This window comes from Tachysurus vachellii, chromosome 1, assembly GCF_030014155.1.
Source record: "Tachysurus vachellii isolate PV-2020 chromosome 1, HZAU_Pvac_v1, whole genome shotgun sequence".
NCBI classification, from domain to species: Eukaryota; Metazoa; Chordata; class Actinopteri; order Siluriformes; family Bagridae; genus Tachysurus; species Tachysurus vachellii.
Window position 1 is genome coordinate 36,823,447 of NC_083460.1, and position 138,495 is coordinate 36,961,941.

The window sequence follows — 138,495 nt, forward strand, 5'->3', positions numbered from 1 at the left end:
CAGATTACAATAGGCCATCAAGGGGTGAAAATGAATAGTGTCAGTAATCGCATTATCTGTTCGGGGACAGGATTTACTAAGGTTCATGTCAGAAAGTAGTTCAATGCAAACTGCAAATCAGACTAAATATTTTGTAACCCTTTACTAAAAGGTCTGCAAACAAGCATTTATCAATACATAATTAATGTTTTTATAGTTATGAACTAATACATGCATTAATTCTTAGTGCATTTAAAAATAATTAAGCACATATTACGCATTAAAGCTTCTGCTTACATAAGAATGAAAGTTACATCTCAACATCTTGTAAGGCTTAAATAATTACTTAAGATAATTAAATTACCATTAAGGATGACCATATTTGTAAGAGAAAATTATTTTTTTATTCTTGAGAATTATTTTAGAGGTTGTAGTTGTTTGAATAAAAACATTTAAGTCAGTATATGCCATTTTATAGGATTGTATTGACCTATAAAATAGAAACAGCAGTGAGGATAAGAGTAAACAAGCCAAACTTGATCAAAAAGTAATAAAATTAGATTCAGTATAAAATTAGATCCAGTATTCTAAAGCAAGATGCTGAACAAAACAGAAAACAGCAAAAACGTAGCACAGATTGTATAGGCCGCTGTGTGTTTCCCTGGCGGCATTTTATAATCTGAAAGGTGCCAATAATTCTGGCTGGCTGTATGCTTTAGTTTTGTATGAGTAGCTACAAAATGCAATGTGATATTTTTCCACAAAAAAACATTACTAAGAATTTGGAAGAGTTCAGTGAACCTTGAAAATGATTTCTGGCAAAATAAATATCCAGTACTTAATGAGGCTGGTCTTGTGCCATAAAAACATCAGGTTTCTGCAGTTGGCAGCTACTTTGATGATCTTCAATGGTCAAAGGAATTCAATCAGAAATCTGATAAGTTAGCGCTTTATATATCCTGAATTATATTACATTGCATTCATTTATTAGTTTATCATGCTTTTATGCCTGAGGTAAAAAAAAATAAGATTCCGTCTGGAATTACATGCTTAAAAGGATTTTCCCCGAGTTACTGAGTCACAACTTGTGCTTTCTGAGTAATGCTGACAGGTTTCACTAATTTGTACACCGCATCCAAAATTTGTGGTTTTCTTACTGACAAATCATTAGTCATAACAAATGCAGGTCCAGTCAAAACAAAAGCTTTGAATCACTTGTCAAGGCTGATTCACTCACCCTTTAATATCAGCACCAGTCAGCATCACAAGGTTATTTAGTGAGTACAGACCTATTGTTTTATAGATGAATTTCAGGCAGGCTACAACAAGCAGAAATCCTCTCTTTAAGGCCAGATGCTACTGACCGTTCAGCTTACTAGAGACAGAATGGCTTTATGGGCCCTCTATTAACCAGCTGCTCCACCTCTGAAATCTTAAACAGCTCGTAAGCTGACAGAAACTCAGACCCCACGATAAGAATGCTCTCTTATCAGGCATGTGGGATAGCAACTCATCTCCAAAACACTATTAAGAACCTGGAATATAGTCTGTATCATATGCAGAAAATACCTGGACAGAAATTTGGAGTCCTACTACAGTAGAACATTAAGCAAACAACAGCAATGGAAATAATTATGTAAATGTACATAACTTTGTTTTTCAGATGCCAAAAAATGGAATTTGCTCCTGTTTTGTTGTGCCCATGTTCAGCATTGAATTTCTTTGCCATGTCACATTCCACAGTGATGCTTAATGACTCATATTAAAGTAGGGCTTTAAGAATTTGCAGTTTTTCTTATTTTATTTTTTTTTACCTAGCCTTCTTGGGATAATACATAAATATAAATTTTCTAAAGAAAATGTGTTTCACACAAATGCTTCTATCTTCAAAGTAAGTGGTGACCATTTCTCCTATCTGAGATACCCCAAGTGCTTGTTCATCTAAAATTTGAAGCTGTTATCTTCAACCACAGTTCTGTGTAAAGTTATCCCAAAGAAAGGTAAAAACATCTGACATTTAAAGCCAACAATGTTTTGCTAACTTTATATCAGACTTGACTGGTTATATAATAATTTATTTGTTTATACTGATCGAAAATATACGATAAGTTAATATCCGGTGTACATGTACAGCCTCAGTATATGCCTTTTAAATCCATGCCTTAGATTTTGAAGATGCACTTATCCAGACTGACTTACATTTATCTTGGTTATGCAACTGAGCAGCTGGGGGTTAAGTGGCTCATTCAAGGGGGCATCACTTGCTTCAGGTTATTTTTTAGGGATCTAAATGTAATTATGTATTTCTGTATATCAGCTTTGGACAATATGTTAAAAGCTCCATCAATATAAAAACCTGATAAAATAAAAATTTTAAATGGAAACAAATATGACTTATAATTTTGGAAAAATTGTTCACTTTATCTTTATAAACATGAGTGAATTTAAGTGTGGGCATTTTTAAACTTTGCAGCTGCCTCAGCCAACTTTTTCTATTTAATTACCTCTGTACTGTATAGCTTTAGCTTTAGGTTAAATGGATTCAATAAAACCTTATGTAGTCATTATCCTTCTGAGAACTCTCACTGATCTTCTGCTCGATTAGCATTTAGGAGGTTTCCAGTGCACTAAAAAGCAAACACAGCTTTAAGCCAGGTGATGAATGAAGGGCTAAAGCTTGCCAAAGACGTGTTGAATTGCAGTAGCCCTCTAGGTGACCCTTAGTGACCCAGATCTTGTTGAGGAAATTTCAGCCACTTGCACACTGACATGGGAACAGCGAGGAATGTCAGGTATGAACAGGTTTTTTCTCTATTTTAAAGCTGTTTGCTCTGGATGTTTTGTCTGAACTCACAGATGTGTGTCCAGAGTAGAAAGGCAGGCAGTGCCAGCAGGGGAAATACCATCAGATAAACATGTTTGGTCTTGGAGAAAGTTCAGAAGCACCAGCATGTTAAACTATTGTTGTAAAGGTCTTAATGAACATTAGTTGTTAAACCTAATGTCAGTTACTATTATTTGGTGATAGGGCTTACTTTTTATTTCTCCAACCTTTTTGTTGAATTCAGTTCAATTCAATTATGATCTGTATAGCAATTTTAAAAAAACTCTCTGAGACGATATGAATAAGAAACCTTAAGAGGAACCAGACTCTATAGGGAACCCATACTCATCTAGGAGACACCAGATGGTGTTATTAGAAATAGTTTTCCTTCTATAACTCTGTACTATATGGCCAAAAAAGTGTTTGTATATAATCAGGAAATTAATTAAAGATTTAACATGAAGTATATCTTGTTGAAGTTGAACTGTTCACTGAATGCAGTCTAAATCCAACTCCATGGTTTCATGGTTATGTTGCTTTTCCGATCCCCTTTTGTCATCCTTATTTGCTCTTATGTTCTTTATCACATAACATGACTGCAGTAGACAATATAATTAAAGTTTGTAATTATGGAATCAGTGGAAATTATGTCTTTGAAGCACACTCCCACTAGATAAACATGGTCTATAGAAAGCTTTAGTAGCTAACCATTCACATTTTTCTTGCTAAGCATTCCATCATTACGATAATCCTTTTCTAAAATGAACACTTTAGAACTGCATCATTTATCATGTACAATATATCACCCGGCCCAAAGATTTGTCTGGTGTAACAGAAACTAAACTCCCCTGCAATAATTATCAGCTTCTCTGTAAAAATAAGTGAAAAGGATGGGCCTGGGGCAAAAAGCATACTATCGTAGTATCATATTTTCCAGAGTTTGTTTCCCACGATAAAAGGTTTATATTAAATTGCAGAATTTCATCAGCTGAATTCTAACAGCTTACTTTTTGAATTTGCAATAAATGGGAAATACAATTCTATGGATATTATATAAGCTATGCAATAAAACATAACAGTAAAAACACCAAGCTTCCTGTACCCAAAAACACCAGCCATCCCCGGATTGTACGTAAGTATTTTGATTGAATCTTTTTTTTTTTTTACAATTGTCTTTATTTATGTATATGTTTAGTTTAAAAATAAAAGTAAATATACATTTAAGATATTATGTTGCTATTTTGATCTTTTAAAATTATAATAATAAAATGAAAAATTAATCAATACAATAACATATAGTTTATATAAGCCCTAAACTGAAACTTAATTATAACATTTTAATAACTTTATTCTGAGATTTATTAGATGTAATAGCTTATAGTAATAATAGTTCCTAGACAGCAAGTAAGTCAAAACAAGGACAAAACATTTAAACCTTTTTAAGCAGCATTCTTTTTAAACAGCTCCATTAGTACACCTTTGAACATCATCTGCGAGTCTTTAGAACTGTACTCTGTTCTTCTTAACGATATTCCCTCAGTTTGCATTTGGCTGATGTTGAAACAGAGTTTTTTTTACAAAAATGTCCCATGGACATTGAATTGGGTTGGGATCTGGTGAGTGTGAAGGAATAGAGTCATCCTGGAAGAGCTGAAAAGTTTATAATGGGAAAAAAGTGAATAAGTGAATAAGTCAGAATACTGTAAAAGGCAGTGTTAACCGCTGTCATTGTATAACATATACTCTTAAGTGATATGCAGGGGATTTGGAAGATGAAAACACCCACAATAGCCATTTGTAAGGTCATTCCAAACCCTCATGATGAAAAGCATTTACTTCAAAGGCCACTGAATACTGAAGGGCTGTACAGATGTAGACTTAGCACCTTCTGTAATTACTCTGACAGGACAAGTACTGGTGAGAATTAGTGATCTTAACTACAAACTGGAAATGATTTGTGAGGCAATAAATGGGGAAGTCATACACTTGGTTTTGGACAAATAAAATCATCTCACTTCTAAAACTTAAATCTTTTTCCCATTCTCTTTGGATTAATGTTGATATAGTATATCACATATACATGTAAATTGTTTATGCATATATGTTGATATATTTCACATATACACTTTATTTGGAACACCTACTGTAGACACCAGTACATTAACACAGTTATCAAATCAGCCAATGGAGTGGCTGCAGAGCAATGGAAAAATCATTCAGATACAGGTTCAGTTAATGTTTACAGCAATCATAAAAATGAAGAAAAAGCGTGATCTTTGTGACTGACATAGATCTGTGGCATGGATGTTGGTACCAGATTGGCTATTTCATAGCCTGCTGCTCTCCTGGGTAGCGATCTCTAGAGATTTATTTGATCTTATTTAGATTTTGCTCATGATATTTTCACCTTTACACCAGCAAGCTCAGCACAACATAGTTACAGCAAGATTGTAGTCTTTCTTTGGATCAACAGGGATCAACAGAGAGGGATTATAACATAAAGAAGATAATCTTGAGGGATTACTCTACTGTAAATGCATATTTTACATTCCCTTATGCCACATTGCTACTGAATTTTTAATTCTAATTCAGTTGATTAATTAGGAAAGACTATTGTATCAGTAGTAGTGGTTGTAGTCGTAGTTGTTGTTGCATTTTTTTTTTGGAAGAGGTCTCCAGTGTCATTGCTTTTTTAACCGTCAGATGTAAAGCTAGTGGTTTACTTTTTGCAGTCAAGGTGAGCCTGCTGTAACGTATGTTGTTTAGCAAATGATTCATGTACAATAATTACTGTAGTTTTATGGATAAAATGTATGATGTTTCAGACCTTTTTTATTTTTAATAAATAACACAATAACAAATGGTGGAATATTATTTTATAAGAAAATAAACTTCAGGAACTTGTAACTAACTATGGGTTGTTTCAGTGTCTTTTTACTGATTTTGAACTAAATAAGTGCCATTGTCATGAAAATGCGTTCCAGATCTAAAGCATGTTGAAGCAATTTCTCATACAGTGTAAGAAAATCAGAGGATGCATGTGCATCATAGGAAACTGTAATACAATTTAAAACTAACTTAACAGAAATAACAAGTTCAGAGTTTTACACTGCAGCATTATCAGTTCACGAAGAAATACAGGAGAAAATAGATTGTAGGTTTGTACAGTAGCTAAGCAAACTGCACAAGCTATAACAGTAACCTGCCTTAGGATAGGAAAGGAAAGAAAGAAGAATTGTTCAGTATGTGTAGAGTTTCATGTGAAGTTCACAACATCTTGCTCAGTCTCTGCCAAACAGTCACAGCATAGCCAGAACAGGTTTAACATAATAGCAGTAAATCAATGTAGTAATTAAAGTTTAGCATTCAAATCTGCTTTACATAAACACTGTTTTTGAGATCCTTGTGAGACTGCATATACTGTATGAACACCCTCTTAAACTGTTGAAAACTCAACAGTTGTGATTGCATAAGTGCTCATCTTCTGTTGCCAAATTAGTTCTGGTGCAAACAGTTACATAATTAACTGGATTAATTCTCATAATTACTTAAATGGAATTCACCTATGTGCAGTTAAAATGTTCTTACTGTAAAAACACCTGTTCCTGGAAGTCCCCTGAGCCTCCATTTCAAACAGCATACAAAGTCTGGGACAAGGTTCTGGAAAAGTACCAGTATGGTTTTGGTTATAGAAATTTAAACTTTCCATAAAACGATAATTTTTTTAAATTAAAAATGTAAAGAATATTGTGAAGCCACAAGTCTGCCTAAAGCATATTATCCACCAAATATCAATGGAAAGGTAAAGAGGATATTGATGAGAGATGCAACAAAGTGCTCAAGGGTAACTTTGAAGAAGCTGAAGATATCCACATTTCAGATATGACATAATGTTTTTGATGGAACATTTAAAAAAAATGTTCTCGGGTTCTGGTAAGACCAAAAAGTAACATACTAGCCTTGGGAGAAATTGGAACATTTGGTGTGAATGCAGCACGGCTCAACACCCCAGTAAAGCATAGTGGTGGTAGCATTATGTTCTGGTAGCAATTTGTTCCAGGAGCTTCAACTTCCAATAGCACCCTAAGCATACTGCCAAAGAATCACAGAAGTGGTTCAACTCTAAGAAGAATTAGTTGAATCTGTTGGCAATCCCAAATGAACGCCCAGGCATCAATCCAAAAGAGAATCAATCCAAGTAGCAAAACTTGGAAAATTATGTTCATCAAAATTCTCATTCAGTTTGATAGAGCATCAGTAATTCTGCCAAGAAGAACTGGCAAACACATCATGAACCAGATAGATAGAAACATATCCCAAAAGACTTTGTCAGCTGTCATTGTAGCCAAAGGTTCTACAATGTCAAAGACAGTTTATATGGTGGTTTTAATATATGTTTCTTTTTTGTACCATGTAAGAGACTCTGAGACCTATAACTTCACACAAAATGAAATTGTAATATAACACTTTAATATTTCGTTTATGATGAGATTATAAAAGGTAAAAATTGGTAACATTCAAATGTTTAACAATACACACTATTCAATTTTATGGCAGCTTTGCGAGTTATGTTCATAAAGTTAAGTGAGCATAGAATGAACAAAGTTAAATGAACAAAGTTAAATGTCTGCTCTGAAGAGAACAGAAAACCAGGCTCTACTGAGGCAAAAGAAGAATTTCTTTTGGGATTTTCTTTGGGAACAGAGGGATGCAGAACTTTGTTTTCCAAGCCCAGGGACATGCTTGACCTTTTAAACCAGTTTTGGCCTTTGACTTTGCCATTTCAGACCCACTAATAATGGACAAATCAGCTGCACAACAATCCACCTAGTAATTACAATCTTCATAAAAGTCTGGTGTAAATTTTTATCATTCACACGTTTTGTCTTTTACAGAAGGAATAATAAAATGAACATGGTATATGTACAATAAACAGATTGTTGACAATGGCTTAAGAATACATTTTATATGATCTGCAAATGGACTGCAAGTCCACAAACAAATGCTCCATCGGGGGAACAGTTGATAACTTTTTGGTCATGTAGGAAACTGCTATAGAAGGGAGATTATTTTTAATCACACCATGCAGTGCCACCCAGTTGAGGCTGGATTCTCTCTTTCTCTTTAGGCTTCTTCCTCCTTTCGTCTCAGTGAGTCCTCGCCACTGTTGTCTCTGGCTGCTCATAAGGGTTAAATTGCTAAATGTTTTCATTTAAAATTAAAGCTATGCAAATAAAATTGAATTGAATTACAGACAGCATAAGATACTTATTTTTCTTTTGTAAGGTTTGTAAAGATGTTTATCTGTACCTATGGCAGAGCAGACCCCATTGCAAACATTTACACAGCACTGCTGAGAACCGGGAATGGATAAACACCTAATTTCCTCTAAGATCTGCTGTGACACATTTGACCTGTCAAAAGATACAAGTGAAAGAGACTAGAAAAATGGCTCACTCAAATGTGCTTTCAAATGTCAACAAGGCACAGAGACCTAAGATTAGTTTTTGTTAAGTCGGGCATGCGGACAGAGAACAGGCTATAAACAATAGTAGCAAATTAATATAATGATTTAAAGGTATGTGTTTTGCATTCTGCTGAAAATGTTCTTGATCTTTGCTTTCACAGGGTGTGGTGGAAGCTATGGGATGACTTTTTTTTTTTAATTGTAAAGGTTCATAATAAAGAAATATATATATTAATACATTTACGGGAGTTCTGGCTAAATCGTTAGAAAAATCATTAAAGAAAAAAAAACATATAACTCAAGATAGAAATGCCCTAAATTAATAATATTTCAAATAATGGTATCATATGGATATGGGATTTTGTATATAGGCAAAGTGGGTGTGTTGCTGATACTTTGCAAGGAATAATATATTTGTGGTGAGTATATATATATAAAATAAATATATATATTTATATATATATATATATATATATATTTTATATATATATAAAAGTGACTGTTATTATTTTGTTTTTAAGTGGACTTCCCTAAATATAACACATGCTTTTCAGTTGTACTGATTTTCTCCAGCAGCTGTGGCTCTCAATTGGACTTTCAAGTTTCAGTGAGTCATGTTGTGAATAATTTTTAATTAATTGACTTGCATCGACACCATTCTGTATTTTGCAGTTTTAACTAAAAACACAGCGAGTTGCATTTTGTACATAAGGAAGGCCCAATACTCTTTGACAATATTTAGAGAAGTGCCTGTGCAAATTTCTCTACTAAGTGCAGTTTGCATTCCTTTGGTAATTTAATCAGTTTAAGAGCTCACTATAATTCTGTATCAGCCCAGCCACTAAAATGAAACACTGTGTTTGAGGCACCACCAAATGAGGTTTCCCACACTCCACTTCAACCATCTCATCCTGGACTTGCCCAGAGGAACAAAAGAAGTAAATCAAGCCAAACTGCTTCCCACAGATGGACTGCCTCCTTTTGTCAACAAAAGCATGCAAAATAGTATTTACAAACGACAGATTGAGCATAAAGGGGCTCCTTTTGAGAGCAGACGTATGGAGAGTGTGCAGCCTGCACGCTCCCTGTGTCCCTCCCTCCTTACAATACATTGCTGTGCTCTTTCACAGCAGCATGTGGATTTCAGAGCCAGCTGGCCCTCAAGACCGTGCAAGGCTATAAGGTCAAGAAGAGGATGTGACATGCAAGTCATGTTCAGACCCGAAAAAGACCCCCATAGATGTTGAATATACCAACCAGAGAAGCATAACTGCTGAATAAGTAGGTTTGGGACTCAGATCCTCGGATTTCTTGTGTCATTGAGGTGAAGCACGCATGGGACAGAGTCTGTCTTTCTCAGCCTTTGTTGTGTTTCTTTATTATTGTTGCCAAAAGAACTTTAAGATCTGGCATGGTTCATTGGCAGATTACACACAGTTGCACAAGATCACTTGGATCACTGTGAGGATTGACATTGAGATAATATCCTCAGGCAAATCACATTTGGGAACTTGAATGAGCATCAAACATTATTTCATGATGTTATCTTAAGATTATAAATGTCATAATTAAATTAAGTTATAGTATTCAGGTGAGAAAATCCATGCAAATATATTTATGTGAACCTCAATAACGTGCATAAAGATAAATTCTTAGAAAGTTTTTATACACAGTGAGGCATTATGTTACAGTAATCAATAGTATTCATCAGAAAATAATGAACAGCATGGTGGTGTGGTACTGATTAGTTCTTTATTATCTACAGTATTAATGAATGACAGGCCATCATTTTTTATCTGCTTAAATTTACCTGTAATATTGTATAACAAGTACAAAACAAATTAATTTATCACTTACATTCTAGCATTTACAACTAATTTTTTCACCATTCTCTCTTTTTGACATCAATTAGGCAAAAATGCACCTTGTCATGTCACAGAGCAACCAGAAAATGCCACATCCTCCATTCTTTGACTTTCCCATGGCAAACAACATTACTTCAGACTGTGAGAAAGTCTCCAAAATTGGCATTTTTCTTTGTAAAATAAATGTATTACATTTGAATCATGTAGCTCTTCTGCCATTCAAGATCCTATAGACTGTTACTATAGAAACGGTAATGTATTAAAACAAACACATTAATTAAACTTGTGATTTGAATTACAGCTGAAACGACTGTCAAAGGTGCTGTTACAGAAAATTAATAGATGCATTCTAAGCAATCTGATCTAAGAACTCAACAGTGAGGTTTTATAAAATGGTTGCAGAGGTTAAACAATCTTGTACGGAATATTCAGTTGGGTAAAATCACCTGCTTTACTTGGCATAGTTCTAATGCCCTTAGGTCTTTTTTAAAAACAAAAAAAAAAACCCTTGGGGTTGAAATTTTCACAGCAATGGTATTAAGTTTTATATTGTTTGATTTACAATGATGACGCCTTAGGACGATCTGGGAAACATATCCAGAGAGTCTGTGATTTAAAAAAATAAAATAAAATTCTAGTGGTAGAAATCATAAACTATCATTATTAAAGTTATTATATTTATGAGTGAGTTTGTAATTATTAGTTTGACTGGTCCCAGTTTAATCCAAAACTCAAAAAACAAGTAGGCCTATAAATTCCTTTAGCTTAGACAAATTTCTTCCAAATGTCCATCTATTCTCTACACCTCTTGTCCTACTGGGTTGGTGAACCTGGAATCTATATGTCAGGAGACACATACAGTAGTACCTACCTGGACAAGATGCCTGTCTATCACAGGGCACAATCACACATTATGCAAAATATGCTAATCAGCTTACACCACATGTCTTTGTACTGGGAAAGAAACCAGAATACCCAGAGGAAACCTTCCAGGCACGGGGAGAGCATGCAGACTCTCAAAATCAAACTCTGGAGGTATGAGGTAAATGTGCTAACCTCTAAGCCACTGTACTCTTTCTCCATGTTGTTCTTAATAGTTATTAACATACTGTATATTAATATCAGGAATATTTTTACAATTATAAATAATTAGCCTAATATTCAAATATTTGCAGTGCATTCATTAAAATAAATAAAATACAATGCTAGTTACTGTGATACAAGCAGGATATTTCATATTTTCCAAATGGAGAACAACTCTTTCTGAAATCTTGATATGCGATTAATATCCTGTGAGTGTGGAACATTACTACAGTTTTCCATTGAGAAATAGTGTGGAAGGAATCATTCTTTCTGTAGTGGTATAAAAACATAATAAAATATGTGTAATTCCCCAATAAATGTTCATCTTTGAGAGCTGAACTTCATGACACAGTTGTAGATGATTGATGCAGGCTGTCAAGAGCACAGGAAGCAAACATAACAACTTGACAGAAATCCTAGTGTGTAAACTTACAGACAAAATAAAGAACAAACATGACCTGGTTGTCATGGGCTCATTTGTTTCCAGGTAGATGAAAGAAGACATCCATTTAGTAACAGGATTTATGCAGATTGGCGAAGCATTGAATAAACAAAGGGTCATGTATAATACTATGGAGGTCTTTATTCTGTAAGATGTGTCTCGGAAAACCTCATTTGATCTGTCATGCATTGCTGAGTTCTACATTGTGCACGTTATGCATTCACAGAGCTCAGCATTGCATGTTAGGTCAAATTAAAGGCATATCATTAAGTCTGTAGATGGATTTTGGTATGGATTGGAAGTAATAATGTTGTGCCATTACATGTGAAAGTCTAAATGTTTTGCAGCTAAAAAAATACAACGAATAGAAATAATGAAAGAAGTTGGTAATTTAATTTTAAATGTTTTTATAGCTTATTTAATAGTGAACAGCTTTATAGGAATATATAAATCCAGGACATAAACTATAAATTTTAAATCCCTAATAAGAAACACTCTGATACAATATGAGGCAGAAACCTTACGAGGAACCAGGCTGATAAAGGAATCTATCCTCATCTGCGTGACACCAGTTTGTGTAATTATAAAATAATTTCCCTTAAATATCTGTGTACTGTATGGTCTAAAAGTGCAATTGCACAACCAGGGCAGTCTTTCTACTTATAATGTGAAGTCACAGAAAACTTCACCTTATATACAACACACTTATATATTACACATTTTTCATCAGTTTGCCTGGAGCCTCTGTCATACAAGCTGTGTGTATATTGTTACTGCTATTTTTAGCATAATGTATTAGAATGGTCACATTAATATAAACCTTACAGCCAGAACTACTCTCTGAGCTGCTGTTACAGTATATAAATTAGTCACCATCATTTGAGCAATAACAATAGAGACTTTGTACATTTATATGCTAATGTGGTGTGTTGATGGCAAATCTGTCAACAAAAAACAACAAAGATCATAATCAGGTTATTTGCAGCTTAGGTGGCTGTAGCATTGTACATACATATGGCATCGTCCTTGCAGGTAGGCACATGCATAATATACACATGCACAGACACAAAGCTGCATGAGGGTGTGCCAGCATATGGATGACATTTTTATAGCATAGCACATGGATTGTGGTAGAACAGGTAGATGACAAACAGGCAGGACACAATATGTTTCCTCACCCTAGCTCTTGCTTCCAACATGAACATGTTTAATTAAAACAAGGATTCACACAAATAAGAAGGAAAGTTTCTTGTAAAATGTATCGCTGTTAATGCTAATAATACTAATACTAATAATGCTTTTTTGCAAGCATGTTTTCCCTACTGTATTATTCCAATATTATATCATTTACACTGAGATTTATTAAGTTGCACTTCATTGAATACAAGATCTATTATGGAATATGCAGAGAAAAAGTTATAATCAAGCTTGTTTTTCTATAACACTTATAGCTCATAGGATTTCTAGCTGTTCTGATAATCCTGTAAAAAACAGAAAACAAATAATTTCCACCCAACACTCAACACTGCACAGAAACTTGCTTCAATTGCATGCCAAATTCATTAAGCCTTAGTAAAGTGGAACAGGTTTAATCAGACAATTTGCTCTGATGACAAGCCCAGGTCGTAAAAATCCTGCGCTAAAGAAATATATTGTCACATTTGTCTTGTTCAGGCAAGTTGCCTAGTTATTGATATATTGATCTATAAAATAAAGATGACTTGTGTCACAGTAGGACTGGTTCTAAGAGAGAAAGATTTTAAAGGATCCCTGCCAGTCATGGCATTTTATTATCTTATTACTGAAAACCTTTACTAGATTACTAGTATTTCCTATTTCCTAGTTGTGTGGTGGTCTGGAAAAGCTCAGCTCTGGCAATTAGTTAAAACGTTGTTTTGTTCTCGTAATATACCTTGATATTTAAACTTTAAGAAATGTAAATACATTGTACCAAAAGTAAGTAAACATATTTTGATTTAATTTTAAACTTTGGCTTTCTGCCTGCAAAGTTCATATTAGGTGAAGATCCTGTACATGGCACAGGAAGCCAATAATAAATGTATTCAGTTGATGTTTAGGGTATTATTGTTGGAAAACTACATACCTTAGCAAAAAGGGACATAAGCCTATTAATTTAATCATTTTGTAAATATATTCCAGCTGTAAAACTGTCCTTGATGCTCCTGTTTTATTGCTGGAATGGAGTCTATAAATGTACTTTTTCTGACTTTTCATTTTTGGGAGTTATCAGACTTGTTGAAGACAGACAGGTTGAAGTATTGCTTATGTTACTTAGCCTATGTTACGGCATAGCATATTGGAAACTGTGTTTGAGGCTGTTGGAGACTGTGGTTGACAATGTGCTAGAGCTTGTGAAATATGATGGAAATTGTGTTTGAGACTGTAATAAACAACATGAGACTACATGAGAGACTGTGATGGAGACTGTGCTTGATGCTGTTGGACACTTGAAGAAAGTGTACTGTTGGTCGTATTGAAGACACTGGTGTAGATTATGTTTAAGACTGTCCAAAAGATACTGATGGAGACTGTGTTTGAGACAATGAAGGACACTGTATTTGTTATGTTATGTTATGCTATGTTATGTTATGTTATGTTATGTTATGACTGTAATGTTGTTAGACAGTCTTGAAAACACTGTAGATGGTAGTGGAGACACTGGTATAGACTGTGTCAGAAACTGTTTATTAGATAGTGAAGACTATGTTCCAGACAGTGATGGAGATTGTTGAACCTGTGCTTGAGATTGTGTCGAATGTATTGGATTTTGGATTATTCAAGATTTTGCTAGTGATTGTATTTATGACTGTGTTAGAGACTGTGTTGGAGACACTGGTGGAGGCTACTGTATGCTACTGTATGCTGCACTTCACTAAACCATGTCTGAAATTACTTGATTTATGATATTTACATTTATTATTAGCCATACATTTTGACTTACTTGCAAGATATGGCATGAGGATGGCGCGTATAAAGCTAAGACTGTGCAAACAGAAATGCCTTCGCCAACCAACATTGTAGAATGCCATCATTATTGTTAAGTTATACTACTTGTGTCTGGATGAAAATACATATATTTTCAATATATTTTTTAAATACATATATTTTAAAATACAATTTCCTTCAAAAGTTTTGGAACAGCCAGGGAAATTCTTTTGATTTTGTTTTACACTGATGTCAAGACAAGACCTTAATTTCCTAATATTTACATCTTTGTTAAACAACTTAGAACATGATACTTTTTGGTGAACTGTTCATTTTTTAGGTGAGCACAAGTACTGGGATAAACAAAGTTTCCTCTCTTCAGTCTCCTTTTCAGGAGGTAGAATGCATGATCAATTTGATTTGGTCCATTTTTGCCTACGATGAAGTCCTTTGTTATGTTGGCAGTGCGCTTTGGATTATTCCTGTGCTGCATGTTGAAGTTTCCAATTAGAATGGATGCATTTCTAAAATTTATACTGGCAGACCATGTTTTTGTAGACATCTGAATTCATACTGCTGCTAATACAACCAATCATCGTAAAGATTAATGAGCCTGTTCCAGAAGCAGCCATCTTTCTTTTTCCAAACTTGGCATATCCATCACTTTGGTGGAGGTTAATTTTGGTGCCAGAACTTTTCTGGCTTAGCCCCATCTTTCTTTGCAAATTTCAGTGAGAATTTCTGATATTAACTGCTGATGAGTGGTTTGCACCATTTGATATGGATTCTATGTTTCTAAATTTGAAGACTTCTTCAAATGGTGGATTGTGATACAACCCTGTCCTGTGGAGCTTGTTGGTAATGTCTGTTGGCTTGTTTTTGATGTTTTCTTTACAGCTCTCACAATATATCGGTTCACTGTTGTCAGTACACTACTTTCTTCCTTTTTCAGGATCAATTTTCCCTATTTTCTTGGCTTCAAAATGGCTTTCTTTTCACCTATAGACATCTCTCAGGTCATGTTGGCTTATCTTTTTTTAACAACAAATGCTGTTTTATATGTGCAACTCTGGGTTCAGAGCTAATAATTATACAAACAATCAATCAAAATTGCACATATGGAAAAATGAAATGTGTTTGATCATTTGAAAAATTAGTGGATTCAAACAAAAGGCGCCAAGATCTTTAACATCTTGATGTAAATATCAGGAAATTCAATTGAAATACTGATCTATCAGTTCATATTCATTCTTTGATCTAGAACCCAAATGTCTGCAGTGATATAGCAGAAACAGAAGATTTGGCATAGTCATTCCAATACTTTAGGGAGAACTGTATCATGTGAATCACCAAATAATATGGGGCAATTTTTAAACCACATATGATGTTGAATAAATAACATACATTTCAGTATAAAAAACTTAATTGAAGTCCCTTTCCAAGAAGACCTATGACAAATCGATCTGACGACCTCATATGGTAGACAGACGGATTGTGACAATGTTTGCATCTGTTTTTCCCCCCACAAGTAATCTGGTATCCTTAACACATCATCCAGGTCTAAAATAAAGCTCAAACAAAGAGAGGGAGATCTTAGACACAGACTTCAGCATGGCCACCTGTAGGGCATGAGCTGGCTTTGAAATACTAGAGAGTCCCATGTTGTGTTGTTAGATTAGTTCCATTTTCCGCAGCCAAGTATAACAGATAATATACAATGCATGTCTGTATTACTTTTCTTGGCACATTGATAGTGCAGGCCAGTGGTAGCACCAGTGTAGATGGTGAGGTGTCATGTTTTATCTAGTTATGATGTGTCACATCAGTGCTCATTTTGGTCATGAGATGGTCTTGGACTTCACTTGCCATCATTCTCATTAGATCACATGACTCCTTTTAATCACACTCACCAGTTTTGTGTTTCACTCTTAATTTGTGTCCCTATATAAGATATGTGGTTTCTCTTGTTTCATTCATCTTCTTATTCTTGATTTGGTTTTGTTTGTCTATTGATTAATAAAAAGCATGTCTTTCCCATGTCTCTATTTCTACCCGATGATAGCCTATGCCATATTTACTTACTTGTATTACTATGTATTCCTCATATTCGTCTATATTTATTGGTCTTGGGCAATATGGGTCAGTTGTTTAAAAAGTCTTTATGTCACATATGTGTTATTATGTGCTAGATTATGTATGTGTTAGTTTAAGACATGTCACCATACCAACCGTATTGGTTATTGAGTAATTCAAAACATTTACAAATAATCCTAAAAGCTTTATGGACAGAAAACAATAAGTTACCAAGACTTTATATACAGTATAACAACCATGATAACAAAAATAACCAAGATGTTAGGTAGTATATTAATTGTAACAATTATGCAAGTTGTTTGATTTTATTTGAAAAGTACTAATCCTTTCTGGGATAATAGCAGAAAATACATTTGTAATATTTTTTAGAATTTTGTAATAAATTAAACTTAAATTAAAATAGCTGATTTTACTCTCAAATGTACTATAATGGTTAAGAATAGAAAAATTATTTTTGAAAATGGTAATCTGACTACTAAAGTTTATAAAAGAACACATGCTTCTCTCGTTTCTTTTCCTCCTCACATGTATACCCTGTGGTGTTAAATGTGTGACATGATGCAATTTAATTTCCATCCCTCTCTCTCTCTCTCTCTCTCTCTCTCTCTGTGCACGTGTGCACGCGCGTGTGTGTGTGTGTGTGTGTGTTTGTTTTCAGTATTACTCACAGGAGGGTAAGGTCAGGGCTAATGTGAGGCTGAGCTACTATTGCTAGTACTGGGAGGAATTAAAGCAGTTTAGATCGTTACACACAGGTAATATGCCAATGACACATATAAACTATAGGCACACATTTCATGTCTGGGCTGTAAGTTTTTTTTTTACCTCTACAGATGCAAGATTGCATATTTTCACAAATTTGAACAAATACCAAGCATGTACCATACCATAATTAAATACCATTTTATTTGGTAAATATTGTTCTTCACAGTGGTGCAACTACACATAATTCTGTAATTACAGCGAGTGATATCAAATATTAACATCAAAACGAAGCAATGGGGAGCTGTGATTGGTCATTGGGAACAGTGAAGAATAGCGATTTGACATTGGGAATAATGTTGAAAAGTGATTGGTCATTAGGACCAATGGTGATCAGTGATTGGTCATTGAAAACAACAAGGCTAAGTCAGTGAGAACATGTCTATGAGCACAAATCATTCTGAATCAGTGAATCAAGTTAACTTGGTCTTTTGACCTACAGTTTATAACAATAGCAATGATGTATGCTTTGGAGCCATAGTGAATCGCAAAAATCTTCCAAAAAAGTCTCTAGATTTGTCTTTGGTCTTCTATTTCATAATAAAATTACTCTAAAAATAACTCAAAGCTAAAAGCACTGCAAATAACAATATTGAATAGGTACTATAGTCACCATTTAGCACAGCTTCCCTCACCTTTATACCTTTGACCAGAACAGCTGTTCATGCAATCTGTTGCAACAGGCTCCATGCCGAAAGATTTCTACACATCAAAGATCAACTGGGAGATTTATTTATCTATATGTACATATGCCAGAAGCTGTGAAGATTTCTCTCTGCACTTGTTCACCCAGCAAGCTCCTAATAATGTGGGCTTTTCCACTTCAGAGCTTCTGGGTTAATACATGTGTGGTCATTAATTAAGAAGCTTTTAAACCTCCTTTCAGCATGCCAGCACAGGCCCAGCAACTCATCTCCTCCTCTTTAGGTATGATTTTTTTTACAAGCCTTATATACAGCCATGTTTAACTAAAAAGCATGTAAATGTTCGAATTTTGGAACAACATTCAAAAGCGTTGAGCTGTAAATCCTACAAAACTGTACTTATATTTAATATTTGTGCTTACAAGATTATAATGGAAAAGCATTCAGCCGTGGTACAAGGACAAATTTACAGGGTTTTGTTGCCTATTATTCACCAGTGAAGCACAAACAGTAATGGAAACTCCCCAGCTGGGACACACTGCACAGTAAAACCCTCATAACACAGTTGCTGAAATATTTCAGCCTAAGAAAAATCCCAAAAAAACAACACAAGGAGCTCTCTTTGTGTTGAACACAACGGTCTGAGAAACTGTTATTACAATGATACCAGATGATAGGATTTTCATAGGTGTTTCCATAACACACACGTTCAGTTCTGAGGTTTTTGGGAAGGCTATTGATCATTTTTTCCCATAGCACAATCCTTAAACATCTTTCCTCTGTAGCATAAGCCCTAAAGCAATAGTGAGTGGATCACCGCTAGGGTTAAATTCTGTAGAGAAAAATAAATCATACTTGAGTTTATAATTTCAAATAACGGTTGAAGACTTACTTATTTATGAAACACTTCAACTAGCACTTCCTTCCCTGAACTAGCACTTCCTTCCCTGTTTGTTGCATATATGTTTAAAAAAAAAAAAAAAAAAAACTTAAGTATGTAACCTAGTGTACCAGAGTTAATGTATCCAATGATAGAGACTTTAGCACCTCTTTTCGCTCTGGATAAGGGCGTCTGCCAAATGCTGTAAATGTAAATAATTGCACAACCAAGAGCTCCTGAGGAACTAACCCTATATCTGTTCACCATAGACCCAGCACTAATTCCTTCCTGTCAAAGTCTTCAAATTATTGCTATTAAAGACCAGACCATACAGCTGACTGACACAACATTGGTTGAAAGAAGGCATGACAATCTCTGGGCGGCTCCATCCACACAACGAGAACAGCATACAGAGAGAGAGAGAGAGAGAGAGAGAGAGAGAGAGAGAGAGACAGAATAAAATTGGTATGTCTATGCTATATGTATATATCACACTCAGTTTTTTGATGTTTTGAATTTCTACATTATTTCTACTCCGGTTGTATTTTACCCTTCTATTTTATCTTAAACTTTCAATAGCAAACCATTAGGTTGTTGTTGAAAGTGAAACTGAAAGTGACTATTTTTATTCTTGATGAGTGTCGTTAAGATGAAGTAATAACATAAAATCATGTGATTGACTGCAATTAAAGGTCTGCCACAGGTCATGTTTAAAAAAACTAGAGTGTCTGAAATATAGGCAGTTTTTCCTCAGCTCTGCTAAAGTATTTTTTGTGTGCTTCTGAAATACTTTGCTGTGTCCTCATCTGTCTGCAGTCTGCCAATTGATGACCCCTGCTCTAGCGAGAAATGTGGCTTTTTAGCTATGTTTTTGGGATCTGGGGATGTGGTAATGCAGGCACAATTTTGAATCAAAGGGGGTCTGTACAGATTTCAAATGTCAGACCTCCCTGGTGTAAAACATCACTTTAGGTTTTTTCATTCTTGAACATAAAAAACAACTAAAGTATTCATTCAGTTGTCCATTCTGATTTGTGTCTCTGTAAGTCTGGAACCTACAGTATGCCAGTAACACTGGGGATGAGATAGGAATATATCCTGGATGGGACACCAGTCAATCAATAGGTTACAATCAAATATCAAGTCATTTAACAAAAAAAAAATCAAGCTTTTATTGTTATTTCAACCATATACAGGTGGTGCAGAACAAAGTAAAATGAGACAATGTTCCTTTAGGAGCATGGTGCTACATAAAACACAGCGCTACATAAAGCAACACAGAACTAAGTACACTACACAGTACTACATAGAATGCATGTGTGCAAACAGTGCAAGACAGACAGTACCATACAACAGTTTTGACAGTCTAGCATTGTCCAGTAGTAAAAATCATACGTCTAAAAAAATAAAGGACAGTTATCATAAAGGATTATAGCAGCAACTCTAGTAAGTAGCCTGCAAAATGTGCTTTAGGAATGCAGTGATGTACAGTGTGCAGTGAGTGTGTGTGTTTTAACACAGTTTGTTTGTGAGGGCCCGAATGCATTGGTACCTTTTCTCAGACAGCAGGAGGCTCATACACACCTAGGGGAAATAGGGAGTGTCAGATCCTACCTATCAGCATAGTGATGGGTGATGGGAGGAAACTGGAGAACACGGAGGAAATTCATGCAGACACACTGAGGACATTTTATACTTCACAGACAGTAACTCGAGCACAGCATTGAACAGCAGCTGTGAGATGGATTACAAAAGCATTATACCTGCAAATTATGCTTATACTTGTAGAAGAACAGGTCTTAAACCCATTTAAACATTATGAATCTACAAACCTGTTATTTTGTTGCTGATCAAAACAAAATCAGCATTAACGCCATCATTTCACAATGTACAGTAAACATTTTTACTCCTTCTTCATTTTTATTCTTTTCATGTAATATGAATCAAGACCGTTCTCTTTAGCATCTCATGTCTGCCTCCAGCTGAATAGCAGCTCAATTGGGCTGCTTTGAAAGTTGATGAAGCCTGTTGCCTGTCAGAGAGAAAATAACCGACGACCTCCATGATTCCTCTCAGTCATGTTGCTCCTTGAGAAGTGTCTGGTAACACATTAAGCTTTGCTCTGAATGGCTTAGTTCTCCATGCTTGGTGCCTGTGTTTTTCTCCCTCCTGGTGGAAAGGACTTGAAAAGAGTCAGTCAACACAAAGGGGTCTAAGGGCATGACGTAGGTGCTATTGTGCACCATTGTGCTGAGTGGCTATGATGTCTGTCAGCAGCAGACCATCTCTACCTGATCAGACTACTGTCAGCTAGGGGCTTTGGGGAGCATCAATCACCACGTTGTTTCTCATCTCCCGCAAGTCACTAGTATCGTCATGGCAACACAGGGCCAAGTGGCCTGCATGCCTCATGCAAGGGCCCACTGCTGATAAGCTGTATTTCTGTATTGAAAGGGGCTGTTATTTTTTTGTTTGTTGATTATTATCTATGCTGGAAAGTGGTTTCATAAATCTGTGTACTCATTACTACATCTCCTGATTTTTGTGTCTGCAGTGCAAATATACATGACACGGTTTGTTTTGTTGTTTTGAATTAGTGCTCCATGAATTTTGAAGGCTCATGAGGCTAAATTACAGATATCTTTCTATTATTTATTCATTTGACCAGATGAAGTTGGATGAAAAGCATTTGGCCATTTTAATGTAGCCAATCCACCAAGATCCATGTATTTTTAGAGGAAAGCAGAGAACCCAGAGGAAACTCCACACAGAGAGTAACCGAAGCTTGCTAACATTTTATCTTCTGTTAGTCATTCTGTAGTTAATTCTATGGTGATGTAATGCTTGAATCTGCAAGGAAATATAGGTTAATGAAGATGATCTCACAACTTCTGCAGCTATCTGAGGCTGCTAATTCATGGCATTTTTCAGAGTATTTAGTGAAAAATAGTCTGGATCTTTAGCCAGCAAGATCCTAGACTGTTGTTGTAGTGAGATATTATCTATGTTTGTTCTGTTTCTGATTCTTCACTGGTTGCGCTTTTAGAATCATGTTAAGTCTATAACCTAATGCATTTCATAGTTCAGTGATCTCCATTTGTTTTAATTAGAACACATGGCCATTATATATTTCACCTGTATTTCATCAATCCCTCAGGATCAACCCTTCACAACCTTCACAAGCATTTTGACACTTTTAATCTTACTCAAGGGTCCAACATTATCTTTTGGGAGATTTGAGTACTTTTGGGAGTAGGCTTTAGCAACCCACTTTACTCCAAGCCTTTGTTCATCGACAGCACTTCTCTATTTAGAGCTTAAGCCAGAATGGCCTTTGAGCCTAATGAAGGTCATCTTACTGAGCCATAGATCAAACCAGAATGGCCGGTGTCCCTGGAGGAAACTTAAGAGAAGAGCATCGCTTGAGGCGTAACGCTTCTCTGACTACAGGCTTCTGCCTTTCAGTAACATTCCCCAGTGAAAGGCAATGCTAATTTTTCCTTGTTATCTGCAAATGCGTTATTGGGCATAAGCATTTATTTACTAAATGTACAGTTGAAACAAATTTGAAGTGACAGATTTGCATTCAGTTCATCAAACTGTATTCCTCAAATTGTGTGCATGAAACATATCATGTGTAATTAATTAACTAATATGGGATCACATGTGAAAGAGAATTTCATGTGTTAATATCTAATAAAAACAAATCATAGGTTCTACAAGAAAAAATCGACTGATGTTAAAAATATACAGTGAAATAAAAAGAAAAAACATACTTTGACAAATTAATGCTGTGGAAAAACAATAAATGGATCATGTGGAAAATATAAAAGATGTAAAAAATAATCAATTTTGTAATAAAAACACATTAAAATACACAAATCATAATATATAAAAAAGTATTATGATTTACTAAATGAATAATGTGTAAAAAAATTAATGAATGAAAATCATTTGAAATTAAATCTTGCATAAATAAAAAAAAAATCACTTTTAAATCATTTAAATCATGTTTACAGAAAATCATATGAAAAACAAATAGAAAAATATGAAAATTAATGATGAATTTATGAATAAAGGAAAATCATATCTAATATCATAATATCACAAAAGATTCGTATGAAAAAATACCTTGTGTAACAAAACATTACGTGAATTTTAATGAACTGTGTGAATAAATCACATGTGAAATAAATAATAACTGGAACAAGAAATCAAGTCAAAAGTGGTTCTTAAAATGCCTAAATATTACATATAATAAAAACACTCAGATAGTTCATGCTAAATTAACCAAGCAGTTTTTTAATATTATTTAAAAAAAAAAAAAAAAAATTACAGGTTTTAAATACACATAACTGGAGTTCAGGTCCCGTTCCACTTCATTGTGTGTGACATTGGCATCACTTTATATGTCAAAAGCACCAACACACCCCTCTGGTGCGGTTATGCACATGTTGTGCCTCTTAACAAGAGATGTGTGATTATCATAAGCTACTCTGTGCTTTTACAGAGCTGTACTTTCATCATGTCAGAGAGCCACACACCCACAGGGCAGAGTGGAGCACCAGGACGACTCAGCATGCCCACGTCATTACACCAGCCCCTATAAAACAGAAGAGCAAATAAACAAGCTAGTCCTTCACATGTCTCATAAGTGACTCCGCAGCGAGCAGTTTGGTATATATATGCATCATATGATGTGAGATAAAGCAGAAGCAGTGTGTGATCTTTGCCACAGACCACGTGCTCTCTACTGTCTTTGTTCCAGTTGGTAGTCGACATACCATGTCGCTCCATATTTGCATAAAGTTAATTGTTTCATCTTCGTCATGCCACTGGACACACCCACATCAACGCTCATGTCAACAAAAGTGGGCAGCTCTCACTGAAAATAACTTTGCCACTGCGAGTTGCTGTGTGTTACAAATCATGTTCATGTGTTCTGTTAATGTTTTTTTGTATTTGTATCTAAGATACATCTAATGTCAGCTTCCTTTAAGAAACTCATGGGTGCTTGTTCAATTTTTTGATACATTATGTGATTTCTGTTAGTATAATTTCCTAGTGTATCATATTTCTTTTTGATCTGGGGGTATTTTTTAATTCTTAAAATGCATTTTCGGTGTATTCTTATCTATCACTGACATTCTCTTATTTGCGTGAATTTCCATGCAAGATAGCAGACTATTGACTTAACATTTCAGTGAGCTTATTAAAGTCAATTAAAGCCAACTGATATAATTAAACTACTGATTACAGCTTATTAAGCCTATTTTTGGTGCTCTGATATTCTAAATATTGTTGTCTGTCTGTCTATCTCTCACAGAACAACCTCCAAGACCCCAACCAGTCTGGCTTTAAAGCAGCTCATTCCACAGAGACAGCCCTTTTAGATGTCTCTGAGAAACTACATGCTGCTAGATCAGCCAAACTCTCATCCGTCCTTATTCTCCTTGACCTTTCAGCAGCGTTTGATACGGTCAACCATAAGACTCTCTTAGCCACCCTCAGGAGTCTTGGGATTTGCGGATCAGCTTGGGAATGGTTTGCTTCCTACCTGGAAGGACGCTCTTATCAGGTAGCATGGATGGGAGTGACATCTGCTCCAAGCAGACTCTCCACTGGCGTCCCACAAGGCTCAGTACTTGGTCCTCTTCTTTTCTCCCTGTATACTCACTCTCTTGGTGAAGTTATTTCCTCACATGGGTTCTCTTACCACTGCTATGCTGATGATACACAACTTATCTTCTCTTTCCCACCCGCAGATGCCACAGCTTCTGACCGGATCTCTGCATGTCTGGCAGAAATTTCATCATGGATGACTGCTCATCAGTTAAAGCTTAATCCTAGCAAAACTGAGCTGCTCTTCATCCCAGGTGATTCATCCCCAGGTCATGATCTTGCTATATCCTTGCACAACGATCTGATCTCCCCTTCAGCCACAGCTCGCAACCTTGGGGTAACCATGGACAATCAACTGTCCTTTTCCTCTCGTGTTGCTAATGTGACTCGCTCATGTCGGTTCCTTCTCTACAACATTAGAAGGATTCGGCCATTTCTGTCCACACAGGCTGCTCAGGTACTTGTTCAGTCTCTTGTCATTTCTAGACTGGATTACTGCAATACACTGCTGGCAGGTCTTCCTATGAACGCAATCCGTCCTCTGCAAATGATCCAAAATGCAGCTGCCCGGCTTGTTTTCAACCTGCCAAAGTTCTCGCATACCACCCCGCTACTGCGATCCCTCCACTGGCTTCCGGTAGCTGCACGCATCAGATTCAAAACACTGATGCTGGCCTACAAAGCCAAAAATGGACCAGCTCCCTCTTACCTCAAAGCCCTCATCACTCCTCGCACTGCACCCCGCACCCTCCGATCTACCAGCACTGCTCGACTGGTTCCACCATCTCTCAGGGTAAGAGGCAAGTATACTACAAGACTCTTCTCTGTACTGGCACCAAGGTGGTGGAATGAACTTCCCCTAGAGGTCCGGACAGCTGAGTCACTGGATATTTTCAAGCGGCGGTTGAAGACCTACTTATTCACGAAACACTTCAACTAGCACTTCTTTCCTTATCTTTCGCATTTAAAAAAACAAAACAAAACAAAAAAAAAACACCTTTGAAACTTTTTCATTCTAACTTTGAACAAATGTTTTAAACTCATGGTATCTTAAGTATGTAACTTAGTGAGCCAGCATTAATGTATTCAATGTTAGAGATTTAAGCACTTATGTACGTCGCTCTGGATAAGGGCGTCTGCCAAATGCTGTAAATGTAAATGTAAATGTAAATATTGTCCACTTCAGGTAAATTGGCTCTCTCTACCAACTATAGAAGCCTTTATTATCACCACATTTACATTACAGCACAGTGGAATTTTTTACTTCCTTTTTACTTCCTTTGGACCTTTTCCTTTTTACTTCCTAACAAATAAATAAATGAATTATTTAAGATTATTATTATTATTATTTAATCTAACTGATTGTACCCTTTGTCATTTAAGTTATTTTGGCAACTATCATATTTCATCTGGAAAATACTTAGAGCTTGGTTGTGAACTTAAGTGCCCTAAATAAAAAGAACTGTACAAAAATCCCCTCTTTGTGGCATGAGTAAACCTCTACAAGCTCTAATTAACTGTGTATACACCTGAGAGGGGATTATCTGGGATCAGGTTGTGCATGAGTCTGCTCGTTGCACATTCGTTTTGATCCATCAGTGTGATATGGTTCTCCCTGGCCTGAGGTCAGACACATACACAAAAGCTGGGCTGATTCACAGTCTGTGTCGTGACAAAGTAAGAAAGCAGAGATTTTTGGCCCTTTTACCAAAGTAGTCTAGATTCTTTTTTGGCAGTCGAGATTCCAACAAGCCCTACAAACATCCCCGGACCACAGAATCCATGTCAGAACAGAATTTCTTTTTATTCTAGAGACATGATTCACAAGATCCAGACACAGCTCTCTCTCTCTCTCTCTCTCTCTCTCTCTCTCTCTCTCTGTGTGTGTTGTGTTATAATCTAGACAAAGATAGCAGAGAATTCGGCTTATTCTATTCATTGACTGTATCAAAATAGTGGCAGCAAGGAAGAGGGTTATCTGGTGGAAGTTATCTGGTTTTCTATTGATGTGGGATGTAGGAAATCACAATAATAAACAATAACAGTGAATGCTGTGTCAGGAATTTTAGTTCAGCAATGTTAGATTACTACTGATAAAGGCCCTATCTTATTTTCCCTACACACAGTGCTCTAGTATACTATATATCAGTGTAGCCACATTCTAAGTAAAATGCAAGACTGTACAGAAGCTATCATTTACTAAATTCTAAGAAAACAGACATGCATACAGTATGTTCGTATGCAATGCAAATACCAATTAAACATCTTGTCATTAATCTAGCTTTGCATGCATGTGTGAAGATTATTGTGAACAAAATGTGTAAGAATAATAAACCAATCAGAACCAGGCCGATGCTAACAAAACACTGCTGTCTGTGCTGCAATTTATTTCCAAGTTCTGGTTTCTGTGTCTTTTATTGTCAAACTTTTGTCTTTGTAGTCACATGTTTTATGTGCCACATTTTGTTTGTTCTTTGCTTTGTAACCTTGAAAAATACTCTCTGCACTCATCTCACAATCCCTGGCATACCTTTAATATAACAGATTTATCCGTCTACTTTACATTGACATATTAGTTTTTGTGTTAAGATTAGGATTAAATACATTCAATTCAAGTGATCAAAATGGTGCAAAAGTGGAACAAAAGAAAAAGAATTACTTCTATCTTCGGGAGGTGTTTCCAAGAAACCTGATAATAAAATAGCTATGTCTCTCTCTCTCTCTCTCTCTCTCTCTCTCTCTCTCTCTCTCTCCTGTCAGTCACATTGATACTGGCCAATCATAGGTAGTAGTATATGGAAAAAGGCAGCATGCTTTTCAATAATTGTCTTACACTGCACTATAGTGCGGCATAACAATTTAAAAAACATCCCGATGGCTGCTTTATGTGTCTCAGAGGAATGATAGAGGAGAGCTGTCTGATTGCAGGTGAGCAAATTGTGGAGGAGAACATGGGGAAAATGTCAAAGTAAGAATTATATGACTTATTTATAGACTATGCTTCATCATAAAAACATAGTGAAGATTGTTTCAGTGAAGATCTTATAATCAGTAATCTGTAAGCCACTTTGGGATCTTTTATGTCAACTCAAAACAAAAAATACTAACTGAAATGGTTTAGAATTGTTATTAGGTCTAGAGGCAAAAGGAATTTTACAACAAGCAATGCGGAGCTGTTTGCTTAAATGGACTTGACTAAATCAGCTTAACTCCTTTAAAAACAACTCATTCTTTCTTTTCCTCCCTGATAACTTCTCTGCCAAATTTTAAAAGCATACCCCCAGGGATAAAAACAATGTGTGAGAGCTGATGCTATCTGTGTAGCTGAGGTCTGCAGCAGCAGGAGAATGGTAGCATTGTACATACTTACTGTACAGTGGAGATGGAGAACAGTGAACAAGCACCTGAGAGAAACCAGAGAGATCTGCCAGATCACACCAATCCCACCAGACCAGCCCTTTATTTCTCAAGTAGTGGCAGGAAAAGTTTTTAAAAAGCTTTTTAAGGTTGAGAGAGCTGAGATGAACTGGGGCAAGGGTATGCATACAAACAGAATTTTCTAGAATAGTGATTATGTAAAAATGGACATGTTTTAAATACATATTTGCCCTAATATAAACTGAAGTGTTTTGCTGCTATGCCCATCACACACTAGCCTAGACGTGCACACAGAGAGGCAGCATTGTGTACTGTTCCCTAGAGGCCATGCCCAAATAGATCCTGACATTTCTCCAAGAGAAAAAAAGCCATGTAAAGAAGTGAAAAGAGGCCACTGAATGAACTACTTGACTCTGCTAAGGTATGGTCATTGGAGGATTAGGTGTGGATGGTACACACATATCTCCTGTTACACACCGTCAAACATCTGATGTTCGTGGGTCTGGTTTCATCTTGTGTAGAGCCTGTGGATGCAACACAGGCTGCTAAAACACTAACAAAAAAATAAATAAATTCACTGTGTAGTAGATGTTTAATGAAAATATAGATTCATGGTATTTAGTAAATCCATCACAACATCCTATAGTTCAATTCAATTCAATTTATTTGTATAGTGATTTTAACAATTCCTATTGTCTCAAAGCAGCTTTACAGAAGTATGGAAACAAAAAGAAATAAATATATAATAATAATAAGAAAAAATAAGGATAAAAATAAATAAATTGATATATACAATTAAAGTTTAAATTTAATTTAAAAAATATGAACTTAAAATACTATACATCATCGCACAAACCTGATTGCTGTTAAAGACCAGACCATACAGTATAGTGTTATTAAAAATACATATTTTTCTGCAAGAGAATTATTACACATATATTCAGACTGTATGTCCATAAACAGTGTCATTTAAACCACTGTTGCTCTGACAAAGTAGTTACTAAGGATGCTGAAAAAAAACCCATCACACATATTTCATGATGGAGACTTTTTTGTCTCACTACCACTTAAACAATTAAACTACCACTTATTTTCCCTGTTTGTTTTATGTATATATAACTCAACTCAAATAGTGAAACTCATGTATTATATAAATTCAGTACACACAGACTGAAGTAGTTTAAGTCTTTGGTTCTTTTTATTGTGATGATTTTGTCTCACATTTAACAAAAACCCACCAATTCACTATTTTAAAAAAATTGAATACTTCATAAAACCAATAAAAACATTTTTTAGTGAATTGTTGGGCTTCTGGAAAGTATGTTTATTTACTGTATATGTACTCAATACTCGGTTTGTTTTAATTACTGCCTCATTTCGGCTTGGCATGAGGAGATTAGTCTGTGGCACTGCTGAGGTGGTATGGAAGCTCAGGTTTCTTTGACAGTGGCCTTCAGCTCATCTGCATTTTCCAGCATTTCCTAACCTGTCAAGCACACAAACAATATGGTAAGTTAACCAACTTTTGGTGCTTTTGGCAATGTGGGCAGGTGCCAAATCCTGCTGGAAAATTAGCATCTTTAAAAAACTGGTCAGCAGAAGGAAGCATGAAGTGCTATTAAAGTTCTTGGTAAACGGGTGCAGTGACTTTGGTTTTCAAAAAACACAGTGGACCAACACCAGCAGATGACATTGCACCCCAAATCATCACAGATTGTGAAAACTTAACACTGGACTTCAAGCAACGTGGGCATGAGCTTCTCCACCCTTTCTTCAGACTGTTGGACCTTGGATTTTAAATGAAATACAAAACTTGCTCTCATATGAAAAGAGGACTTTGGACCACTGGCCAACAGTCCAGTTCTTTTTCTCCTTAGCCCAGCTAAGACGCCTCTGACATCATCTGTGGTTCAGAAGTGGCTTTACAAGAGGAATATGACAACTGTAGCCAAATTCCTTGACGCAACTGTGTGTGGTGGCTCGTAATAATATTAAAATTTTTTCAGAATTGGTTGTTTTTTGTTAAATGTGAGCCAAAATAATCACAATTAAAAGTAGAGATTTCAAAGCACTTTTGTATGTCACTCTGGATAAGGGTGTAAATGCCATAAATGTAAATGTAAATCAGATTTCCTGTAATCCTTTATGAAAAGATCTGAAAAAAAAAGCAATGAGTAGTCTACCTAATGAGTAGTATACCACCTAATATTGGTATCTATATTTGTATTGTATAATGTGTATAATAATGTCTAATATAAGAGGCTGGTCTTATAATGGGTTATGCTTATGTCTATATCATTTATGGGATTGTATTATTTAGAACTAAAAAAAAATATTAAAATATTTTACCATATAACTATTTTAGATTTAATGGTTGACATGTAGGGGGGCACGGTGGCTTAGTGGTTAGCACGGTCTCCTCACACCTCCAGGGTCGGGGTTCGATTCCCACCTCCACCTTGTATGTGTGGAGTTTGCATGTTCTCCCCGTGCCTCGGGGGTTTCCTCTGGGTACTCCGGTTTCCTCCCTCAGTCCAAAGACATGCAGGTAGGTAGGTTGATTGGCATCTCTGGAAAATTGTCCGTAGTGTGTGTGATTGCGTGAGTGAATGAGAGTGTGTGTGTGTGTGTGCCCTGCGATGGGTTGGCACTCTGTCCAGGGTGTATCCTGCCTTGATGCCCGATGACGCCTGAGATAGGCACAGGCTCCCCGTGACCCGAGGTAATTCGGATAAGCGGTAGAAGATGAATGAATGAATGAATGAATGGTTGACATGTTGATTTAACTGATGAAGATCCTATACAGGCAAAAAAATAGTGATAAATAGTGTTTTGTTAATTAAAATAAATATCTCCTCATGGTTCAGGGTTCGTTGTGTATCAGTGCCACTAAAACACTTCCACACATGCTGTCTAAACACATAGACACATACTGTAGCCTGGGATACTTGTGCCATATCCAGAGATAATTTCTGATCTCCTAGTCTATGTGATGGAGAGATACTAAATTTATTCTTTTCATCCTGATTGGTTGAATACTGGGGTGTTACAGAGAACAGTATCTCCTTGTTAGTGACAGTAAATAGCTGTGTGTGGTAACTGAAATCCCATTAGATATAGAATCTATATAATATTTTCAGACATTGCGCCGACCCATTAGTTCCTAAGGAGCTTAATTCCAAACTGTTGTAGAAAGGATATTATTTACATTATTTCCTGTCCAGTGTCACCCAAATGAGGATGATGTTCCTTTCTGAGTCTGTTTTTTCTTAAGGTTTCTTTCTCATATCATCTCCGGGAGTTTTTTCTCACCACCATCACCTCAGGCTTGCTCATTAGGTATAGATGTTAGGGATAAATAGTTACTTAATTTTAAACTTTAAACTTTAATATTTTTATTTGGTTTCTTTACTTATGTAAAGCTATTTTAAGACAAGGTGAATTATTAAAACCTCTATACAAATTAATTGAATTGAATATGCATTGCGACCTTAAATATATGAAACCATGTAAAGTTTTTGACACAAACAATATCATGAAATGAATTATTTATATGCTTTTCCATTTTGCCATGACTTTCTGCCAAGGTCAAGCTGTTTAAGGGGCCAGTTTTCACAGCTAGTCTGCCTAAAGATGTCTACAACTGTAATATACTCTATTGTTCTATTCATAATACTGTATAGTATTATGATATGGCTCTTCATTGATCATTGCATACTTGGTTTGTCAAAAGAGATTTCTTGCACTCTTTATTCTCCCAGAATATCCTATTACTCTTTGGAAGGTGATACTGATACTCACAATGATACACAACAAAAATTACAAAAAAACTTGTATCCCTTGCACATACCACTGAGCAACATAATGTACTTTGGCTATTATGTTGATCCTAATATGGTTGTTTTATTGTGTATCTATGAATGCATTATCAGAATAAACAAATAATGGGTCGTACTACACAGATACAAATACAGATAAAAAAAATATAGAGGCACACTATTCACATTTCTTTTTAAAAGTCTTGCCAGAAAGGTTATTTGGGAAAAGGTGTTTTGGGAAACGATGTCTGGATGAAGTCTAAGATGAAGTTCTGTTCATCCAACCACATCTTTTTGTACTGTTGCTCATGCGACCTCACAGCGGAATGTGATAAGCTCAAGTAAAGTACAGACTACCCACATTTTAATTCATTGGCTCACAGACACCCATGAATGTCTTATATTGTTGTTATATACAGGAGAGATAATATGTCAGCCTTTCCACCCAGGAAACATGGCCAAGTTTGTTCTCTTGAATCCCAGCCAAAGATTGCTGTGGCATTGTTGGAATTGAAGAGAAGTCAAATTTGTTAGAAAATACAAACACAGATACAAACAAATATTTGGCTTGAATCCTGATCTAAGCAGTGACCCAGAGCCTTAAATGTTTAGCCACCACTTCTCTGTGCATGAGTTTTTAATTTTTTGTTTGTAGCTGCCAGTAATATTTATTAAAAAAAAAAAAAAACTTGCCTTGTTTCTTAAATCCCAGCCACAGAGGGCCATGGAAGTGATGGCTCAATGGTTAAGGCTCTGGGTTGCTGATAACCAAGTCAGGGTTTAAAATCCAGCAGTGTTGGGCTCTTGAGCGAGACCTTTTAACCCCAACTGTTCCATGTCTGACCTTGCACTCTGGTGCCAGCTTCCTAATAAGCAGGAGTATATTCAGTTATTCATCCAGCCAAATATCACAGGCAGTTACAAACCAAAATTCCTAACATGCTGGAATATGTAAAAGCCTAAAGCATTTCACTACATTTTGTAGAGTGTACGGTTGGGTATGTGAGAAATTATTTAGAAACCCTACTTTGGGTTTATAGCAAAAAGCAAATATTTGGAACTGTAAACAGATACAGAGACAGATAGAGGTTTTGTATTATATCACTTACCTGGATGTAGCAAAAATTGATGTATTTAAGCTAAGGCTAATACAAGATCAATTCCTGGTGGTTTCATGAAGGTTTAATTATTTTGTTTGGAAATCACAGCCCAAATTTAGTGTTCATATTACAAAAAGTTAGTAAGCAAAGCTTTCATGAGAGCAGCAGGAGCCATTTGTTTGTCTGTATGAAAGGAGGCTTTGTAGCTTGTGCTTTTTTTATTCAGGCTTTTGCCAGGCATCCTTACACACAGCTGAGAGTCCTGCTGCCAAACCCCAAGTAAAAGCCAGAACAATGAGACGAGCTCTGGGTCTCTGCACTTTACTCCAAGAGCCCTTCAGAGGGAAACACAACATCTGTTCTAACCTCAGAAACAAACGATACTCACATGACAACTAGTTGTTTGTGAAGACATAACTAAATAACTAAGTACAAGCTTAGTACAAAATGCAGCTTCTGAACAACACAGAGTGAAATTGAAAGTACAATTAGCATCATGCGATCAGAAGAGAGTATATTGAAACATTTTGGCAATGAAGCTGCCATTTTGGGTGAAAATAGAGGACATACTGTACAAAGCCCAGAGATCTATTGTGAACTATTGGAGTGCATCACTGCAGCTTTGAGATCCAACGAATATTTATGCACCATGAATTCTGTTTTGCAGGATTGTTTAGGACAAAATCCTCAGGCCAAGAGGTTAATGTTTGACTGTGGAAGAAAATTTCAACAAGTGAACAACCCCAAACATACATCCAAATCTTTGCCAACATGGTTCAAGTAACTGTCTCAGTCTCTGGATTTGAAAATCCTTCAAGATCCTTTAAAACTCTCACCAGTCTTTTCAGATATTAAAACTAGGGACTTAGAGGTTTGCTGCCATACATGCAGACATTTATTCTTTCTAACTTAAAAAACATCTCGTAGATCTTTGGGCTTTACACTCACCCAAATTCATGCTTTTTCAAAATGTAAGTGCATCCTTCTCCATGAACAGCTGCTGCTGAATTAAACAGCACCGGCAGACAGCATTAAGTCTGAAAGCTTTTCAGAGCAGGAGGAATGTTAACCTCATTAGATGCCCATCTATGACTCTGAGGAAGTGGAGGAGTGTCTAATGGTCCTGAGACTTGATTATCTCTGTGCAGTTCACTCGGGTGTAAATAACTAGACAGGATCAATTTATCTTCACTCAGTTTTTGGTTTCAGAAAATGTGTGTATTAACAGGCAGGACAAGAACATCTTCAACTACCTCAACAGTCATCTGTTTAATATTTGTTCAGAATAACATAAATATGAATTTGAGTTATACTTATGTGTGAGTTCATCTGTGCTAAGAATGCAGCTGGGTACTGAGTGTGTGTGTGTGAGTCTGTGTGTGTGTCTGTGCTGTTCACATGTGAGCATGTTACCTGTGTTGTAGCTGGACACAGCTGTCTTTTCCTCTTTTCTTTCACAGTCCATTACCTGTCATTCACCCATACACTAACCTATAGCACACACACACATACACACACGATGTAGAGTCTAAAAACATCAATATGTCTCCCTATTTGTACACTAATTGAGGCATAGAAAGTCTGTTTATCTCTTCTGTAAAATTCCCTCTGAATCATCTGAGCCATGAACATGGGTTTCATTGAAGCAGCAGTAACTGCAGACTAAAAATGCACCCAGGAGCATCAGTACTATCACATCACATAATCCATTCTACTGTTTATTGAATTATTATGCGGTAGCATAAGATCAGCTGTGGTTGTAATGGAAAAAGAAGAGGTTTTATCGTCAGATATATTGTAACTATATTTTAACATAATCAGAAATTTACTGCTTTTCATTCTTGGAAGGAACCTGATGTTGTAGGAGAATGCTTAATGACAAGGTGCTAAAATATGTGGCATCACTGCTAACACTCTGAAGTTGATTCGTATTAAACACAGAAATTTCAGGTTGTAGAATGTACATAAGACAAGTTCCTGTACTAATTCCTGTAAACAGTTGTTTCATCACCACTTTCAGCTTGTCATTTTATGGAGAAATTGCAAATTTGAGATTCAATTAAACAATTAAACACTTAAACCGTAAAAACACTTCTTATTTCAATATGGAGCATCTAACATACAGATTAATTTGTAAGTTGTTTACTATAGAAACATCTAAATCTTATAGACAAAACTGCTGTCGGGTTTGCTGTTACAGAAAACGAATAAACACATTTCAACCAATCAGAAACAAGTGTTGAGTCTATGCTGTAGAATAATGGGGGGGGGGGTCTGAACCCTTACCTACCTGAAGTATAAGCTATTCAATACTGTAATTTATTTTATTATAATTCATGTGAAATACAATGGGAACTTATCCACTGACTGAAGGATAGATCTATCGCAGTATATTACTCTTTCCCAGTGCCTCCACCACCCCCATCAAACCCCCACAAAAAATAGAAGACATTCAATTCAAATGTATAGCACTTAAAAAACAAAATAGAAAAGGAGTTAAACAGAAATCTGGGTAGAGATTTATATCTATGATGAACAAGCCAGAGGTGACAGTGACATGAAAAAACTCCCTGTGATGACATAAGGAAGAAACCATGAGAGGATTCTGGGTGACACCCGATAATGTGATGATAGGTCATTAGAGTAGATAATTATATAGGCTCATGCAGTTTTACACATGTGGAATGCATTTCAAGTCTATTGTATTTTTATCAGAAAATGAGTACACTCTTGTTCTCTCTCTCTCTCTCTCTCTCTCTCTCTCTCTCTCTCTCTCTCTCAGTCTCTCTCTCTCGCTCGCTCGCTTGCTCGCTCATTATCTAGCTATATATAAAAACATGACTCAATTTGGATTGGTCGTGCTTTAGATCTGCCCCTGATCTGAACTCGTTTTCCACGTTTTCCAGCCTTATCCGTGTTTTTTGTTCTAAACAAGCACAATGCTGATTTCCACCCAGCCAAAAGAAGGTGAAATTCCTTTCTGCATCATTACACCTAAACACATCGAGCCTGGGTGGCCACACTAAAAAAACCTCATTCACTGAACACCTATAAACACTCACACATGCTTCAAGTCCACTGATCTTTGTTTAATGCATTAAGAATCTGATGACAGCAAGAAGTTTCTGTTCTGCTCTTGAAAATACTTTAATAATTGAAATTTTTTCAATTTCCTCAAATAATAATATACAGTGTATTATCATAGTAAGGAACCATGAGAAAATGTCTTAATTAAATATCCAGCAAGTTCATTGCTGATGCTTTTTCCAAATTGTGGGTTTTTTTTTTTTTATTTAAAGGATCGTACTTTCTTAGTAGACTACAGTATGTTTGGTGTTTACAACAACTAGAGTACATAGAGCTTTAGGGCATCGGGTGTGAATCACAATGTACTCTATGTGACATATAATACAATCTGTAAGACAATCCAATGCACCTGGGCTGTGTCAGGCCACAACAAACCCTGAATACAGATACAGGGACTAATGTATATCTGTATTCACATGCAGATTCTTTATTGTTGCCATTGAACAATAAACAATAATTAGACTGTAACGATGTAAGCACATATGAATAGATTCTTCACAACAAACAGAAAATGTGCTCTGAACAGATCAAAATAAAGATGTGAACAAGGGATTTCAGTACTGTGCAGTGAATTGACAGCATCCTTAAGAACTGCTCGATCACGGTTGTTGTGGTTTAAATTAGGCTACTAGTTTGTTTATATTTTGGTGAGAAATAAAAAACGGCATCTAGAGTCATCAGAAAAAAATTGTGGGGAGTTACAAACAAAAATAACTGTGAACAGGATAAAAAAGAACAGATAGTAGTTATGAAGTATTTAAAGTATAGCTGAGGTTAAGGAACTGAAACTAGAACATGCTGTCTTAATGCTGTCACCAAACACACACACACACACACACACACACACACACACACATTTACTCAATCGCTCTTTTGCACATCCATTCAATTGTTCTTTCACACACCACAGTTCACAATACCTCATCCAACTGCAGCTATAACAGAAGTGTATATACAGTATGTTTGCAAGAAGCCTCTGTGGTTACAACCATCATTTGTACAATGTTTACGACCCTATACTTTTACACAATTTTCTGTATAACCTACAGAATGCACACTGGTTGGCGCTATCTTGTGTTTTTTTTCCTGTAGTGTTTTGTATTTTTTTTGTCTTGCAAATAGCAATAAAAAACAGACTCTAGTGTAGGTCACACCAGTTAAAATCCAAATACAGATAAGGGAAGCATTATATAGATTTAGACACAGATAATGTCATTAAATTACATACCTCATATTGTATCATATTGTGTTGTGTTGTATTCTAAGCACAGGGAAATAAAAGAATATTAACATATATTGAACCTGAGACTCCATTCAAAGTGTCCGCATTTTACAGATAGCTGAGTGCAAAAGCTTGAATCTCCTCAAGGCAAAAAAATGCTATAGAAATAGCAATGTTTTAATTATTATAGCAATACAAATATAGTACACAAAGATTTTTTGGTGTGTTTATGATTATACAATTTTGTAATTTATTGATGATGTAAATGTATGTTTGTATGATTATACAATTATAATGATGTAAATGTATGTACATTTTTTTTTTTCTGTGCATAGTCTGTTTGCTTGTTTCTTTTGCACATTGTACATTTCTCTCTCAGGTTTATTTCCCCTTAAATCTCAGTTTATGTTTCTTTATTTTTTTTACACAGTCAAGTTCACTGATCTGACACTAAGCAGACCTGCATGCAGTGAGACTCTGATGTTGCAATTCAGTCAGCAGAGGGTGTGTGTGTGTGTGTGTGTGCGTGCGTGCGTGTATGATAAGGTACGTACATTTAAATGAAGGTGTGATAAACAGTTGCATAGCATCCTAGAAGTTTGTCTTGTATACATACAATTCAACAGATTATAGACTTGATAAGCGATATGATAATAAACTGCCTGTTATCACTGTTATGGCAGGTTTATTGTTTAAAGGGAGGTTGGGTAAGAATTGTGATAACATTGAAGCCTGCTTAATGTTTGCAGCAGTCTTGAGGATCTGAGTAAACATGTATTTCAGCTTTACATTTCTGAGACCTTTTACAAGCTACGCTAAATTCATTCATTCAATTTTATAGTAAACTCTTTCTCCAGGTCAGTTTTGTGGTGAGTTGAAGCGTATACCATGAACCCTGGGTGGGAGATAAGAATACTCCCTGGACAGGAAGGTTAATTGATCAGAATTCATCACATGCACACACACTCAATTAAGCCTAGTCAGCCTACCTACCAGCGTAGTGAAAAACATGGGAAGAACAGGATCAAACCTGCGACCCTGGAGCTGTGAGACGTCAACATGACCCACTGCACCTCCATGGCAACCCCTGTTAGAGGTGTGAATGTTTAAATGGTTGTTGAATGTTGAAAGAGCAATTTATAGATGCACAAAGCCACATCACTGCACATCAAAAACCTTTCTAAATGATCTTTGTGTGTTAGTTATTCTGATACTGTTGCCCAAGAGACTTCATTAGAACTGAATAACCTAATGCAAATATATGATATGATTGGAACAACAATTAGCAAATTAAAATCTCTCCACGTCTCTGGAAAATTGGAAAAACCATAGAATTCCTTTCAAATTCCATAATATTTTGCAGACCTGCACTTTATGAGGTAGGTTTTATTCCTTAGTTCGTTGTTATTTTATGACGTTCTGGGTCTTTATGTAGCACCATGGTCCTGGGAGAACGTTGTTTCCATATATGGTCAAAATGACAATAAAAGCTTCTGACTTGACTTGACAGTAGCACAAAATTAAGAATACATAACGAGGAAAGTTGAAGTTATATAGTTTAGTTATAGTAGAAAAGTACAGCATATTGCAATGGCAAAGTAGATTTATATGGCTAATTCTCGCAAATTAGCGCAAGAAATTCTATTTTACGGATTGTGCCACTTCTGTAGTTAAAAATAAGCATACGCTATTGATCATGAAACTTTGTGCTCTGTGCAAAGCCAAACAATTCTAAACAATACTGCTCGTCCCCACTAGCTATCTGATGGTACCGATGCCATTCTTATTCACGTACTAAAAATAAAACCGGAACCTGGAACTGTTGCCCCAACGGAAAAGGCACAGCTCAAGCTTGAAAAAAGCTCAATGAGTCTCCTGTTACTGATATGATGATGTGGGTAAAATCATTTATCTTCCTGCAACTTTTAGTGCATTCCTCCCTTCACAGTTCTGTGACGGTGTTGTGCTTGAGTGCACGAGAGGCACCATGTTAAATCCCAGTGATCCTCAACATTCGTCAGGGAGGAAGGAGAAGATATCTCAGCTAAAGGCTGTCATTAAAAAAAGATTTCAAAAAAATTGCATCAGTAAGTAATGTTAAGTAAGTAATGTGGGATTTTCCTGCAACAAATGAATAATAATATAAAACAGCATTAACTGAGAAATAAACTTAACCATAAGCATTTTGGCCTTTATTGAAAGACGAAAGTGTATGATGTGTTTTACAGTACTTATCCAGACAAAGTCTAAGCAACCAAGTCTACAACTTGTGAAAATATGCATGTTTCATTCCTTTAGTATGTGCTATTATATTCATTTCTTCATGTATAGAACCTTGTTTAACATGAAATAATGAACATATACAGTACTATGAGTCTTCATTTTTCATAAGGTAGTTTACAAGTCAGCCATAAAATTCTCTAAAGCTTTAGTCTGATGTTGTTAACTCATTTGGGAGTGGCACAATTTTCCTACTGAGAGCCAAATATGTCTGATGGACTTTATACTTTAAGTAAACAGAGTATGTTTATGAGTATGAGTAGGTTTAGAACATGCATTATTCTCATAAATCTGTTGCTATTTTATATTTAATCTGCCCATAAAATGAGCAGAAATAAAAAAGAACATTAGGATTATCCATTGAGTTCATTGGGTTAACTCGTTAATATATGAACGCTCTGGGAGAAAAGATTATTAAATTGTACTTTAATCTATAAAGCGAATTATGCTACATTTATCCACATGTACACTATATCCACATTTTATTAAAAGTTCACCATAGTGAAAGGTATAATTGAGTCTTATTTTGTCTATAAAAATGTATACTTCTTCTTAGATTGCTGTGTGTATAAAAAGAACAAAACATACATAGCACTACCACTACAGGTCCTACGCTTCGGTTGAAGAAATACACATACTTTAACAAAAGGTAACAGCCCACTGTGATAACCTGACCTCCACCTACTGGGTATAACATTTGGAGCAGAGATTGCTGCAGTGAATTCCTACACAATAAAACTACAATGCTGTAAACCTGTGCAGCAGCCAGGTTTTTTCCCACTGGCTGATCCTTGCTTCAGCTTGTTACAGTGCCAAAGTGGCATGAACTGCAGAATCAAACAGAGGCATTGATAAGAAAGTCATTTTTTGATTAAGAATGAGAGATTTGGGAACCACCATGTACATCCCTTGTACCATTTGTATGTATCTTTAAACATACTGGACACTACACAAGACACTGATTAGGGAAATGTAGAGAAGTGGTGTTGGGTTAACAATTGGAAGGTTGCAAGCTTAAATCCCACGTCTACCAAGCTGCCACTGCTAGACCCCTGAGCAAGGACCTCAACCCCCAATGTAACAGGCAACCAAAAAAAAAAATCCAACTGCAACAATAAGGAAAAGTACCATTTGGTACCGTTAGTTCTAAGAATGTACGGTACATACTTTATTCTCTCACTTCGGCTATGGCATTCTTCATTCAGGGGAATCTGTGTTTTGCTAGAACAACATTATTTGTCCATACTAGTAGTAATCTACTATTAAACTCTTGTTGCAAGCACAGGACAGTCCCAGAATTAATAATTATTCCCTCTAGTTACCTCTAGGTTGTTGTCATGATGTATACATTAAATTCATTCTTACAGTAAAGCTTTCAAGGACCATTAACAATCTCAAGGACTAAACACACTAACTGTACAATGGATGTACTCTTGGTGGTACCACCCCACAATCTCAGAATCAGAATCTTTTGTGCTTCCAGCATGTTTTTTTTGGCGGGGGATGAAGCTTTATGTGAAGGTTTATGTGGTGCCCTTGCGAGTTTTATCTTGTTAGTGATCCTTAAGCTCCCATTATGTACTTTAATGATTTAAATGTACTCTATATTCACATTTCAAGGAAAAGGCACAAAATTACAAGATAAGTAAAATCTGGTAACAGCAATTTATTTCTGAGAATGTGCACTGGTACCACAGAGAGTCTATTATACCATTAGTACACATATTTTACAAGAAAACAACAAACTATTGCCTCTTTAAATTGATATTGAAGGACTGTTGGTGTGCCTTTAATGCTTTATGGTACTGTTTATGAACCTTCATAGTGAAAAGCTATAAAGTATTTAAGGCTATGTCTTTTGTACATATAAGATGAGGCCTTGAAGGTTCCACCTCAGTGACAAAGAAATTATTATTTTATTTTTGCTTGGATTGCTTGCTTCAAAACTAACTTATGAGGTTTGCTTTTCAAAAACATGTATCTAGAAATGTGTTTTTAAACCCATGTGTGCTTAATGGAATGGAAGTAATGAGCTGCAACCTGAACTGGCCTCCTTTCTTAACCTTATTATCCTGTTATCCAGCGACAGATACAATTACAGATGCGTCTCTGTGGTGCTGTCATACATCCATCTGCTTCCAAATAGCTTCGCATAATATCTCTTTTTTTCATCTCATCCCTTAAAAAACACTTTATTTAGAAAGGTAACAGGGAGCACAGAGCAGCTCAGAGATCTCTGTCCTTGGCAGCTTCTTCCAATGGGATTCCCAGATAAACCCAGTTCAATACCTCCCTGGTAATTCTGCAGAAGGTCTTTCTCTCACTGAGTCGCTCCCGGTGGACGGACAGGAGGCAGGCAGGGGGTGTCCTCATGCACAAAAACCATCTCAGATGACTCTCAGTTAACATAAGCAGTGTCTCATCTCTGGGCTACTTGAAAATCGAGCCCAGAAAGAAAGATGAAAAGAATTTATTCCAACTTCATGACTTCATTTTCATGACTGCAGGTGAGGGCTAGGATGTTGATTGACTGGTAAATTAAGAGATTAGCCTCATGGTCATGCTCTGCTCTCTCTCTCTCTCTCTCTCTCTCTCTCTCTCTCTCTCTCTCTCTCACTCTACAGTACCATGTATCATGGTAAGAAATCTAACCGATCTCACACTCCTACTTCTGCGACTTGTAAACAAGATGGCAATATGTTTTCTTGGGAATATGCCATCTTTTTCTGGCTGAGAAGCATTAAATAATAATTTGATAATTAAACTTGTACATTAAATGTACCAGAAACCTAATTGCCAAACTCACTACTCCAGTTCTTTCCTCACTGTTGACAGTTTTATGACACTGTAAAATGAAATAAAAAAAAAAGAGGCACAGGAGACTTTCTGGTATGCAGATATATAAATGACTATTTGATATACAGGGCTATGACCAGACTCCAATTTTTAAATTGGGTTTATAATTACTCACTGTCCACTTTATTAGGAACACCTGTACAACTGCATATGTGTGTAATTATCCTATTAGACAATCATGTGGCAGCAGTACACAGTGGTTGTTGGTGCCAGGAGGGCTTGTTTGGGGTATTTGGGAAAATGTTGAAACGGTCTTCTTTTGTTTCAGAGTCAATGCCATTGACTCAGATTCCTGCTCTGGGCTGACTGGAGTGGAACAAGATGTGGTTTTCACTGTTGTGCCTCAAAGTTCTGTGTGTAGTGCCTTCTGAGATACTTTTCTGATCACCACAATTGCAAAGAGTGGCTATTTGTATATCCCAGTCTGGCTATTCTTCTCAGACCTCTCTTATAAACTATTTCTTTTCTGTTCATAGAATTGCCTATCACAACAGTCTTTTTCTTGACTAATTCAGTGTGAACTGAATTCAGTGTGAACAGTGTGGCAGTTGTGTGTGAAAATCCCAGGAGATCAGCAGTTTCTAAAATTCTCAAACCAGCCCATCTGGCACCAGTGACCACACCAAAAATCATTGGTCCACCATTCTGACATTAGAAAATCATTCTGATGTTTGGTGTGAACATTAACTAAAGCTCTTGGCCTATAGCTGAACGAGTTTATGCATTGCACTGTTGCCAATTACATGAAATTACATGAATTAAAAGTTGTACAAATGTTAATAATAAAGACCATAGTGTTTTTATGTCGTAAGCATGTTAAATGTTAACCAATAATATGCACATTCTATACCTGTCAACAGAATTTGGTGGCAATGGTTAATTAACTTTGTTAGTTCTCTTTCCACACTCTAGTGTCCTCACTTGGAGCCGCTATCCTCGGCTTATCTAAGATCAGCTGAGAACCAATCACACTGCTGATTCACTGTTACAATTTTCTCTACATTGCACCACATTATCAGAATTTCATGCTTTCCAAACTGAATTTGACAACTGAAAATTAGACAGAATCCCAGAGTCAAAGATAAACCCCTCACTGCTAGTTTAATGACTAAGACTACATACGATTTTTATGAACAAATTAAATAATCTAGAGCACAACTACATCTGGATTTATAGGGTTTATTTGACTTAAAATACAGGTTTCATAAACATTCTACCAATTTGTTTGCTCTTTACAATTAATATTGGGCTTTAATTATTAAACACAAACTCCACCAGCCTTTTAAAATTGGAATGGTTCAAAGTAAGTGTCTTTGGTGTAACAATCACTCTCAAATCTATGGACAAATTAACACTGAGTTAGTTGACATTAAAATGTGGTGCAGGAACAAAAAAAAAATCTATGATCAATGCAGTTGCCTAACACTAATAACTAAGTGCACATTTGTCAGCAATTTTATAATTAGTGTTTTTATGTTACATAAACAACAGGACTAAGGGGTCCAGGTGGTGATTATACACAATACAACAAAATCTCCAGTGGTTTATTAAAATCGTACTGAGTCTATTTCAGTCCAGATGTTTATAAATACAAACTCTCTTCATGTATTAATTCAGCTCTGGGGAAATTCCCAGTCCCTGTGTGTGCTGCTATACAAGAGACTCGAAAACAGGGGAAATGTCCGAGTCTTGGCTGTGCATGGAACTGAGACCTGTGTCTGAATCGTCATCATTAGTGCTACATGCTTTAGCAGCAAGTCCTCTGGCCTGCTCAACCCATGCACCATGACCACTTGCTGTGTCTTCATCATTTACTCTATCAGTGTCCTTAAGCATGTCGCACCTTTCCTCCTCCTCCTCCTCCTCTTCTTCCTCCTCTTCCTCTAAATCGAGTGAGTCCACTTTTTCAAGCAAATCCTTTAGTTCTTTGTCTCTTCCCCTCCAGATCTCCTGCACCAAGTTCAGGTCGTTTCTAGCAGTTTCTAAATCCGTACTTAGCCTAAGGCCAATGTACAAACTCGCGTCAAGTTGAGTCCTAATCCGCTCCTCCTCTAAGAGCAAATCATCCTCAAGTGACACCTTTGGAAGCATTTCACATGCATTTATTTCCCACGTTTGATTTATAACCCTGAGCGTGCTGTCATTTCCAAAATCCTTATTAGCCAGCTCCTCCTGTCTCCGCTTCATCCACCTCTGGTTTAGCTCCTCCTGGATATCTCTGGTTATGCTGTCCAGCAGAACTTGGCGATCAGTAAGATCTTCCTGCAGCCTTATCACCTCCTCACACTTTCGGATGTACTCCTCCAACTGGGCAAGAGTTTGCTTTCCATCGCTGGGGTGTGAATGCCGGGATGCAGCTCCTTCCACCATGTAGGTCTCCTGGACGTAGTTGGCGCCATGTTCCCTTACCCTGTCCAGGTGCACCTTAGCCTCATAGAGTTCGATCTCGCGGTCCAGCTCCTGAATGCGCTCCACCTGCTGCCTGATGGTGTGGTCCTGCGAGACCACCAGATGCACGAGGGTCTCCATTCTCTCCACATCCTTGCACTGTGCCCGCGCGCGCTTCTTATTGATCCGTTCGAGCTTTCTGAACGCCTTTCGGACCACGCGCCGTTGCTTCTCGGGCGACAGTGCCATGGTGGCTTGGCGCACAGTGCCCTCGCGCGCGCACGGGTTCTGCCGGCTGGGCACGAGTCGCGCCTCGGCACTGCGTGGCGCGCTGCTGCCCAAGGACGCGTCCTGCTTGACGAGCACGAATCGGACATATTCCTGCTCTTCACCCCATGCATTCCACAAGCGCAGTATTTTAGTCTTGTTGGGCAAAACGCGCTCGAATCCGCGCCACTTCTCCACAATGCAATAAGAGCGCGCTGACGCGGACGCGCGCCCGTGCAAATTTTGTTCCACCAGCAGGACTTTAATTACGTCCGCACACGTCGTGCGCTTACACAAACCCGACACGATCTTCTCTTCACGACAAACCCACACTGAAATTTTGCTTTCCTCAGACTCCATCTCTGAGACTCCAGATCAGAAGTTTTGTGCACTGCCAGAAATCACGCAGAAATCTCCCAGTAGTAGTTTCAGTAGAAACAAAACTATGCATAAATCCTGTTAAAAAAGGATCTTTAAAAATGCAAACTGTTTTAAAAGTCAGAGAACTTTTAAACCTCCGCGAGCATGTGACTGAGCGCGCGCATAATTCGCACCGCGTCTCCTGGTCGCGAGCTCACGTCGCTGCTGCTCCACACTGTTTTGATGACATGACACAGAAGCAGGTCTAAGCTCCGCCCACTTGGGGGGCTACTGATCCCACTCGTTCAGGTCATGAATTAAATAGATGACAAAACATTATTTACAACTCAAATATAATGTTTATAATGACTTTATTCATATTACGTTAATAAATAACACAAGTTTAATAACACAATTTAATGAATAACAAGACTGGTGCAATACTGTGCTCCTAAATGCTTTATAGAGAAATGTTTTCACTTTAAAATCTTCATTAATTCATTCAGGCAAGGCATTTTAGTTAACATAACCTATGCCAAACAATTAAATGTTACCAATTATATGCTACCATATATTATATATATCATCTTTGTTAGTTCTTAGTTCTTTGTTGTTATATATATGAACTAACAAAGATGATATGATATATATATAAGCATCATTTTCATATCAGAGCTGACAAGAAGCCATGCAATAAGAAACCACAAGCAAAAAGCAAAAGTTAGAGAAGGAGCTGTGGTTGACAAAACGTAATGTTACAAAACATATTAAACCCTCTTCTACTGCACTCATATAGGAGTGATCAGAAGGTGTTGACTAATTTTCTGTACAGCAGCTTCGTCGTCGAAGCTAAATCACGAGTTTATATTAATACATTAATTTCTGATAACACCTCATTCACATTTGATGGCACGTGATCCACATAATATAAGTCCGATGTTAAAAAAATGTGTTGCAGCTTAGAAATGAATATGTAATTGTTCGTATGATGAAGTTTTCTGTATTAAGAGGTTTGTTTAACATTTATGAAAGGAGTCTCCAGTGACAGTGCTTTGTTATAGTCAGTTTTGCACTATAGGGAACATTTTACACTTCAGTGTAAATATGAAGAGCTTCATTTGTTTTATGTCTTACTAACATCAAGAAAAAAGTGGAAAATAGAGAGGATGGAATGATGTTTTCTTCCATAATTACACATATTAAATACAAACAAGCCTAAATTTAATGTTAAATTGATAATATATACAATATATGATGGGCCGTTCATTAAGTATTTTGGCAAATTGCTGTACTATAAGATGAATAAAACTCTCACAACATGTTATAAGAAAATAAACAGCATTAACAATCACCCTGCTTCACATCGGGCCTCATCCCACCAGCCAATTGTTGATTATTTCCTCTAACAGCACACCCCGCTGTGTGTTAATACGTCCTTGTTCAACAGATCACTGAAATTTTTTTGGAATTCTGCTCTATCATTGGTTGTGCGTCTTTAGCCTTTAGCTGCAGTTTTGCTTACAAATAAGATTTTCCACAGAATATTAAAGTTATATTACCCCACCTGCTTCATAACAATGCCATCACTACAGTTTCCATCAGTGTATAAATGTTCTCAGAGTCTAAAAAGACAAATTAGCAGACACTTTACAACCATAAATGAATGAGTTACTAGCATTAGCTTTGGAATTAGGGGTGGTTCAGGAAGCTGTACTGTAGTTACAGCAATAATGTGGGCTTGCTTGTCAATTTACTGCACATTGTAGAATCATTTGACACACAAACTGACATCGTTCAACTTTGAGCATTTACTTTAATCTTTTGTATAAGAATAAAAGCACGAAAAAGAGCAGTTTCCTTGATATCAGCTTTCCACCTGGGCTGAAATCAAGCACATGCACTGAGATTAAAAACACCAACAGTTTTGAGTTTCTGGTGAGTAAGACAAGTTTTTTCACCAGATTAAATATATATAATTACACTGTTTGTATTAGTCTCTCATAACACTATATTTGAACCTCATTTTGTTTTGTTTTGTTTTGTTTTGACGTGAGAGAAGCGCTTTAATAGAGAAAATATGATCAAGCTCGCCCCCTCGTGTCCATCATCGGTATTATCGATATCGGTCATGTATCACGGCTAAATTCACTGCTAGGCTAAAATGAGAAATAATGCCACAGGGCTTGTATTGAGCCTCAGCAAAGATTTTAAGACACTGGACGTCTTCCAAAAAATCCTTATAACAGAATGGCTGGATTTATTTATAGAAACTTAATAAACTCAAACTTATAACTCAAATCTTTAATGTAAAAATGCCTAACATATTTAACTATTGTGTAAATAGACGAAATATATAATATTTTTTGATGGGATAACAGTTTTATTTTACAATTTGCTGTCCTTTTTTTGACCAAATTATGGAAAAATAAATTGACCAGATTTTAGAATTTGGTTTGTTTTCTTAATACTTGAGCTTTATCATTATCCAGAGTGACTTTTATCTAATTTATGCAACTGAACAAAAAGTTATTAAGAACTAGATGGCAGATGCTTTGAAAAGCTTTGAAAGTAAGGAATTTTATGTATTTTTTCTCGTTTCTTTCTTTTTTTTTAAAAAAAAAAAAAAACCTGTAACAGAATGAAATTACGCTGAAAAAAATGGAGTCGTAGTCCTTTAATTCCTTTAGGGACAGTTGTGGCTCAAGCAGTTAAGGCTCTGGGTTGTTGATCAGAGTTCAAGCCCCAGCACTGCCAAACTGCCACTGTTGTCCCTTGAGCAAGGCCCTTAACCCTCACTGCTAAAGAGGTACTGTATCATGGCTGACCCAAAGTTGGGATATGTGAAGAAAGAATTCCACTGTGCTGTAATGTATATGTGACAAAATAAAGGCTTCTATTCTTCTTCTATTTAACTAATGAAAACTTTGTTTAAACACTTAATTGTACTTACTCAAGCTGAACCAGTCCAAAAATAAGACACACAAACAAACACATATTAGAATTTACAGCGTGAAACAGTGATTAAAGTGGCATTGACACAACAGGAGCAAACTGAGAACATGAACCGCATGGTCTTGTACCTGATGTACAGTATAAATCTAAATACAAACTTTTCTCTTTGAGTGACGACAAAAGACAAAAGCAAAGAAACCTAAAGCACAACACGATTACATTTGTGTTTTATTGTGGTCTGTTTAGTTATGTTTACAGTCATAGAAGGGAAAGTATTTATATAACCCCACTCTCTGGTGTCACACAGATGAAGATAGGTTTTCTTTTGTGTCTGGTTCCTCTTAAGATTTCTTCCTCATATAGTTTTTCCTTGCCAAATTTGGCTTTGGTTTGGTCCTGAGGTATGAATATAAATTTATATTTTAACCTTTTGTGAATTTTTATATCCCTGTAAGGCTGCTTAAACTGAACTGAACTGAAGTGTCTAAGTGCATATAAGTATAAAATTAAACCAGAAAAACAATGCAGAAAAAATAGAACAGAATCAAGACATTAAAATGTTTTTTATTTGCACTAATGAAATTCTTACAAATGTTGAGGATTGAGGGTTTTTCTGAAGGATCCAACAGTGGCAGTGATCAGAGGTCCACGATGTCAGTGCTAGGACATGATTGTATAGAACTTCTTTCTTTATCTTCACTGGAATTGAAAGGCTCAAATATTCCAGCATGATGATGCTGCTGTACACAAAGGTTGCTCAGGTTATTGCAAGAGCCCAGACCTCAGCCCTGTGGAACACCTTTGTGTACTTGATGAATTAAAATACAAAGAGCTCAAAGCTATGCTCCAAAATTTAGTAAAAAGACTTCCTAGAAGATTAGAGGTAAGGATGTGGAAGCTTAGTGCTCAAGGCGTTGGACTATTGATTGGCTGGTTGTGAGCTTGTATCTTGGGTCCACCAAGCTACCACAGCTGGGCTCCTGAAAAAGGCCCTTAATCCTCAATTGCTCTGTTGAATAAATTGAAATAAAATGTAATAAATGTCCCAGATACCGTAAATGGAGGATATTATAACAGCAAAGTGTAAGATTGCCAGATTTCTACACCAAAGATCAGCTGATCAGTAGGTTATCCATGTACAAGGAATTTGTCTTGGTGTACTGGTGCATAGTAGTATAAAGCAAAGCAGCATAAATATAAAGAACATATGAAAACTATGAAAATAAACAAACAAACAACTTGTGCAAATATTCAGTCTGAGGTAGCAAGGTTAGAAGGTGCAATAAAGCAGTGCGAGTTGTGTGTGTTAATGTAACACATCTGAAAATAGTTATCCTGTACAACTATACAATATACACAATATATTCCCATTAAATGATTGAGAAATAAATAGAGGGAATTAGAAGCTGTTTTAATGAGGCTTTATTTTTATCTTGAATATTTTTATACTTTATTTTTATTTTTTAAAATATATTACTGGTTATAAAAGTTTTTTTATTAACAGCATAATATGAACTATTCCATGGTTTACGTGTACATCATGGGAACTGCCCTACATTCAAGGACACACAGCCTTATTTATTTTTTTCCTTATTTATTTTATTCAATATGGCATACATACAAAGTATCTAGAAAGCTACAAAATATCTACCACTTTATCAAGAAGGCATCAAAAAATGTTACAGAGCAAAGACAAGACCATATGCAGTAAGGAACACATACACATAGCAGGTTTTTACCATCTCTCTCTCTCTCTCTCTCTCTCATACACACACCTTTGCTCCAGCGCTTCACCATCATTAATGATATTAAAAGATCTCACGCCTTTGTACCAAGAAAAGCCAGAATATATAATTTTATACAAAGCACCTTTTTACAAAAAAAAAAAAAAAATCTCTGCACACGAACCCAATAGTTTTCTTTTTTTTCTTTAAATGATACTATTTTGAACTAGAGAATAGTTCACTTTAAAGCCAACTTCGTAAATGGTAACGAACAAAGGAGGTACCAGTACCTACACATAGACAAAAATACAAATCAAGAAACAAAGAGAGAGCTAGACTGCTGACGTGCGGTCATCATTCCTCTAGAAAGCGACTGCTCAGTGTCCGTTACTATCAAAAACGAATGTCCTAGCATTCAGCGTGCGGTCGTTGGCGTTTAGCTCCCTGGTGAAGGAAAAGGCGTGACAGCTGCGATCTGCGAGCTGTGATCTTCTGGGTGGAACAGAAGGTCTGAGGTGCCAGCAGTGTAGCAGTAACAGCATCACGGCCACACGAGGCTCCGGAATATACTGATGTCATCACAAAACAAAAGAAAAGAAAAGAAAAAAAAAGAACAAAATTGTTGTGTACACGTAGAACAGTAATACATGAACAAATCTCCATACGCAACTCACACAAAGTGAACGAGAACAGAGAAATAAACGGGGAAATAAAATGGAAATCATTCGCCGTTTTCCATGTTACGCAATACTAAAGTCCACAGTTTTACATTAAGCAGTACAACACAGATCAGTTCAACGATTCAAACCGTAGGACAGCAGTTTAAAAAACGAGTGAAATGGATAGCGTTAAAGGATAAACGTTAAACTGTGCTGAAGATTCGTAACGGTTTTTAACCAAATAAAGAGGACTTTTAAAATCCACTTCGAATAGTGTTTAGATATTCTCCTACAGAAAATGTCAGTTCTGATTTTTAAAAAAGGGGAAAAAAAAAACACCACTTTAGAAAAAAATATCACAAAGGGCTTCCAATTTACAGTAACAAGCAAGATCAGGATTTTTAACAATCTGGACTGAACACAAACAGAGATGTCTGAAAGCATTTTACAAAAAAAAAAAAAAAAAAAAAAAAAAGAATAATCTCTAATTAAAAGTCCTTACGTTATAGTTTTTACTATTTAACCACCGTCCCTTGTCGTCTACTATAAACTTTTAGCAAGGCATTGTGGTGAATATTTGACTTTACATCCACGTATTTGGTTCTGATCAGTTATGCAAAATACGATTTGTCTTTTCTAAGCTGGAAAAACGTGAACCAAAGGCACTTGTATGCTACAGTGCAGGAAACGAGGAGGAGATTCATCGTGCCTCCAGGGATTTTTTTTTTTTTATATTTTTGGTCTTTTCTGATAAGAAAGGCATGGCTAGTTTGGTAGTGTTTTGATAGATTTCTAGGATGTAGTGGTAAGTGTGAGCTGATGTGCACACTAGCCACGCTAGTCTTTTCTTGTTAGACCACAAAATGATGTTTAGTGTTTTCTCAGCTCGTGTGAACGCAGGCATCCTTTAAGGCACTGTGCTTTGTTACGCTTTGGCAGCTCTGTGACTGTACACTTCCATGGAACGACATGGGACGAGGACATGAAAAGTCTTCCAGCTTAGGAAAGAGCTCACAGTTTTAGTGGCATCATTTTTTTTAAGGAGAAAAAAACAAAACAAAACAAAACAAAAAACAAATCTCTCACAGCCATGGTTAAGGCTCGCAGTTTTAGGAGGCCACAGAGGCTTGGTGTTGGGGATTAAAGGCAGCAGAGGACACTGGGATGGGACTCATCAAAACGAGAAAGGTATGTGATTAAAGGTCGAGCTTTGAAAGAATCTTCCCTGATGTCTGTAGATAATATGATTGTGTCTCGTCGAATAAACTGAAAACGTAGGTTCGCATGATAAGGCATGTCCCAAAAGTATCCAAGTGCTCGGGACATTTTGACAATCAGCTCGCCTCTGGTGGTCTGTCTAGTGCTTTTTTGCTTTTTGGGTGCTTTCACACATGCAGCGTTTAGTCCTTTTGAATCGAAACCGAGTGTGTTTTTGCCCTCAATGAGGTTCAGTAGGTAGGTAAGAACACAGTAATCGGTGTGGAGGGAAAAATGAACAAGATTAACAGGATGAGAGCATCTGAATGTAGTCGTCTCTGTGGAATAGTTTGATTATAAGCTTCATTGCACTAATCCGATTTTTTGCTCAGATCAAATCGGTTTGTCAGCACTGTTCACATTCATGATCCTTATCTGTCACTAAAACAGATTTCTTATAGACAGCTGTTTCAATACTCGGTTTCAGTATATTCCTTCCGGTTTTGAATTGACGAATCGATTCTCCTTGTACGCATTAAACATCGGATTTATTTAATAATCTGTCCACTGAACACAGTGTCCCCGCTGTCACTGTTGCTGTCCTGCATTGCTGTTTTTTGCGCACTGACAACGATCCGACATACTGACAACGATCCGTACGTAAGCTCTGCGAGAAAGCCGAACGAATCAGATGCAGTCACTAATCAGATACGCATCCGATCTTGAACCATGTATGACAACATGAGAACAAAATCCTATTTTTGTGTCCACACAGTGCTAAAAAAAGTCTCATAGTAAGACAATAAACTCAGATGAGACTCAAATGTTTTGTGATTTCTATACATTTCCTCTTCTGTCATTCTGACAAATGAATAAAAAATGTAATTCATGAATCAAATTCGTTTTCAGCCCTTCGTTTGTTTTTTGTTCCAGTTATGTGAAACTAGAAAACACACCAAAAGTGTGCTTCGGATTCGACAAACGGATTAATAAGTGTGAAAGCACCCTCAGTGACTAAAACGTTAGCAGGATACGTTTGGATTTTGCAGTGGAGTAGATCGAATACTGGTTTTTATTTTTTTGTTTTTGTTTTTTTATTGCAGGTGAGACACGTGAGATTTTTTTTCCAAGGGCTGCACTTTTAAATTCCCTGAATGCTACAGATGCCAAAATTCAGTAACTGTATTCTTATTATTTCGATGGCCTTTACAGTTATTCCTCTCTGAATCAACCGAATGTTCCAAAACAAAAGATTTTTTTGTAATCTTTGGAAAGCCTACAATAATGCGGGTATATACATTTATACACAGACACGTACACATTCATAGACGGTATTGTTTGATATAAACCTAAAGGCTAAATCTGCTTTTAAGGTGTACATTATAACATGATTAAAACCTAAAACATTGTCTTTCTCTGCCAGGTTTAAATCTAGCGAAGTCTATACTGCCACTTTATATATATATATATATATATATATATATATATATATATATATATATATATATATATATATATATATAATGTATACACACGACCTACGGAGAAAACGTCGATCAGGCTTCCTTTAAAATGAATCTTTCCTGTATCAAAACATAATACAACTGTACCGTGATTCACAGCTGCAGTCAAAACATCCAACACATATACATTAATAAAGACTGATAAAAAAAAATAATAATAACAATAAGATAAGCGTCACCCGGATGAGAGCTCGAATCGCTGCAGGTGAGTGTTGAACTAGAGGCACTGCCACTTTTTTTTGTTTGTTTATTTATTTATTTTTTTTTAAATTGAGGTTCAGAGTCTATAGAACAGATCTGTTGGCTGGCACGAGCTTCATTCTTTCACCAGTCTGTAGATGTGATGCTGAGCGCCGTGTTCGCTGTTCGACACCTCGAACACACACGCCATGCACAGCAGGGTCTCCTGTGTGTCTCTGTTTGTGACCACCTGTGGGGAGAGAGTGAGAGAATCAGAGGCGCTGACACTTAAATGAAGCTCTTCTTCAACTGGAATCAACAGAATCACAAAGAATTGAGGAGAAGGTGAAGGAAGAGTCGTGGGATGTTATCGGAGAGCTCGTTTTTACACACACACACACACACACACACACACACACACAAACATCACAACAACTCTCACACACACACTCACACTCTCACACACTCACATAAACTCTCTCTCAGACACACACACACACACACAAACATCACAACCACTCTCACACACACTCTCTCACACCAGTGGTGCAAGAACAACACGCTTATCAATACTCAGACAGCAGAGGCGGAATACTGCATCGTGATGCAATGGAAAAAATAAATAAATCTATGTGCACCCTGGGAATGTATGATTCACACTGTGGGAATCAGCATCCTATTAATTATGGATCTAATGTACTTGCACTGTTTGACCACCAGAGGTCCAAACCTAAACAACCCATAGGGTTAAAATGTGCTGAGCGTGCAATGAGGAACAATCCCCTTCCCCACAGTAACTTTCATTCAGTTACATTCTGTGAAAGAATTTATAAATGTATTTATTTTTATATATGATGATCCTGTAGTACATTGTGTTAACAAAATGAATCCTCTGTTTGCACAAAAAATGCACTGAGTGTTGGTTATGACTCTTTCCGATGTCGGTTTTTCATCATTAACGATTTGATTAAAATATTATGAGAATTGAACTTATGAATATTATGAGCATGAAGCCAGTATTGTGCCTCGAATTAAAATTTTCACACCTGTATTTATATGGAATCTAAAATATTTAAATAATGAAATTGATTTAGTGCTCGTAGATCGATCAGAAACTTTTGCACTTACTCTACTATCCTAAATTACTGCAGCATTTGAGTCAAAGCTGCAACTTGTAATATCCTGCTAATAAACTGGTAAAAGCAACTATAAGACTAGAAGAATAAAAGACTCCAACTCAAGCGGTTAAGGCTCTGGGTTATTGATTGAAGGATCAGTGTTCAAGCCCCAGCACTGCCAAGCTGCAACAGTTGGACCCTTGAGCAAGGCCCTTAACCCTCACTGCTCCATGGGTGCTGTATCATTGCTGACCCTGCGCTCTGACCACAACCTCCAAAAACAAGTTGGGATAATATGTGAAGAAAGAATTTAACTGTGGTGTAATGTATATGGGTCAAAAATAAAGGCTTCTATTCTATTCTATTCTATTCTATTCTATAAACTCTCCTCAGCTTGAAATTTCAGCTCAAACAATTCTAAAGAACTATAATAGCTCTAACAGTCTAAAGAACTATTTTTAGATGAGTTAATCTGAGATAATCTAAGATATTGATTTGAATTAATATAAGTTAAAATAAGGTGGGTCCCTATACAGACACAGCACTTAAATCTGTAACTCTGACCGTACAGTAGAATTAAAACACTGTGTGCTGAGTCCAAAATTTTGCATGAATATCAACATAGTAGAACAGAACCAGGAGTCCGTGTTAGTATTCGGACCTGAAACTGTAAAAGTAGCTTTTTATGAGCTTTTTATGCTCTAACTGAGCAACAACGTCCATGCGTTTTTCCCCGCTAAACAGGAAAAGACATACGACATTACAACAACTTGCAAATGATCACACAAGAGTAGATTAGAGACGTTTTACAGGCACGGAAGAGGACGAGGATGAGAATGTAAGGACTGTGAAGGAAATGATGCAGAAGAGCACACAGCAGACCCAGGATGCACAGCTGCATGGAAGAGAAATGGCATTTTAATCCCTGCAAGGTTGCTGCTAAGTGAAAAGAATGGCAGGAATGCTGACCTATCTCCATCCAGAAGAGCGAGGCCTTCACCCATCACCCTCCTCTATAGTCTGGAGGTCAGAGGTAAAAAATAAATGACCTATTGACTCACCAATAGGATTGTGAAGTTCTCCAGCACACTGTTCATCATGTACTTTTCAGGCAGGTGTTTGAGCTTGTGGATGAAGTTTATCATGTATTCGCACATGGGGGAGCGGCTTATCCGGTACACGAAGCGACCGTTCTCGAAGCGAGCATATTCCGTCTGGATAAAATATAAAATAATTAGAACCATTACTGCAAGCGAGAAGAAAAACAATAACAACTTTTATTTTGAATCATTATTAATAATTTTGAAATTATTTGAAAATATTCAAATTCATTTTATTTGAAATTATACGACTATATTTTATATTCCAGTCACATTATTAAAAAATTCTTTTACTACTACTAATAATAATGTGTTTTTATTTCTATTGAGCCTTTTCAGATCTAAAGTCACTTTATGTGAAAACACCCTCACTCTAGCTGATTAGACACGGGCATTATGTATAAAATCCTACCTCCACTTTTTCCACCACCTGCTTGCCAAATGAGCAGACTTTAGTGGAGCAGGTGATGGTCATGTTCTCCGGGCTCTCGTACTGGCTGGTGACTCCATAAAAGGCCCCGGTTTCCTCCTGCATGTTACAGTTCAAGTCGGCCTGAGAAGAACCAGAGGTGTCAGAACTGGCATCGTAACATCAATTAAAACAGCATATACAATGTACTAAAAAAACCTTAAAGAGTCTGGCATACAGCTGTCATCTAGTGGACATAATGAGTAGTACAGGCTTTTTGTAATGACTGAGGCATTATTAACAACTCCCGAGTTGTTTAAATGCATTAAGGAGTGAATTAAGGAAATATCACTGTGAAATCTGTATCCCTTACATCTCTACTTTGTCTTATAAAACACTATTCGTGTTCAGCACGGCACTGAGCTAACAGTCCGGCCCTTTACACGCTACCAGTTAAATAGCGCCTTATCAGTGTGGCCTTTCAAAAGCAGATGATAAAAAAATATATTGAATGGAAGGTTACTTGAAAGCTATTTTATTCTCGTAAAGGAAAAGAAAGCTCTCAATGGCCTGTTCTCTTTCATTAAGACCTGATGGTCGTTATAGAAATTAATAAGAGGGACAAAGAATAAAAAAAACGCAAATATTCCTCTCTGGCATGCTCTTCTTTCATTAAGGCAGCCCCATTAAATTTTCACATAATATACCAGAGAAGCATTATTGTGCAGATCCAGGGTTTCGTTTGAAATTCAGATCTGCTCATCACTTCAAACGGAATTTGAGCAGGCTCGCGCTCGACAGACAGCGCAGCCCACTTTAACGATTGCCACTAGTTAGCATTTGGTTTTGGGTAAAACATGCGCTACGTTTAAACAGCTATTAGAGCTGCAAGCCGAGCCCCTCCTTATTGTTTTGAAATATTACACTGAATTAGCGAAGGCTTTGATCTGGCACTTTTCCTGCATACGACACGCCAAATATAGCTGCCAAATGGTCCGGAGCATATGCAAACTCAGACTGAAGTGGGCTGTTGCATTCAAGAAGGACTGGGCACGAGTTCAAAAATTCAGCAAGGGCACGGAACAGTGTGTGAATGTACAAAACAGTGAATAATACACACTTGCTCGCTCGACTTAATAGGTCAGATTCGTAGGCTGTGTATATGATGATCAAAATAATGTTTATCAGACTGATCATCTTTATCCTATGGTGGGCGTGGTCTCGTACAACATGGCCCCGCCCCCAACAACCTGACATCCATGGCTTGATGAGGATGTAAATCATAAGCTATGGTAGAACATACGAACATGGTCCAAAACGTCTTTAGCAGTTTTAAAGAGTGACTTAATATTTTGCATAAATCTTGCAAATTCTTTGGGGAGAAAAGCTTGATATATTAGACTAAATATGTTTGAATGTTGTTCTTTCGGCTGTTCCCTGTTCGGGGTTGCCATAGCAGATCATCTGGACTGCATATTTGAATTTTGTTAGAGGTTTTATGCCGGATGCCCTTCCTGCCACAGCCCTCTCATTGTACCAAAATAATGCTTCAAGGTCTGGTCTTCAGTTACTAAATCTTATCTCAGTTGCACATTTCTGAGAGATATTAGTGCGATATACGATACATCTTCACCACCATCATTAAAACACCAACTGATAGAATACCTTTTGGAGTAATGATGTTCATGGTTGCTGTTCCTTTTCAAGAGACTTGCAGAGTTAATGTTTAGTTGAACTGAAGCAATTTTGGCAGCTTATAATGACTCAAAACCTTGAAGATACTTTATGTATTACATTTACAGCGTTTGTCAGATGTTCTTATCCAGAGCAACTCCCATTTCAATACAACTGAGCAATTGAAGGTTAACGGCCTTGGCGCTTAGCGGACCTGGGACACAAGGCACACACTTAGTGGACACAAGGCTACTACATCCCCCTTATGTAGGTTTTTCCTTTAATCCACTGTCTGTAGATTTTTGTTGTATAAATCTCAGAACTGATTCATACTGTCTGTATTAATATTACGGTTTAATACTGACTCCTAACAGTTAACAATTAATTATCCTACAAAACCTGCATATATATATATATATATATATATATATATATATATATATATATATATATATATATATATATATATTTATTTTAAGAGCTTTACAACGCTGTCTGACCGCCAGTCCACTTACCCAGAACTTTATGAGGAAGAAGGAATTCTGTGGGCCTTTGCCAAAGAGCTCCTTCAGCCCTCCTTTCTTCTCTGGGAATTTGTCATAAATCTGACGAATGTCCACCGACTCCAGCAGAGCATCGCTGTAGGAGTGATTTGTCTGACCGATGTGTACAAAAAGGTGCTTGTTGTACTGCAATGGAAACAAGAGATAGAGACTCAGAAAGTGGAAAACAAGATACTTTTTAAATGATAAAAATGCATAAATCACATCCTTTATCCCTTAACACATCAAATCTACAACAGGTTTAAGCTCCTAAATCCTTCGTAGGAACTTGTAAAAGCGAAAGGTCTGACAAATAAGCCATGTTATCTGTTATCAATAGTGAAACAAAACCGTCTGAAGAATGCAGACAAACTGAGATAGATCGCTGGCGTCACAGAAATCATAAAAAAATGTCGTGCTCCTGCTCAGGGTCGACATTTTGAGGGACAGAAAGGTATCTGGCCTTTGTCTCCAGCCTTGCCCCTCACTTGTAGCTCACACCCTGCCTCAGAAGAAAGATGGCATCGTGCCTCGGTTACACGAATGTTCAGATGTTTCAGCAAATTAGCAGCAATCAATAATATTATGTGTGGAACAGCCATATTGTGTATAGCTTCCAGTAGAAGGACTTCTCTTTATATTAATGAACAATCTTTGTATAAAGATTTGTATGTGTTTGTGTAAGTATGTATTTGTGTAAGTATATAAATGCGTATTTGTGTAAATATGTATTTGTGTAAGTGTGTAAATGTGTAAGTATTTGTGTAAGTGTGTAAGTATGTATTTGTGTAAGTGTGTAAGTATGTATTTGAGTAAGTGTGTAAGTATGTATTTGTGTAAGTGTGTAAGTATGTATTTGTGTAAGTGTGTAAGTATGTATTTGAGTAAGTGTGTAAGAATGGAAGTGTGTAACTATGAAAGTGGTTATTTGCAAGTCGCAATAATTTCATTACTAGATTGTCCTTTGTAATGTCAGATTTTGCGTTTTTAAATTTTTTTTTGTTTTGTGTCATATAATTTTGTTTTGTTTTGTAATTTTATCTTTTGTCAAAGTATCTTGTGTCCTCTGATATTTCCTATGTTGCCAGATACTGTTGTCTGATATTTCATTTGATCTTCAAATCCTGTTGTGTTGGCTGATGTTTGTGTTGTCTGATGTTTGTGTTATCTGATGTTTGTGTTGTCTGATGTTTGTGTTGTCAAATTTGTTTATGTTCTCTGATGTTTATGTTGTCTCATGATTATGTTGTTTGATGTTTGTGTTGTTTGATGTTTGTGTTGTCTGATGTTTGTGTTGTCAGATACTTTTGTATTGTCTGATGTTTTTGTTGTCTGATGTTTGTGTTGTCGAATTCGTTTATGTTGTCTGATGTTTGTGTTGTATGATGTTTGTATTGTCTGATGTTTGTGTGGTCTGATTATTTTGTATTGTCTGATGCTTGTGTTGTCTGATGTTTGTGTGGTCTGATGTTTGTGTCAGATTCTATTGTATTGTCTGATGTTTGTGTTGTCAGATTCTATCAGTGTTGTATAAAGTACTAGAAAGCAATACTTGAGTAAAAGTACAAGTATCGTACTAGAACAAGACTTTGGTAGAAGTGAAAGTTACCTTTTAGAATATTACTCAAGTAAAAGTCTTAAAGTATCTGATATTTACTGTACTTAAGTATCAAAAGTAATTTTCTGATATTTAATGTACTTAAGTATTTGAAGTAAAAGTAAAAAGTAAAATTTCAGTGATTTTCGGTAGGCATAAGAGGCACTTCATCCGGTAGAAAGATTCATTCATTCCAATGTACAGAAACATTTCTTGCAAATACGGCCACGGGTGTATAACGTTATCTTCTTCACCCTGTTCACCGAGTTCACCACTATCGTCGGGGTGGTCGTCTACGACAGAGGTGGCTAACCCGCGGCTCCCGAGCCGCATGCGGCTCTTTGCCCGGTTTCGTGCGGTTCTTGCGTTCATATCGAAGTTTGTGTGTCTTCTTATTTTGCGTGTTCGCTTCGCTTGAGTTAAATACGGTATTTTCGTCAAACGCGCATGTGAGTTGGATGAAAATACCTCAAAGTTTCCCAGTAGGAGCAAGATCATTGGAGTAAACAATTTGTGTCAAGTTCGCTCTCAAAATGGCAGGAAAAAAGGTGATGATCATGTGTGTCCATGTGTATGATGTGGCTCTTTGTGGTAACACAGTAAAAAATGTGGCTCTGTTGTGGCTCAGGTTCAGTTGTGCTTCCGCCTCCTTTTGGTAACATTACGCTGAAATAGAGGGTGCGGAGCTGCGTAATGCAATCTAGGAGCAGTGATTCGCCAAACCTCCCTTATTGCAGTCGCAATTTTATTTATTTTTTTATTTTGTAGTAACGAGTAACGAAGATGCCTAGTGGAAATATAGCAGAGTAAAAGTATACATTTTATCTAGAAAATGTAGTGGAGTAAAAGTGAAAGTTGACATAAATTTAAATAGCAAAGTAAAGTACAGATACGTGAAATTTCTACTTAAGTACAGTAACGAAGTATTTATACCTCGTTACATTACAACACGGGATTCTATTGTATTGTCTGATGTTTGTGTGGTCTGATGTTTGTGTTGTCAGATTCTATTGTGTTGTCTGATGTTTGTGTTGTCTGATGTTTGTGTTGTCAGATTCTATTGTATTGTCTGATGTTTGTGTTGTCTGATGTTTGTGTTGTCAGATTCTATTGTATTGTCTGATGTTTGTGTGGTCTGATGTTTGTGTTGTCAGATTCTATTGTATTGTCTGATGCTTGTGTGGTCTGATGTTTGTGTTGTCAGATTCTATTGTATTGTCTGATGTTTGTATTGTCTGATGTTTGTGTTGTCTGCTGTTTGTGTGGTCTGATGTTTATGTTGTCAGATTCTATTGTATTGTCTGATGTTTGTGTGGTCTGATGTTTGTGTTGTCAGATTCTATTGTATTGTCTGATGTTTGTGTTGTCTGATGTTTGTGTTGTCTGATGTTTGTGTGGTCTAATGTTTTTTGTGGTCTGATGTTTGTGTTGTCTGATGTTTGTGTGGTCTGATGTTTGTGTTGTCAGATTCTATTGTATTGTCTGATGTTTGTGTTGTCAGATTCTATTGTATTGTCTGATGTTTGTGTTGTCAGATTCTATTGTATTGTCTGATGTTTGTGTTGTCTGATGTTTGTGTTGTCTGCTGTTTGTGTGGTCTGATGTTTGTGTTGTCTGCTGTTTGTGTTGTCTGATGTTTGTGTTGTCTGATGTTTGTTTTGTCAGATTCTATTGTATTGTCTGATGTTTGTGTTGTCTGATGTTTGTGTTGTCAGATTCTATTGTATTGTCTGATGTTTGTGTTGTCTGATGTTTGTGTTGTCAGATTCTATTGTATTGTCTGATGTTTGTGTTGTCTGATGTTTGTGTTGTCAGATTCTATTGTATTGTCTGATGTTTGTGTTGTCAGATTCATTTTGTTTTCTGATATTTCTTCTGCTGTCAGATCATGTTGTGTTGTGTCAGTTTTGTATTGTTTTGTATCACTTAACCACTGTTTATAACTCGATTGTTCTGAGTATTGTTGTGAGTGTTTCAGATGAATCGCTCGTCCTTGAGTCTTATTACTCACTGAGTCTGGTTCCCTCTGCTGCTCGAGGAAAGCTGAGAATTCGACCAGCCTGAGCTTGCTGGTGCCGATGGAGCGACCCTGCCACGCTGGTACTGTGGGTGCTGGTGCTGCTGTGGACTCGTAACCTGCACACACACGTACGCATGAACGCACACACACCACACACACATAAGTTAGCATTGAGATACAATGCTCACTTTTAAGTGACTAATTTAATAAGAAATACAAAATATGGAATACTTGAAATTGCTGTTGTGACGGTGGGCTGGATGGGGTAGGCCTGCTGTGCAAACGGCTTGATGCTAAAACAGAAGAAACAGAAGAACGTTCAAGAAAAACAACTCTGAAAGTTTCCCTCTGCCCATCATCTTACCTTAAACAAAGAATGCAAATAACACACACGCTAATATACAAACTGTAAACAGATGATGGAATGCAAGGGACGAAGCTCCTCCATTTTTAATAAAGGGACTGGAGAAAATGTGAAAGTAACCACTTTCACCAGTCAGGAGACGATGCGCTAAAGACACGATATGAGACGGATCCTGATACAGGCTTCACGAGACGACAGTGACATGAGACGACACAGAGCCAAATACATAAATCCATTTATTTTGGATGGAATAACTGAAATATTAATCAAGTGTGTTAGACAAGTATAAGGTGCATGATATAACTTGTTAATTTTCTTACATTAAATTCAAAATTATAATTATATTTTATTCTAATATTAGTGTTTTCGGTGTCATGGATGTGTTTCATTGTGAAATTATTATTATGGAAAGATGGATGTTTGGTGTATATTAAATAATTTAGCCTTTCTTTTCCGACAAGAGAATTTTTTTCACGTTTTGTCTGACTGATGTTTGAGCTGAGATTGCAGGAAAGCGGAATTTCCACACGTCTCTTTTGTATCAGTATAGCAAAGGGGTCAGAAATCAGAAATGCCACACCTGAAGTGTAACTTTTGGCACCTCTATTTTATGCCGTATATCGGGGTGTTAAAATAGGCCATGAAATAACTACACAAATGGGAGAAATCAGAAAAAGAAATACATAAAAAATAAGAAGCAGAGTGTGAATGCAGATTGTGTAGAGGTAGAGAGATAGAAAGAGAGCCGGATGGAAGGATGATAGTGGGGGAAAAAATGGAAAGAAAACAGAAATGTAGATGTACTCACTCTTGTGAGGATCCTGGCTGTCCCGGGGATATCATGCCCTGCCAAAACTAGAGAATTAGATACATAAATAGACAACAAAGCAAGGCCTATCCGCACTCACACACACATACATACACTTTCTGCAGGACTGTGATACTCAGAGGATCTGAGTGTTAGCCCACTTCCTGTAAACCCAGGTGTACTATGTGCCATGCTGGCCTGTTATCTGGACGATGGCAGTGGTGTGCTTATCAGATGTGGATGTGTGCAGTAGTTGTGTGCATGCTCACTGAGTCTATGAGTGTGTGAGTGAGTGTGTGTGAGTGTGTGTGTGCGTGTGTAATGGGATTGGGCTTCCTTACCCCAGCTGCTCCGGGGAAGGCGGGTCGAGGGATGCCTGGCAAGCCCAGCTTGTTGTGGATGGCCGTAGCGGAGACGATCTGTGCTGAGGACATGGATGCCATGCTCTGAAGGGCTTTGTCCTTCACGGTCTGATCCTGTATGAAAAGCGGTTAAGATTCAAAGAGAATGGCAAAAAAAGTCCAGCAGTGAAAAGGAAAGATGTACACGGCATTGTATGATACGAAGACCAGGCCAGACAAGCAAAAGGAGCTATAAAGTGCATCGGTCCATGAACATGAAAGCATTCGCTTCGGAAAGGAATGTGAACCAGAATCAGACCTGGCGAGTAATTAAAATAAGGTGCGACTGTTGTACACTGAGAAGAATGTCTTTCATAGACTTAAACTCGCATTAACCTAATAAGAAAAGTAGTATATCCACCTGTACTTATATTGAGCCATGTGTCGGAATAAACAGAAATGTCCGACTGCCAAATAAAACATATTTAAGCAATATTTAGTAAAGTAAGGAATAATAACCTCCTTTTCTCCACCGACTTACATTTACCCTGGACACTGAGCCATCAAGGCTATCGAACAGAGTTAACAACACGAAGCTAACGGTGAATACAGACACGGAGGATGCTGTGGTTAAGAGTCTTTTTCCTTTATATACTGGCTCATTAACTCGAGCTTTAATCTTCCTGATGAGGTTAAAGGCTAACACTGAACACAGACATTCAGGTTTATTTTTGATTCAAGGCATGCTTACAATTTTGTGCACATCAACGCAGTAAAGGTTAATTAACAAGCTCCGAGAGCCAGGCGCAGACCTGTGAGCGCACAAAGGCTACAAAAGACATCCTTCTTTACACCAAAGTTAAAAAAAAAAAAACATTGCTCAGTGCGATGTTGAAAAAGCCAGAAAAGGTAGCAGATAATAACTCTGAAGAAGCAGCCGGAGCTGAAGGCTAGCAGAACAGTGCAGCTGTGATTAAATAGAGGCGGTGGGCATGAGCTGGAGGTGAACATGCTGGCAGAGCTGTATGTTGTGTGTGTGTGTGTGTGTGTGTGTGTGTGTATGTAGGCGTGGTTCGGGCTGGAAGCAGAACACAAGACAAGCACACGCAGGACAATGTACTTACCATGCTCGTCACCTAAACAGAAACAGACAAGGCTTCACTGTAATCATACGCTTCACACACTGCTCACAACAGCACACAGCATAGACATGCACCGTCCTCTTTACCGACAGCTGATTAATTATCATTTCACCGAATTACCCAACCATAGATTAACGAAAGGTCCAAAAAGTCTGGGTCGCCTAATTGGGAACGCTGGCAAGGATAAAGATTTTGCACATGCATTGAAAACCAAAATGTGGACTCATCTGTCTACAGTCTCTAGAATTCACACGGAAAGCTCTAGAATGCTAGAAAACACCCAGCGAATGTAAATGTTCTGTAAAGATTAGAGGAGAGTGGAGAGAAATTTTGAGTTTTGAGCGGACAGGTAACTCAAATACCCATCCTTTACATGCCGTTGTGCAGAGAAGCATCTCAGGATGCACATGTACCTTAAGGCAAATGTTCTACAACAGCAGAAAAGCATATTTAGTTCTGCTCCTGTTAGAACAACAAATCAGAAATCTGAGGCCAGGACCAGGTCATGTCTGTTCAGTTCTGTCAAACCTTTGTTCTTAATAAAGTGGCCAGTAGGTGTACGTACTATGGACTTTTGTCAAGTTTATACAGTATTTTGTTATGGTTTAAATGCTATCCAACATGCAATATAAACATATTGGTTTTTTTGATATTTCTTGTCAAATGTACCAAAATTTCATCCACTCCAGACTTTAATCATTTAGTTTCCACTCATGTCTTTGCATCTACATTGTAAGTGTCTCCTCATACCTTTGTTCAGCAAGGTTTAGGAGGTCACGTGACAGCTGTTTTCCTGATTCTCATTCACCCTAAACTTGACTGTGACCTCAAACCACATGAGAGTTTGAACTTTTTCATGTTTTATGTCAGAGACAGGGTTTAATTGAAGTCAGGAGTCATCTTTAATCAGGGCGTGTTGTCAAGCAGGGGTCTGAAACACCACCTCTGTCTGGGTCACATCACAACCTGGACCACCAACAACTGGCTCTGGGATATAAATAAGATGATTGTAATGAGGAAAAAAGGAAGACTAACAGAAACAATGCAATTCTGTGCAAATATTCGGATAATTAAATGTTTTTATTTATTTTTATTTTAACAACATGCGTACAACATACATGTCCTCAGTCTCCCATGGCTTATCTTTAAACTCCATCACTGCATTATTGGGGGATGTGGTAGCCTAGTGGTTAAGGTGTTGGCCTACCAATCAGAAAGTTGTGATTTTAAATCCCAGGTCCACCAAGCTGACACTGCTGGGCCACTGAGAAAAGCCCTTAAACCTCAATTGCGCAGTTGTATAAAACAAACGAGATAAAATAAGCCACTCTGGACAAGGGCGTCTGCCAAATGCCATGAATGTAAATTACTCCACTACACTGGGAGAAGTATTTTGGTAGTCAATGACTGAATCACACACACACACACACAAGACTGACGTGTTTCTGAATCATTTTTAGACACTGGCCTGACTCACATCAAATGCGGCAGCAGACAGACGTCGACTCTCTCCAGAGTTTCTGTGAATTCTAGAAAGCGTGATGATGGTGACTACCAGTTACTACCAGTTACCAGATTACCAGTTACCAGTGCTGTTTGAATATTTTATTTATTTCCGTTCATATGGGCCAAATGAAACGTGTCATCTAAAGTCTTGAGTTAAAAAAAAATCTCAATAACCTTATTATTATTATTATTATTATTATTATTATTATTATTATTATTATTATTATTATTATATTTATTATTATTTTTAAAAAGTGGGGGGGGGGGGCTGGGGGAATGCTCTTTTTCTAAAAATTTAAAAACACCTTCAATTCTATCAGTATTTGTTGAGTCATTCCTAATGAGTACGACCTGTTCGTGAACAGAACAGTCCTCTTCTCATTACTCATAACCAGTTATTATAGGAAATGCATTTGTTATTGTTTTCCCCAAGTGATGAATGATGTAATTGTGTTTAGCAGCTTTTCATAACTGATGAAATAAGAACCGTCCTTAGTAGCCGACTCTTGGCAGACGCCAGACTTTTTGAACCCTGCTGTAACTGAATCTGTATCAATACCGAGGTTTAACTCGAACATCATATAACATTCAGGATCAGACTGAAGTCATGAGCTGAGCCATCTTAAAGGAAGATTTGCAGCTGATGATATGGGGGCTTTAGATCATTGTGGCCACCTTTCATTACAAACTATCCCTCGAGAGCAGCGCCGTAATGACCGTCATTTCACTCAGCATGTCTCGGATAAAGGGACGCCGGGACGGTTTACTCTAATGCACCGGGAGCCGGCTCAAATTCTTCCCTGCTTCTAATTTGCTTTAGATGAGAGGAGACAGAAAGCCGTACAAAAGGCGGACTGCTTCTAGTCAGCAGCCGCCGGTGGCCCTGAAAGATCAGCCATTCACGGTGGAAAAACACACAGAGAGAGAGAGAGAGAGAGAGAGAGAGAGAGGCACTCATGCACACACTCATACAGGGACACAAATGAAGGGTCATTAATCCTTCTGAGTATACTGGGAACTGTGGAAAAGTGTGCCGGGCAAAAGAGTTTGTCGTATCCTAATAGGCAGAGGGGAGAGAGAAAAGGAACGGAAAGAAGGACAGTGAAAAAGAACGGAAAGAAGGACAGTGTCGGATGAAGGCTGACGTACATCAAGGTCACCAACGTTTAAAGGTGAGCCCTTAAATAACAAGTCAATTTATTATTAGACTATACATCACACAAAAGGCTTAAAAATAAAGAGGTGGCATTTAGTTTAAAAAAAAAAAAAAAAAACAGGGGCGGGATTAAAGTATGAAGGGTGTGTATGTGGGTGTGTGTGATGTTGATGGGGGTTGGGAGGGGGAGGGCGTTTCAGTAGTTTCATTAATGCAGCATGAGGTAAGCATTTGACAGCCAGAAGAAAAGCAGAAAGGGAGCGATAGACCACCAGAGAAAACCTCATGTTAAGCATGCGAACGACTACAATGGTCCATCTTTAGGCCCAGTGAGAGTTGACGAAGGGGGAAAAAAAAGGATGACTTCATTACAGCACAGGCAAGAAGGCGAGTCTGCATCGAAATCCCAACCTCGGGTTGCAAAGGTCGTGCCCACGAGCATGAGGTTAAACTGAACTGCTGACTGTCTGACTTCTGACCTCAGCAGCTCACAGCCAGCACAAGCGTTCTGCCAGCGCGTCTCCAAACGGCTCAATCTCAACGCGCCCCGAAATGTCACACGCATGCAAGCTCATGCAATTTCTACGCTAGCTAAGAGCCTAAGAGTCATCGGCTTTGATTTCTTTAATTCCACTTAAGCTATAAATATCTTCCTTGGCCCAAATTTAGATGAAAGAATAATCTATTGTGCTGGATTTTTTTCCCATCCACCCACACTGCTTGCTCTCTATTCAGGTCAGCTTTATAAGCTAATAATAAAGGCACTCGAACTATACTCGCACTACAGAGAGGTCCCAGGGGTCAGGTAGCTTCAAAGCAGATGCACTTAGTGGTCAATCAAGGCACAGCGGCATAAACAGTCGTTAAAAAAAAAAAGACACTAACCACCAAACGGCCGCAGTGTGAAAGATAAAGTGTGTGTGTGAGGCAAAGAGGTAAAGAGAAATGTGCAGGAAGTGAATTATACATGCTTAAGCACATACACACATATAGGCATGCAAAAAAGGTTACAGGTTACAGAAAAACCAGGGAAATGTGAAAAAGAGGAAGACGGCGGGGCAACCACAGGGCCGAAAGCAGAGAAGCGCATACCTTTAGCTTGGAATGAAACTCGCGAGATTTCCGCCGGGCAAGAACCTGAATGTGACTAGACACCTGTGGGGTCAGGGAGTGGGGGGAGGGAAGACAAAGGAAAAACAACCTGTAACCATAGTGATGAAACCCCCCACCCCCACGACAGGGGCGGAGTCAGACCTACCTTGATGGCGGCTTGGATTTCACGAACTTTCTTTCTTGCTAAGACCTGTATGTGACTAGACACCTCCATTTTTTTGAAAGAAAAACAAAAGAATACAGAAAAGTAATTACACTTTTTTTTTTTCCATCAGAAGAACACTCAAGGAAGGATTTAGCAGCACTAGGAAAATAGGAGAAGCGCGGCCCAAGCTCGAAGCCACCAGCCGCACCGGCTTGGCTCGCCCTCGGCTTTTAAGTGAGCTGATTAAAGAGGATGCAGGCTCCTTAAGCACATTAAGAAACAGCAGATGTGCTCAGCTGCACGCTGAATGAGAATGGGCATGTCTAGTAGCCTTTGGGGACTGAGCGCTTTACCTAGCGGCCTGTGTAGCTTGCTGTTCAGCAAAGCGCTGTGTCACTGTGATTGGGGTTCCAGACAAAAAAAAACCAAAACAACAAGGTGAAGGGGGATAGCAAATTTTAACGTGTTGATACCGGCTGCCAGTCAACACTCCAACACTACAAAGTCACTTGCACATATCTGAGTGGTGCAAGTGCTCCTTTGACCTTTCCAATTTAATTACAACAATCACTTCAGCTAAGATGGAGCTTATGCAAATCAAATTAGGATGTAATTGTGGCCATGTTAGCACATCTTTGTAATGCTGTTACCTTGCGATTGCTTGAAGTACCCATGAAAATGTCATTTAAAACCATTAAACATTACCTATGTAGGAAAATTAATTGCCTTAATCGTATAAAGGATAGGAAATGACCTTAGAACAATTTTAAATTAAAAAAAAAAAAATCTCCGAATGCTGAAAAATCTAGCTGGATAGTTAGCTAGCTGCTTGCAAAATAATTGCCATCATAATTGCATTATTTTATTTATTTATTTTACTTCATTAATCTATTAAACTCACCTAATACTTGGTTATGGTTCGATTTGGGTGGTACGAGACAAGAGTCCCAGAAAATAAAGTAGTACAATACTCAGTATGAAGTAAAAACAAAAGTCACAGCTGATTTACTTCAGTTTGTCAAAGTAGCTTAAGTGAAGTTTACTTTTTTTTTGTAGTCTCTAGCTGCTTTATCTAAAACGCTATTTGAAGCTATTTTAATTCCAATGTACACACAGCATGACACTGTAGTCTCCTTACTTCTTGTCCCCTGCACTTGAGAATCAAGAGCTGTAAGATTGGTGCAACTGAACCCATGCTTTAACAGGTAATGAGTCTCTATCGTGACTAAATAGGTGTGTGGGGTGACATTTCTTTCCACTGTGAGAGAAATATATTTATTCTATTTCTGCTTTGAGTGTCGGTGTGTGTGTTGGCCAGTGCCCTAGTTCAGCGTCGTGCCGTCATGCAGCTGAATAAAAAATGCCTGCTGGAGGAGTCTCTGGATAGTGCTCCACTTCCAAGGTCACATCAGTCCATTTACTCCCAGCCAGGGCATGCAGCAAAGCTCCATGCTAGCATGTGTGTGTGGAAAATGTTTATTTTATATCTAAACACTATGTGAGTCTATTTGAAAGGATTTATATATAACGGTATGTGTGTGCAGTAAGTGTGTGTTGGCTGGATACTAGAATCTGTTCCATAATACTTTATGCAGAAGCTCAGGCAGCAGGCAGACACGCTTAACAGAAATGGCCTTCCTCCATTATGTGAGTGTGACACGGCTTCTTACCTGCTTCCTCGTCCTCGTCTTCCCGGTCCGCAGTTTGATGTATCTGGCAATCAGCTCGTTCCGACCTGAAAGTGAAACAAAGCGAGAAGATGACATGTTTGATTCCTGATCAGATTCCCGTCTCTGTTTATGTATATCCTTTATTATGACCAGTGCACTGGGCTGTTTTCTGTCCCCCAAGCAAACAAACATGTGTCATTTAAATGCAAACGCATGCCACACATGGTATTAGCATGAAAAAAGCCTGTGACTCTATAGCCTTTCAAATTAATCTAATTTAAGGCCAATTTCTTCAAAGCTTCACGTCGTGAAAGGAAACAGATCCCGACATTCATACTGTTACAGCCCATAATGGCAAAGGAAATATGTCCATTTAACGCACTGCTGTTCTCGCTAGATTATAATTAAAGAGTGGCTTTGTAGTGATTTCCAATTAATGGCAGCTCCAAACATTCTTCTGTCCTCGGCTCACCCCTAATTGCCCATGCGAGGCACAATGACCCCTGCTTAGCCTTTTCATATGTTAATAACATGCCGCCACCTCAAAACTATTACGCAAATTATAGGTACGGAGCCACTCTAATTACGTGTCCAGCTGTATCCAATGGTTGCCATAGAACTGTTGTCTTCAATTTTAAATCTGGGCCAGTGTAAGATAACCAGCTTTTATAAACAGGCACAGTGTGCATGTGGAGCACACGCTTTACTTTAACATTCAACTAGTAAGCTATTTCTGAGCCTGCACTGTAAATAGTATAGATCAGGGGTCAACAGCTGGCAGAGCCAGCAAAGTATCTCAGTGCACCGAACGGAGTACTTGAAAAACTAATGTTGCAGAGCTGATCAATATCTGAAATTACAAAAAAAAAAATAAAACAGGGGGTTCAGTTGTAGCCAACTCTGTTGCTGCAAATAACATGCATTTGTTTTGATCAATTAGCTAAAGGCAACTCATCATACCTGAGATGTTAGAGACACAGTGAAAGGGAGGATTTGTCACATATAGGGAATATGTACACGGACTAGAGTGTAGACTTTAGTATGGGATATTCTGCTGGCTGTGGAAATGCTAGGTTGTGTGAAATGAGGGCATGTGCGCCCACACACACACACACATACACACTCACTCACACACTTACACACGTGCAGGCTGCAGCCCCTGCCTGCTGTGCACAGGGTGAGCTCGGTGTGTTCAGGTGGGCCTAGATGAAAGCCAGCAGGGCCAGGTAATGCCTCTTGAGCTTCTGCCATTACACACCTGTCGAGTGAAAAAGAAGCTCTCTCTCTCTCTTTCTCTGTGTCTGTGTGTGAGGGTGGGCACTCCGTCAGCTAAAGAAAGACCACTTTTCCATCAAATACTGATATTTACACAGCTGTACTGTTTGCTTTAACGAATAGCCGTTCAATCAACGAGAGACTTTGTATTCATGTATCTAATTAATTTAAAGGAGATTAAAATTATATAAAAAATTCTGTAAAATGTGGGATTTTATCCTCTATATAGCTTAAACACCTTTTAGTATTTATATGCTCAATTGAAAAGTCAATAATACCTTCTGGGTAAAGACAACAGGACAAAAAAAAAGGCCACTTAAGGCCCTACCTGACAGGTGTGCATGCTGTCTAGCCCCAGGCCTGTGTGTGAGTGTGTGAGTTTTGGATGAGTCAGAATGTGAGGGCAGTCTCATCTACTTCTTCGTTAAGGCCATACCAACAGTCATGTGACCCACGAACAAATAAACAGCATCTGGGAGATCTGCAGTTCCAGCCCACCACCCCAGCATGCCTGCACTGTAATCTCTCCCAGATGAAGCCATGGCCCTCACCACTTTCAATAATTCACACACTGTGTACACATAACATGACAATAAGGCCCATTCATGCAGACGCCCCATTCCTAGATCAAAGCTCACAATCGGCCAGCTGTAAGCATGCTTACTGCTGAATAATTCATTCTTTTCACCGGCTTGGAGGGGGAAAAAAAGCCACCGTGCTCAGCGGGACCAGGGCAGGGTGCTTTCTCTCCTATGTTTGCAGTGCAAAACAACTCTGGCACAAAGAAAAATGCACAAAAAAGCGGCAGGCCAAATTCAAGGCCTCCAAATCCCCGGCCACACAAGCTACCCCCCATTAAGATGAGAAGGAGTAATTCTGTATGCCTTATAAGCTAATCAGCACTAGTGTGTTTTTTTTTCCTTTTTTAAAGAAGAGATTGGAGCCATTACACATGGCCCAAGTTGCCCCGACCCCATGGAGATTTCTTAATAAAAGTATTAAAAGAAGGCTTTCGATGAACCCGGCATGTTCAGCATTAATCTTTTAACTGTACCCTCTAAAAATAATGACTGCTAAACTCACTCTTGTCTAAAGGAAAGTTTGAGGAATTTATTTTTTTAGGAAACAAGACAAAAAATAAACAAGCTTTCAAACTAATAATCGACAAAAAGGCAACCGAGGCTGTCTGTGCCTGACAATTTAAATTGAGATTTTTTGCCTTTTAATCCTGTTCAAATTCTGGTTGACATCCTGACATTAGTCCCTATTGCTTCCACTTGTATTTTTAAAGGCTTAGTGCTTTTTTGTAATTATATGCTTCTCAGGCACTTTGCAGGGGAAAAAAAGACTTGTTGGTGTGTTTAATTTTGTAAGGTACCTATTAAGCATTAGCCTTGTTAATAAGACAGATTTAGCAGCCAGCTAGTTGTATCACTATACAGCACTACATAGTAGAAGGGCCAGTGTTTAAAAATGGACAAAACCAACTCCTATTAGGATCCATCAGGTTTGGAATTGGTTTAGGACGTCCACCATAAAAGGAGATTCTGTCACTTAAAACAGCAGGGAAAGGATTAGGTATTTATGAGGTTCCCCCAAAGATTAGAGTCCTAGCTTTTGGAAGAGAGTGAAAGTGTTTTCTCCAGCCTCTTCAGGAAGGGAAAAAAGTTGTTGGATCTGAATAAGTCACGGAGCTCCGGAGACATATCAATAGTCCTCAAACGGTAGTGGCCCACAATGGAGCCTTGAGTCACCCCCACCTTCTAGATTGGCCTCCAGCAGCTGACTTCTCATTCTATTAGAAATACAGCTCTACCCCCTCTCCGAGGCTGCTGGACTGCCTCCCTTTACCTACTCCCTGCTGAGGGGCTTTCAGGACACCCTCCACACTGTAGAGCCTCCCTCGGCCTTTACCCTTCATATGCAGAGAAAGAAAACCTCAAAGCTTTCTGTGCTTGCACTGGCGGTGGTTTAAAATGCAGTCGCCAGGCAGGCACAGGCTCTTTCTCGAAACGAGGCGGAGCACTGATTATCTGAAGCTGAGATATGGAAGTCAGCTGAGTTTGGGGTGGGGGGATGGGGATAGGGGTAGCTAACTGCTTTTATTGAAAAGTTCCCCCTCTTTTGCTTTAACATGCCCTGCCTCCCTGCTTGCCTCTGTCCAGGCCCTCCCTCAATCAGTAGGGTTTACACAGCTGCTCGGTCTGCACAGCTACCCTTGACTACCCCATTGCAGCTCTTCTAACCTCCACCCCCTGCTGCTTGCAGTGGAGGCCAGCATGATTTACAACATATTCACTTTCCACTGGCACTTTCTGACCATGTCTCATCACACTCCTTTCATTTAGGGGAAGATTTTAACTCTGGTCTGCTTTTAATTCACTCCTCAGTGAATTATTTCCTTTGGTTTTTTTTTATTGCTTCTTTCTCAGGGTTGCCCAAACAGTCCAACTGGCACAGCATGAGCAGATTTTGAATTGAATTTTAATGCATACATTTGTAATCTTAATTAATGTGTCTAGACTCGCCCACTATTTGAGGTCTGCTCCAACAGCCCAAGTTTTAAACTGAAGTGCCACTAAATGAGCAAGTCATTACTGTTAAAAAAAAAAAAAAAAAAAAAAAAAGAGAGAGAGAGAAAATGTGTCATATTATGTACTTCATAATCACCATCACGTCAGATAAAGTACTGCTGTTCAAGCACCAGATCAGGGTTTTGGGAAAGAATTGGTGGTCAAGAAGATCTAAAGACTTGTCCCCTGGATTAAGCAACACGTGGCATACCCCTCCTTTTTCTTCCCAGGTCTCAGCCAGTCTTCTCCACCACTGCCAAAACTAATATCCGTCTTCTACTTAAAGAGGATGAAGGAAACCTGCCATTGATTCTGAACCCAGGGAAAGGGGGGCAAATACGGCCCCATCTTACTCCCTGTCGTCACAACAAAGCAGAGATGATTTAATCAGAGAAAGGCTTCAGTGATAAACAGCATCCTCATTTACTTGCCACATATTCAGCCATTTCTGTTGCATTATTTGATTGCTAACACCACTGCTCTGCAACCTAATTTTGCAAAGGACTTATTTCCTGTAGCACTACTTTGGTTTAACAGGCAAGACCATGCTCACATCTGGTCTAGCGATGATGTCAGTGCATGCTGGATTGCACTAGCACAGGGAGGCTCAGCCAGCAGCACTTATGCATGTGGCTTTTTTCCTTGCACAGCACTCTAGAACACAAGAGGTAGTTTTTCAAAGCGTGCAGAGCTCTGGTTGATCTCAGTCCAACATCCAAATCTGTCATTAATTCTCAATAGGTTGTAACTTGGTAAGTGTTACTTATAACAGAGGAACCACAATCACAATTTTGCCTGTGCTTAACCTTAATTAGCCCCCATGAAAACTCAACAGGCCCACTGGATATAAACTAAGTCCAATTATCTGGGACAATGATGTAGACCTTGGGCAGTTTTTTTTTTTTTTTTTTTTTTTTTTTGCAAAAGAGCAAAAGCCTTTAGCTGGATGCCTCACTTATAAGTGTGAATTAATGGAAAAACAGTTGTCTGTGTTGCACTTAGCAGTTTGTAAAATAGGACATTACACTAATTGTCAGCATGCACATGTACATTTAATCCAGACACGTTAGTGCAGGAACACTGAGTCGGTTATGTTTGTTCAAAATGAAAGAAGTGGAGGCGACTGTCCTGTTCCAGTGTGGGGTATCAAGCGCAGACAATACCCCTGCTTTCCTGTCATGCGTGATAGATGACTCAAGGGTCTTGGGCTTACATTAGCATTAAAATAGACTAACAATATGGAGGCATTCAGGCAAGCTCTAGACTCTGATGGTCACTGGCAGAGTTAGGAAGCCTGAGTGTGTTGGTGTGTGTTTGAAGGTGGATAGGAAGCCTTTTACTCCTGTGAACAACAGAAATCTAGGAAACAGCACTAGTAAGAATGGGAGGCCATATAGAAAGAAAGTACTTGTGCCTTGAAAGCTGAACAGGATAAAGAGCTGACATTGAATTGATGGTTGCCTTCATGTTTTCAAATGAAACATCATATTAAAGATCAAAAATGGGATCTCGGAATTTCTTCAACAAAACCTCTTGGCAACATGCTGCAGTTGTTGTCTCGTTCAATTCTTTTACGTCTAAAGCCTGTGCACTTTAAACAAGTCCCTCATTTATGAAGAATATTAGAATAAAAAAGGGCTAAACCAATCAGCACATCATTTAATCAAATTCAGAGCAAGTAGAAAAGCCAAACCAGAGGCAAGAGCTCCTGCTCTGAGTTGTATGGTAAATTTGACCTCTTGAATAAGTACAGCTTAAGAGCTTTTGTAGGTTAGCGTGTCCTGCTCTCAGTCATAATTAGGGGAAGGGGAACAAGGACTCAGTGCACCCAACCAATGAAATCCATTTAGAAACTACACTGGATAACAGCTGCTGAGTACAACATCTGACTCCTGCCAACCAGCTGCCGATTATGGCTAACTTAAGTCTCAAATGATGGGGCCCCAAGCTTTAGAGATGACCAAGTCTGAGAATGGCTTCAAGGCCAAAGTCACCACGCCCAGTGCTTTGGCAGTCACACCCACACCAGCCTTACTTTTTGGGCCACAATGCTGCTCTCCCAGTCACCCTTGCCTTTACAAGCTCAAGGTTCAAGCCTATATGTTTTGCAAAGTGACCCAGTGAACTGTGAACCTGTTGGGAGTTCTCTGTCTACTCAGGCTGTGGTCCATATGCCATCTGCTGCTCGCTGTGTGGAACAATGTCTTGCAATGTCTCAATGTCTCTCATACACTAAAGACCTCATTGATCTTCTCTTTTAACTGCAATTAATGCATATCCGTTGTCGTATTTTCCCGAATGGAGTAAAATCCTACATTTCTTTATCACGTTACATTTAATATACAAACATACATTTAACTGTATGTTAAAACTGAAAAACCTATACGTCCATATTTTGTTGCGTTTTGTCTCAATTTTGTCTCAAAAGGAGTCCAGGGAAAAAATTAGTAATTTTAGATTAAAAGAAATGGAACAAAATCTACTTCTTGAATCTTGAATCTCATAAAACTAGACTACATTGGCACAGCTCATCTTTAATCCTGTGCCTTCCAATAGCTCACAAAGCATTAATTCATGGATGATCTTCAACCAGGCAATAAGTTAGATGAAAAACATATCAAAGCAAAACAAAAAAAAAGGAGAAAAAAAAAGAAAAGGAACAAAACCACTTCAATTCCGTACAACCACAAATCAACCAAAAGGTGAAGGCTGGTGAGAAAATACGACACAAGCTTCCTCTACTTCTCAGTAGAGAGTGTTTATAGGAAGCAAATTTGAAAAGCTCGTAGCTGTGGTCTAGAGCTAACAGAGATCAGAATGTATTACATGGCTGAAAGAAAACACTAATGTTTCACATTCCACCATCACACCTACTGACTATATACACCACTCAATCACTGTCACCCTAAAATGCTGCTGTTGTGCAGCAAATAATGGTGAGGTATGCAAGTCTGATCTGCGAGTATTCACGGTTAACAGAGCGGTGAGGCAGCAAGCTGTGAGCTTTCTCTCAGTTGCAGGCCTTCCTGATAAAGGTCAAAGAGCAGTTACTTATGAGATAACATACTATAAAATAAAGTCTAGAATCAGTGTAAGATTTAAGACTTAATAATAGATCATACGTCTTATGAGTCACGTTTGACTCCAGATCATTTCAATTCCCTATTAAAAGACACTTAAGTGTAATGAATACCCTTTAAAAAAATCAATACAAAGTTTCCAAACACAGAAATGGAATCGATAGTTAACTCCCGGTGACCCGGGTTAGCGCTAAAAGCCTGAATTATGGACGTTCAGAGGACGAAGAGTTTCGGTAGTCTGGGGATTAATGACGAGCATCCATTGTGCAAACAGACAAGCCAACGGCAGAAATCTGCAGGTGCTCACCCCAAGCCTTCTCAAGACAGAGAGGATTACATTAGATGACCTCTCGTAAATCCCCAGAGTGCAGCCGCAGGTGGGAGGGGATTGGACTCGGCCATGTTTGTCCTTTCTCTCTCCACACTTCAATGTTTGTCAGCAGAGCAGAAGCCACTCCAACCTTGCTGAATCTGCACAAGCTCCCAGAAGGCCAATTAATGCAGCCAGTCCTCCACGGCCTTGCTCTATCAATTAGGAGGCGCAAGTGCATCATCATCATCACATACATTACTGTTGAGGCAGGTCTGGTCAGGGGGGTGAGAAGAGGCTCTTTCAGAAAAAAACAGAGAGAGAGAGAGAGACAGAGAGAGTGATAGAGAAAGAGAAAGGGGAAATGCAAGGCAGTAATGAGGAGTCCCAAGAGGAACCAGAGAAACGGAGGAACTCAAGTCCTGCTGATGTGTGAACACGCCACCGACTAGCACCTCCTGGCACACACACAGTCAGACGCAGGGTTAAATCAATATTTTCAATCTCTCAGGATCAATCCTGCATCTGAACATGAAGAGAAACCTGTTAGCAGTCACCAATATGTGTAAATGAAAAGCCAAACTTCATGACCCTGATGCATCACACACACAGACACAAACACCCATGTTGCACACCCTTCAATTCCCGCTCTAGTCCCTCATGCTCCAAGGCTCAATCAATGTCAAACTCCCTCAGCGAGCTTTATAGCTGCAAATTGCATGGGAATTTCTCTCTTTTTTCTCCACTCTGGCTTTAGCATTCCAAATTCAATCCTCCAAAAAGTGCATTTAGTGGTTTAATGTTCAGAGATCAAGAGGCTAAAACTAACACACAGGCAAAATGATCCAGAATCCCTTCATTTCAATCAGAGCAAATCATTTATTTAAGTAGACTATGTCTTTAAATTGTACAAAGTTTCCTTTTAGAACTCAGTTACTGAACAGGTTGCCTGGTCTTCTGGATTCACTCCTCAGCCTCTCCAATGCTAGGCAACGTTCCTTCAGATCTGGTTTCTGCTGTCCTGCAAACATATTACACCCAAATCCCAGCACATCAAGCACAAAAAATGTGGTGAATATCCATGGTCTTTGGGTTTGAGTGAATAAACAGAATGATTAAATAGATATTTCTCTATTAGACTAGGGGGAAAGCATAGAAAAAATAAAGCAATGCCAGTGTGGGTGAACAGGAAACTCCACTCTGAAACGCAATAATATGTTTATATTGAAGTAGTTTGTGATGTGCTCAGCAATCATGCCGCTTATTTTTTTTACTTGGTTATGTATTTTAATTTAAACGGTAGTCTGTCATGCTGAAGTCACAGAGGGACAATTCTAGCAGAGTTAAAATAGCATTTAATAGGAGTCAACGACCTCAAACATAAGGGATGACACTCAGATTTTGCAAGCACTTCTTTTCCACTCAGCAGCTTTCAGTGATGTCATCTTTCAATGTCCTATTAATGAGAAATCCACTTTATTGTAAACATGGAGATGTTGGAGAAAATGTTGGACTCAAAGTTGCAGTGCAGCTACACAACACAGCTGCACAATGTCACAGCAAAGACTCCTCTTGGCCGGTTTTCTATGACCTAGCTATGAGATAGATATTGTGAGTGCTACAATGTTTGTTAGCATAAAAGCTGTGCAAGCTAATCTGTATGAACATTGTGTACAGATGGGGAGGAGAGAGAACTGGACAGATTAAAGAAGTAAAATGCTGCTGCATGGGGGCACAGTGGCTTAGTGGTTAGCACGTTCGCCTCACACCTCCAGGGTTGGGGGTTCGATTCCCGCCTCCGCCTTGTGTGTGTGGAGTTTGCATGTTCTCCCCGTGCCTCAGGGGTTTCCTCCGGGTGCTCGGGTTTCCTCCCCCGTTCCAAAGACATGCATAGTAGGTTGATTGGCATCTCTGGAAAATTGTCCGTAGTGTGTGATTGCGTGAGTGAATGGGAGTGTGTGTGTGCCCTGCGATGGGTTGGCACTTCGTCCAGGGTGTATCCTGCCTTGATGCCCAATGACGCCTGAGATAGGCACAGGCTCCCCGTGACCCGAGGTAGTTCGGATAAGTGGTAGAAAATGAATGAATGAATGAATGAATGCTGCTGCATCTCTCTCTTAGTAAAAAAGATGAAGGACTAAATAATACTGGTGCCACTACCAAAGTGAGCATTCTGATTACTGTAGGAAAGGTGAAACTAAACCAACATGATGACAAAACGCTTTAAGTAAAAAAGTGACTCTTTCATTATTAAATCATTCTTGGATACTTTTGGCCAAGCGTGTCATTCCAAGCGTGTCATTCATTTTCCTTTATGTTTCACAGGTATGTCTGTGTGTTTCTTGTACTATGTCCATTTACTTGATGAAGAGAAAAGACTAAAGTGCAAAGTTTTACACTCTAAGATAAGTTGAAAAGATCACTTTATCTTCTGTAGCTTTAGTTGTGTTTACGTGATAAGTGCAGACGGTTTTGCTAATAAAGCAATACGCGATTCCCCAGCACATTCCATTCTGATGAGGAACCCGTGTGAAGTTTGAAGCCGCATGTTGCTTGCAAAGCAAAAAGCCAGACAACAGTCTTCTGGGAGTGAAAATCAAGCAAACCTTATTCTTTTTTATGCTCTGGAATTCATTAGGGAACTAAATCTCAGACGGGGTTGGGTTTTTTAAAACCCATGTCAAAGGCTAAAACTGACTGAGGATTGAAGAAACGAAGTCTTTCAGTCCTGGTGCTTACAAACATCTTTAAAAAAAAAAAGCGCTTGTCAATAAGATTACATCTCACAGTGTAACCAAACAGCAGATACAAATGCCTGGGGCTTTTGGTTTAAGGTGGGCAGTCAAGCATGGGATGGGTTGGCTAACCTGAAGCAGATGTGCTTTCATCGGTTCAGGTTAAAGACACCATTTTTTGTTTGTTTTAAAAGAACATAAGAGCATAAGAAAAGTTCACAACATCATAGCTAAAATTGTATTTCAATCACAATCGGTTGGGGTTGATTATTTGGTTGATTAATCCTGTCATTTCATGTATATAATTTAACAAAAATTGCCCAGAATATTGCCCAATTATTACCCCAGAAATCATAACTAACCAGAATATCAGCAGTCAAAACAAACCAAGATTTTAATAGTTTTCAAATATGTGGAACCTTCAAGGCTTTGGAGCAATAAATTACACAGAAAAGACCCGATCACTGTAATCAGCAAAAACCAAGAAAAATAAAACAATTCTGTTAAAAAAAGGCAATTTATCATTAGGTATACCAGTTAAACCCATAAGAAATAAGAGAATGAAAGTGTGACCAGCACCTGGGGTACAGTTTTCAGATGAAGGATTTTTACTACTGTCTTCACCTGCCTCAAACATTTAATATACAAAACATTGGCAAAAGAAAGCTCCTGGTGCTGATAAACCCTAACACCTCAATACAATCAATAAAAAAATCTATAAGGAAATGTGATGACCTACTAAAGCTATGTTAAGACACAGAGCAATACAAGATAAATAAAAAGGTTCCTACAAACACTACACTATAATGTAGACACTGTGAAAGAACTGCCACTGGATGCAGACGCAAATTCCCTTTGCTTTCTAGAACTAATAGGAATATGTACCGTGATATCCACCGTGTCTACAAGTATATTACCCCAACCTGTTGCCTCAGTAACTGGTATTCACACGATGAAAAGTAATCACAGTGTAATTGAAAACGTGTCTTTTGCAGGTGTAAAAACTACAGAGCTGCTACCGTGCCACAATGGCGTGCCGATGAAACCGAGGGATTGTATAGGAGGTGTGTGTGTGTGCGTGTGTATATGTGAGTGTGTATGAAGCTGAAGTTCTCTAGACTCCATTCGCGGAGTGAATGCAGGTAGCAGAGAGAGCCTGAGCGGATCCCAGAATTCCTCATTATCCTCGCAGCGGGTGGCCGGGTTTGCGGCAGCGGTCCACGGGGGTGGCCGGGCTCGCTTATTACGCTTAACTGAACCACAGCAGCTCTGCAAACCAAGTGCCACTTAGTGCCCGTCTGAGACGGCCGCTTGGCCCTGATGAGATGACTGAGTGTGCGGCGTGTCAGTAGCAGGGCAAAAACAAATGCCTCATCAAAGCAGTATGGCAAACAGGTCCGATCTGCACTTGGCTATTATGCACGGACCTCGGTCCTGATGCATAATGTCTTATGGCTTTGGGTCGCCAACGAAAAATTGCACTATATGATTAACACTCGCCACCTCCTAAGCAAACAGATGCACTGTAAAAGACTGCTCGGGTGGCCAGGGCCTGATAGCAGCCGCTAAAAGCACCCAGTTCCTGAAACAGATGGTCCTTTCACACATAATAATCATAACAGCCTGCATGTGCTTCTGAGCATCTTCCAAAACATACTGTGATATTTAGACTGCTTCGAGGAAGTAGACTCGGTAAAGCCGCTTGTAGACCAGATGATCTTTAAAGATTCTAATCTAACAGCTTGGCTGAATTTTATAACAAAATGTATGACAACATTTCTTCATGTCAGATTAAAAGAATGAATGAAGATCCTGTAATTTATGATTAAAGAAAAATCACTACAAATCACTGCTTACATTATGAATCAGCACAAAGTCAGGCTCAGAAATAAATAGAAACATTTTTTCAAAAAAAGTCTGAGGTAATAACCATGACCATTATCATGTTTTGTTTACATTTTGCCATGACCATGAATGTGTCCAAGCTTCTCTTACACAAATGCCATCCTCTTATTGGTAGGTTATCGTAGCATCAGTTGAATTCCGATTTGGTTTTTAAAGCCTGACAATACCCAGACATTCCGATCTAAACTTAACCAAAAAATCCTTTGTGTATGTTTTGTACAGGACAAAAACATCGGTAGAAGTCGGTCAGTGTAAACCTGGCTTAAGAATCAAAATGCAAGAAGTTTTTGTAGAATTCACAAAATTGACAGATACTTGATAACAACTTCAAGCCACATTAGAGAGAGCAGCTTAAAGGGGTGCATTATTCAAAGCAATCTGACACAAGGCGCTCACGCACCTACAATAACCCCCATTAAATACATTTTCTCTGATCTCAATGTCCCATTTTGCTTTTCTTGTCATGTTTCACATCTGGCCATGTGTGCAGTGATGTACTCCAGAGGGTATGTAATTGCCTGCGGCCAGGCTGAATGGAGGCTCGCAAAGCAGGTGAATTATGTAAGTGCTAGGTCTTCGGCTCTCGATGCTGAGGTTTTCGTCTCTTTCTTCCTCCCCCCGTGCTTCTCTCTCCACAAAGCAGCGGTTGTGATGTTTTTTCGCTGCTGTCACAATTAACCTCAGAGGCTGGGCAGAGAGCCAGCGGCAAGCCCTTCAGGTAAACAGTACGATAAGCTTAGCTGCAAAAAAATTAGACATTGTTTTGAAGCGAGAGGCAGTTGCTATAGTAACTGTTGCTAATTAACTGCATTCAGCCAGGGGAACAAAGGGCTTAAAGGCACTCAGGACAGCAGAGTGCACATGTGCAATCCCTCTCTTTCTGTTGCTCGAATACCTGCGTCTCTCCCTTATTTTGTCCCCGCCCTTTAACGCATGCCGAGAGAAGTGCAGCAGCCGGCCTATCAAAGGCGGACATCGATTGTGGACTGGTGTCCGTAAACTAGACTCCTTTATTTAAAAAAGAAGAAGAAGAAGAAGAAGAAGAAGAAGAAGATGATCACAGTGTCCTGGGGCCAATCAACATGCTTCATCAGCATTAAGGAGCATTTGAAGTGGATCTCATCAGCTCCGGTGGTATTCTGAAGAAATGGCCCACCAGAACAATAAAGCAATGACAAGAAAGAAGATCACTTAAAACGATAATACAGAAGACCGGCAATCCAATTCTCTACATTAATGTGTATGTGTATATGTATATGTAGGAGACAATAATGATGAACAGTTCCTAAAGGGGATGTAACTGAATATAAACACGTTTTCTAAACAGATACAAACACAGAAAGGAATAGGAGGCACACTATTTGGTTTTGTCAGAAAGGTATCTGGTTGTGGCTGGAGCTCTGGGACTGGGATCCCTTGGGTTTTTAACAAGTAAAAAAAGGCAAAAACAAAAAAGCTTTTACTTCCATGCACATGTAAACAAGTGGTCAGAGATGAAGCGCACGACAAAGAAAGACAATGTTTTATTTGTTCATCTTTATGTGCAGGGTAACAGTGGTTTCAATCAGGCTGCTAGTTTGTTTATATTTTGGGGAACGTCTCTAGTTGAGAGATACAAATATTTGGAGCCCTAAACAGATAGTTAGTAGCATTGCTTTACACCTCTAATGTGTAGCACATACTATTACTCTGATAATTCCAGTAAATAAAATGAATAGATTCCTGATTATCGGTCTGACTGCAAAGGCAGAGCAGCAGTGAAAATAATGATTGAGAAGAAATGTGGAGGAATGAAGTGTGTCATCTTTGACTAATTGTGGCTAAAAATCACACACTGAATGTCACAAGATGAATGCAGTCAGACGTTACAACACATAATAAAACTCAGGCTTGGTCTTTTTTTTTATATCTAATTGAGTAACTTTTACTTGCTGAAAAACAAACAGTCATTAGAAAAGTACTTAGACCAACATAACAGAAAAGAGAATAATCTAGAACAGGCAAATGCCAACAATATTACATTGTTTAAAATGTTTTCTTAACACATTCAATCTTATTTAATCAGCCAGTGTGCAAAAATATCTATTTTGGAAAGCCTCATATTCTGCTGCTATTCTGTATGATACTCTACAATAACTGACATTGACTAGCTTAGGCTAACCTAGCTTGTCTCTGTCACAGTACACCACATTATTTCTCAATTTATCCTAATTATCTCCTGTTATTTATTTAATAACATCCAATTCTACCAAAATGTGCACACAGACTAATACAGTTAGCTCATCACTCATCACTACTGTCAGCTAGCTTAGCTTAATTAGCTTAGCGGTTATCTTAGCACAGAGATGCTGCAGCTAAAGGTTTCTGAATATCAACATCCTCTAGTCTCAGCTGTGGAATGTACACAGTGACTAAGTTCGAATGTCACACACAACAAATACAATAATAATACAAGGTGTTACAGATAAAGTTTGCTATGTTTAGAAGCATTAAACATCCAAGAAGAGCTAGCCAACTATTATAGTAATTAGCATAACTAGCATAGTTTTATTGCAGGAGATATCCTCAATAGTATCAGAAGTAACCTGTTGACTGGGAGCAATTGGATTTTGTTTTATTTAAATGGAAGAAATAAAAGGGAACGTTGGTCCGATCTGCTCATGGTTAAACGTTAGTATTATGCACAAAATGAATTTTAGCATACTTGTTGCTCTTTATACGAAACTGAAGACAGATCTATGATTTTTATTTTATTTATTTTTACATTTTTAATTGGGGTTTGAAGATTCCCAGGTTTCTTTGAAGACAATCCAGCGGATCCCTTGTTCATATTTTGTTATAATAATATCCTAAATTTAATACTGTAATCTAAATGTTTCAACATTCAAGCTCTAAAATATAATGCAACAGTTTTGTAGCATCTTTGATTTGTAGGAATGACACAGACATGCACGATGCAGGTGTCGACTCGTTCTGTGATCTGCACACGCAAAATACATTAACAAATTTGGGATTTTTAATTTGCTCGGCCTCCCTGCTGACAGACGGCCCTGCTTGTTTTGACAGTTGTAACGGCCCTTGTTAATGCTTGAGCGAGTGCATGGGTCACAGTTCACGGTGCGATGGTTTTGGCACTAGGAGTCCAGCGACAGCTGCATGGCTGAAAGACGAGCCCGGCCCCTACAAAGAGCGCCGAGCCGCAATCTGCCACCTTCAGCTCTCCGCCGTTCCCGCCAAACTAGTTCCGGCAGTGAAAGAATGGCATGGTGCCGGAACAAAACAACGCCCATACTCTGCCTTTCAGACCTGCCCTCTTTGGTCCTATATCTAGCTCAACCTCATTGCTCAAAAAAAAAAAAAAACACCTCTGCTTACCGGTTGTTCTTCCTCCCTGAACAGATGATTGCTTTACTCTCTATTCACACCAATATGAAGGTTTTCAGGTCATTTTGAATGTCTATCACTAGGAAGACAGTAATATGAGGGGAAAAAAAAGGGCCACTGAGTGCACATGCAACCAGACACTCTGAACATCTGGCACAGCTGACCTCTGCTCAATGCTCGCACAGTCTAATGGGTCACAGTGGAAGGAGACCAACGTGGAAACTTCACAAAACAAGCACACTTAAAACAGCACTAGGACTTAATATAACAATAAGAACTAATTATTTTTTTAATTTAATACTCCTTGAAAAAAGAATGCCATAAAATATTTCCAATTAATACTAAAATTGAACTGAAAATGTTTTTTATTTATTTTTTGTGTTTTTTATAATGTATTTTACTTATTTATTATAGAACTGGTATTTCTTTAATTGATTATTCTTTAAGTGTTTATGTAGTGGCATAGTATCCTCTCATTTTATTTTTATCTATTTCATGTTATGTTTGTATATATATTTAGTTTTATAACTAAGTAATTTATATTACATTTTTTCTTTTAGAATTTGTACTTTGTGTGTCTATTTGTGTGTGGCATAAAAGCCTCGTCTTTTTATTTATTTATTAACCTTAAAAATATATTGCTATCTCTAAATCAGTGAGCACTGGCGGCTCTTGTACTTGCCGTTAATCATTTAAAACTCGCCAGGCCAAGCCATTTGTCATGCTTTAATCCGAGGCAGAGGGAGAGAGAGTGAGTGAGTTTCTCTGGCACTCCTGGTGTACAAGAAGAAGGAGGAGGGGCTACTGTGTGTGTGTGTGTGTGTGTGTGTGTGTGTGCGTGCGTGCATGCTGAAAACCTCTTTGTAGCGGCAGCTGAGAGCCATTGCTGCGACTCCTAAACATTACATTTCATTTGGCCGGAGAGGTCACATGACAGCTGCAAAGGACGCCCCCCAAGGGCCTTCAGCTTTCACTTGACACTGACAGGCAGCGAGAGACTACGCAAGAAAATATGCCCTCTTTCCATGACATCACCCAGCCAGGGTTTTTTTTTTTTTGGAAAGCGGGAATGGAGGGTAGGTGGATGAGTTTTGGGGAGCGGTTGGGGGGGGCACAGCTGGTGGCAGCCGTGGTGCCATCTGCTCACGACTAATAGTTCATGCTGCTTTACTTATAGACTCTGAGCTCTCCACACCGGCCAGCAAATAAATACTGCTGCTGAGGTCCGCGGAGGCCAGACAGGCTAACACATTAATTTACTGACTGACTATTAGTCTCATTATTACTTCCATAGCTGTAGACATTATCGCTTTAAAAATCAGTTCTGATCTCTATTTAAACCAAATTAGCGTTTATGATCATTATTTATTTATTTGTTTATTCGTTTGTTTGTTTGGTTCGGAGCCTCCATCACTAGTGAATCTAAGTCAGTTCTGTAACCGTTCCGCAGCTTGTCATGAGACTCATCTGTTCTGAGATGCTGTCTTCAGGGGCTAGTCCGGCTTGCAGTATTTCATCGACTGAATTATTCTCATATTCATCATCCACTCATTGTTCCCTCTGTCTAATTCCTCGCAGCCCAGCATCCCCTCCTGGATTAATTGTGGTGCCCAGCATGGTGGAGGTCACCTGGTGGGTCCATGTCACATGAACTCCATTGGACTAATTTGATTTGGAAAATTTGAAAAGAGCTGTCCAATGGGCTGTGCTGTCTCTAGTACGAGATCATTCATGAGCTATTGGCTGAAACGTCTTGGATTATTAATCTGTTCACTACTGTAATATGGCTGTACAGATCGTTTTAAACTACACGATGCATTGTAATGTCATCTTAATTATCCTAGGGTGGACAAATCAAATGTATTAATAAGCACATTGGGCAAGTGGAAACTCCAAGGTGTTGCCCATTCTCTTGTGCTCTCAGTGACTATGCTAGACAATATGTATTAAAACATGGAAAGCTAGTTAGCTAGTTAAATAAAGACACAAATACATAAAGGAATACAAATTCCAGCAAAAGTAATGCCTCAATATGAGTCATAATGCCATTATCCTTTTTGAAGAATGTCTGAGGTAAGCATGTGGTGTTTACACGCTCGCCAAAAAGCCTGCAACTCATCAATCAGAGTTTAGCCATGAGCAGTCATCATGTGCTAGTTAGAGAGATATATGACCTTTGTTCTTTTCAACCCAGTGTCTACACCTTGATCAATGTGCATCGGTTCACACCAAACACCCACTTTGTTTTGACTTTGTACTTAAGTTACTCTTTTAGACATGTTTTGTGTTGACGACAATAAAAACTGGAATCGGATGTCTTACCATACATCTTGCCTTCATCAGAAAGGATGATCTTGCGACGACCACAGGGTGGGTAGATAGCGAGCGCCTCCTGGAAGCTCTGCTCGATGTCAGGGCTCCACACACCCTCAGCGTCATTGTCCATGGGCTTCTCGGCAGAGTCGCTCATCCTCTCCATGTCCTCGGCAGGACTTTCGCTGCCGCTCCAGCTGCTGGGATCAATTTTGGCGGTTGGGACCTCCAAGCCGAAGCCTGGAGCACACTAGGGCGAGACCTGACGAAAAGGGAAAAACAAAAACGGTGGTCATTCGCCAATAACAACAGGTCCTAAAGTGTTTTATTCCTCTTACACTAGGGCAATTTTTTACCTGTTTCATCTGTTCATAGTTACAATCAATCAAAGCTTCTCTCAGTTTAAGTTACTTCCAACAGTTTTGTCATCACCCATAACTCTTTTCTCTCTCTTAAAGGAAAAAACCTTCACAGCAAGTCATGTTACAGAGAAACCTCAAATCACTAATCAATCATCCTGTTGTGGTATACACAGGATTATTCGACGTTCATGATATTCAAGTAATTTTAGAAATAGCAAAATAATACCTCACTTGAGTTGAGCCAGGTGTCTGAGTAGGAAAAAACACCTGGCCCTCCAGGACAAGAAACTATTGAACTGCAACCCTTGAAAATACCACCATTACCCCCGCTGTCTTATTTGTGAAGAGTCGTCTATGTAGGCAGCATTTTTAAGCAGCTCTCACACCCTTCAGTCAAACAATGTCCCATTTAAAAGGGAACTAAAGGACAGCAATTTTTAAGGGAAGCATATGTGAGTAAATAGCACTAGAATGCTAAAAGCGATCATCATGTAATGACTCAAAAGCAATTTTATTACTTATTATATATAGAAAGCATGGAATCATGGTATAATACATTTTATTTAAGGCACTGGCTAATCCCTACCTACTCAAACGGGTCAGGAATCCTGGTCATGCTTAGGGACTTTAAGCTATTTTGCTAATAATGGATCCTTTACAGCAACAACCAAAAACCAACATACATATACACAATCAAGTCTTGATTATAAAAAAAATTCAATAGTTCAGCAAAACAGCAATTTTGTTAAGACCAAGAATGCAAATGTTTTATTTTATTGCCCCCTTATAGCAAAATCAGCTAAAACAGCTTCCGAAGTTCCCCAGATATTAATATCATGTTTCTATTTTCCTCAGATGTACTTTCAGTGGACTTCTAGAAGGATCCAATTGCCTTGAGAAATGAGCTGGGTCGAACGAGGAGGCAGCAGACATATAACCTTAAAACTCTCAGCCAAAACCACCTGGCATCTCCTGTAAAGCAGCAGACTTTCTTCTCTAAAAGGCCTTTACAGGCGAGCCAATTTCAGCCCAGCTATCCGTCCCCTCAAACCTCCCCTTAAATCTGGACAGAAATCATGTCAGCCGCTTGCGTAAAGAACAACACGACTGCTTGCAAAACATCCAGAGCAATATATGAATGGAAAACAAAAAACCCTCATAACCTAGCAAAATAGAACTTTTTTTTGTTCTGATTTGGTTGAAAACAAGGTCTTTATCGTTCTGATTACTGAAGCACACAAAAGTCTAAGAATAGTCACTTAAGTCACTTGCCAAAGTGAGTTCATCTGCATGCTGAAGATTTTATACTTTATTACAAGTGCACAAACCACTCAGAAGCCAAATGTGTCAAAAATGTGAGGACTCTTGGACGGTGTCACGGTCCCGTCCGGCCCCCACCCCATCCCATCCCTTCCTCCAGACGAGCCTTTCCTCCCTCGGCTTGCTCCCGTTCAGGCGACACAAGCTGTTGTGGGACTAGCAGCATATGTTTCTTCTAGAATGTCAGTTCATGAGGGGGGAAGGGAGCAAGCTGTTGAGGGAGGGGAAAAAGTGAGGGGGAGGATGGGCAACTCGGAGGGAGCGGAGCAAGCTTTTCCTGAATTCCGTTTTTGTGTGCTGAATGCTGACGCTGCAGAACTGACTCGCAGACTAATGGGGGGTGGAGGGGTGGCTTATCCCGTTCTGACCACTAAATGGTTCAGGCCTTTTCTTTTTGGCCCTGCTCCTCACTCCCCCACCCTGCCTGCATAATGAACTACCCTGCTAATCACTTCCAGTGCTGCGACATGCATGTTGTGGTGGTTCAGCATGGCCAAAAGTCATTTTTCTTGTTTTTTTACTCATCAGCAAAGCAAACCGTGTACCGATACCGACAAGAGTCCAGCCTGGAGACTTGAATTCCATATAAAAAAATAAATATTTTTCCACTTTGGAAAAGAAACAACAAAAGTCAACAAAAGAGACTTGGTGAATCTTTCTCGAGAGGCCTACTTTCACCAACGCACTGTCTGGGCATGTTTGTATCGTCTGTTAGGCCTTTCCCAGTAGGACAACTGTGACATTTCAGGGTTTTTTTAGCGTATTATAGATTCGGGAGGGGAAATGAAGGAAACCAGAGTTCCCACTTCTACAGGTGGCTGCCCCTAACATCACACAAGGAAACAAATACCACCCTGCCTCAGCGGGCCATAAATTATTAAACCTCAGCTCCCTGTTTAACAACTTCACATGGTTGAGGTAAAGGAGAGGAAGACTACCTATCTGAAGGTTCACACTATAAATCATACAAACACGTTATTAGCATATTAGACCATGGCGCTGCAGATTTTTTGAATCTGATTGGTCAGAAAATAATATATTATTATTGACAAAACAGACAAAATTCAAATATAAAAAAAATGATAAATAAATAGTAGAAATAAATATATTTACTTATATATTCAAACAAATCTTTTTTTAATCACACCACATTAAAATATTATATTACACTAAATGTGTACACTAAATATTCAAATATTTAAAATGTACTTTGAATAAGAACTTTTTTTGCCTTTTAAGTCACAGATTATTATTCAGTTATTCAACTTAAAGCTTAATAGTGAGTAACGTTTATGAATTATTGAGTAGCTACAGTGAAATTAATGAGGAAAAAAATGGAATGCAGTTCAGAGGAGGAGGAATGCAAGCCTGGACAAGCCAACAGGTCATGGGAGTTTAAGGGGTTATTGTGTGTTCTAATCTCCCACCACACACACACACACACACAATCACACACACAATCGCACACACCAAGTAAACATCTACATAAAAAACAAAACAAGACTGAAATCAGCAGATTTTTTTTTCATTTGTATGTGACATGAAGAGCTTTTACATTCACACACCTCTTGACTTTGTCCCACAAGCCGAAAGCCTTTACGACGATAAGAAAAGTCTAGAGTTATTTTGGTCTCGTGAAAAATGCTGCTTCTTTATGCTATTGATTTCCTGCATGTCTAACATTGTATTCATAAGTCAGCAGTATTCAACTAACCATATTATTACATTAGACAAGCTACATACACAGTAAAAACTCTTATTTTTACAAGGCACCAGCAAGTGATTTTGATATACGGGTCCAACATCGACTCCGGGCTTTTCACAGCACTCTTACAGATGGTTAAGTCCACATCCATCAACAGGAACAAGCGTTAAAGAACATTCCGGGCAGAAATCAATAGTCTAAAAACAGCCTAATTATGGGACATGGCTTTAGTCCCTCTGTGGTCATTTACGCTTCGATAAATCAACTTAACTGATTTACCTCTGCCACAATCTCATACGCAACGCGGCCCTCGGGAACTTTCCTCCGAGTTCAAGAGCTCTTCATGATTGTATTACATTATCATGCATAAAACCTGAGCACGATTTAGGCTTGATCTAATATGTGCTGGAGTTTCATATTTTCCCTTCCTCTGCATTACAGAGCTATTCCAAGCGTCAAAACAAATCCGGTTTCAGTGATTTTTATACCCCGGGAATGCACCAGAGCACAAAATAGAACTTGGTGTGCTTTTAAATTTACAGTATTCAATCCATTTGAACCAAACTGTCAGCAGATAAGGATCGCATTCGGATGCGGAATGTGAACCAAAGCGGTCCGAAAGTATCAGTGTGAATCCGCTTCCAAATGATTTGATTCTAATTTTGGATTGCAACGTGTTTTAAAAATATGAGCTTCTAAAATTACACAAACCAAGCCAAAGAACAGAGCTGTAGTGCTGCAGAACTACAACATGTAAACACTGGATGTGACACATAAATGTTTTTGTTTGTTTTCTGTGATTTCTGTTCACACTTAGTAAAGATTTGGTTATTGTCACCAAATATTTGTAAATATTTTGTAAATTTGTAAATAAAATTTGTATTGAGTTACAAATATGTTTTCGGCCCTACTTGCTCCTACTTGTTTATTCTTTTCGATCCAATTAATGAGGTGTATATATAAAACAAATGTGTACTACGGTAAGACCTAAAACAAAACCGATTCGGAAAGAATCGATTTTGGCTCTGATTCGGACGAATACGTGTGAAAGTGAATTTCACCTCAGAGAGTCTTTAAGTGCAGATCTTATATCTAATTATGACTGGAACCTGAAGTATTTGGCACAAAGCTGTGAACTCTCACACGTCCGCTCTAAACGGAGGCAAACCGAAGGCAGATCCACTTGTCTGTTTTGTGAGAAGACACCGTTGTTCGCTTTGAGGTCTGGATGGTTTCTTTCAAATACCGTCCCACTGTATAGGTCATTTATTTCAAGTAAATAATCAGCAGGAATCATCCAGATACGTCTTTTGTTTAGATTAACAAACGAATATATAGATAGACGGAGGAATGCTATAACTACTGACCAGAGAAACTGAATCAGGACTGCATTTTAATATGATTTGGGCAATATGGCCCCAGACAGAGCCAAGCTCAGTTCAGTTTGTCTAAGTCTTGATGACAGATGGGAGCAACAATATACTGTGTTTACTCTCCACGCCGAGTGTCAGACAAACAGGCGACACCGATATCCTTCTAGGGAAAAGCAAGATGACGATCCTGCAGCTCTAATTCATCGATTCATCCAGCAAATATGGTTTCCGGCTGATGAAGCCGTGTGATGTGTGACTGCAAGATTTTTTTTTTGTTTTTTTAATGACGCATGGAAATGCAACAAGTATGTGCTAATTACCGCCTATATGCCAGATCATGATGTTTATCCTGTCATTATTACAGACGCTTCCAAATACACCCTGCATTCCACTAAAGAAGGTATCGTAAGGACAGATTCTTCCTAACCTTCGTTCCCTCGCCTTAATGCTCTTCTCCGAATATTTTTTGCAACTTGCATATTTTAAAACAGAAATATGTAAAAGAATAATATCTGACAGGGCATGTTGTTATAGGAAAATAATCAACCTTGAAGCATTTTATACCACAGCAATTTGCCAATGATTGCGGGGTTTTTTTTTTGTATCGAAGAATAACACCTCATTAACGATTTATGACTATGTTCTAACTCCTGTCACATATTATACCAGCTATAAACAACTCTATACTCAGCAACATGTCTTATTCTCTCTCTTCAACAGTTAGTAAGACAAAAAAGAAAAAAAAAAGTGAGAAGTTTACCAAAAAACCACAATGTGTTTCTATCTCTCCCACTTTTCCCCTCTCTCTCCATCTCTCTCTCTCTGTCTTCCTCTTTTTTGTCTCTCTCTCTCTCACCTCCCCCTCTGTCTCCCTCTTACTTCCTCTCTGTCTCTCTCTCGTTCTCCCTCTTTCTCTCCCTCTCCTCGTCTACCTCTTTCTTGCCCTCTCTCTCTCTTTCTCCCCCACCCCCTCTCTCTGTCTCTCTCTGTCTACCTCTTTCTCACAATCCCTCTCTCTCGGCCTCTCTCTCTTTCTCACCCTCTGTCTCTCTTTCTGTCTCGCTCTCTCCAACTCCCTCTTTCCCACCCTTTCTCTCTACCTCCCACTCTCCCTCCCTCTGTCTCCCCTTCCCTCTCTATCTATCTATGTAATCTAACCTCTCTATCTAATTATATTAGCCCTCTATATTGAAAACTCTCCAAACTCAGAAATATTCAAAATTAAAGGTGGGGTCTCCGTTGTTTGAGAAATGCTTCAGAAAACTGCGTTGGGTTGCCAAACAAAACAAAAGCAAAATTAACATGTAGCCAATGAGCAGAAAGGGGCATGACTTGTCAATATGGGCGGAGAGAGTGTTCAGTGAGCATGTTAACATGGCAGATAAAAACAAAGAAAGAAAGCGGAGAAAGGCTTACGATAAGGCAAGAAGTAGGACCCGTGTTAATATAGGATCAGCTTTCCAGCGCTGGTGAGAACTGAACGTTTTCCGCATGAAACAGAGATAAACCTTTCACGGTACGACACACAGTACTACAAAAACACATTTGTATTACCATAGTATTACTCATTGAGTTCATTTATTGATAAAAATATCCCTCGGTCAGCTGCCCCAACAGGTTCCATCATAATACTTGTCTGGTGTATGTGTGGGGCGGAGCTATCAAAACAGGGGTGGGACCCATTTGGTTAAGGGCATGTTTGTTTTGGTGATTTCAAATGCCAACATTGGCTTTCAAACAACGGAGACCCCACCTTTAAAGTTTTAGTTTAACTTGTGAATGTACAAAGAGCTTGACCCTGGTGACTCCTTCCAAACATACTAAATCTCACCAGAGAAATTTCACCATATCTATACTGCCCAGGTAGGTAATACAATATTCATGCACGTAAATAGTTTATTAAAGGAACGGTCGAGCCGGATCCCTGGTAGCCTTGCAGATCAGCAGATATGGACCTGGCAGTCTCACTGCTGTGGTCCGGCTTTTGATTGCCATGTAGGGAACAAACCCAGCCACAGAGGGATGCAGGCTCGGTGGTGGCACATCAGAGGTATGCAGGATCAGTGGTGACAGGTCAGTGGTGACCCCAAAAATTAAAAAGGCATTAGAGGCTCAGACAGAGCTTCTTCCGTCAGACCTTCAGACTCTTCAATACAAACACACCCATTTTCTAGATTTAGAATTCCATATAGACTCATTGACTCCATTGTAATTCTACACACTGCACTTTATTGTTCTTCCACGTAACTCACCTAACGCTTAATAAATCACTTTCCATTCTGTACTTTTAACAGAACAAACTCTGCCTGAATTCACCTCTTTGGCCTAACTCAAGCACACGTGCAGACTGTAAATAAAATCCTTAACAATTCCCATTAGTACTAAACAAATGTTAGAATGAATTTCTGCAAAACATAGTAATAATAAAGTCAACGATAGAGCAAGCATAGACTTCGTGATACAGTAGGAACACAGTCCTGCTAAACTGCCTTATCCTGGTTTACTTAGAATAAAATAAAAATCTCCTATATATAATAAAATCTCCTATAAATAAAACAAAATACTTCAGATTAAATATGGTTTGTTGCGCACATTTTTTAAAGGGATTAATGAAGGAAAATGTATCCCTGAAAAACAAGCCTTAAGACTTCATCCTTCAAGAAAGACATAGTATGTGTCACTAAATACGGCTTTATCACTGGCTTTGTTCTGTGCAGGGGGGGTAAAAGTCTGTGTACTGTAAACCGTAATAGTGCTTCCCACACACACACACACACACCTCCTAGGCACCATGCCCAAGGGTACTTACACTCCAACATGCTGTTCCTGAATTTAAAAAAGGCCAGAGCTAAGCTGGGTCAAGTTCCAGGCAACAATTTTACCCAATCATCAACTATCCGGTTTTCACTGTGCTCAGATTTCTGTTCTTGGCTGTTGTAGTCCATCCCCTCAAAGTTTATCATGTTTTGAAATACTTTTCTGGTCACCACGGTTGTAAAGAGTGGTTGTCTGAGTTACTGTATCCGTTCAGTCTGGCTGTTTTCTCTGCTCTCTCTCTCTCTCTCTCTCATTATCAACAAGTCATTTCCACCCACAGAACTGCTGCTCGCTGGAGGGTTTCTGCGTCTGGAGACTACTGAAAACGAATGGAAATCCCTAGGAGATCAGCAGTTTCTGAAATACTCAAACCAGACCATCTGGCACCGATAACCATGCCACGAACAAAATCGCTGAGAACACTGGAGCCTGATTAACGGAAGCTCTTGAGGTTACACTTTGTGCTGCTACCACAGGACTGGTGGAGCAGGTGTACAGGTGTTCCTAATAAAGTGGCAGAAAGTGTATACACAAAAGTAGTAGAAGAAGAATCGAGATTGTTTTAGAACACCCGAGCGGATAGGGTTAAAAGGGTTACCGTCTTTAATTATCCCTTTTTTGGTAAATCACAGATGCCAGTTAACTAACCACATGCTTATAAGAGCTCCACCTTCAGAGCACTCTGCCATGTGTGTGTGTGTGTGTGTGTGTGTGTGTTTGTGTGTGTGTTGGTGCTCAGCTTCTCCTGAGGCTAACTCCCTCTCTGATAATGTTCTGTGCACGCTGTGGCCAGGATGTGCCCCAACACGCCTCTTTCACAACTCACTGCTATGCACACACACGCCAGCAGTTCCAGAACTGGGGATTTGACTGTGAAGAAAAAAAAAGAAAAGAAAAAAAAAAAACAAGCAGAGCTTAACTGGCTCCGGGCCTGTGACAGTGTTTCTGCTATCGGCTCTGTTGGGCTGATAAGACACTGATGGGTCAGACAAAAACAAGGGGGAAAAAGAAGACAGAAATGGGCTTTCAATTCAACCATTCAACCGCTTTTTTTTTTCCCTTTTCCACTTTTATGCAAACGATACAGAGACTTTACGGATCTGATTGAACGTGGAGCAGATTTTATCGATGTCATTTACATTCATATCATTTGGCAGCAACATACACTTATCTAAAAAACACAACAAAATAGTCAGTTGATGATTAAGGGCCTCGCTAAGGGGACCCAGCAGTGGCAGCTTGGTGATCAAACTTATAGCCTTCAGGTCAATAATCCGGCAACTTAACGGCATAGAGCAGTACTAATGAAGCTACTCGTTGACATAAATCTGGTCAAAGTTTGCATACCCTCACATGGATGTAGGAACGACTGTATGATACATGACATTAAAACTGACATGTTCTCAATGGTATGCAAATCAGATATCTATGATTCCTCGAATCCACCAACTGTGTGCTGTGTGTCAGTCTGACGTTACATTAGCTCACCGATCCCAACTTTGGTTATTACCTACAATTAGTTTTCATTTACATTGACAAATAATTGTGGATTCGTCTTATTCTGTCTAGTATACGACTTTACAAAGAAAACTAGAACTTGGAAGGAAGTAGCAAAGATCGCTGGTGTGATCGTGTAAAGTGTTCGTAGCTAGTACAGTTAGCTTGCTAGAACAAAGATTAGCATGTACCATGTAAAAAAATAAATAAAAAATTGAGTCCGATTAGAGCATTTTTAGTTTGTGTTTAACTATTTAGCTTTAGAGAGAATATTTATAGCTATTATTTTTTTCATCAGAACCTTAAAACAAACGATATAAACTAGAAACGACACAAGAGTCATGCTATTGTGAACTTAGAGCTTGTGCAAAATTTAGAAAATTAAGCCTGAATAAAAAAAAATAACGAGGTTAATTGTTATTTTGTGTACTTTATCCCCATTCAAAAAAGTTGTGGGATACAAAAAAAAACAAACTATTTTTTTTAGTTTTTTTCTTGAAATTATTGGTGGTGTTGTCTGTCCATGACAATTCAAATCTTCCCAGAGTTTGAAGCCTGTAACTGGTGAAAACATGGGGGCTGGCGAACGTTTTCAGTTTACTTGCTTTAAATTAGAAAAGCTTTTGGACAGAAACCTAGCGTGCAAGCAAGAACAAAACCACCTCCGAAAAGACTTAAGGGAAAAAAATTTACCAATATGCAAAACTCAATCTGGACAAGATCAATCACAGAGCAGAAATGGCTTCAACTTTCGGTCAGTTTTGTGGAAAGTGAAGACGGACCTCAGCTGTAGGACTGAAACGAGAAGCATGTGACTATCGCTGTAGAACCCGAAGCTCTGAACTTTCTACTTCTCTTTAAACAAAGCTTGCAGTTAAAGACCAGAACCATTTGGGTGCTAAGTAAAGCTCCCAGAACTCGATATGATAATTCACAATATGATAGAAAACTCAATTAATGCGTCCTTTGAAAGGCTCCTCTTTGGAGAGGCTGTTTGCATTTGAATGGAATATTTCTGCTAGTGCGTCTCTTTTGTGTACTGGCGTCTGCTTTGCTCTTAGGTACGCAGGTCCTTTAGAGCGCTGGAGTGGACGGACGTGCGCCGCGGCGCATTCATTAGAATCATATCAAAAAGTCTGCCCTGTGGGAAAAAAGAGCCCTATTTACTTGCTTGTTCATTTAAGGCATATGTCTGTATGGCATCATTATATCCATCCTATCATTTAAACACAAAGCGTCATGTACAAAGCTGGCTGAAGAGCACACGAGCCAGACTACAGTGATGGATTCTGAAACGAGAGAAATGGCACTTTAAGGCAGCTTAATCCTGTAAATAGGTGTTGAGTTCTCACTTCTGATTGGTCAGATCTGTCCTATAACTGTAACTCCGAGCAGTTCGGTATAATGTTGGTGCGTCTTCAGTAACAACCGGTTGATCTTTTTCTCTGAGGAGATGTTTGAGTGTAAATTTTAGGCTTAATTAAAAATTAAAATAACATTTTAAAAAAAAAACTGATTCATAAAAATTATTTACTTACTCATTTGTTTGTTCGAAAAAATGTGAAAATTAAAAAAAAAAAACAAAAACACTGATTTGCCAAATATTATATTACCAAATAACATATTTATTAATTTTTTTGTATACAAGTTAAGTTGTATTTATGTATAATTAATTTTATAATGATATTTTTTAATCATTATTATTTATAATAATTTGTGCATTTGAATGAAATGTTTTTATTTATTTATTTGTTTGTTTGTTTATATGCCACTTATGATTATATAAGGATAATTTATTGGGGGGAAAAAATAGAAACTAAAGAAAAGAAAAGAAAATCAAAATGTTTGTCAAATCACCTACTATAAATTCAGGGTTTTGACATTTGATGGACATTTTCCAGTCTAGTACGTGCTCTAAAACCTGATGATTTAAAAATTATTACATGATAAAAAAATTTTATCACTTGAATGTGATCAGTCACAATACGTTCATCAGAATATTAACATTTTCACTTTCAAGCAAGATTTTTCAATTGTTAAGTGATGCACAGTAATAAATCTGAAGTTGCTGTGGCTAAAGAGGAATAAAACACATCAGGACACACATGCAGTGTCCAAGGAGTGAGACTGGTTTGTGTCAGCTAACATCACACCTCTGTGATGATTTTCCTACATCACATCCGGTGGGATTTTATTCTTTCACATGCAGTAGTGTGAATTCAAACACTTCCGTTATTCCTGTCATCTGTTTCTCGATCCTCAAGCTCATCACTGTCACTTACACATGCGATGATTTTTAATAAGTGCCCCCTGAATGAATGACAAAATCATGTGGAAATTCTTTCAAATGCTAAATTAAGATTATTGTGAACAGTGACAGAACAGCATTTATACAAAAGCTTGATTTTTAACAGGAGTCGATCCTCGGTCGTCGGCACAGTTTGCTAATCCTTAATACAGGAAACAGAATAGAGGACAACACAGCTGCTGGTGTGCGCCAAAAGACGCAGCCTCTCCAATTATAAGGTCTCAGAATCGCACAGCCTTCACAATGCACCTCTTCATGCTTCGAGTTTGAACATGGACTCAGGCGCCTCTGGCAACAGCGTAGTAACACCATTGAAAAACGCGTGGTAAGTGGCTCTCCTGCTGACCCGAGCTCGTCTTTGGCTTTGGTCACAAGCTTGTCAAAAAGCGAAGGGTCTGTTCGAACACTAATGATCACAGCTTCTATGAGGAAGGAACGCCACCTGTGGAAACTGTCGCAACCTCAAGAGATAATTGCGCACTCCTCTCAGGCTGACTCGGGCTCCATGGAAATAGACTTATTAGCGCGATAAAGAAGAGGGGTTGGGGTGGGGGGGCAACAAGTGAATGCCTCAGCGAGAGACGAGCTGTGGCTGTGTCACGGCATTATGGGAGATGACACTTATCAACGGATTACAAGAAGCGCTACGGTCGAGACCGAGCTGGAATGCAGCTCCTTAAATTAAGAGACCCAATTTCAGCCGTCGCACAAGGCCAGGGTAATGTAATAAAAGAGGAGAGGTCCGAAATGTAATTTTCCGTGTCGACTCCTTTTGTGTGATTATCTCGGAAGGTGCAGTGATCATTCCGTGAATGGCTTTCTCCAACTCCGTAATGACCCGGAGTAGTTAAGGTCTCAAAGAGAAGAACTGCAATTACCTGGTAATTACCAAAACGCATGGCACACCGAGTATTTTAGAAGTGTACTACTGCAGCTAGTTAATTACCACGGTAACTATGCTAGCGTCTGCTGGTTTAGTAGTAAGCGGTTATGCGTGTGCAGCAAGATTTAAAGAGTCGCAATTCCACACGCTGCGTGTTATTAAAGCACATACGTGATCACAGCAATGCAAAACGTAACATGATTAAAAAAGATAAAGGATATATGTAACATAACAAAACGTCCATGTTTTTTTTGAGCTGCACTACAATCTACTGTTTTATCAGATACTCACTACATTTTCATCAGATACTTCAAACTAAATAAAAAATTTCTCTAACGCTCCAAAATAAACATTTTTCTTTTATTTATTTTTAACACAAGGGTGCAAAAACCTAAGCTGAAACCCGTCGACATTTCTATTCATTTATTTTTGGTACTGTTAAATAAATTGCATTTTTATAATTATTTTTATTTGTGCATTTGAATGAAGCGTTTATTTATTTGTTTGTTTGCGTGTTTATTTATTTGTTTTAATCTTAATACACTTGAATAAACACAGACTTTAAGCAAGATGAAAAAAAAATGTAATTAATTAACATTTGTTTGTTAGTTTTAATAGGTTTTAGAAGTTACCAGAAAAAAAACATAGATATGCCAAATATTAATATACTGGAATAATCAGAGTGGGAAAAAAATTAAAATAAACCGAACAAAATAAAACCAAAATGTTTATACAAGAGCCAGAAAATGTCATGTGGTGTAGCAAGGAGTGAAAATAACACACGTGATATACAACTAGCACACAGAAGAGGCAGGTTGTGTAATAACTTGCCTAGAATAAATTCAGGGGTTTTACACTTAATGTACTTTCGAGTCTAATACTCAGGTCTAAAACTCGGTGATTTAAAAACAACCGTTGTTTAATTAGGATTATGAAATGATCACTGCTATTAAAATGACATGTGAAGTTCAGCAAAATATTAAAACTGTCCATTTCAGACAGATAGTGTACCACCGATTGAGGCATGCTGGTTGTTGGATAGTCGTTCCTCCTGCCTTTGTGAACATGTCTCTGTGTTCTTTGTAAAGCTCAAATCAGAAAGAAAAAGTCCAGTGGAGTGAACAGCCAGCAATTCTTCTCCTTCTGGCAGCACCGGAGTGTTTATTTCATACCTCTTTAAACCCACAGAGCTGGATGCAAGCGAATCCGTCTGATGCCATCCAGCTCAAACCTCAGACCCGATCCTTGCTGCTACTCCAGGCCACTCTGGGATCAATTTCTGTTGGCCAGGATGGTGGATTGATTTACAGGGCCTGTCAAAACATCTATCTCCACCTGCCTGCGACGTGCAACAATCAGCTGCACCGTTCAGCCCATTACACCGCTGCTGCAGACAGGGCCGCAGAGACGCTCTCTATTTACGGCTCACGGACTGGATGCTGGTGCTCGACACTCTGCTCCTAAAGTGTTTTCTGTTGTGGCATGAGGCAATCATGACAAGATAACTAAAACGGCGGCATGGGATGGGCTGTCCGACAGGGAGAAAGTTAGACCAGGTGATTAGCTGTAATTTGCCTAACTGCAGTAAGAATTGGCTGACAGGTTTACTATCCTTTTAAAGGAGAGCATTCCAGAAATAGGCGAAATTCCAGCGTCGCTTACGCGTTACGCGGACATGTTATGGCACATCGGGACGAACGAGGCGGCACTGTTATGAAGCACAGGAAATTAAAGCTGTAAATAAGCACGGGAGGAGATAAGAGATCTTTGGACACTTATGAGCAAAGAAAGATATCGGACACTCCCCCATTCCCCCCACCCCCCACTACACACACATCAATTTCTCCATGATAAGAAAAAGTCTCCATCTACTGTGAGTCACTTCTTCCTGCCGAACCACTAATGGCTCAAAAGTCATGTGTTGGTGTGACAGTGTTTAGAGGTTCCTCGACAGCCATGGAAGCCGGATCCATGGAAACATCACGGTGATATCCGAAGTCAGGTCACTTGGGATTAATGATATGGAAACTGTGTCCTTCAGAAAAATGTCTGTTCCCTATATGTTCCACTACCCTAGACAGAAAGCTAAACAGACAGACAGAGAGAAAGACAGATAGACAGAAAGAAAGAAAGACAGACAGACAGACAGATCTTTATTGATCCCGGAGGAAATTCAAGCATCTAGTAGCAACATGCAGAGAACTAAGATTATCACAGTAACCCCTTCCCGCTCCAAACATGTGCAAATGAGGTAAATTATTATTTTTCTTTTTATACATATGAAATATAAAATATAAAATATAACAATTTCCAGTAGCAGCAAGACATTAGTAAAACACTCTTGTGGCATGTTTTAAACAGACACAAAAGATAGACCTAAACATAAAACCAAGAAAATGATTAAATTAGTAAACAAATACTAGCTAGTTCTATTAAAGGCTATTGTTGAGAAATAAAAAGTTGACAGAAAGTTCCTTTCTAACCCTGTGAAGATTTTGCATAGAATTATAATGCATGTTAGCCTAATGCTTATGCAAACCAGTAACTGATGTTGCAAGCTAAAAATAAGCTATAATATTGTTTAAATCAGTTACCAATAGCATTATCAAGCTAACCGACATTTTTGCTAACCAACCTACACTACTGTGTACAGTATCGTAGATGTTAGCAAACTAGCTTGGATTAGACTAACCATTGTAAACTTTAAACCAGTAATCATATGTGCTAGAAAGCTAGCTAGATAGTAGGCTTACAAGTATACTGTGTAAACCACTAAATAATGTCACTTTTATGCTAACTAATGTATTGTGTAAGCTAGTGGTCATAGTAATAGTTAAAAATTTAGTTTAATGTTTATATCATGTTTACCAGCAAGCACTTGCACAAGCAAGCTACCTGACATCTAGATAATTATTACATTGTCTAAACCACTAACCTATATCACCAATGAGCTAGCTAACATTCAGCTAATTAATACACTGTGTAAAACAGTAACCTATTTAGCTTGCATATTAACCAAAATTAAGTTAACAATTACATGGTGTAAAGCAGTAGCTCTTGCATGCTATCTAAAAATAGCCTAACCTTTTATGTTGTGCTAAACAGTAATAAAAGACAGTAGCAAGTTGGTTACGTATTGTAAACTAGTAACGAATGTCAGGACCAATTAGGTTAACTAATGTACTGTGTAAACATAGATTTTCTATTGTGCTAATCTACATCTGGCAAAATATAATACTGTATAAACCAGAAACCAATGCCACATCAGGCTAATGCATATAAGCTAAGATTATGCTAATGATTGTTGCATAAACTAGTAACAAATGTACCAACAAACAAGCTAACATTCACTATCATATTGGGTAAACAACTAACTATGTTTCTAGCAAACTAGCGAACATCACGCAAACTAATGCATTCTGTAAAACAGTAACCAGTAGCTATGTAAAAATAGCCTACCTTTTAAAATGTGCTAAATAGTAATCAGTGATAATAATCAATGAGAACAGCAAGCGAGCTAATGTTCAGCTAACAATTATCTCAGAATCAAGATAATTATAATTCTGTCTCAAATAGTAACCAGTGGTGCTAGAATGATAGCTAGGATTAATCTAACTTTAGACAAAAGCAAGATAACAAAAAGTTTTTCTTTAACTTTTAACCAATGTTCATTGACGTCTCCTCAGATTGAGCTAACTGTTATAATGTGTAAACAAATAGCAAACTAGCTAATATTAGGCTAATTATAATACTGTGTAAAGAGGAGCAAAATTAGTGAAGATTAAGCTAATTATTATATTGTTTAGGCTAGCAATCAATGTTGATAGCAATCTAGCTAATACTGTGGCATTAAAACAGCCAGTAGACAGATTTACTAGCAAGCTAGCCAAGTTTAACAGCTTTTTATTTAGTTTAATTTTCTAACTAAATAATATGCTGTGGTTTTGTCAAATTACTAACAAAAATTAAACTTTCCTATTCTATTAACAAAAAAAAAAAAAAAATAGAACAGCAACTTTCGAACAGCAGAAAACAAACTCTCTTCCCAGAGACACAAAAAGACAAAAGTTGTCCAGCTCTGTGTGTCTGTGTCTATTGTTAGGAAGTGGTGTTGAATCAGAGTGTCAGTGTTTTGCTAAGCTACAGTCGCACTGCAGCCAGAGCTCAGGCCATCTCTTTGCATACTAATGCAGAGAGAGTTCCTGCGTCGCCTGAATCGCAGGCCAGCTCTAGGACTCAACCGGTCACAATAACAATGCGGCGGCCATTAATGAAAGGTCTGCTCGGGATTTATAGCGATGCTGGAGCGGGGAAGGCTGTGCCAGCGATCCCGGACGCTCAGTGCTTGAATACGGACCACAAATTATAAACAGTTTGAGTAAATGAAGTGAGCGAGCAGCTTTGTTGCACAGGCGTACATCTTCCCGTTGATGGTTGCTCTGGGAAAGGAAGTTATTGAAGCCTGGATTTCCTGCTTTCAGCTGTGGCCAAGAACTCTGAGGTTTATGGCAACTTCTGGAACTGACTCATCTAATGATTCATGGATTCGATACTGTTTTCATGGTTTGCCTGCATAGAAACTTGGGCCATGTTATATTTTAGGGTGAAGACAAGTGAGTGGAAAACGGGAAATAAGCGAACAACGATGTAAGGACATGTTTGTGATTAAAACTAATTGTTTACTTATGTAGCTGTGACTGAAAACAACATTGAGATTTACGTAGGAAGAAAAAGGTTTTAAAGAAAGCGCTGTTAAATAAATTGGAACTTTTTCTTTCAGGTTTCATTTGAGAAAAGTCAATCCAGACCAGGTTAGCTAACTAGCATATTCAATTTGCAGTTTGTTTAGTGTATAAACAAACAGCAAAGATAGCTATTATATTAATTAACAATTTCCTAATTAAAATACTGTGAATACAGGAAGAAGAGCATCTGGTTTTAGGTGTAAGACCAAAAAATATTTCTTGCACTTTTCATTTAAGATAAGTCTCATTTGCAAAACAACAAATCTAATAAGGTGAGGTTTTCTGTTAAAAAAAAACATCAAAACAAAACTTTGATTTAACATTTATAGAAGGAGTCTCCAGAGTCAGAAGACTGCAACAGTAAGGAACTTTCCAGTTTCTTGGTGTGTTTTGTTTTTGTTTTGTCTTTATTGCTTCAAGAAAATGAAAAAAGTTATAGGAGTTGTAACCCAAATTAAGTATTAGAACTCTAATTAATAAAAATGTCCCTGCTGACAAACTGCTGTTGTGTAAGAGGATTAAAACATTCTGAGACATGTGATACTGACTGGTTATTTTCCTATAAAGTTTTTTGTTTATTTCTTTATTATTGTGCCAATCATTTAATTCAGCCCACTTTGCAAATTAAATACTTTTATTTATTTGACAAAAGGTTTCTGAAATCTCAGAGCTGTCCTGTGTAGCGAGGAGCTACATATCCCCCTACATGTCGTGCATTCGAAAAATGCTGAGAGAATTTTTTTGCTAATGTTTAGTTAATATTGGATAAAACTCCAAAAGTGTTAATCCTTTATTATAAAAGTGAAGGCAGTAAAGTAAATTACACTCCCCAAAGAAAAGGCTGTTAAGGCCCAAGTGTAGCAGGGAGTTTGCTGGAATTTTATAGCTGCACATTTACATTTACTACCAATTTCGTCTTTTATGGCAATTCTGCTTTTGCAGTTGTGAACAGCGCTAGAGACACAAGTGGACCCGAATCTTCTCTGCTCATTCGCTAACATGCAAAGTTCTGTATTGCATACTCTCAGTCGTATAAGCGACACGATGCCATTTATTATATCATGCAAAAATCAAGAAATGGGAAAAAAAATCTTTCCTTGCTATGTATTTATTCAAATTTCAGAGACTACATCAACAACCAAACGCTTCTCTGATACAATAAACTCCAAAATCTGAAACGCACTAACGCGTGTGACAAAACATTCCCCTGTGCACTGTGATGGCGAATTACAGAAGAGAAAAAAATTAAGCTAAGCAGTGACCTGATTTGTGTATGAAGTGTTCTGCCACGCAATCTCCTCAAGCCGGTGTGAACACTACTGTATTCACTATTCAAGGTTTAAAGCCTATTATAAACCGTGCCACCCATTAACTCGCTTTAATCAACATTCACACTTAAATGACTCTCTATTAAGCTAAATAACCAACGCTTGTTTGCGGCTAACCTTGATGAGGAGTCCAGAAGAAGAACGAAGAACTGTTTGAACTGTGAACTGTGTTGGTGTACATTCTTAATGCTAGCAGACAAAGCATTTGTAGGAATGTGTGTGCGTGCTAAGCTGTTTTTATAGAGGTGTGAGCATCTACACACACACACACACGCACACACACATTTGATAATATAATTCTAGAAGAGAAAAAGAAGACGTCAGGCTGATGTATTGCCCCACATGCACCACTGGAAAAATAGCTCCAGAGTCTAATTTAGGAGGAAAACATGATGAAGCCAGGTCTGCTCGGAACACTTAATTACGCTTAATAATGTGCAATCATATCGGTTTAATTCCCCTGCACACGTGCCAGCTCTGAGACTTTATTAAGTCGCTGTAAAAACCTTATAATGCAAACGGAAAATTGATTTCGAACAAGTCTTACTCCGTTTATCCACATGGATGAGTGGATTTACATTCAGAAAATCTTACATTACATATTTGGATATTTATTTGTGTGTGTGTGTGTGTGTGCGCGAGTCTCAAATGACATTCGAGCTGATTCAGAGTCCAAAGTTTATGTAAAACATGATGATTCTTGTTAGATAAAATCTGATCTTTCTTACTTTAAAAAAAAAGGTGAAACTACTAGTTCCTGATATATTTAAATTAGCCAAAGGTGACAGGAAAAAAGTGTGCCGTCTTGTGTGCTTTACTCGCTGTCCTCCCTCTGCTCTAGAGTTTGTAGACCATCCGTGACCTAGTGTTCCAGGATCCTGGTGTTCATTAATAGAGACTTCAAATCTCTATCATATCTTTATCAATTTATCTGTACATTTAACACCTGATCTGCTTACGGATGAAACTGACATATTATTAATATCGGTCAGTCTCATCACCTGAGGTAAAAATCATCCACAGCAATAATCAGTGCTTCGTTTACTCAGTACTGATATGTTGGTATTAGATCTTGAAATCGTTGTACAGGTTTGTCCAGTGTCATGTACACAGTGTGCTAGTGCTCTTCTCTGTTTTGGTGACGATTCAGAAATTTCGAATCTGATGTCTGTTCTGCTCTGACACAGAGCTACACACATCAGTAGTGAGAGGGGGAAAAAAATCATGTAGCTTTCAACTTCTTGTTAAAAGAGAAAATCAAAGCTGACGCTGCAACCGTTGAGCTCCCGGGTGTTGGGAGTAAAATCCAGGGCTTACGCGTAATTATTACATTTCATACTGTAACACTAGCTTTATATACGACGGCTTCCAGCTACCTCTAATATGTCACGTTGTATTAGAAACCTGCGGGAAACCTTTATGCCAAGTGAAACAAAAAAAAAAATCAGTTCATGCCTACTTGTGGAAAGAGTGAACAAATCTTAGTGAGTTGAAAACCGCTCTTGATCAGTTCAGACCTTTATTTAGAGCAGCTGCCTTCATTGCTGGGAAATGTGCTGATGAAAAAGGACAGGAATAGCATCACTCCTTCACATCCAACAAAATATAATATGAAACTCAGAACTGGGGGGATTCCTGTTTCACTCTGACCCGCAATTATGTCAAAAGGTTTACAATCAGCGTCTTCCAAGTCGTTTAATACTTTCCATCTCTTTTTTTTAGCTCTCCCATCTCTCTGATTCTGCACTGACCGCAGATAGATTCTAATAGGAAATGATGTGGAGGGTGAATAAAGCAGACAGGACGTGGCTGTTTGTGTTGGGCTTCGTCCCAGCAGAGTTGAGCAGTTCACGTTGTCCTGTGACCGCAGGACGAGAGGAAAAGCAAGTTAGCTGCTTCTAAAAGCGGCGCGGACGCTTGTGTGTGGTTCATTCATATGTGTTGAGGTAAACCCTCAGCTCCTCACATGCAGCCATTATGAAATCTATTTGTTGCTTGCTGCTCGCTAAGTGGATGTAGATGATTCTGAATCGATAAAAGTATAGACGCTGATGAAGGAGCGACCAAAATTTCTTGCTCGCTTGGTTTTTATACAGTTTGTTTCCTCGTGAATGATCTTGCTTTTATATACGACTGAACTGTTGAATTCACCAATCTGGTTAGTCAGAAGCTGACGATTTATTTACTCTAAGAGCAACTTTCATCTGTAATTTGAATCCCGGGATTTATTATTAGAACGTTAAGGCGCGCTTTCTAATACGTTATCATTTCTGCAGTTAAAAGCTCATTCACGGCGACCTTGAGTATTTAAGCCTGACAATAAGTGGATTTTTTTCAACTAGCAATGAAACAATGGTAGTGAAAAATGTAGCAGTGTTGCACCAGTGAAGCTTTCTGTAAGAGCGTTTACAAAAGAAGACTTCAGTCAGTTTTAGTGCTTTGAGCATTCTTTGAGAATAAAGCTGTTTCTTTACGTCTTCTTTTGCGAGGGAAGATTTCTGGATGGAGGATTTTATAATTTGTAATTTCTCAGTTACGTGACCAGCTGCATTACTAGAGAGCAAGTGAAATAAGAGACCGTTCGTCACTCTTATAAGAAAAAAGAAGGAACTAACTTGTTTTCCTGGAAATACCATAACATGAAATGAAACTACATAATAATGAAAATGTCCAAATAATGTCATTCCTTAATAAGTAATAAATTCGGATTAGAAAATGAATACTCTTTAATGTCGTAAAAGTCGCATCACACAGATCTCTGCATTGAAACATTTCCAGAGACTAGAACAATTCTGAGGGTTTTTTTCCCATTACAAATTGCTCATGACTCATTTGGGTGGGTGTCCTAACACTTTTTGTGTAGAAAATGACTTGATTTTGAACTTCAAATTAACATATTCTAACAGCAAATGTTCTCCACTAAAATCACTGTACAGAAATTTCGTTCTGAAAATTGATCGAAGGATTTGACTGGAAAATTAGAATTAAAAGGCATTATGTTTGTTATCATTATTATTAGAGCAACCTGACAACCAGGCTCATAAAGCTCATAAACCTAAATATGGCTGTGTTCTAATCACACCTTCAGTTTATTAAAAGACTGGAAGAAAAAAAAAACTTTAGCCAAAAGCTAATTCATGCTGAGCAACAAGCAGCTGGCAACTGAAATATGAGGCGTATTAAAATGCCATTGATAAGTTAAGAGAGTAGATATCTTATCTGAAGCATACAGGAGCCATATGGTGCCACAACCAGCGCCTCCTGTTGCTGGCATAACAATGGCCTGGTGTAGACAGTGAGCGCCAGCCGCGGCTTGACAAATGGCCGTTAGCCTGCGTCCTGGAAGCAACGAGAGTAACGTTCATATTTGCATTTTTCCCCTTACAGGTGCAGAAGGCGACTAAACCAGATGTCAACTTGAGCACAGCACTGTTTGCCTTCTGCAGTTTGACTGCCCCCCCCAACGACACACACACACACACTCCTCTCTGGCTCAGCAACAGGAAAGACAATAGGGTCTCTCTGTGTTGCGTCCATTCCCCCACAATCCTCCATTCCCAGAGGTAACCCAATCCACTATGTCGAAGCAATGCACCTATTCTCTTCCCATTTCACAAGTGAAAGACTGCATTCTTTTTCTCTCCAGCCATGCTCACAAGCACCACTCAGACAGAAAATAAAGAAATGAACGAAGTTTTCACCTCATGCTTCAGATTTATTATTAAAGCCCCCCCTTTCCAAAGAAATGCACAGACAACGAAAAGGGTCCACGATTTCCAGATTGCGATTTGCTCTGAAGCATGAGCATGTCATCAAATCTGTTTCCTTCGTACTTAAGAAATATAATCACATTCAGACTCCGCTTCCTTTTCCTTCGCACTGGTGTGAGATAAGAGAAATATCACATAGATGTCAGATTTAAAGCAGCCAAAAAGAATATTTATCAAATGCAGTCTAGGATAGAATACAACGAAAATACAACAAATATCTTAATATTACATCACACTGTCTAAATCCCAAGTGTCCATTGCTCAAGCAATAACATAATACCTAAACATACTAGGCCACATGCCAGTACACAAACAAATACCACGGCATCTTTAATATCTTCTATGCTTTGGCTTCATATGCTTCAGCGAACTTGAAAGCAAAGTGATGCTACACTATTAAATACACTCACAGAAAAAAGAGTACTAACCTCTACCTCTCTTTGTCACTGTGGTGGCACCTTCAAGAGTAAATCTTCTTTTGTACCTTTAGTGTGTATTTTTTTGCAGGTACGCTGTGTGACGTGCACTATTAAAGTCGATTAAGGATTTAATTCAATTGATTTATAAACCTGTCAATGTTTTTATTTTAGATACAGATTACAACAATGATCTTACATCATGTAAAAGATACAAAATAGTTACAGGTACAAAAGATGTACTCTAGATGTTACCACTCCAGTGTGAAGGAACCGGAGATTAGTATATGAACTCTACACTGGATACATTTTCCATAGAAATATCATCTGATCACTTTTTATGTAAAATATGTACAGAAATGTGCAACCAGCTGATTAGCATTACAGCTATAATAATGCTGTCTCTTCTGCATGCTTTCAAACACGTCAGTGTGTGCAAGCCAAAAATCCTCGAAACTCACATGTTCAACAGGTCTTCCCACAACATAAGCTAAAACCTTTTTACAAACCGCTGTTCAACTGTATTTATTTTTCTGTTCGGTCCTTTCTCAATGAGCAGATTTGCTTTCCAAGATAAGGTCATGCCAGCGGTCAAGTCTCAATCTGTTTACTGTAGTCAATGATGACAGCCCAGTTAGAGGAGACAAACAACACATTGTGTCTTGCTGGACTTTCTTTTCTTTACTTTCCTTTTTTTTTTTTTTTTTTTTAAATAAAGGCCACAGTGAAATATAAGGCAATAATTAACTGTGAGAATGAAGGCTTAGTCCCAAATCACACAATAGTGAAACTTGTTTTCAGAAAGCTGAGCAAGTGGGACAGTAACGCAAGTCCTCTTCCAACGAGTAGCTCTTTTAAGAGCTCTATATTGATTTCGAAATGAAATATTACTACGAGATAGTCTTAATTCTAGATTCAGATATACGATTGAGAGATGTTTTAATATTTAAATCCCATCTGAGTGAAGTTTGGACACAATTTTTCCCTTGGGGATTAATAAAGTATTCTGATTCTGACCAAGAGCTCTGAAGTTTAACAAAGTGTAAACTCTTAAATTCTTAACATTTTCTAATAACGTAAAATTAGGATAATATACAGTCAAAACAAACAAACAAACAAACAAACAAAGGATTTCAATCTGGTTAAAGACTGAATTTTGAACAGGAGTGGAAAGTGCAAAGCTAAGCATTAGCTTAGCACAAATAAAAAAACAAAACAAAACCAAAGCAGAGCTTTTAGCTTCACTGGGCCTTCAGTGTACATGTCATAATTACGAGTTTATCCTTCTTTCCTTTTTTTTTCTTTTGTAAATGTAAACTTCAAAATAATTCCCCAAAGTCTACCCTGTTATCACGTCAATTGCGTGTGAAACACACGTCCTCCTGTTTAGTAACAAAATGACACTTTTTAGACTAAACGTCAGGCTCGAGTTCATGGGTTTATTTATTTTTTATTTATTACTCTACAAACAACGTATTTCATATGTCTTGTTAATGCGACGTCGTTTCGCTTAGGAATGGAAAAAAAAACACCAAGCTGATCTTTCGACATTAGTGCACAGTAGAGAAGGCGGGCAATCCCAACAAAGGAAATGACAAACCGAAGGCTGAGCGCTTTTTCCTTACTGTAAATGAAGCCCTAGTGATTTGTTAGAGTAATGGCGAAATCTGACTAAACCCCTAATCATAATAAACACAGCCCACGAAGTGAAGTTACAGCAACAAAAGCTGAAATTATGTATCTCCAAACCTGAAACGCAACAGATTGTCAACAGAAGTTGGAAAGAGCGCTCGTGTGAACTTTAAGTGTGGGGGGGATGTTATAATCTGTGCGATTATTAATAAAATACAGTTCGCGTTAATAAAATACAGGTCGCTATGGGAACGAAGCACGTTTTTATAAACACTTTAAAGCCGTGCGTAAGGAAGCGCAAGCGGTTTTGGTGAGTGGCGTTAGATACAAGTGCTGGGGGGGGGCACAAGGAAAGGAAACGTGTAAGCTACTTACGGTGAGGATTGTAAGAGAAGAAGGAGGAGAAGAAGGAGAAGAAGAAGGAGAAGAAGAAGGAGAAAAACAGCAAAGACGCGAGAGCAACAAGTCTCTCTTGCCGGCGCTGTGTTTTCGCAAACGATTCCGAGGAGATCTGCAACTTCCGGCAAAAGGGGCGAACTGTGGGAGAGAAAACAGCAACATTTTTTTTTGGAATCCCGTCATCCTGTCCGGAAAAAAATAGTCCAAATCATTTTACCATCCAAAAAAACGTTTCCGATAACAAGAGGAACGATTTTGATCGAGAGGATGAAAAGCTCCAGGACCCGAGAGCAATGGCGCGCGCGAGCGGCTTCTATTATATAAAAAAAATGTGAAAAATGCCAAAGATTTTTGGTGCCATGTCACACAGGCGGGTTACAGCACTGAGTCAGTGGCGTACAAAGTGAAAGCACCCTGTTGCAGGGAAAGAAAAAACACACACACGCACACACACACACACACACACAGGAGCAGAGAACTAAATCCGTCTGAAAACACTTTCCTCTCCGGATCAGATACGTGGCTCAGTTTGTTTTGTTTTCTCCTTAAAACTGCGCCTACGTTTTGTTTATGGACGACATACAAGTTTGTATTACTCCCCCCCCCTTCCCCCAGTGTATTAACGTTAAACTTACCTTCACGTCCGTTATGGATATAATGTTTTAAACAGCTCCGCCCATTTGTTGTTGTTGTTTGTTGTATTTTTTCTTTTTTTTTTTTTTATTCTAATGTGTGAGAATTTATTTTGCAAAGTGCGTAAAGTTAGAGTGGCGGTTCAGGGCCGGGCGGGAATGCGAGCGCGGATCGCCGACACACCGAGAGATGCGAAGAATGCGCGGAATGAGAGCAGGAATGAAATGAACGCAAGGCGTCGGGTTCGCGCGAGAGGGCGGAGCCACAGGGTGGCGTCATCCCCCAGAGCCCGGCGAGGAAGGCGTGGCTACGTCCGTAAGGATGACTTCACACGACAACGTCGGCGCGATGGTCCAATAGGAGCAGGTTCACGGTTCAAATGAACGCAGATTACATTTTAGCTTTATTAACCTCCCAGAAGTGGAGAGAGAAATGATTTCCAGACATATCAAATGCCCCAGTGCGATACTTTTATATTCGCCCGACCACGAAAGGGTTTCAAAAACCAAGTAGACCTAATGATAAAATTAGATTCTGTATAATAGTGATTTTAGTTTTGTTTTAAGAATCGCTTGTGCTAGTAAGAGTTCAATAACAAACACAGACTGCATTTTAAACACTTACTAGTTAGTCCAGGAATAATACCCTTAGGGGTGTCATTAGTTATGCACTGGTAGGATATTTAAAGGGCACAGACATTTTTAATTTTATATATAAACAATGCATATATATAGGATAATTATAATGTTATGTACAATATTATGAAATTATTATTATTGTTAATAATAATAATAATAATAATATTTTGTTAATATTATTATTATTTTGTTATAGATCAAAAAGTAAAGTCAGCTTGAAAAAAAAAATTCTGTTAGTGAAAAGTTCAGGGATAAAAAGCTCAAGCACTTCATTAAGTAGCCTAAATATTATTATTATTATACATTTATACATATACATTTAAATGATGTTCATAAAATAATTAGATATTGTCTGGATCTGTTAAAGTATGTATAGTTTATTGGGTCCTTGGCTTCAAAGCCAACTCTGAAGCAGTATGATATTCGAATTCTGAATCCGATGCGGATATCAAAAATAATAAAATAATTTAAAAAATAAATAAAATAAAAAAAAAATAATTAATAATAATAATACATTATTATTATTTATTTATTTATTTATTAGTGCAATCTAATCATTTATACATTGAAATAAAATATGCCCACTGAGCTACAATTATATGTGTCAAGCTTATGTGTTCCTTAAACAAACCTTGTATTGTTATACAAGTGCTATACAATTGTAATACAGATGATAAAGATTGATTTATTATCACACAATCAGGATCCCTTTTGAGTCTGATCCCACTCAAGCTTTCTCGTCTTGTTGCCTCAGGGAGTTTTTCCTTGTCATGGTCACAAGCTGCTTCGTGACAAAGTCTGTTGTTAAAAGTGCTAGAATGGTAAGATGTAATTGAATTAAATTGTAATAATAGAGAAGAAGAAGAAGAAGAAGAAGAAGAAGAAGAAGAAGAAGAAGAAGAAGAAGAAGAAGAATAGGAGTAATAAAAACATTTGGTTTTAACAATGCTAAAGCAATGCCACGTGATGGACTGGTGTGTATACGTCAGAATGTGAAGTGTGAATTTAAAGCAGTGTTGTCTTATATCAGTTAAATCTATGATTGCTTGTTTAATTCTAATATTATTTTGCATTCCCAGTTCTTGTTGAAACTGAGGTTAGGAATCATTAATGTTTAATAACTTCTGCAAGGGTTCTTTTACTGGTTTTATATATTGCAGAAGGTTTTAGTGATACGATTGTCCCTCTCAGTTTTATTCAGTGTTTATTCAAGTTAAAATTTCAAGACTTCATTCACAGGAAATACCTAAAATACCTGATATCTTTCTAAAATTGATTTCTTATACAGGATTTATACACTCCCAGTATGCTTCAGCTGCAGGCCTGTGATCCATTCAAGACTCCTTCTTTTTTGGGAACTAATCATTACACCAGTTTAGTAGTGTATGAGGGAAGGAGGAAGAGGATTATGTGTCATCATCATCATCATCATCATCATCATCATCATCATCATCATCATAACTATCATTACAAATGAAAAAGGATCATATGGGGACCTCTTTTGTTGTGAATCAGTAGCTAATAAATAAGTTGCATGTTTCTGCATGATTCTATAAGTACAATCGTTCTGCTTTTGACCATCGTTCTGCAGTACTGACAGTCAGCCTGCTTTCCAGTGTTCTCTTATCTAATCTCCTGCTCCCGTCTCATAGGTGGTGTCTGTTCAGCACTTTAACTATTATGCATCAAAAGAGAGAGGTTTATCTATGCAAATGCCACTGTGTCCTAGAGGAGCCGGTCTCAATCCACTCCACCCCACACCACCCCCTCAATCCCAGCCATGCGTAGGCCACTAAACACCTGCGTGCAGTCCCAGCCCTGATTCATTCACCGTTACGGGTCATCTGCCAGAAGGTTTCATGCGCTCCTTGTTAAACATTAGCTTCTCGTATCCAGGAAGGTCCTGCGCAGGATCCCTGCATAATAGCAGACTGTAAACTGCTTCATAGCCTTACACAACAGCTCGTTTTCATGGCCTCCCTCAGGTGGCAGATTGGACGAGGGTTGAGAGGCCAAATGAAAATCTGAGAGTGGCTGGGAACTCAGGTGGAAATGCGGTTTGTGAGGAGCGAAGCCATAAGAAATGGTTACGTTTAAATAAGGCATAGATCTCTGTGCTGTCATTTTTGCCCTTCAGACAGTCGACATTACGAGGGTGCCTTTGTTTTCAGAGAGACACAGCGCATTTAAAGTCCCCTTCCATCATTAAACTAAAGCAACTCAACATGTACATGAAACGTTGGCGTCGTGAGCCTAACAGATTGGCCAGAAGCACAAGGCCTAAGCCTTTGTAATCTTTACAGATTACAGTTTTCATGACAGAAGCTCATTTGAGAAAGCAATAAGCTCTCCACATTCAACTATGTTCCTGCACCTTGATTCAATCAATTCCATATAGCATACACCTAAGCAATATATTTCACCTGATATGCCCCGGGCTTTACCAGCTGTGATATATTGCATGAAACAGTAACATGAAACAATATCCCATTGTAGGACATTTGGTTTACATTATACAAAATGTAATTTCAGTACAAAGTTGTCACAAATAGTTGAATGAAAACAGGCCTTGATTTGAAGGGTACACAAGGATAGGATCCCGAACACCACCACCCTGGACACACTAGTTTAAAAAAAACTAGTCTTTTATCAGGTATGGTGCATATGATGCTAAAGCCTAAAATCATTTAATAAACATGTCACGTTAAGTGCCAAATGCTTATCTATATTTTCCTTTTTCTCCTTGTAAAAGTGATTTTACAACCATTTTAAGCAATCAGGAAAAATTGTAATAATAGAAAAAAAAATTTTGTTTTTTCTGAGCAACAAAATGCCTACAATGTACAGCAATTTTAACATTATGACTAGTGACAAAGAGGAAAAAATGAAAGATATGTATCAGGGAAGAGTAGTTAAGTAATAATTAAGTAATGTTTGACAAAAATCTTGCTAGTATATTCTGTTCTTTCTAAAACAAACTCTGTAAATGATTCTATAGTAAATAATCATTTTAAATATAACATTATAAAATGTGTTGTTTGTGAAGGAAATGAAAAAAGACACAAAAAGAAACAAAGACAATCAGAGGCAGAATCAGATCTGAGCTGTTTATTTCACATTCTGATGTGTCTAACCTTGTGTTACAAATACACACGCACACACACACACACACATACACACGTGCATACACACACACACATAAACACACACACACGCGCACACCCACACAAACACACACACACTCACATACACACACATATACACACAAACACAGACACACATAAACACACAAACACACACACATACACACGCGCACACAAACACACACACACACACACACACACACACACACACACACACACACACACACACACACACACACACACAGCTAATACCAGGATCACCTGTCTTACCACTGGGTGTGGCCTTGACACAAAGCAGTTAATGCAGGACTGAAACCTGAGAGGGTCTTGTGTTAGTGAGGTGTTTGGGGATGGGGGACCATTAAAAAAAGGTGTGTGTTGGGGTGGGAACCTTTAAAGACAAGTGTTTGGTTTGGTTTCCACTTTCAGCAGGTGTGAATAAAGTACTAAAGAGTTTGAAAATGGATCTCACACCTTGTTAATTTACGTATGAATGCTTGTTATATATTTGTGCCTGTAGACACACACACAAATTTAAAAAAAAAAATCTATGTATGTTTATGTTTGTGTGTTTTTTTTGTTACCTTACAGATGTAACCAGATTGAAAGCTCTGACTGTGTTACACATTGTGTGTCAATATATGAATATACAGAACATCAGTGAATGCCAACATTACTGTATAGAATTATTTTTATATATTTTTAATTTATAGTCAAAAACTGTCCCCAAAGACCCCAATCACAAACACTATCTCTTTCTGAATTTGCTGAGGGGTTTTTCCATGTCTATTATCAGCAGTGCAATCTGATGTGGACAGATACATCCCCAAAGGCTGTGTGTGTGTGTGTGTGTGTGTGTGTGAGAGAGAGAGAGAGAGAGAGAGAGAGAGAGAGAGAGAGAGAGAGAGAGAAAGTGTGTGTGTTCTGAAGACTGGAGCATGTCGCTCTTTTTGCCGCAGGGGGCAAAGGCAGAGCAGCGAGTTGGGGGTTGGGGTAGGTGGCTTGGCCTGCTTTAGTTCATTTCGCCATCGCCTTGTGACCTCGGCTAATCAGGAGGCCCCTGCGAGGCCAGGTGCAGATCAGGCCAGTCTGCTCACACTGCCAGCACTGATTGGCTTTAGCAAGAGATAAGGGTCTAGTCCGCCAGATTCAGCACTCACTTGCTGATAAAAACACAGAGCTTCATTTCAGAGTGCTGAGCGAAACAGGAGGGGGCGGGGTTACACGGCCCAAACCAAAACCACCACAGGGGGTCTTTCATCAGATTTATTTTCTTTTTATGTGGCCCTGTAATCAGAAGATTCATGCCTATTGACTTTAGAATGGCACGTGCCTGGCCAAGATTTTATGCAAATTAATTGATTCATTTTTAAATAAATTGAGTTTAATTTATGCTGAAAGTTTTATTGGACATCATCTAGATTCCTAAACTTTTATTTTCTAGGTTCAAGGTAGAAATCCTTCCTGAATGGCTTTTAAGTATAGAGTCAAGTCCACATTCTTACATATAAAGGTGCAGGAAACGGTCTTTAATCAGATCAGTTGGTATCAGAAAGAACTGAAAAAAATGCCACATCATTTCTCAGTACATAATTTTCAGAACTGCAACTTTTCAGAACTTTCATTCAGGTCAGGATCAAGGAACTTATCCCAGGAACGCTGGGTTTGAGGCAGAAATACACCACAAATGGGATACCAGTCCATCTAAAAATGTTGAAATGTCCCTGGCTGTAACCTTGTCACTTAGTTTGCCACCGAAAATCCATGATATTGCTAACTTTAACCCATAGCCTACAAGGATATCATGAACTGTTGAATGAAATGTTCCTTATTTAAATACACGCATCATTAGCTTACAGAATTAATGTTAACTGAATAATAATAAACACTGATTATACTTATGCTTGGCAATTTAACACAGGCTTTGATTGAAAGATCAAAGCAGATTAAACTGGAGCTGCACTGCTAAAGCTTCATGCTACCGCTAGGATGAACTGCCAAGGTGAAAAAATGTCTTATTAACTGTACTTAGTTACTATTCAAGTACTTTATTCAAGTATTATTTATGCTTTACACCAGTATATATATATATATATATATATATATATATATATATATATATATATATATATATATATATATATATATATATATATAAAGATCCCTGAATTCAAATGTTGAGATATACACGAATATACATTTATAACTCAAGTTTTTTTTATATAGTTTAAAAATAGATTACAATTGTTCTTTGTTCAGATTTGAAATGATTTCACGGTCACTGAGTCACTAATCCGTTGCTCAGGTTGCTCGGGTGCTCAGTATTGATTACTTTAGTCTGCCAGGTCTGTAGCATTAATCATTTCATTTAATTAATGAGAACACATACTTATACTCTGACATTAAAAACACTTTTTACTCCTTACTTTTTTATTTAGACCCTCAAAGTACAAGTAGAGTTACTAATCTCTTAAATCTTAAATCTCATTTTATCCAAGCATCTAATCTAAAAGTTCAACAAAATAGAAAAAATAAATCTGCTAGTTGTTACTGGTGTAAAACAGTGGTGTCTTCATGGCCACCCTTGATGGCATGAAGGACGTCTAATTAAAAAAAAACAAGCAGTAGAAAGTTTACCAGGAACATGTTTACACCTGTGTGTGTGTGTGTGTGTGTGTGTGTGTGTGTGTGTGTGTGTGTGTGTGTGTATGCAGTTATACAATCAGCCAATCATACAGCAGCAGCACAACTCATGAACTCCTGCAGGCACAGTTCAAGAGCTTGAGATGTTCACACCAAACAAAAGAGTGGGGAAAAGTGTGATCTCTGGGATTTTTTTAACCGTGGCATGGTTGTTTGAGCAGCCAGGAAGGATATTTTAACTCACATAAACACTCATTTTGGTGAGCAAAAAGCTTCTCAGCATGCACAAAACATCAGTGTTTAAGTTTGATGGTCTGCAACATCAGAAGCCCACATCAGGTTTCACTCCTGTCAGCCAAGAACAAGAGTCTGAGGCCATCATTGGCACAGACTCACTCAAACTGGACAGTTGAAGACTGGATAAAGTTTATTCTCTAACCTTAAGCTGTCCAGTTCGGTTGAGTCTGTAGCCATGTTAGCCTCAGATTCTTGTTCTTGGCTGTCAGGAGTGGAATTTGATGTGGGTTTTTGTTGTTGTAGCTATCTACCTCAAAGATTGATGTTTTGTGCATGCTGAGATGCTTTTCTGCTCACCACAGTAAAGAATGTTCGTTTGATTGTGATTTCAAACCAGTTTGGAAACACAATATTTTCCTCTGATCTCTTTTATCAACAAGGCATTTCCCACCACAGAACTGACGATCATTGTTGTGTGTGAAAATCCTACGAGATCTTCAAATACTGAAATATTCAAACCAGCCGTTCTGGTACCAACAACCATACTGTGGTTAAAGTCACAGATATATGTGAAAGTTTCTTTGCTAAGTTCAGGTTAGATTAGCATCATTTGTAGAATCTAACATTATTAGCTAGGCAAGAGGTTCTTGTTAATGGTAAATACTAGCTATGTCGGAACTCAGAGCCTGCCTCCGAGTGGACACATCGCAGGGTGAACCGTAGCCGAATGACAGCTATTTACACGATATTTAACTTTTTTAGTTCTTTAGCAAACTTTGTAGCATCAGTCACACATATGACCAACAGACTTAAAGATATTTTCAGGAACAACAGTGCTTTCATCCATTAAAAACATTAACTTGAGTTGATTTACATGTACAGCTTTTAGCAAACACCCTTATCCAGAGTGATATACATTTTTATCTTATTTTATACAAGAGATGGTTAAGGGCCTTGCTCAGGGGCCCAGACTAAGCATCTTGGTGGACGAGGTTCAAACTCTTCAAAAAACCTTAACCACTGGGCAACCAAAAGCTCTTTTTACCTTCACTTGTGTAGAAGTTTTTAATGAATACCTCAAGTTATTTCTCGAGTAACATTTTGACACAATAAACACAATTTTACATTTTCCCAGTACTTCATGAACAACCACTACGTTTACAGGCTATGAGCTGAAAATTCTGCCATCTTTTAGAACGGGGGCATAGAAGCCTTAATTATCGCCACATATACATTACAGCAGAATTATTTTCTTCACATACCCCAACTGAGGAGGTTGGGGTCAGAGTGCAGGGACAGCTATGATACATCGCCCCTGGAGCAGGGAGGGTTGAGGGCCTTGCTCAAGGGCCCAGCAATTGGCCATGAACCCCGATCCTCCAATCAACAACCCAGAGCCTTAACCAGTTGAGCCACCACTGCCCGAAAATCAAAATCAAATTCAAACTTGATTTTCACCTACAAAAGTTTGCAAGATGCCTGTCTGTAATTGTCTGTAAACGTCTTTGACAGCTGTTTACGCGTGATGATTTACATCAACGCATTAACTTGATGTCCTATCAGCATAACATTTCTAAATACGCCATGACTCTTGCATTAAAGAGGAGCCTGAGAATATACACCGCCCTCTTGTGGACAGCTCTAGAGGGCTTTCTAAAGTAGGCTTTCTGGATGAGTGAACTTTTTTTTTTTTTTTTTTTTTTTTTTTTTAATAAATCTAAGAGCCACCAGAAACTATGCAACATACCTCACAACTCAGCATGCCTTTCATTCCAATTAACAGAATAATAGAGCTAGGAAAATATGTCTCATTAAAAATTGGTCAGGAATGTGTTTAGAGTTGAAAGGTACGGGCGACACTTAATCTGCATAAAGAGGAAGCTGGGTATTCACGCTGTTACCTTAAACAAAAAATTCATTAAGAAAAAATGTTGATTAGATGACATTGTTGATGTTCCTCACACACAGATGCATTAATCACATTCTTCTCTTCGGCGTCTGAAAGATAAAAGGCACACAACTGGCACGGATATGCTGGAGCAGTACAGTTAAGAAAATTTAATTAAAACTGATTAAATATCTGGGCTACATGCCTGTGATGTCAGTTTTATTTAAATTTAAGGAAATGCAAGAAGAAGAGTCCTCAGTCTTGTTGTTTTTTTTTCTTTACACTAAGCATGAAATGAATAAATCTGAAACAACCAGTGTGTTGACCTGACAGTGTGAACACAAAATGCAAATCTTTTTTCTTTACAAATGAGATATTATCTTAGAAATCAGCATGGAACTAGATTCTTAAAACCCCCCCATTGCTACACTTTACCCAAACCCAGGAAGAAGGAACAGTAGTCTCCAGGCAACAGGCGAGGGTTTTGATGTCCAAATGTTTGCGCACTAAATGTCTCTTTAACTCAATTCTGTAATGCAGTGTTTGAAGATATGGATCTCTGCTGCCTTTGATGGCCGTCCCGGCACTCACAGGCATGTGGTTGGAACAATCCCACACTGTGGACTAGCTATAAATAAAGCTATAAATATATATATACGAGTCTGTTTCTGCTATTGTTCCACTGAAGCAGAGAAGTCTGTAATCGGATGGGTCTGATCAAGATGAAGGGCTGGGTATGTTTCAGAGCTGGGAGGTTATGGGAAAAGGGAGTGTACACAAGCTGAATGACTCAAACCACATATTACATGGTACATTAGATATATTAAAAATAATATACATTTACATGGATGCCTTCATGTCAAGTTATAAATCTGAGCTTGTTTTGACAAAATAGGTTATGTTCAGCTGAATATACAGTGAGAAAAAAATCTAGACTGAGGATCAACACCTTTTTTTTGGGATATAAAACAAATGAAATTTAGCTTCACGTCCCCAATGATGATTATTTCCCAATACCACCACATCCTCAAGTGTTTCTTCTTCTCCTCATAGCACAGAAAAGATTAATATAAAAAAAAGTCATTAATTAAAGACCTGCTAGGCACAGGCTCCCCGTGACCCGAGATAGTTCGGATAAGCGATAGAAGATGAATGAATGAATGAATGAATAAAGGCCTGCTTTTAAACCATTTGTGGTTATATTTAATGTTGTGGAACATCCACAAGTCAATGTTATAGCACCTATAAGCAATCATTCCCTCAGCGTCTGTTCTCTCTGCACCTCTACCTCTCTATGCCCCTCTCTATTTGCCCCCCTTCATCTTTCTCTCTCTCTCTTTGCCCCTCTCTTTCTCTTACTCTCTGCATCTCTCTTTCTTTCTTCACCCCTCTTATTCTCTCTCACTCTCTGCATCTCTCGTTCTTTCTTCACCCCTCTCATTCTCTCTCACTCTCTGCATCTTTCTTTCTTTCTTTGCCCCTCTCTTTCACTCCCACTCTCTGCATCTCTCTCTCTCTCTTTGCCCCTCTCTTGCTCTCCCACTCTCTGAATCTCTCTCTCTCTTTGTCTCTCTCTTTCACTCCCACTCTCTGCATCTCTCTCTCTGCCCCTCTTTCTTTCCCTCTCTTTTCCCCTCTCTTTCTCTCCCACTCTCTGCATCTCTCTCTCTTTGCCCCTCTCTTTCTCTCCCACTCTCTGCATCTCTTTCTCTCCTTGCCCCTCTCTCTCTCTCTCTCTCTCTCTCTCTCTCTCTCTCTCTCTCTCTCTCTCTCTCTCTCTCTCTCTCTCTCTCTCTTTGCCCCTCTCTTTCGCTCTCACTCTCTGCATCTTTCTTTCTTTCTTTCTTTCTTTCTTTCTTTCTTTTTTCTTTCTTTGGCCCTCTCTTTCTCTCTCACTCTCTGCATCTCTCTTTCTTTCTTTGGACCTTTCTTTCTCTCTGACTCTATGCATCTCTCTTTGCCCCTCTATTTCTCTTTCTCTCTTTGCCCCTCTCTTTCACTCCCACTATCTGCATCTCTCTCTCTCTTTGCCCCTCTCTTTCTCTCCCACTCTCTGCATCTCTCTCTCTGCCCCTCTCTTTCTTTCCCTCTCTCACCCCCTTTCTTTCTCTCCCACTCTCTGCATATCTCTTTATTTCTTTGGCCCTCTCTTTCTCTCTGACTCTGTGCATCTCTTTCTCTCCTTGCTCCTCTCTCTCTCTCTGCATCTATCTCTCCTTGCCTCTCTCTCTCTCTCTCTCTCTCTCTCTCTCTCTCTCTCTCTCTCTCTCTCTCTCTCTCTGCCCCTCTCTTTCTCTCTCTGCAGCTCTTTCTTTGCCCCTCTCTTTCTCTCTTTCTTTGCCCCTCTCTTTCTCTCTCTCTCTCTTTGCCCCTCTCTTTCTCTCTTTGCCCTCCACCCCATAGATGTTAAACAAACCATATAAACTGTCATTTCCTGACAGACAATTTCCCTATACACTACATGGCCAAAGGTTTGTGGACACTTGACCATATCTGCTGGTTGAACATCATCCCAGTCTAGATGTAGTCCTCTCTTTTCTGTTCTAATTAGCTCCACTTAGCTGTGAAGTCTTTCTACTATATGTTGCAGCATGACTGTGGGGATTTGTGTTCATTCAGCTACAGAAACATTAGTCAGATAGACTAATAGAGTGAGAGACATAGAGTGCCAGTTTATCCCAAAAGTGTTTAGGACACTGGAGTTGCTCCAGTCCAACCTTCTCAAACCATGTCTTCACAGAGCTCTGCTTTGTTCACAGGGACATTGTCATGCTGGAAAAGTGTAAAGAGAAAGTGTAAAGCTAAAGCATACAACCATATTCTATACAACCGAGTGCTTCAGACTTATGTATCCATAAACATATGACCATACAATGTATTTTAGAGTTTTACATTTCTCTTTGTTAGTTAACATGTTATTAAAACTGCTATTAATAATATCGATCTGTTAATGAGCTTTAATTAAAGAAATAATAAAGTCTAAGAACTGGAACTGCTGTTATAGAAAATTAAAACACCTTCTGACCTATCTGATTTGCTTATTAAAAAATAAATAAATAAATAAATAAATAAAAGAATACATATATATATATATATATATATATATATATATATAATTTTTTATATGTACATATTTTTTTTCAATATATCTATATATTTATATAAACATATATGATACATATAAATATAAATAAATAGTCAAAAATGGTCTTAATGTATTTACATTAGTAAAATGAAGGACATGAACAGGAATGATATCTTCAGTGCAAGTTTTATTTAGAATACAAATATGCATATATGTTAATATAAATTTAGTAACATCATTTTCAAAGCGATCTTATACTGAGATAAATCATTTAAAAAAACATATCCTTTTAAGGAAAAGGGGGAGCTGAGCATATCTCTGGTGAAGCTAATTTCAGGGTCAGAAAATAAAAACTGCAAAGTTATTACAAAGTCGATAAATGACATGATAATACCATGAATTGTGTAGTATTTCTACACAATTATACTAGGTCTAGGAAAATGTTAAAAATGACAAACCGCACCTTAAAATGATATCTGGAGCAGGATACCAATAGTTATAACTGCATAAAAACATTTTTATAGCTAACATAATATAGTTTATAGCTCCCATAGTATACATTTCCCAAAGTAAAAATGACAACATTCATATGATTGCTTTTGACACTTTTTCTTTCTTGCCATTTTATAGAAAATATCAGAACTTTGCAATCCGTGCAGGTGTAAACGCACTCCCGAGGCATGTTAAGAGGACGCAATGGAGGAATCAATTACTGGTAATGACCCGAATCTTAAGCACAAATCAATATCAGCCTGGATAAGACACTCTGTTTCAGCCATTGTGTTTGGGAGTAAACAGGCTTCGAGGTTCTCTAGAGCTCTCGGCTGCGCTTGGTGTCATGAAGGGGACTGGAGGAAAGGTAATTGCAGCAGGGAAGCTAATGGCTATTCAGGACACCCTAGCGCTGGACAATTACACAGGTGGTCTTCGCTGTTATTTAGGCTCTCAGAGGCAGCTCAGTGATGAAGACGCCCTCGTCTCTTAATCTCCCCCCAGCTCCAGTCATATAATGGGTCAGAAAATGTAGCAGAACAAAGGTTTTTATTGAAAAGGCCATTGTCGGAGACGGCGGTAACAGTGAAATTCACATTTAACACAGCTGGCTCTTAATGGGGCCTAAAGAATATGACAGGCGGTGTGTACTTTTTTCCAAAAATGCTTCTTTTGACAGTGTATTTTGGGATAAAATGTGTGCAATTTGGAAGCATGAAAAAAAAAGGAGAGCTTGCAGCTTGGCACTAGAGCGTAAAATTCATCTAGGCGAATATTTTACTCTGACTCTGTCACAAGTCTCTGTCATAAACACACAACTCGGCTAAATTTAATTATTCAACTTGTTAGGTGGGTGAAGATGCCAAACAAAAACAAAAATATGCCCATTAAAAATTCACAGCCAGTGAAACATGGAGGTCTTCGAGTAAATCAGACAAAGAGAAGCACACCCTAAAACATCCACATCTTCCATTATCTCTTGACCTCCATTATAACCTTGTTGCATCCAATTGTGCAGTGCTGCACACAGGAGAAAACATGACTTCTGCTTTTCAGGACCGCTTCCCTTCCCTACTGTTTCAGTACCGAAAGCAAGATTACATCATGCAGCTTTATGGCAGCACAAAGACCGCCGGTGTGAGCCATTAAAATGAAACACTGCCTCTGCCTTAATCGAGCTTTTTGTTTGAGGGGTTAAATAAAACACAGCTTTTGGTCTGAAAGTTATTAAGTGTGACTGAGCGATCGAGATCAATTTATTCCTCTTCCATTCGTTCAAAAGTACACACAGGACAGTCACACAAAATGGTCAGTGGTGAATGAAGAGAGCACAAGGACAGGAATTCGCTTTTCCTCTGAGCCAGTCAGGCCCCATACACAAGCCGCATTCAAACCTCAACAGTGAAACAAATGATCGCTCCGACCTTCACGTTAAACTGCACGAAGGAATCCTTTTTTCCCCCGGAATAGTCGCATTGCATTCTTACAAACTAGTAGCAATAAGTCTGCTTATGGTTTGAATTCTATGATTGCCTCAGGTGGAGAAGGCAATTTCATGTCTGTTTGCTTCAGATCTATAGAAGTTTCATACAAGCAGAAAATAAAAACATTGAGCACTATTCACCAGCACAATAAACTGCCTGGACTTGATAATTTGGTCTGTTCACTTAATAGAAAGCAAGACAGATTCCTCTATCCCAAACTTCATGCAACAATTTAAAATAAAAAGTAAAAGACCTTGCTGTTATGTATTTCCTCGGTTTCCATCAGTGATAAAATCTACCACAATGAGTGAAAACTGGGAAAGTTGTCCAGGGCCCAGTCCAGAATTTCCAGGACAAAGAACAGACATGGACATGTGGAACAGATATTCCCTTGAGGATTTTGTGATTTTTTTTTTATCGTAAAAATATGAAAGTAAAATCAAGCAAACGCTATGATATTTGAAGGAACTTGCAAGACTGAGTAGAGCAATCATAGGAAGTAATTACATATGCTTCTTCATTGCTAGATTAAAGTCTGTGCTTGCAATTTCAATTCAAGTAATGTTTGGGGGGAAAAAACAACAACAAAAAAACAACAAAAATCTCCCACAAATTTAGAAAAATCAAGTATTTTTGGCTGCAACAATAACAAAAACTCTTGTGAAATCCTGGATGGAAATCCTGATAACAACTACATGAATGAAATATGATGCTCATAAACATCATAAGCACAGCTATATCCCCTGAGCCTGGGTATATTGGATGGTGAAAGATTAAAAATTAGATTTAAAATCCAAAAGAAAATCAGTTAAATATCAACACTTAACATAAAACAGCTCAAAACATCATTCAACACTACATCAGTGGGAAAACTAAAATAATAATAGTAAGATTTCATATCATGTTGGATAAATACAGAGCAGACTGAATACTGAAATGATACTGAATACTGTAAATAAGAAACCACAAGTAAAAAATGTCTAATACTGATAAGGATGTCATTTCTGACGTAAGTGCTGTGAATTCATTCCACATTCCTGTACTTGGTAAAGAGGTTGTAGAGAACGCGTAATGTTGACTTCAGGTCGCAGTTGACAATGTCTGTGAAGACATGAAAAAAAAAAGATGCAGATAGGTTAAGGTTATGAGTCAGAGGAATGCTGGAAGCTCAATTGATTAAAACAGAGCCGGGGTTTGACCCTCAACTCTCAATTTCCTTACATGTAAGTGTTTTGTATAAAAACATTTGCTCACATGTAAATATACACTTAGGCTCTGAATAACTAAGATCCTAAAAAAAAAAAAAAAAGAAGCCAAGTGAATTTGTAGACTGATATATTAGCAAACAGAGTTCAGGGATGTGTTCTGGGGAATTTACAAAACAGGGCATAAAAGCAATATTGAAACTTTTTTTTTTTTTTTGCTAAATGTTCTTGATAACTGTAGTGAATTAGGATCTTAGAGTAAATGCGGTACGGTATTTAAATGATAAGCTTAATTGGAAACCGTGTAAAAATTCTGTGCTTGACGTATGGATATGTAAAGTAAATGCTAGTTACATATACAACTGTGGATCTCTGGAAGCTGGGGTAAGGAATAATGCTTGAGTAATCAACTGAACAGATATACAAAGAAATGCCAACAAGCTCATGTGGCGACAACAAATAGCGCTATCCTAGGACAAGATCATCATGAACAAAACCTACAGTTTTCTTGATGTTACTATTGCAGCTTCCAGTGAAGAAAACCACAGTTACATACTGTATGTTACTAGTATTCTATTTGATACCATCCAAACGACAAGGTAGATTCAGCCAATAATCTCATGGCATACAGACTTATCCTAGGACCTTGTCAAATCTGAAGGATCTGCCAAATCTGGTGACACAGGTAGCAACATTACAGACTTACTGCAGTAGTACAACTATAAATAATTCTATTTCAATTCAATTTATTTGTATTGCGCTTTTAACAATTGACATTGGAATTTAGCAATTTAAAAAAAAATCTCTGAGGCTTTAAAAGACACCAACACAAAAATGGGAAGCTTCTAGAAGACCATCACAGATGGTAGCATCTCAACCCTGTTTTAATGTTTGTTATAAGCCTATTGGGACCCAGAGAGAACAAGAGAGCGGGGGAGAGCGAGAGAGAGAGAGAGAGAGAGAGAGAGATGCCACACCTTCAGGGTTGATGGACTGTAGGTAGTGGAAAAAGGGCAAAGTCCTGCTAAAAAAGTGAGCACAATTTGCAGAACAATGGCCTACGTGTTGGGGCTCTTGTGTTCAGAAGTGTTTCCTGGATTGCTACATGTCTGTCCTCATTCCTTAGCAATTCAGTCAGAGGGGCAAAACCCACAGATCTGCTTGTGGAGAAAGCTGCCAGGATATTCTTACAACAAATAAAAGCAACAGTGGAAACTAAGATCCTGACAACCATCTTGAGACCAGAAGTAGGACTTTGAGGCCGAATTGCTCAATCTATTTAGAGTAAGAAGAGAAGTTAGAGTGAGCCATGAGGTCACAGGTGCAGTGCAGAAGAGTGCATTTGATGTTGTGGGTTGAAGTGGAATATCCAACCCTATTCACACAAGGATGATCTTCAGAGTGGCTGCTACAATTACTTTTCAGCTTGCCATAGCTGCATGCAAGCTGGCATGCAGAGACATAGAATCCTATCCCAGATGCTGAAAAGACTAAAGAAGTTGAAACCAATGACTTACCTGTTGATGAGGAACCTCCCAGATACTGCTGTAGATGTAGAATCCACACATGAGAAGGATGACTTATAAAAAGATTATGTTGAAGAATGCAAGCCTCTGAGTTACATGGTCTCAGCTGCTGGATCACTGATTTCAGCAGAACCGTGTCTGCTGCCATGTTAGTCATTTGTCTAGAGAGCAACACACAATGCATTCTGGGCTGTGACGCTTATCAGTTGTCACAGGGCCTGGGCGTTTATAACCAACAGCCTGTTAGGCCAAGGCATTTGGGCCAGATTCAGCTTCAAGCCAAGATTCAAAACATCCATCCAAGCATGTTGTGTCTTCACTGACATCATCAACACAGGAGATGTCTGAATGGTTGTCTGAATCAAACACGGCTTTCTTACGAAGGCAGTAGGTAAATGCCCATATTGGTTTTCCAAGAGATTAAGACATTGTTCCTAGAAGCATCCTGTAGCATGGTTAGCAGTTGCTGCCTCTCTGTACAATGTGGACTTCTGGGGGAAATCCAGGCCACATTTGTATGGAGGGAATACCCATATCCAAACAAAAAGCAGTGAATTAGCTTTTACCAGTTACCAGAGAGTGGTATGTAGTGGGAGTAGCAACTCCCTTCCAACTGATGCGTAACAGCATATGTTAGCCTCAAGCCCTGTTAGCAAAACCCACAAAAATGTGAACCAGTTGAAAAGAGAAAAAACAGTGGAAGGATCAGCTGACGGAAAAAAATGAGTGGTGTTTAGTCGCTCACTCAGTCAGGAAATGCCCAACTCATACGAAAAAGCTCAAGGTAAACAGGGTGTGATGATGCTTTTATGTGACCACTCAGTGTTCTCTTGCTTATATAGCTGGGTATTTAATTGAGTTAAGATAAACCTAATAAAATTCCACAGTAAATGATAACTATGAAAAAAAGACTTAATGTTAATGATGTTAATGAAGACACAACATAATGAAGGGTCCAAGTCTCTGGTGTCTATAAGGGTGACCATTAGAAAGCAACATATAGCACCAGTTATGCTCTCTTCCACTTCCGGCCATGAAAAGCTGCAGCTTTATGGGGAGCTTGCGAACTCCTGCTGATTCAATGAATGCTTTTCTATTGGGCCAAAATACTTCTTACTTGTAAAGATTTATATCCTCCCTGGAATTTACAGATTCACACACAAAGGATAAAAACCAATCCAAGGCTAGTAAACACTACATTATCAAATAATGTCTATAATATCACAAATAAGAAGTGTCCTCCTGGTTTTGGAGGACAGTCCACCTGTAGCTTTGAAATATTGTCCTATGCTCCAGAAGCTTGAACGTGTAGGTCAAACTGTGTCCAGGAAACAAGGTGAAATGGAATAATTGTTGCATGACAGCAGAATTTTCCATTATGTGGCCTTGTTGTGCATACTAGCACAAGGGTGTTACAAATATCTAATATGCAACCAACTTCACAACCAACTACAGTAAAAATAAGATAAATGCTATTTATAATTACTTTGTGAAGAAGAAATGTGATTGAAATAATCAGTTGGTGAACACTGGCGTAGATTCCTAGACGTATTATTTCACACAATAACAAGTGCTTAGATGAACATAACATCATGCACATAAATCTTTAGAAAATCAGAGCCTTAGTGTCTTAGGATGCTGGATCAAGCCATCTTTGCTTACAACTGCTTATTGGTGAGATCCAAATAACTGCAGCCTGCACACTGATTAGCTTCCCAGTCATTTGAGTGAAGGCATGTTCAAGTATCATAACATTGAAACAAGAGACTTGGTAATAATTATTACTACCATAAACTATAGTCGGGTGTCGTCAGACAACCCGGCTTAACATTTAACAGCATGTTCTGGCTTCTAAAACCAGTCATGGGATTTTTATATGTTTTTTGCTTGATGGCTTATATAAATAAAGGTAAGAAATTGTTGACACCAACCCTCGGGCCTTGGTTTCGGCTTCTCCAAACCGCCATCTTGCATCAGCTCAAAGGAAAATGAAACGTTGTGCACCTACAATATAGAATTACAAACATTCACTATCTTATTAGAAGTTAAGAGAATAAACGATTTGTGGCATCAACCATACTCGAAGTACACGAGTCATCAGCTTCTTCCAGAGGAAGTGTGTCCTTGGATTCATGCATACACTATTGAATATGGTTCATTTTTACTGATAGACTGCACATTCTGAATCATAGAAAGTCTCAGAGTCTGCGTTCATTCAGACCAGATCAAAGTGCTGCATTTCAACAGCAACAAAAAAAAGCAATACACTGAAGCAAATGAATTACTACTGCTTTAACAATTTTTACTTTCTTATAAATAAGAGCAAATTAATTTCTTTAATTTTATATATGGATGGAATATTTTGTAGTATTTAGTAAACTTCTTAACTACAACAAATGTAAATAAATACAATTATAAAAACAATATTTTAATTATTTAATTATGATTAATATGATGTTTGCAATTGAATTCCATAATATATTCCAAATAAAAACAGGTGTTTATTTTTAACTGTTCTCCTCCTCTTTTTGTCAAGGCCTATATGGCCAATGAAGACATCGTAATCGTCCAATATGGCTGTTTATTCTACCCATCCACTCGCCAGGTTTCTCCTTTCACATGACCGCTACAGCTTTTTTTTGTTCTGCGGCTCATGCTGCATCACAGGACAGCTAAACACACTCAGATGAAAACAGTAACTGCCTACATTCTGCATACATGAGCTCCCAAAGGTGTCTGGTAATTACGCTCTCTTGCACTCCTGGTCATTAAAAATAAAAAAGAAATAAATAAATAATGTGGCATTGTAAGAATTCACACTCGTGATTTCTTTTTACGATGAACGCTTTTCTATTGTGCCGCTCAGGAGCTAAAACTGCATTCGTTTTTAATTAGTGATGGTTTATATCCTACTGGAATATGCATCTAGTTATATTTAAAGCATATACATATATAAATACACTATATTGCAAGCTGTTGTTGAATTAAAAAAAGGATCTCTTTTATAATTTACTTACAAATAGCAGAATTTCAAAACAATCCAAACATAAGGGAAAATATTTAAATGGGCATAAAGACGTTTGCACTTTAGGCACACTGCTGCATGATCAGACAGATTGGTCCAATAAACAGAATTAATGTCAGTTACCTTATGGTCAAAATTATCTGGAGTGAGGAAGAAGTTATACAATGGAACAAAATATCCTTCCAGGAGCCCCATCAGCAATACCAGGTAGACGCCGTCAGCAAACTAATCAATAGAGAGAAAAGGATGAATATGTATCAATAGCCGTGGTATTATATCATTATATATACTGTGACAACGGATGCAAGATGTTCGTAAGTTCGGATGTTCAGCGGTTACCTGTGTGTCGAGCTCAGACACCTCCAGGTTCAACTTGTTCAAGTGCTTGTTCACAAAAGTCAAAAGAGTCTGCAAGAGAGGGCAGATGGTTTCAAACAGCCTTCAGATATACGACATCTGTTAACCAATTCGAAGAAATTAAACCACATACTTTTTTAACAACGTTCAACTTGTCTGGTGCATGATCGAACAAGGTGTCGAAGGCATCACGCTCTGCGTGTGAAAGCAACCACAGATTGATTTTTATTCTCCTTCGTTGTTAATAGAAACATTTGCAGTTAGTTTGTGTTGGTATTTATGGGCTGTGCTCAGAGTTCAGGAGTACTGAGATGTTAATACAGAAAATCAATATTCAGACCTCAAACTTGTAAATTACAGGCTGTTATGAGAGAGTTGAGCGAGAACTGTTCACACAGAGTGGACTTCTGAGTAAAACAGAGCAATGTCTGAGTAAATAATATCTATTAATTTAGATACTAATATAGAAATAATACTTGAGCATGTAACTGTGTCCAAATCCCGATACCGGTCCAATATCTGACAGTCTGAGGTAACCACATTAAATGTCACGCTGAAATTTTTATTTTGGTTGATGAATGTTCTTAAAAACCATAAAGCATGAAATTGTAAACAATTCAAAATGAAAAACATGCTAAATAATAGAATGTGCTGGATCAAGTGCTATTTTATTTCATTAAGATGTTGGTCTACTGATTGGAAGCTTGTGAGTTTAAATCTCAGCACTGCCACTGCTGGGCACTTGAGCAAAGCCCTTAACCTTCAACTGCTCAGTTGTATAAATGAGATAAATGGAATTCGTTCTGGATAAGGACGACTGCCAAATGCTGTAAAACTGGGGTGAAACCCTGCATTGTTAAATGAAACCAGATTCATTCTGGAAGGCGTGAACTTCACACAGAACGCTGACTTGAGACGAATCTGAATACTTTCTCTGTGTTACATATTCATCCAAATCTGAAACTCTGAATACAGCCCAGTGAGATGTTTCTGTTAATCATGTGTGATACAGACCATGTCTTCCAGATAAAGCCCTGAAAGAAAGCAGAAGGAACATTTCAGTAAAAAAATGAGACGTTTAAACCGTGACAGATTAAGAAGAAATTGTTTAGGGAAATGTAAGAAGCTTATTATAGATAGAACATCATTTAAAAGTAAGCAATCACCAAAAATGCAAAAAAAATAAATAAATAATAAGTTAAAGTAAAGGAAACAATCAAACAGAGTTAGTTTTTAGGATTCTGGCCTGGTGGACATCTGCCTACCAGCACCTCGCCTTCATGCTCAAATCTGCCCGGGCAGAGGCATGCCACGGCAGCTGCTGCCCACATGCTAGGCAGCAGCCAAGAGCCCTGAGCCTGCCCCTATCTGGGCAGTTGATTTGTGCCCACTGGAGCGCTATTAATCAGAGCTCGGCAGCAGCGGAGAGCTGGCAGGAGCAGAGCGCTGGTGCTTGGGCCCATCTCGCCACAAAGCTGCTCATCAGCAAGGAGATCCAGCTCCACACCGCTCCCCTGCTCCTTCCCCAGGGTCTGGCATGTCACTGCGTGTTTCTCACTTTTCAACTCTTCAACACTTTCAGGTTCCAACAATCGGACAAGCTGATTTCCCACCATTCCCAAAAAAATTAGCAATAAATATTAATTTTCAGGGGATATACTGCTATGTTTAGCTGTTTGTCACCCTTTTCTCAATTCCATCATTTTTTCCTCCCTGGAGGACCTAATTTGTCCTTTTGGAAGATATCAGCAGATCCAGTTTCACTTGCACAGCTGTGGCTGCTTACTGACAGGAAAAAAATATATAACAGTAATGACATACTCGGTGTTGCCAGTAATTTCCTCTAGGACCTGCTGAGACTGAAGGATGCCCTCACGTTTCTGGGAAAAGACAAAATGTAAGTAAATAATAAGAAGATAAAAAGATTCTAGTTAGCATCTTTAATGTGCTGAGATGCTGCACTGTTTATTAGGTCATATAGGAAAAGCAGAGCCAGTACCTGAACCACGACTACTTGTATAGACACGTGGTCTGGGAGACGGATCGGAGCGCGGAAGTGCTGAGATAGAGCCACCAACAAGTGAAGAATGGCGACTATGCTCTTAGCATGTATTGCTGAGAAACACAGTAATTATCATAGCAATGTTATCGTTTGATAAAAAGGCTTAAAAGACAGAAAAAAAAATTCTGTCAAACACACAATGTTGGTCTTCACCATTAAAAAAAACCTAAAACCTGAGTAGACATGCTGCAACTGATTAATCTAAAACATGAATCTATTTACAGTCAATGTTCCATTTGATGTTCCTGGAGGACACTTTGAGTGTGTCATTGATCTTTTCCAGGACAGTCTGAAGCTTCTGCTTCTGGGCAATCTCGGACTGTGTGACCTCAGCGACATTAAGTTTCTCTCCTTCCAGCTTTTCTAAACAAACAACAACAAAATAACAGGCTTCCTTTCACGTCTCAGAGAAAGGTGAAAAACACACAGGGTGTTTTTTTTCGCCTTATAATTTTATTATTTAATTATTTATTTTACCAAAGAGCTTCTGAAGAACCTGTCCATCATAAAGGTCCTCAGCTAGATCTTTGACGATGATTCGCTCTCCCACTAAAACATCGTTGATCCAGTCGATCAGCACCTGCATCAGAGGTCAGGCGTGTGCGTTAGCTTCACAGGCGTTCGATCCACGTAGTTAATTCTCACGAATGATTATATATTATACATTAGGGATGTGGTAGCCACAAATACAATTTACAAACAATTAGAACAAGAAGTAAAATTTTTGCTTTGAGTTTGAATGATAAGTTAGCTTAATGTGGCGGCTCATACAGGAAATGAATCAAAACCTCCTGACCAATCAGAATCTAGAATCTTCAAATGTGCTGTTGTATAAACTGTTATAAGATAGTGTGATAGTTCTTGTCACACGGTTCCAGTCCCCATTGCTGAATTAACACGGACAACTATTATAGATGTCCAAATGAACTATAAGTTAAATCATCTCTTTAGGTGTTACATCAACACAGGGGGATTTACCGTGAGCAACGAATATATCCGAGCAATTTACGTTTAGGTTGTATAAATGATAACATAATGAACAATGACCTAATGAACATAATGACCAATACATATGTACCTTCATGAGCTCCTGGAGTTTAGGGTCATTTCTGGAATTGGGATCGACCATCGTGCGGACTTCGTTCTCCTCTTTAAAAACAAATAATGCAATGCTAACAATGCTAGCAACAAAAAAATGCTAAAGGTCTTTTTAGTCAGGTTACAGTCAGGTGGAATCATTCAAACCAATCTGGCAACCCGCAAATAATAATCTGGCAATTATTAATATTTATAAGCATTCTTTTAGATAAAAACAACATTTCTAGTATTTTAAACTGAGCATAATAACACTCGATAGTCTAACTGTAATTATTGCAAGAGAAAACTGAGAGAAATTGGAATTTTTCACTCTGACACTGAAACGTTACCCAGCATGGTGTCCTCAGGATCCAGCTCAAACGGAGTGGGACTCAGAGGCAGGTTGATTGCATTCATGCCCTCTTCTTGGAGCTCCGAAACTGTAAAGAGCATCAATAAATGATGATACATTGTCCTTTGAGATCAGCTACACCCCTAATATTATTACACCACCCTACATTACTTTAAACCACAAGCAGCTTCGGGTTTTCATTGAACATTTTGGGATTTTGCTTTCATCAGCTTTCAACAGATGGTTACATCATGCTGTTTCTGCAATGTTTCATTCTAATAAGGGCAGCTAATAGAGAGAAGCAGACACACCATCTCACAGCAGTGTGCTCTGTACCAGGCTGTGCCTCTCATCATTAGTGGTCAGTGATGTGCTATTGGTTTTAGCAGAGGGAGGCTGCTCAGAGTGCCACATCTAATGCTATGCATTCAGGCCTGAACACGTCTGGGTTAACAAAAGAGCTACGATTCAGCCTTGCAATCGATGCACATCTTTCCATAATCGGTATCACAGGCAACCAAACACAAAGCACTTTAAGGCTTTTTTTTTCCCCCTCATTCAAATTGACGTGTCAAGCTTCATGAATGCTGCATGTGAGCTAACTGTAAACAGTGCGATTTGATCCAAATATGAATACGGACTCCTAAAACTGGCCGATATGCAAAAACAAATGATATTACCCTACAGATTTTAGGCGAAATACCTCAAAATTGACTGGATAAAAATTGGAGAAAATTATTACTTTAATATACAATTCAATTCGATTCGGTTTTATTTGTATTGAGATTTTAACAACGGAGAGTGTCGCAAAGCAGCTTTAAAGAAATATATAAATACAGAATAGAAATTTCAATTTGAAATGTAGATTTATCTCTAATGAGCAAGCCAGAGGTGACGGTGGTGAGAAAAAAACTCCAAGGAACCACACTCAATCCATCCTCATCTGGGTGATATAGTTATAGTTATACTCAAGAGTAGTTATGTACCAAAGAGCTTGTGTACGACATGAACATGAGCATCAGTGTCATCTCTGACTTGTTTTAACATGTTCAAGTTATCAAATGTTCAATGGTGGAGACTCGAGACATGATAATATCTACGTCTAGTTGTGGTAATAATAAACTTCTATCATTGTGAATTCTGTCCATTATACGGAGATATTTTAAGAAACATTTTTTTTTAACATATCGTTGAGCAGAAGCAGGAATTTCTAGCTGGTTAATATCTCAGAACAGTCGGGTATTTATCACACTATTTATCGTGTATTAAATCCTGCATCCTTTTTAATTTAACTATATATCTTCCTGCTCCAATGTTTAGTTCTGACCCAGCATCTGTTCAAATCGGTTGAAATTCCGTATGCGATTCGAGCTGGAAAAAAAAAAGCGCATTAAATGTTCCGCATGATATGAAGCATGAACCTGAGGTGTATTGAACCTACAGCAGAAAAGGAAAGAGAAACAACGTACAAGATTTGAACCCCTTTTTCCCTTTACACTGCCATTCCGTTATTAGCAGACTTTTTTAATCAGTATAAACAAATTAATTATTTTTTGGCTGTGAGTCTGATATAAAATGAGTCAGGACTCTGTTGGCTTTTAGTGTGACACATGTGTTTTTCCACTCTGTTGAAAACACCATCAGATTTTAGAGGCTTATGAACAAACACTCAGGGTGGATGTTAGAGATGGAGCTGCCAGGTAAGAGGTCAAGAGGAAGGCTAAAGAGTTAAAAGTGTTAAAAGAAGACATGAAGGTAATTGGTGCGAGAGTAGAGGATGATGACGACAGAGTTATTCGGATCCGGAAAAGCCGAAAGTAGACATAGGCTTCATATGCTAGATAAACAGAGAAATACTTATAAAAAACTAACATTTTTAAGGCCCTCCTTAAAAAGAAATAATTCACTGATATTTATCTTTTCCTCAGTTGTATTTAGAGGGTTTATTCTTACTAGCTATAACGGTTTAATACGTGCATCTGAGTGCATTATTTCTGGCTTTAATGTCTGAAAACATCGTATTTCAATTTTGTGTAGGCTACTAAATGATAATTCTCACATACTACACACTACTGGGTACTACTGTGAGAACTAGTGTGTATTAGTGCAGTAGACTGTTTTGAATTCAGGCCATCTTTAAAAATATTTTGGTTTGCAGTAACAGTAAAAAAAAAATATATATTTTTTTTTCAAGTTTCAATGTAAAAAAAAAAG

General features: G+C 38.1%; 3 protein-coding genes across 12 annotated transcripts in view; all 3 read right to left on the minus strand.

Moving 5' to 3' along the window:
- Window positions 1-43,146: 43,146 nt before the first annotated feature.
- On the minus strand, window positions 43,147-45,579 carry rassf10b (Ras association domain family member 10b). Its single transcript, XM_060865252.1, has one exon. The coding sequence runs from the start codon at window positions 45,362-45,364 to the stop codon at window positions 44,000-44,002; it is 1,365 nt and encodes a 454-aa protein (XP_060721235.1). The 5' UTR covers window positions 45,365-45,579; the 3' UTR covers window positions 43,147-43,999.
- Window positions 45,580-53,417: 7,838 nt separating this feature from the next.
- Window positions 53,418-113,298, minus strand: tead1b (TEA domain family member 1b). 10 transcript variants are annotated; one of them, XM_060885877.1, is made up of 15 exons: window positions 113,070-113,297; window positions 112,411-112,572; window positions 87,889-88,141; window positions 70,305-70,369; window positions 68,635-68,697; window positions 68,469-68,531; window positions 64,697-64,708; window positions 63,573-63,707; window positions 63,232-63,278; window positions 62,291-62,352; window positions 62,051-62,175; window positions 58,416-58,589; window positions 56,230-56,370; window positions 55,779-55,931; window positions 53,418-53,849 (listed from the first exon to the last, which is right to left on the minus strand). In XM_060885877.1, the coding sequence occupies exons 3-15, from the start codon at window positions 88,043-88,045 to the stop codon at window positions 53,736-53,738; spliced, it is 1,311 nt and encodes a 436-aa protein (XP_060741860.1). In that variant the 5' UTR covers window positions 88,046-88,141; window positions 112,411-112,572; window positions 113,070-113,297; the 3' UTR covers window positions 53,418-53,735. The 10 variants fall into 10 exon arrangements, with proteins under 10 accessions (XP_060741860.1, XP_060741878.1, XP_060741851.1 ...); XM_060885895.1 differs by lacking the exon at window positions 112,411-112,572 and having other exon boundaries at window positions 63,232-63,269; window positions 113,070-113,298; XM_060885868.1 differs by lacking the exon at window positions 112,411-112,572.
- Window positions 113,299-124,868: 11,570 nt separating this feature from the next.
- The window catches only part of parvab (parvin, alpha b), a 17,443-nt gene continuing 3,816 nt past the window's right edge, over window positions 124,869-138,495 (minus strand). Inside the window, exons 2-13 of the mRNA XM_060885959.1 lie at window positions 136,280-136,369; window positions 135,931-136,001; window positions 135,330-135,432; window positions 135,075-135,215; window positions 134,790-134,905; window positions 134,612-134,670; window positions 133,805-133,824; window positions 132,924-132,985; window positions 132,773-132,841; window positions 132,557-132,658; window positions 131,340-131,412; window positions 124,869-127,778 (exon numbers count right to left, since the gene is read on the minus strand). Of these exons, the coding sequence (XP_060741942.1) occupies window positions 127,702-127,778; window positions 131,340-131,412; window positions 132,557-132,658; window positions 132,773-132,841; window positions 132,924-132,985; window positions 133,805-133,824; window positions 134,612-134,670; window positions 134,790-134,905; window positions 135,075-135,215; window positions 135,330-135,432; window positions 135,931-136,001; window positions 136,280-136,369 (983 nt within the window). The 3' untranslated portion in view covers window positions 124,869-127,701. The remainder of the gene's footprint in view (window positions 127,779-131,339; window positions 131,413-132,556; window positions 132,659-132,772; window positions 132,842-132,923; window positions 132,986-133,804; window positions 133,825-134,611; window positions 134,671-134,789; window positions 134,906-135,074; window positions 135,216-135,329; window positions 135,433-135,930; window positions 136,002-136,279; window positions 136,370-138,495) is intronic.

Excerpts from the sequence above, each read along its gene's own strand:
- rassf10b (XM_060865252.1), bottom strand. The coding sequence starts at position 45,364 with ATGGAGTCTGAGGAAAGCAAAATTTCAGTGTGGGTTTGTCGTGAAGAG.
- tead1b (XM_060885868.1), bottom strand. The coding sequence starts at position 88,045 with ATGGAGAGGATGAGCGACTCTGCCGAGAAGCCCATGGACAATGACGCT. Across the intron at positions 62,353-63,231 it reads CAGCCAGGATCCTCACAAGA|CATCAAGCCGTTTGCACAGC; the intron begins GTGAGTACATCT and ends CTTCTGTTTTAG. Across the intron at positions 58,590-62,050 it reads AGCAGAGGGAACCAGACTCA|TACAACAAGCACCTTTTTGT; the intron begins GTGAGTAATAAG and ends TTTCCATTGCAG.